Genomic DNA, 104,127 nt, shown 5'->3' with positions numbered 1-104,127 from the left:
TTATCAATGACAGTACACAGATATTTATATTCTCCTACTATTTCTGCTTCCTGTCCATCAATACAAACGACGCATAGTCTCTGGCCAAAAGAGTATGTGGAGTCAAACTTGACCATGGATCTAACATTCCTGAAGTTGTTTCCTGTTGTTTTGTCAGTCAGGCTTTTGGGGTGGGTCAGTTGCAAATATCTAACACCAACACCAGTACCAAGACAGACCCGGCAGCATGAGTGAGTTTTACGCAGTTTTTAACAATATTCCCGCAACATCGCGGCAGGGGACACCAGACCTGGGCTTCACACATTATGGCTATGTAGGGAATCGAACCCAAGACATCGGCGTGACAAGCGAATGCTTTAACCATTAGTCTCCACACCGCCCTCAGACCTGGCGGATCTAGAGTGAATCAGAGCTGAATTGCAGGAGTCCCAAGAAACTGCTACTGTTAGGCCTAACTACAGCAGTGAGTGGGTGAGTTTAGTATTACGCCGCACTCAGCAATGTTCCAGCTATATGACGGCAATCTGTAAATAATTAAGTCTTGACCAGACAATCCAGTGATCAACAACATGAGCATCGATCTTCGAAATTGGAAACCGATGACATGTGCCAACAGTAGTATTATAGGGGTCGCCAGACATCAGTTTTGCCGGATGCAGCCGGATCCTATGTTGATTGGCTGATCCAAGTCACGTGATCACCGTCAGATACGACATAAACAACCCATCACAGGCAAGGAAATTGGAATGAAAGGCGGTTTTAAGGTAGTCACGTAAAGTACCCTGCATAAGACGTGAAAAAATAAAAGAAAAAGGTTATGAATGAATGAATCTATGAGGTATTGTCATGAACAGATACTAGACGCTTCAAAATTCAAAAAGGAGGGCCGCAACAACGAGGTAGTCATGTCACCACTCTCCATTGACTATAACGCTGAATAGAGCCGGATTTCAAATTGCCCGCGCTCTCCAGAGCGCACGACTTTTGTTAACCATTTGTAAAGAAAAGCGCTCAATATTATTCAGCCCTGTCCTGACTTGGAAAGTTGATGTTTAAATTCTATTTCATGCCAGCTTTTCCCTTTCAAACATAACATGATGAAAATAATTAAAACTATACGATTTGAATTTTAGCCCGTAAGATGATGTATCCAGTTTTAGTTTTTCTCCAGGACTGCATTCACAGCGTGAGGTTTTAAAAACAAGTGGTTCCAAATACACGTATATGAAGCATATTGATATTATATGGCACACATATATAACGCCATGAAAGTCATCGTTATTTGGAGAGACACGTAAGCAATAGAAATGAAGAGACTAGGAATGTGTGGGCATACACAGAGAAGATCTACTAGATAAAGTCTTTCACCAATCTATCCATACAGATAGAATAACAGAAGAGACAGATAACAGCGAAAACTACAAAGGGGGACAAACCAGAGGGGCCAGAAGGCAACACCCCAACCCATGAAAATACAATACATGTCAGACATGCAAGTTGTAGTGAATCGGATAAAAGTTGATTTGGAACGAACGAAAACTGACTTGAAACGTCAACAGTATAAAAGACGCTTGAACCCTGGTAATCAAGACACTTGTATTGGATCATGATGGGAGTGACTACGTGTCTGGAGTATGGGAAGAGATTTACACGAAATGATAATCAACAGAGACATTGGAAGCATGCACGCTCCAAATGTACCTCCTCCTCGGGACAATGATGCCCCTTATTAGAGGTTAGGTAACAACCCTAATCAAGAGAGGCACTTACCTCCTCCTTCTCCACTTCCTCTCCTCCTCCTCAACAGAGACACCTTCATCTTCCTCAAGAGAAGCACCCTATTTGCCAAGAAGACCAACAACAAGAACACTTGAGGTTCCTGATTCCCTCGAATACGCTCATTTCTGGACCCAGTGGCTGTGGAAAGTCTGTGTTTACCTCTCACGAACCCCGACATGGCCTGATCCAACCCCCACCTACCCTGAATCCGATTTGGACACGAGTAGTGAGGGATCCTTTATGATGGCCCTGGTTTGCGCAAATTGCGGGGTGCTGATAGATAACATACGCGATCTACAGAGACATATCAGACATTGGTTTACGGCAATTGCCGTGAAACCAAAGAGAAAAACACCCAGGTAAGAGAGTGACTAGGAGGACAGTGAGGATGATATTAACCTCCCCACCCAAACAGGTGGTGGTATAAAACATCCATGTGGGAATCTGACATTCAGTGACGTGGAAGCTGAGGAATGGCAAAATTGGGCTTACAACGCTTCTGGAACCCAAGGTATGGCATTTATCGTGACAAGATGAAACTGCAGAGAAAACAGTACAAGAAGCAAGGAAGAACAGCTGAATGGATCGACAGAAAAATCAAACAAATGCGAAAAAATGAACTTGCTGGTTGTCTCATCTCTGCCATAGAATATACCCAATACTTCAAACAAGAATCTCTGTTTCTAGACACTTAAGACAGTCTGGGAGATATAAATCCTTCCACAGATCAATCTGATCTGAAAAAGAAAATCAAACACCTCGTGAAACCCAAACTGAAAGTCATTCTGAGTTGTACAGATATGCTGGAAAAAGAAACTGAGACCAAACCTGGTAGCGTTGAAGTATATAATGGCGGTGATAACGAGGAGATGAAGAGGAGCAGAATGTTTGAGAAAATAAATACCGGTCATTAGTATATCAGTCAAACAGTCAGAACAGAATGTCAACACTGCACGCATAGTTCAATTCATATTTTATGCCTAGTTTAATTCATACACCTCATAAACTGAGGCGTTTCAACAATGGGACACCCTGAATTTCTCTCTGCATGAGAGGAATTGTGAAACTGGGTCTGAAATCGTTAAAGGCAATGGATTAAACATAGACTAGATGCCCATGCAATCTTTTAACAGCATAGGGAAGGTGTGAAATGTGTGACAAAACGTGGACTTGCTGTTTAAACAATCGCACCTTAAAGCAGCAGCATGTGTATACGAGTGACTAAACTGTTGACAGTAATGTTGCAGAGTGAATTCTACTGTCCATTCGTATATCACAGCTTTGTAGTTAACTGATTCAGTCAGTAAATGAAGTGAATGAATTGTTTGTTTTTGTCAGTCTTTGCATAGTACACAGTGTTCATCAGGGTCCGAAGTGACCTTCAGTAACCCATAGCTGTTTGAAAATAACTGTAACAGCATTATAAAAAAAATCAAAATAACATACTCTCTCATCTCGACAACCAGAATAAAGTCATCATGTTGACGATTGATTTTGTCTGTGGCATTTGATACCGCCAACCATACAACCTGTTTGAGACATACTTGACATCAAAGGATCAGTATTGTCATGGATAAATTCATATCTACCAGAGAGAACACAGACAGTTGTAGTGGGTAATGATGCACTACAGTAGACAAGTGCCCTAGGAATCTGTATTAGGTCCCCTCCTGTTCGTTATTTACATGCTATACTTGGAGACTACATGCTTCAGGAAACATTGTATTCTGTTTCACGGCTATGCTGATGACACTTAGAATACCAATGCTTCAATACTGACATCATTGAAAGATCACACAAGATAACTGGAACACTGTATTCTTGACATCAGGTTGTGGATGAATTCTGTTTGACGAAAGCATTTGCAGACTTCAATGTGAGGCCTTTCAGTCTGCCACAGTGACGAATCTAGGCGTCTATTTTGGTTCTTTCATGAATGTGAGACGACCAATCACGTATGTATGTCAGATGTCCAGTCATCAGCTCCATCAAACTAGACGATTACAGCGTTTCCTTAGAAAAAGGTCAGCAAAAACGCTTGTTGAAGCCCTTGTGATTTCCCGCTTATCACCAACTCCCTCCTGTACGGTATTCCTCCTTCACAGTTTCAATGCCAGGATAATCACAAAGAGCCAGTGATGCATCAAATAACATCGGTTCTTTGACAGCTTCACTGGCTCCCTGTTCCCTAGTCCAAGTAAACTTACTCTCAGTACTTTTCGTTACACTCCACTACTGAGTCAAACAAAACCTAGTAGGAGGACATTTCGAAGGTGAGGTCCTCATATTGATCAAGCTCTTCCTGAATCTTGCCTATCACATCGCTGTCAAAAAGGACAGAACATTCAATGATATCTATAAATATTTTTTGATTAGTTTTAAGGACAAGACAAGGTTTTTTGGCTGGAATTCTTCTGATCCTGTATATGGGCCTAGTTCAAAGACGTTTGAAATCATCATTTTCCATGACGCCCTGGACATGTTCAGGGTCGTACCATAGACGGACCTCAGAGTCAAAGCTACAGGCATGGCAGAGACGATAATAAAAGCAGCGAGCCATGCCATTATTATTATTGTTATCATCATTTAGACCAGGAGGCAGAGAGGCTTCTTCAGCGGTTTATCTCCAGCGACACATGAGTAACTTATGAGATAGACATGAACACCCTGCACAACGTTCGGAAACAGCACAATCTGAATCAGGTTTGGCCGGAACCAACTGACCACAAGGTACACCTCATTGCTTGCATGTCCTTGAGACACTTTCCAGTAAGTACTAAAATACATATATCTCGGTATTACGCACTTATTATAAACTGAAGATGATAGCACATTGCACAGATAATTTCCTTATACATAAGCGCACTGCTGACATGAGTCAACAACAAACACCATCACAGATATCTGCCATCCTATTACATTTGATCTTTTACAAGCCATCATTTCCAGTTTGCCATTTGACAGTACATCATCCTTTGAACTATGCCTTCTGTTAACAATTTTCCGCGTTATCTTCTTTGGATGTTTCAGAGTACAACAGGTCTAGCAGGCATTACAAGGTTACCCATTGATACTCATGCAACATTCAAAATTATATTAGGACGGCTGTTTTGCAGGAATCTGTTTTACCCTTCTGTTTCTCAGTCCGAAAGGAACGTCTTAGCGTTGTCTGCTTTTCTGCAGAAATGTGATTTGTCTGATGGCAACTTCGTTATCAACTGCTGTTGCCACTTCCAACTACAGTCCATTCTAACATACTCTTATCTTAATAGAACCTGATATTCTCTTGTCCTTATTTAGAGTGTACACCAATGAGGAAAAACAGCATCCAAACACCTTCAAAGCACCAGGCAAACCATCAGGCAGCCAGTAACACTGATTGATTGCCTCGCTCAGCATTATTCCACAGCTATACGACAGGGCAAGAATTGCAACTGTAGCCGGCTTATGTAGGTGAAACATCAAGACCCCCAACAACCCAAATCAAAGAGCATCAAACCTCAGTATCAAAACTTAATTAGCCTTATCAGGTTATATCCAAAACCATTCCAACCACAGTATCCAGTGGGACAGGATCAAAACAACTAACATCTAAGAATCAATCATCAGAAAACTCCAAGTAGATATCTTCATCAAGATATGCCGAGACAACAACCTCGTTCCCAGAGGATTTCAACTCTCATCTCCTGTCCCTCGCTCACCCGACATCAACAAGATACTCCACAATGCCAGCACCAGAATAATCAAGCACCAGATACAGCACCTACGCCGCCACAAGTCCCACCTCCAAAAAGACATTGAAACTAGCAGAAGCCATCTACAAGACACCCTCGAGTCTGACCTCTACCACAAGACCCAGTCCTTAGAAGAGAAGACCAAGCAGCACCTCCATGAGAAAGTGAAAACTACCCACATCACCAAGTTCACCCAGTTACAACGCCCTCCCACCTCCAACATTCCTGAAGCTAACAACACCACCAACCCCAAGACAGTCATCAACCTCAGTAGTAAACCTCTCACACCATCTCAGACGTCCCTCCTTGCCAAAGGCCTGAAGTATGTCCCAGTCACCGCCAAGATCAACACAGATGCCTTCATCACCAGCATTGAAAGTGGACTTCAACAACTGGCTCCCAATGGCAACGTAGACTATCTCCGACACCAGATTATAGACACCATCAAGCAAGCTCCCAAGCCCCGATCCAACCTCACGCACCAAGAGAGACAGGCCATCACCGAACTCAAGAAGGATGACACCATCACCGAAGCTGACAAGGGCAAGGCAGCAGTCATCATGGACACCCCGGAATTCCTCCAGCTGGTCAACAACAGCCTCTCAGACACCACCACCTACCTCAACATCAAGAAAGATCCGACGGCCAGACTGGAAAGACAACACAAGAAAACCCTGAAGGACCTTCATGGGAAGAGAGAAATCAACGACATCATCTTCAACCAGCTGAACCCCATCAACTCCCAATCCCCATACGGAAGAGCTACCATCAAGATCCACAAGAACCCGCCCAAAGCCCGGATCCTAGTTTGCTCCAGAGGTTCAGTTTTCTACAACACCGCCCAGTTCCTCTCACGTCTCCTCGCTCCATTTGGCAAAGATGGCAAGTCCTACATCAGCGACTCTTCATCCTTTGTCAACCAGCTGAAAGAATCCAACCTCACAGGCACCATGGTCAGCTACGACGTCGTGGACCTCTTTACCAACATCCCACTAGAGGAGGCCCTGGACATCCTTCGCAGCAAGTTAGCCAACAGGATAGATGACTTGGACACCCACCTCACCATAGACAGCATCATCAACCTTGCCCGCAGCTGCTTTGACACCTCCTACTTCACATTTAATGGTAAGATATACAAGTAGATCCACGGTCTCCCCATGGGCTCACCTCTTTCTTCTCTCATTACAGAAATCTTCATGACCTCCTTCGAGGAAGCAGCCCTCTCCACAGCTCCGTTCCAGCCCCTCTGTTGGTACCGCAAAGTCGACGACACCTTCACCACCATCGCCAATGACAACGACCCCAGCGAGCTCCTCAACCACCTCAACGACCAACATCCAAGAATCAAGTTCACCATGGAGACTGAGACCAACCAACACCAGCCCTTCCTTGATGTGTCCCTCCACACCACAGACGATGGACTCAGAACCTCAGTATACCGCAAGCCGACGCACACCGACCAGTACATCCACTACAACTCCTGCCACCATCCTCAGATCAAGCAAGCTATCATCGCCACCCTTACCAGACGTGCCAAAGCCCCCTGCCATCCTGATGCCCTAAACAATGAACTGGACCACCTCAGAAAGACATTCACCACACTAAACGGTTACCCTCCCCAGCTCGTCACAGCCACCATCAACAAGACCCTCAAGGACCGAGAACCCCGCCTCAAGCCTTCTCCATCACCCATCAGAGTAACCATACCCTACCTTGGCCCCATCAGTCATCAAATATCACGCCTCATCAAGATCAAAGCCAGCATCGATGTCACCTTCTCCAGTGGCAAGACCATCAAGACCTACCTAAAAGCCAACGGTAAAGGACCCAGCTGTGAACACCCTAACCCGAGAGGATGCATCTACCAGATCCCTTACAACTGTGGCGACCTATACATTGGAGAAACGCTGAGACCAATCAACACCAGAATGAAGGAACACCAGACCTCTGTCAGCAAACTCGACCAGAAATCGGCCATCTCTGAACACATTCTCAAGAACCCTGGACATTCAATCCGATGGGAGGACACTAGGATACTATCTACCAACAACAACAACTGGCGCCAAAGGAAACTGCAAGAAGCCATCGAGATCCGGAGACAGAAACCAGCAATCAACCGTGACCAAGGAGTGTACCTACCAAGTGCCTGGGACTTATTGATAAATTAATCTCATCTATCTGTGTACATTCTATCTATGTAATTCATGTATAGCCTATCTACCCGTGTACATCCTTATCTACTTGTGTTTGTACATCATCAACCCCCATGTAAACATGCCCATCAACCCTCATGCAGTCATGTACATCATCCTTAATCCCCAATCATGTGTTATGTAAACATCATCCACCATTGGCTTCCATAACTGTCGGGTTCCAATCAGCGCGTGTTTATACTGGCTTCCAGCTTTCGTTAATTCATTCCACTTATATTCCATACTTTGTTATTGTTTTACCTGTACATATAAATATAGCTCTGTACCCCATTCTCAGTCACCTGATGAAGGAGTAAGCATTAACTCCGAAACGTTGTGTTCTCATATGAAGAAGTTGATATCCATAAAATCTTCATTCGTAGGGTATAAGCATTTTTATGTAGTTGGGCTTTGACGCCCTTTTGGAAACAAGAGTCTCTGATTGTTGCTTGCAGGCTGTTCCAGAGAGTTGCTGCAGACTTGCTATTTTAAAACACCTGTCACCGTATTTCACAGTTCTTGTTTTGGTACAGTAATGAGTAAAACTGTTTGGGACCGGAGAGATCGTGTCGGTCGGTCGGTATGGGTTATGAGCTCCTGGAAGCAAGAATAAACTGTATATAGTCTTCCTTCTGGAAGTAACACGGAGATGTGCCATGCAGTGTCAGGTATGCATACGTGTGCACCTTGTGCTGACATCGGGGATGCACAGGCAATTATATCTGCCTTAGTTTTCAGTGATAAGTTTCTCTATGCAGCTGAGACAATGAATGATAGCACGTGTCACGAGTCCGAATTAATGATAGCGTGTTTGATGTAAACTCGTGTATACGACAAGGCTGTGTTTAGTCACTTTTTTTCAGTTAATGTTGGCGATCTAACTAACGAAATAGACGATTTAGATTGTGGTATAAATATTGATGGAGATATGTTGAGTTCATCGTTGTATGCTGAAGATGTTGCTTTGATTGCACCGGATAAGCAGTCTTTACAGAATATGGTAGATTCTGTTGCTGAATGGTGTTCACGTGGGCGGATCTTGGATAACACTAAAGCTGTATTTTACCGTCCTACACACTAAGGAAGTATAGTTGTGTTAACGCTGTACAAGAGGTATGTCATGAACTTTCAAGTGACGTCATACTGACAGAAATTAGTGGATTCAGGCCTACACGAGTTTCACTAGTCTGTCTCACAGTCTCTGTATACCACATTAATTCCTTGCTGCATAGCCCTCTCTGCAATGGTGAAGCTCTGAATGATGCAAGTCTAGATTTCCTCCGGTTCCTCTGAATCTCTGGTCTTCCTTGGGCTCGTTTTTAGTATAAATGGATTTATTTGTTAAAATCAAAATTATATGCTAGTATTCAGAGTCTAAGCACTAGAGAGACTAGTCTACAGTTTCACAAGATTCATCCTAACATGTGTGTGCACCAAGCCTGGGTGATCGCGCAGAAGAAACCAGTATGTAGCTACAGAGCGGCAGGTAACTTTGTAGTGCAAACATGTGCTATGATAAAGAATCAGAGGTAGAGAGACTTGCGCCACAGGCGTGTTCATGGATCCGCCTATAGCTATGAATTCAATTGAATTACAGATTATTATATACATGCGTGCTTTGTGTATGTGTGTGTATGTGTGTGTGTGTGTGTGTGTGCGTGCGTGCGTGCGTGCGCGCGCGTGTTGCATAGTGTAATCAGTAATGTGTTATAAACTGTTTTGACAGCAGCGGGCAACCGATCTGTACTGTATCAGTGTATGTCAGAATCTCAACATCACTGTTTGTAAGGTTATTGTTTTAGGTTCGTGTGTGTTGAGTAAAGTTGCACATGTGAGAATTCGCCCCAGGATGACGAACTGCACAGTCAGCTCACACCACGTAGCCCTTTGGCATTCATATTCGAGAGAAACCCCATGCCCCCGAATAGAAACAATGTAATTATTCGTTAGTCGGCTAGTATCACTGCGCGCACCTGTTTACATGTTATATTACAACCAATCAAAAACCACGGCACAGGATGGGTGCTATAAATAACTCGCATTCGCCAACAGTGTCTGTGTCTCCTGTGTAACAGACCGAGAGTAGCATATATGAGCGGCGGCAATATCAAATATTCCAAACCAACCATGAGTGATGATAATGTGACCGTAGATTGTTTTGTACCAGACCCCGATAAGGAACTGGAAGATAAACTGAGACGTTTGACCATGGTGAAGCATCCGAGCTTATGTGCTACTGACCCAGAGCCGGAGGAATCTAAGTTACAGCTGCTTGGACGTCAGTTAACACTGGAGAACGGAGTGGTCAAAGCTTCCAAATCAGGTAGAGCGACTGGAAGAAGCGAAGACGATGTTGCAGAAGAAATATCTCATTACTTTGAAAAAATCCTCGTTGGTTTGGGCGAGGATCCATCGAGACAAGGCCTTCTTCGAACACCCGTACGAGCAGCTAAGGCACTGATGTTTTTCACTAAAGGCTACAATGAAAGCATCTCAGGTAATACTTGTAATGTAATTGTCGCAGTTACGCACGCCCCTCTTTGGAAAGATTTCCGCCCGTTACCTCCTCCTTTAACATAGAGTATTTCCACCTATCCCGGTGTAATATTCCAACACAGAAATGAGTTCATTCATTCATTTCTTCATACCTGTTCTAGTTTATCGAATGTATATTTAGGTTCATGCAGGTATGAATGTCAGTTTGTAATTTCGCTTTTGATTGGAGTGGGGAGTACAGGCGGAATTATTATATCCCCCCTTTTTATCCACACACCCTTTCTTTGTGAGTATATTCTTCAACAGTAGAAGAGTGTTCATATCTGTGTTTCGTTACTGTTGAGTCTGGGCTGTAGACTCACAAGTCAATCAGTTGTTAGTATCATGGTATCATGTGGAGTGATTCATACATTTTTTTCGATGTATTTCTCGGTAATTATCACCTGCCTGCATAATTTAGATAGCAAACAATTGCGTTGGCATTTGAACTTGCTGAATTTCACTTGCTTCAACTACCAATTTACTTACGTCAAGTAATCCTTTTTTCTGTTCATTGGATCAATTTGGTGCAATTTATTGTATGAGCACATAGTAATTTCTGAGGGTAGTGTCCAGGCACAGGTGTAAAGGTATGTGAAAGAAGTTTTAGAATAATAACTAGATGGCTGATTGGATCAAATCAGCCATATGTTGTATTTTTCACACAGCTCAAATACACCATGTCATGTTTTTTTGTACTTAGATTTGTGTTTTGTGCTCTATGATGATGATGATCATCATCACCATCATCATCATAACACATCTGTAATGTTCAGGAATCCATGGAGTTTATGCTCAAACTAGATAGTGTAGAAAATTACATTTTGATATTTGGAAAGGCTACCCTGAAAAATGTGTTTATAACTGGGATTTGAATGTGACAAAGTCAATATGGTTCCTGAGATTCTGTGGAACATACCACTACCAGCACTTTCCGATACATCCAGACTCCAGTGCTTACTATTCAATGGTCAGCACTACCAATGGATAGTTCTAGCGAATATCTGTGGCCTCATGGCTTTTACTCAGGTCACCAAGCCAGTAGTCACCTACCTACATCAGCAGGGACTGTGAAGCACCTTTTACCTGGATGACGGCATTCAGACGTATCACAAGACAAGTCAACTCAGACTACAGCAAGATCTATAATTCCTCAGGACTTGATTCATCACTCAGTTGAACCACATCGTCATTCCAGAGGATCGGTGGGTGATCGATCCATGATAGAACAAGCTATTCTTTCCATTGCCACTACGACAGTCACGCCCTCTACAACCAACTCCAACAGAATTAATGCTGCATCGAGTAACGTTTCGACTCAGTCATACATTCGGATCCCCACAAAAAGACCTATTTGCCACAAGGTTCAACGTGCAGATACCAACATTCGTATCTCCATTTGCCTGGGCAACACATGCTCTCAGCATCTCGTTGGAATGACTGAATGTTTACGTGTTCACCCTCCAAAACCAGCGCCAAAAGTCATCGGGAAGATAAAACAGATGATGCTGATACAACTGATTTTGTTTGTGCCTTACAGGTTAGTGACAGATTGGCTCCCAGTACTCATCAAGGAACTAGGACCACCAACACTGCAACTACCAGGGTGGAAGAACTTACTCATCCATCTGCACACCAAACAAGCACACGGCAATCCAAACTTCAGTTATGGATCGTATCAAAGCCTGCATGAAACATCAAGGATATTCTACCTGAGCAGCAAAGGTAGTCACCTGACGTAGATCTACCCGGACATTATACAATGTTAAATGGATGTGGTTTGAAACATTCGCCGGAAAGAAAGGCTTCACTGCATTAAGGGTTGCACATCCTCAAATAGAAGACTACTTATGTCGTCTATGACATATCAGAGGGCTCAAAGGTTCTACACTCTTGACGTATTTGGTGTCACTCAGCTCTGTTATCACCATGAAAATGGGGATCAACCTGACTAAAGTACCCAAAATACTCGCCTTACTTTCGCTCGTTCAAGCTGAAAGACCAACAACGCAGATTTAAGGCTTCAGCTTCGGACTTGAATGTTATACTACGACTCCTCACGAGTGACTGGACATTGCTTGAATTATTGACACAGAAAATGTTCCTACTCGCCCTAGCAACGGCAGCATGTATGTCAGAAATGCATGCCCTGGACTTCAGTCTTACATGATTCGACTCCAGTCATCTTGAGATGGTACGTCTAGATATGAGATGGGATTTTATCGCCAAAAATCAACTGCCTGGACAACTGGACAGACAATTCCACATTAACAGTATTATCCTCAGTCCTCGGGCCTCATGGTGGATCATGCATGGTGGATCATGTGACTGTATTGGCAGGAAAGGGAGGCTCCCGATAGATGAGTGTATCATATGTCCACTTCAATTTAAAGGGAACTTCAAGGGATTTGAAGTGTTCCACTATCTTTTTATAGATGGAGGAGATAAGCACAATAAGCATGAGTCATGATAATTATAAAATATCAGAATGTGGATTTTATTCAGAAAATTACATGTTTGAATATGCAAGCATTGATTAAGGTTTCATAAATGTATGTTATGAAAACATGGTTCTGAAAACAATGAATGCTGCGGAGAATATAACCTGTGGTTGAAACAAGCAATTTCTTTGGCTGGTCAGACAGTCAACCAAATGTCAGCCTTTCTGCACATGTGTTTCTTCAAGAAAACATTTTGTATTTGTGAAAGGCTCAATTCTTGTCAAACTCATGAACAGGGTTGATGCATTTCTGAAGAAGAATGGGTTACGATCTCATGTCATATGACATATCTTTGTTACAAGTGATTGTGTAGCAGTTGTCTCTTGTGTTCTTTTTTATAATTGATTGACAGAAGACATCAAGAATCGATTTTGGTTTTAGAGGTCGATTTCCAACACTACAATTTCTTATTTATTGTAATAATTCATTTATAGGGATTTGCACCAAAGTATTTTTCGGGCCTTTTTGATTATGATAAAATTATGATTATCTAAAAATCCTCCTGAGCAGAAATGGTAAAGCACACATTCTGCCCTTCTGAACATGATTTCTAAGCCATCACCTTGACTGATGGTGACAGACTGCCATGTAGGCATTGCTGCTTCTGACATCTGTCCATCCTCATTAAATGTAGCTCGAGATTCAGCTGTCAGCCTTTGGTTTAAACATATTTTTTCATCATGAAAGTATTAAAAAGATATTTTACTCCTGAAATATTAATATGACATGAATATGGATTGGCACAACAAGCCAACAGCAGATGTGAGTACCGCTTGATAAAACATATAATACAATACAATCAATAATTAATTTCAAAATAAAGTGCAGAAGCAATTATTTCCACCAAGGCATGAAATGCATAACAACAGGAAAAAGTCTACAAAATTACATTACATGATTCACTAGATACAGTTTATATATTTTAAATCTATTTAAAAGCAGAATGTATTTATGAATAGATACGACAGTAGGTTGATTTATGTTGTTGCTTTTGATTATCATTGAGAATTAAATTTAAGTCAAAACCATTGGTGTAGAAATATTTCTTATTAAGTCATAACAAGGGCAAGAGAAGAGGTAATGGAGAGAATCTTCCTACGGATATCCACATGCACAGTTTGGATTATTGGAAATATGTCTATCAAAATTATTTACGGATTATTTCACAAAATCTAGATCCAAAGTTCTTATCTTATAAAATCTTATCAAAGAGCATATTCCATGTTTGGTCTGAAATTGTGTTTTGAACGAATTTACTGATTAATTAACTGAGGTAATTATTTTGGTTGGTAAGTTATTCCATAAATGTGTGGTGTCTGGTAGAAAAGGAGCATGTATACAAATCTGAATGGCAATGAACTGTGTGAATACGATGCATATTTATCATACAGTGGGTAGTGTTCTCGGCAGGATAAAGCCATCGGATATTTTTGGTATCCGTTGGGGTCACATAAGGATACCGATGCAAATTAGAGAGGTCATATCCAAATTTTAGGGACTACTTTCACACTGTAAACAAACATAGCGTCAAGTCCGTCTATCGGTGATGGTGTCCAGATTGACAGGCGTGGTTATGGTAGTGTGAGTGCCTTGTCTCGTAATGATAGTTTGGACTGATTACGACTTCACCAGCACTGAAACGCAGGCGTCTTGCAATCATTGACTCAGACAGCAGCCAGGAAAATCTCGAATGAACTGTTTGACACTTTGTCAGTTGACAAGTGTGCTGGCAAAATGCCTCGCGAACATTATAATTATTGTTCAAAAGTTTAACTGACATTTCTACACATGTTTTTGTGATTTTTCAAACCAAGTTAATATTTGTTGACAACAATACGCTCTTTAACATATAATGAGTGATCAGTAGAACACTTCGTCACAGAGTTTGTGACGTCACATATTTCTACGCACATATTTGTGATGTCATAGATATGTGGGCAGATCTCAGGAAGTTTAGTTTCATGATCTGGGGCAAATGAAATCACAATTTTTTTAATTTTAAAGTAAGAATGGCATTGTATGATAAATAGGTTATCACACTCGTGTGTTTTGGGATGGTTAATATCCTGCATTAGGAATAAACACATATGTGGAAACTACAGTCGTGCCCCATTTATCCGAACCTCAGATATCCAGAAAACTTGCCTTCCAAACGAAAATTCCTTAAAACGAATTCACAACATTGTAAAATCACTCACCTATCATGAAATCCGGTTTCCATAGCCATTTGGTCATTTTCAAGTATAAGACACTAAATTATGTACATTTTTTGTCTCATATATCTGGATGGTTGAGCACCTGCACCTGAATTCGGCAGTCTTTGAAGCTTGAGAAGATTAACAACCTCTGAGTAGCAAGGTGACACTGAGTTAATTTTGAGGCGTGTCAATTTGTGGGTCACTATAATTAATTAATCCGGATGATCAAGCAAGCCTGGACAGCTGTGAGTGAAAAGACAATTGCTAACTGTGCAGTGCAGGTCAGCTGTTGAAACCACCTTTTTCTCCAGCACTGGGGGAAATTTAGTGAATCGTTTGAACTCTGATGGCAATTCTGATGAATTTTGGTAAGTGCATACCGAAAGGTATCAGAATCTGCAAAGTTGTGTTTTACGTTGCATGTGACCTTTAAATAATATAGCTTTGTGCCGTACTTATTCAAAAGCTTTATTAATGCCACAGAAAACGACCTTTACGTTTTTTTGATTATCTAAAGCATTAGCTATAAATCATATAGATACATTCTCAACAATATATGACTTAACTGCGTTTAGCAAAGTCAAAGATGATAGCTGTATGTTTGCCTGCTGTAGTTATAAAAGTGAACTGAAGAGTTCGCTCTCACTTAGGCAGAGTCTCATAGAAAAAAAACATCATTCTGCTATGTCCAGGAGAGAGATGCGAGCCAGGTAATTAGCACGAGTCCCTGATGCATGAGCCTACAGTCCATATCTACAATGTGACACGATTTTAGATGTGTACATGGGTTTGTTTGTAATATTGAAGTTCAGTTCAAACATACTTATTTCTGATACAGTAAAGTTCACTTATAACGTACACGCTTACAACGAATTGCCGGTTACAACGAACAAATTCATAAGTCCCGACTGCTTTCCTATATATTGTTATGAATTAACTTCCGTATACACCGAACACTGATAGTACGAATTATCTGTTACAACAAACAAATTGATGGGTCCTTCTGTGCTATTTCACTCGTTAATTGACGTGTTTATAACGAACAGCTGATCCGAATCCATTCGCGTGTCATCTCACGTGTCACCAATTAGCTTGTGAAAACAAACGTTAACAGGCTTCCTCACATGGGATCAAGGGGATAATAAAATAACCTTACCTGTGAAATTTCATCATTTATTTAATCTTGTGAATCTTTTTGACATTGTCAAGGCATAAATAGTGATCTGGGAAGTCTTTCTTTCAAGTCAGCATGGAAGGCTTGTCACGGAAACGTGAAGCTCTAGATCTCGACATAAAATACCAAATCATCAAAGCTGTAGATGCAGGCGGTAAATCCAAGACTGACATTGCAGCAGACTTGGACATATAGATTTCAAGGCCAATCAGTCGTGGTTAGAGATATTTAAGAAGCAACGAGGGATATGTTCAGCCATGACACACGGAGAAAGCTCGTCTGTTGACAGCAAGTCAGTTGATGATTGGCTGACGTCACAGAAGCACAAAATTACCGATTTTGTTAAAGATGCATAATAAAATACATGATCGATGATGAAATGAATGATCCATGACAATTATATGTTCGTTGGTTTTGTCTTATTTTATTTTCTGTGTGAACATGATCTTGTCTGAAACCAGTGGCGTGGTGATGATTCTTGGTAATTTTCGAATATTCACGAACATTCCCGAATCGCTTAGAACGAACTTCGCCTACAACGAACTGAAAACAACAGTCCCTTTGAGTTCGTTATAAACGAATATTACTGTATATTGTTCAGAAGCTGGATCAGCAAACATGCAAGAAGGTCATATTAATGCCTATCAAGACAAAGTAGCATTTATGTGACTTGCATTCACGACATGATTACATGAACAGTACATAATATCATAAATAACACGAAGGATACAGTATACATGAATATAAACATCTGTACAGGAAAACATACCTATAGTTCTGCAAAGAGCCAGATGAAAACAGAAGAATGATTAAATGTTCTTGAAGTTGTAATAAAGTTATGTACTGATTTGATAATCTCATGGTTTATAGATCTGAGTAATACGAGGTCACCATGTAGAATACCATTTATGTTATATCCATGTTTGAAATAAAACAAAACATTTCTTATAGTCATTGGTAGGACATACAAAAAGATATTGAAGGGTGTCCTCAAAGGCAACACCTCAAGTACGAGCAGTTATTGGATATATATCTATGTACTGTATGTGCATTAGAATCTCTGCATTCAAATTGGAGTATGCAGTGGATTATTTGACAGAACCTGTTTCCAGTGTTGATAATTAAACCTGAACGAAGTATTACAATGTGATACAATTTTTTTCTTGAATTCACTTGGGGATTGCATATGTTTTTCAGGCAAACAATTCCAAAGTTCAATAGTTCTTGGTGAAAATGATCTTTATCGATAATTAGTATTTTTTGCTCCTTCAACAATTTATCTTTGGCCAAACTTTATCAACAGAATTTAGCTGTGCAATTTGCATTTTTTTTTAAGCCAGAGGCCTTAAATGTTTGTGCTCGGAATAATAATTATTTTGTGCGTAAATAATCTTGAACTAATTAAAATCATGTGTCTATTATCACTAATTGAGCATTTCCTGAAATTCTCCAAAAGAAGTCCAGTAATTCCATATCAATATGTCTCACTTTGATACAGATGTCACTAATAGGTGCACATCCACTGGCCCAGATATGTTCGGTATCGTGGCTGCTTTGTTTCAAGGGAGCTAAACCCAAGCACAAAATATTGCACTTTTGATTTGTAATTATACGCTTATATAATTTTGTTTATTTGTTTTTTTACAGTCACCAGTGCATTTTATATATCATGTAGGCAAAATGTATGAAGCCCATTTCCTGGTGTCCCTCCTTGCCGCTATGATATTGCTGGAATATTGCTAAAAGCGACATAAAACTAAACCCACTCACTCACTTTTATATATCATGAACAAGTGATAACTGTGTAATTCTGTTCAATCTCTTGGTTACATGGTTGCATCTCTTTTGCCAGTGGGGCAAGTTGTTTATTTAAGGAGTCAGAGGATTATGAGACATGCTTGACTGGGTTTGTTTAACTAATCATACATGCCTGGGGGGTTGGTGGGGATTATGGAGAAGATGACCAAGCCAAGAAAGACATTTAGTTCAGTTAATACAATGTTGTTCTCCACACAATGACACATCCCTGCCACTGATTCCAATGTATGCAATTGAAGACTTTTGGTCGAATGTTTTAGAATCTGTAGACATGAACGTGCCAAGCGTGAGACCTTTTGAGGATTATGTAACAGAACAATGGGTAGAGGATGTCAGTTGCCAGATATGGAATCATTTTGAAGCTGTCAAACAGAGAACAACAAACAACGTTGAGAGCTTCCAGTCTAGGTTGTCTAAAACAGCTGCAGACCATTCCAACATATCTGTATTGATAAACATAATAAAATCGGAACAAAGCTTCACCGAAGTCACCATACTGTGAATAACAGCAGGTGGGCATCTCCCACCTTGCAAGCAAAAATATAGAGAGTTAAATGACGGACTACAGGCAGAAAAAGGCCATCTCTAAGCAGGAAGAAAGACCATGATAGAGTATGGAGATGCTGTTTCCTAACTTGTTGGACTTGAAAGCCAGTTGTGTGGGAACTGTCATTGTGGACATTGATGATACATGCTTGGGACTTCAACATTATGTATGATTGTGGTTGATGGTAATTTATTAATTTCTTTTATTTAATCTGTTTCATGATGTTAAATATTGTGTACAGTTGTATATGGTCTGTGTTTTGTATGATTGTGGTTGATGGTAATTTATTAATTTCTTTTATTTAATCTGTTTCATGATGTTAAATATTGTGTACAGTTGTGTATGGTCTGTGTTGTGTATGATTGTGGTTGATGGTAATTTATTAATTTCTTTTATTTAATCTGTTTCATGATGTTAAATATTGTGTACAGTTGTGTATGGTCTGTGTTGTGTATGATTGTGGTTGATGGTAATTTATTAATTTCTTTTATTTGATCTGTTTCATGATGTTAAATATTGTGTACAGTTGTGTGTGGTCTGTGTTTTGTATGATTGTGGTTGATGGTAATTTATCAATTTTTTATATTTAATCTGTTTCATGATGTTAAATATTGTGTACAGTTGTGTGTGGTCTGTGTTTTGTATGATTGTAGTTGATTATGTCTAAATTGTCTTTCTTGGCTTGGTAATCTCCCCTGTAACCCTCTCCAACCCCCCAGGCATGTGTGATTAATTAAACAAACAAACCCAGTCGACCATGTCTTGTTATCATCTGACTCCTTACATAAACGTCTAGCTTGATTGGCGAAAAAGGATACCACCCCTGTAGTGGTTTGGTCTACTAATGCCTACAGGGACAAATAGCTACAAAAATTGTTGTGACAGTGATACGCTTAGCTGCACACACGTGGAATGCACGGATAAGACAACAACAGTATCATCTGCTTCACAAGTGACCGCCTGGCCCTCCTGCAAGAAGTCGACACCCTTGTTCAACTGCTGTCCACCTCTCTGATCACCTGTACGTCATCCATGGACTAGATGAAAGAAGATGACTCAGCTGGTCTTCTGTCTGTTGCCTTACCGCCAACATTGTGAAGGTCTGCTATGTCTCCTGAGCAAAAAGGTACAACAGATAACAGGATCCCCCTTTCATCCTGATGTCATCCAGACTGATTTTGAAATTGCTGCCATCAAAACTGTTGAGACCGTCTTCCCCAGCTGTGACATCTGTGGCTGCTGCTTTCACTTCACACAAGCTCTCTGGAGGAAGGTTCAGACTCTCGGCTTCAGGAAAGCCTACCAGCAGGATTCTGAAGTCAGCAATTGGGTGCAAAGAATAGCAGCACTTCCCATACTTCCAATGGCTATGGTTCAAGACACCTAGATCGAGATAATGAAGGATGCCCCTACCATTGCACAGAAGGATGCCTTCCACGACTACGTCACCAGCACCTGGGTGGATGACCATGCCAAGTTCCAAGCCAGAATCTGAAACCACCACGAGACACAAGGCCCGAGAACAAACAACCATCTTGAGGGTTGGCATTCTCACCTCAACAAGACTGTGCAAAGGGCTCACCGTAACATTTTCACTTTTGTAAAAGTGCAGCAGAAGTTGGGCGAAAACTGAGAGAAACAAGTTGGCGCAGATGTCGCACAACGCCCATCCCCCACCTGTAAGAGAATCTATCCAGACATTGACCTGAGACTAACAAGACTGAAGGGCCAACTGGCAACTGGACTCAAGACCCCCATGGAGTTCCTCTCAGCTGCTGGACACTTGATTAAGTTGGCATCACTGACATAAACATCTTAAATGGCTTCAGATATGTACATTTGTATATTTGTACATATGTAAATAATTCACGTTGATTCATCTTAATATATGACTTAGAATGTTACATCATGTAATCACAATTAATAATTCAATAATATGTAATGTAATGTGATTTTGTGTGAAGAAATGAAAGTGATGTATGATTAAACCTTATAAAATGTCATTTAAAGTCTGTGTTTTGTATTCCCAGTTGGCATTAGTGAACAATGAAGTGGGACCTACCACTTCAGTGAAAGGGCAGAGGCAGTATAATTTGTTACCACTGGTGCATAAAATTGTTTGTTTAAGACTATAGCTATTTGTCCCTATAGACACCACCACTACAGCCGTTATTTCGCTAATCATGCATTTGTTATTCACATATAATTTTAATGATATTATAGAGGACTACTTACAGGATTTATAAATTTATTCACTGTATAGGTTTGGATGCTATATCCATGTTCTATGGTATGTGAGTTGATAAGCAGTACAGTCTGTGGCCTAATTCCTGACTGCAAACTTGTTAAGACATTATTGTCCTGAAAACAGTTAAAGACATATTTGAATATGCATTTTTTCAAATATTTTTCCAATGCAACTCATAAGTGCAACAGGCCTGTAATTTGACAGTCATTTATGCTATACTTCTTATGCAGAGGAAATACTGACACTTCTTTCCATATAATGGGAAAAATACATTCATGCGATGATTTATTAAATAAATAGGTGAGAGGTAAAGAGGTAAAGATAAACTTATTATGGGGAAAGTGTCTTTGTTATTACTTTTCTTTTGCATGGAAATGTTTTGGACTTAGTTTGATGGGAGGCATGCGCTTAGTTCCTGAGCATAATTCAAAAACCGTTCAATATTTTTGTGCAAAACTTTGTCGATATATCAGTCAGAACCTAAATTGGTGCCTTTTGCCATTTACAGCCGTTTTTGATTTATTATTTTCTCGGATTCCATAGAAATGATTCGGACTTCTAAAAATGGAAGGGTGTGTTTCGTTTCTGGAACTCGAAAATATCTTGATATCCTTCACCAAAACTTGGCAGATATGGGAGGCAGACCCCAAAGTGGTGCTTTTTGCCATTTACAGATTTTTGGCATTTTTATTTTTCCTGGTTTCCATGTAAACGACTGAGACTTAGTGTGGAAAGGGAGAGATGGGTTTTGTTTCTGGAGCACAAATCGATAACCATTTGATATCTTTCAACAGATCTTGCCAGATATATGAGACAGATCTTGAAGTGGTGCCTTTTGCTGTTTACAGATATATGGCTTTTATATTTTTCATGATTTCCATGGAAACGATTCAAATATAGTCTAAAATTATCAAGTAACTCACATGATTTGTGCTTTCAAATATGTGGGGCTGGGCGATATGTCATCTTCTGATAACTCTTGTTTGGAATAAAGGTATTGGACAAGTAAACATGATTAGTAATACAGTTCCAATATTGATTTCGTTTGAAAGGATGTTGAACCAGTCTATGTTTTGAAAACCTATATTTAATCCTTCAATGTCAGTTGAATCGTAGGAAGATAGTATTCTTTCAAAAAAATATTGAATCGGTATTGCATCACGGATAGTATCGAAAACGGGGTAAAGGTCACTGCAAACAGGATCAAGTACACTGAGTTCAATACAGATTCAGAACTTGTTACAAAAAAAAAATCAGTCAGTGTATGTGATGTTTGAGCAGGTTCTGTGATTAGCTGTTTCAAATCAAACACATGTTTAATGTTATCAGCTTTCTTACTAATCTTGTACAATGTATTAGTATTGAAATCACCAACAACAATGGTGTCCATATTCATGTCGATACCATTTCCAATTGATTGACAAACTAGATCCCAGTATTCCTTGCCATAGTCTGATCTATGAATAGTCCCTTACAAAAAGTGTTTATTTTAAGGTTTAATCTAAATCCATATCACCTCAAGATCTCAAAGAAAGCTACGATTTCTCTTTTATCTATCTCCCAGGAATGTAGAATTTTTACTCCAAGTAAGTTTTTCAAACTGTTTGATTCCCATTAGGGGCATTTTATTATATGGATTGGAAGTGTGGGGATTTCAACGCTGCGATTACTTGGAGAGATTACATCTTGTGGCTTACAAGAAGTTTTTATGTGCTGGACCCGCTACTCCAAATTGTATGGTTTACAGTGGATATTAATTTATGCATAGGATGCTTTAAATACTGGTTCAAGATTCTGATAATGCCTGAAAGTCATCTACCAAATATATCATATGATATGATAGTTCATCTAGATAATATGGGTAAAAAATCTTTTTCATCACATATAAGAAGTCTTCTGTTTTCTCATGGGTATGGACTGGTATAGATAAGCCAGGGTGTTTGTGACGTCTTTATGTTTTTAAAAGAATTTCATGATCAAGCGGTGGATATGTTTTTTCAGGAATGGCATTTGACTCAAGAAAGTAGCTCTCGCTATGAATTATATAGAACATTTAAAACTCTAATTCAACCTGAATTGTACTTATCTAAACGAACTTTTAACTGTAAGAGAAACATATTTGCCAAATGCAGAATAGGCTTGTTGGACTTAATGGTAAATAGAGGCAGAAAACTGTCCATCCCAAAGTCTGAAAGAATTTGTCCTTTTTGCAATTCTGCAGTTGAAGATGAAGTACATTTTACCCTTGAGTGTCAAGTTTATGAAGATGTATGTTACTAGTATATCCCAGAATATTATCTATCGAAACCATTACTGATAGCTTGTACTAGTATATTAACAACTAATAATGAATCTACCATTCGTAACCTAATTCTCGGTTAAGTATGCATTTAATCGTCGTAATGAGCACTTACAATTAATCATGTCCTGACTCTTTTGTATAAGGGCTGGTGGCGTAAAATACAATAAACGATTGTCTTGTCTTGTCTTTGCTTGAGATTGTGGGACTTAAATGGCTTAAACATATTGCATATAGCTGTTTCTTTACATAGACTGCTATTCCACCACCCCTTGTTGCCCTATCTTTTCTGAAAGGTAACTGACCCGTGAAGGTCCCGGGGTAGAATAGGCCTTCAGCAACCCATGCTTGCCATAAAAGGCGACTGTGCTTGTCGTAAGAGGCGACTAACGGGATCGGGTGGTCAGGCTTGCTGACTTGCTGTGTCTTGCTGACACATGTCATTGGTTCCCAATTGCACAGATCGATGCTCATGTTGTTGATCACTGGATCGTCTGGTCCAGACTCAGTTATTCACAGAGCGCTGCCATATAGCTGGAATATTGCTGAGTGCGGCGTAAAAACTAAACTCACTCACTCACTCACTGAAAGGTAACTGAAATCAGGGAATTTCTAAATCAGAACTTTTTGTTGAGTTATTTAACCAACTTTCTGAAATACAAATAATATTATAATTGCTTAATTCAGTTCCAGTTGTGTCAATTTTTTCTCTTAAGCTACAGACATTAATGAGAACAATTTATAGATCTCAACTTATTGGCCCAGGTTTTAGGTGGATATTCCAGCAGCATAAAATTGAATTGATTATTTGAATTGAAAAGGACAGATTGTACAAGCTGAGAGATGAAAATAGCACTTTCAGTCGTAGAATTTTCCTAAAGCATTAGCATGTAATTTCAAATAGAATATATCAACTTGCCAGTCTGTAAGTTACGAGATCAACTGGCATCATACACTGTAGAAGTAAGAAAAGTGTTGGTAACAGAGGGCGAGTAAAAGGTTAAATACTTCAAATAATCTTGTGAAAGGTTGCATGCCATTTGTGAAAATGAAAGGAACTGTCTTATGACCAGGGTATACACATCTTACAATCTTACTGAAGAACAAAAAAGAACCATGTCTGATGACATGAAACATAAAGCATACAGGTGGGGTTGTAGAGACAAGGGGTTGTGTAGCTATAGAATAAAGTAGATAAGAAAATGATAAGTGAAAAGACAAGCCAATGTACAAAGTAATGAAAGTCATTGTTTAGTATTGTATGGCAGCAGTACAAAACCAATACTCGACTCATAGGTCATAAAAGATAATGATATGTGGGTAAGATTCTTTATGGATATCAACTTCTTTATTGCATATGATGCGATGTTTCGGTATGGATCCTTATACCGTTGTAAAGCAAGAGTGGAGTAATACATCACAGCACAGACTTATATACATGGACAGGGATAAAGTAATAACAACATGTAGGTATGAATCAAAGGCGGGGCATTAACAACAACAACAATGGGTGGTAGTAATGATGAGACAATAAGAGGAAGCCAATAGTGGCTGTAGCTGTGACAATGTGTACATGGCTGATAGGGTAATTAGTAATGGTGGCTGGTGAGCTCTACTCTGTTATTTTTATGAGTCTATTGTATGCAGTTGGGATGAGATATCCCTGATCTCTGTTGACTGAGGGCTTGTGTCTCCTGATTTGAACTGCTTCTGCCAGTTTTCTTTGGGTGAAGTCCTTGTGGTTTTTGGATAATATCTCTACACTGTCCCAAATTATACTGTGATTGGGACATTTGATGATGTGGTCGGATACAGCAGATTTCCTCCTAGATTAGCCGTCTCCTAAATTTTGAAACACTTGTCACCTGCTTTGCTTATTTACAACTAGTTTTCATAGACAATTTTATCAAAATTGCTTGTTATCATAATGTTTATAAATCGTTTTTGTAGTTCTGTCACAAACAGTGTCATGCAAAATCTTTTTGGTCATGATTCAGAAACATATTTAACTATGAGTGCTAAGTAGTTTTGATCTTTTAACTTCATGAAAACAAAACATCATCTACTTGATACTGAAACTGACTTTACACAGTGACACCATGATTTTAAAAAATGGTTGCACCCTGTTGTGAACATCGGCAAGTCTGAATAAATGCGATATGGCATTGTTTTTACAAAGTTACAAAATCTAAACTACTTTGTACTGGTAGTAAAATGTGTATTTGATTGATAAACCAAACGATTTTGCATGATATTGTTTATAACAACAATTTCACTCTTGAAAGTGAGGTGGGTGTCAATATTATTGTCACTTCGACCACAACCTCACTTCCGAGAAAGAAATCATTACGTTACAAGTTGTGTCATGCAAAGTCCTTTTAGTCATCAATCATTTACTACAACTAGTAAGAAGTGTTTTTTTCTTAACTCAATGAAAACAAATTTAAAGATGTCAAACCACTCAGTTTAATACGTATATATGGGCTTCCAAAATGCTTACTTCGCACTCACAAACAACGCATTTAGCACGAACTGAGGGGTCCGTTGGAAATCTGTTCATGGTGACACCAATACCTGACACTTGGGAGCAACACAATGATTCAGCAGGTCTTTGATGACATCAGGAAATCAGCAAATTGACAAGGTTGTTACACATTTTCTGTACAACTAACTGAAAATCCTTCCTCACATGATGTCACTGCAGGGCTCTGGCGACAGAGTTAGATAGCCAGTTTGTGGTTTTGTTGGCGGGCGAGAGTGAAGCAGACGACTTTTTGGCAACTTTTAATCGCTCAGTATTGATTAACCACAATGTTTTTTGAGATTGAATTTGGTGGTCTGCTTAAGACTAACCATAAGTCTTTTGTATGTAATGGTTAAAAGAGTAGAAAACCATGGTCCTTTGGTTCTTCAAAAAACAGTAATGGAGGGGCGAGAACTATCCTTCGATGTGTCACCTATTTTAGTATTACTGGCTGGCTTAAAGTCACAGTAACCTGTTCAACTATTTTTTTTTTTCGGCCAAACCATCTGAATTTTGTTTTCTACGTAGCTGTAATATTCAGTGATGACTTGATGGCCTGGGTCTGCCATGAATTCCTCAAAGTGGAAAAAGCAGGGCGGTGCATGGGGTGCAAATCATCATGCAAATTTTTTTATTTTATTTTATTTTTTTTCATGTTAGGTTGACATTTACAAAACAGTTTAAGGTGAATCATTTACGAGATCTTTGTTCTTGGTCAGGGAGGGTTAAATGATTTGTTGTTGGCTTTTTCTTCTTGTCTTCACTGAGGTTACTTGGTTAGAATCCCTCCTTTCATGCAGAGAAACTTCCCACCCTTATCTGGCCATGCTTCAGCACTTTTCACTGCAGCCGACATGAGATGAATTTAAGAGTGATTCCCACCAAGAGTGACACCCCAGCGGCTATATCCATCCCCAGCACAACGGGTTGGCCATGATGGTAGACAAGAAGCTGATGCCTTCCACTGTGTCGACCCTATCGATCATATTTGTCACCCTGTGGTATTTCTTATGTAATCCCAGATGCAGGTCGTGATCTCATTCCAATTGGTGTTTAATGTCTGTTATCTGACACAAACGACATCCCTCCATAGTTTTGAGCATGTGAGCCATGTCATCCATGGCCGGACAAAATCCCATTTTTCTTTAAAGAAATAAGCTTTAATTGGTTTTCTGTCAAGCGTTGATTACTATATTTATAGCAAATGAGATTAAGATTGTCGTATAAATAAACCCTTGATACGATAATGGGTTTCGCGGTATCTATAATTCAAAAACAAAAACCCTGATGAGGCTGATAGCTAAAACTGTTTCTGCTTGTATTGAAATATGACAACATTGATGTTTATGTTTGTTACCCCAGTGTATGCTTAACCCATCTGAAAGGATCGCCTCAGTCTCAGGGGCATTTCCAAGATATCTTTCTATGATCAGTGTGGAATGTAGGAAAACTGTCCATAATATTGTTCATTGGTGGGATTAACATAGAAATCCTATGCTCTGGTATTCACAAAAGTTGCATTGATTTCAGGGCTGGAGTGGCAGTCATCCAAATAATCCCTTTATTTTTTACATGATCATCTAAACTTATGTAGGGGTAGATAAATGTAATGTTAACAAGCCAGTCAACTCGAGGTATCACACCTAGTCGTTGGTACACGTAAAAGCAAGACATATAAGGTGTTTTTTCTTACCAGGTGCATCGAATCCTCACGTGTCCCCGAGATCAGAGAACGCAATGGTGGTGGTTTGATTTGGGTTTGATGTGTCACCCATGGTTATACTTGTGAGAAGATTATATGTAATTGATTACGAAATAGTTTTCATTTGCTTTTTGGAAAATTTCTCAGGGGTGCACTTCAACCCCATGAGATTGATGTTGTCGGGTAAGAAAAGAGCGAGATTGTGTCTTCCACAATCACATTGAATATGGGCACACAGTGCTGACTGGTGAGGGGATTGATGCTCACCCACACGTAAACCGAGCAGACGTGATCTTGTTATTGTTTTGTCCACTGGAGTTTGATCCCTTTCACGATTTCGACGTCACGCGATAATATTTTGTAGACGACTTGGATTGACCATGGTATGCTGATGAGAAGGTTCTATGTAATTAATTACAAAACAGTTTGCAATTGGTTTTTGGATGATTTCTCAGACTTGCACTTCAATCCCATGAGATGGGTGTTGTTGGGTGAGAAAATTTTAGCGAGTGAGATTGTCTCTTCTGGGGATGGTGAGGGTGGTTTGCGGTGGTGTCTCATTTGCCGGCAACCCGAGCGCTGTGGCCAGAGATCGTCTCAATCTCATGGGGGCTTTCCCATTGTTTGCTAGCACGACTGCCCCATTTGAGTTGTTCATGTTGAGTTCAACTCCCAGAGGTTTGAAGATTTCGTTGTTGAACAAGCACATATTGTAGTAACTGTGGGTCAGGAGGTGTCGCTGCTGGTCGATGAACAGTTTCTTACTGTGGTCGTCAGTGTTGGTCCATCATAGGTAGAAGGTTATATCACAGTGTGTGAGTTCGAGTTTCCCCAACATGTTATCGATTGCATGCAGCAGTGGCACAGGCTCGCCACTCATGATCCCCGAGAGGGTGATGTACATATTACACACATACAAAAAACATTCAATACCATTTACATTCAATATGAATGACTCTCTAACATGTATGGAAATCATGGTGGATGTGGACAGAATAAGTTTTAAAACATATTTTATCGATGTTTGCAAAACTACTTCGTGACTGTCAGCAATGCTCAAGTGGAGGTGAACTGGACTCAAAATCCGATGCAGTGTTGGCATAACCAACTCATTTTCGTTGTGTGGTGCGCAATGACGGGATCGGGTCTGACACTCGACTATGGAATGGACAAACTGCGTAAGGTGGTCACCATCAAGTTGATTATCAGATGAGATGGATTTTAAAGAAAATAGTCGTGCCTCTTTCGCAAGGTGTGGCATGTAGCATGATCAATACCCCGTACGATCAGTGCGTGTACGAACATATTCATGATTCCCACCAATAAATATACTTTCGCCTTCCTGTTGTGAACCATGGTCTAAGTAAACTCTAGAGACAGCGTATCACAGACAACGTATTTTGTCTCCAGAGAAACATAGCATAGACATAGACATTTCAGGCTGAGCAATGTTTAACAATTAAATTAGTATGTCAAATGCTGCACTTTCTTGAAAACTTGGTTTGTAAGTCTGCAACAAAGTATGGGACAAACCACTTTTCTGCACAGTGCTTGGGTGAAATTAGTGACTTCACCAGGGGTGTGGTTCATTGTGATGTATTTCAACTTCATTAGCAGATATCTCGTTGAAACATTCATTGCATTTCCTTCATATCTGACACCATTTCAACAAGGGAAGGCCCCAGGCCCATTTGATTTTGGTGACTTTCACATAATTTTATAGGTCACAGGGACACTCTGAAGACTTCAACATGTTAAATTGCATGTTAAGCTTGTCAGCGAGATAGCTCAAGAACAGTGCACAGTGACATTCATGTCAAGGTCAAAGTGAGTCTTGAAAATATTTGTGTCTTTGAAAAACTGCAGATTAAGATATCAGAAGAGACTGACTGGTCATGTTTTTGTTGGCATTTAACTTACCTTAAGTTAAACTATGACCTTTTACTTTTTTAGTTCGATGATAATTTGTGGCAGGGGATTATGTCACAGCAGTGACAGTGCTTGTTTGATTTGAGCAATGAAATAAATTAACAACATGAAACAGTAGAAAGTGGGTTGGCCTCAGAGATTTTGAGAAATGGCTGTGGATTTTCACACTACAGTACAAAATACAAGCAGCCATGAACACACAGGCATGTCACTGGTAAACATGCAACACAGAAATATGTCAGTGAGGCATAAGCTATCACATGAGATTGTGCTTCATTGATTCCATGTGCTGTGGCTCCAAGAGCTCTTGTCTTCTACCCTAAATGACAATGTTTATTCATGCAAGGCAATCACCAAGAGTAATTGCCTATTGATTTATGATTGATATGGGTTTTTCACTGATTTGGTTTTGAATATTCATAGGGGAGTCACATTGTACCAGTCAGTCAGGGTATCACTTTCAACATCTTGGACAATAAATTCATCGTAATTTATTTTATTTTTGTGTGTGTTGGGTGGGGGTGGGGGGTTGTGATTGCCAACTACTGTGGCAGTCCCAATGTGAGCCACATGCATGACATTTGCTGCTACAGTTGAGGAGGAATTCTACAACACTTTTTACACAGCCAAAGTGGGTAAGCTGTTAAGTATGTTTTTGAAGTTACTTATTCGTTTTGTCATATTTTAGTGTACTGACATAATATTTTTATGATAAGTAAGCCTGTCATAATCAGTTCTCTAGAGCCTGGTACCATGATGTCTGGTGTCTATACACACACTTTGGACCAGTGAAACACAACGACAGAGATGGAAATTTTAAAGGTCACATGCAACCAAAATATCAAACATAACTAAAACACAGTTTATCGCTTGTTCATGATATATAAAATGCAATGGCGACTGTGAAAAAAAACAATATAAACAAAATTATACACGTATAATGGCAAATCAAAAGTGCAATATTCTGTACTTGGGTTTACCTCCCTCAAAATGAAGCAGCTGCGATACCAAACCCTCTCAGGGTAACAACGCCTTGTCATCGGCCACTGGTTCATTTGCCGAATGGCTTAGCAGGGTGTTTGCTTATGCTTAAGCCTGATAGGTGTTAATTTCAAATTGCAAATGGTCAGTAATTGAAGCTGTGCATTGCATATTGTCATAAGCAGACAAGCAGGCAGACATAAAGGTGTCAATACATCAGACTTGGAGTTTTGTCTGTGACAGAGTGCGCTTATCACAATCAACATGTTTTTATGTAACAACTAGATCATTTACACTTGTTTATGTACACAACCAAGATGAGACATAGACATATGTCTGCTCTATCTCAACAGGGAGCTCCTTCAGGTTCTAGACGCAGAGCAAGATGGGCTAAGTCCTTTCATCCCTCAAGGGCAGGGAAGTTTGACTTTGTACCAAATGCTCATTTCATGTTCACAATTTCGATCTGTCCCTGAATTTGGATTTGGATTTGGATTTTGTTCAGCCGGTAGCTTTTTCTCCAGTAGGGGTTCATCTGGCACAGTATTATGAAAACTAGGAGTAAATTACAAAGTACACATGGATTTTATTGGGGATTTATCAGGGGTTCATTCCACCTTGGCAGGCTCAACCGCCCATCACCTGTCATCCAAATGGATGCAGATTTCATATTCAAGGTCATCATCTGGTCTCAGCCGAGAAAGCTGTGCATCAATTATTGGAAGAGCAAGCAATAATAGAGATACTCCCACAGGACACACCAGAGGGGTTCTGTTCTGCCGTATTCCTTGTTCTCAAGAAAGACACGACAGAAATATGCACGATCATAGCTTTGAAAATTCTCAACAAGAACTTTCTACGGAAACCACCAATATTCAAGATGGAATCCTTGAGCAATTTGCACAATCTAATTCAACCAGTTGCAAAATTGTAAGCCTGGATCTCAAGTATGCCTGTCTTCATATGCCTATACATACTAAATCACAGAGATACCTGAGATTCGCAGTAAATGGTTGTAGGTCTGAGTAGAGAGTCCTACTGTTCTGAATATCCCTTGCTCCATGACTGTTTACGGCAGTGATGACCCGTATTGTACCCTTTCTTCATCAGAGACGTATATTCATCCATGGATATCTAGATGATTTCCTAGTCATGAACATAATTACAAGGAAGCAGTTAAGGCAGACGAGAATAGTGGTTCATGTGTTTATGCATCTGGGACTAATCATTTATCCAGGAAAATCAGAATTAAAACTGTCCCCGAGGATAGAGTTCTTAGGAGCAGTTTTGGATGCAAGAACTTGTTGTATTTATCCCCCACAGGACCGCTGGAAAAGTTAAAGGCAAGAATAATGCAGGATATCAGGTTATGGTAGTCGTGGGTTAGGAAATGGATGTCTTTACTGGGGTCTCTGACTTCCATCCAGGACTTTGAAAATACATCTTCTGGAAGCCTAAGTGTGGATAAATCAAGAACTGTGGATCTAGATACACTGATTGTCTGCCCAGATCATGTCAAGGCAGAATTACTTTGGTGGAGTGAAAGTTTCTTCTGGGCACCCCATTTTGTCCACCTCAGGGTTTCACAATGTACTTGAATGCTTTGGCCACAGGATGGGGAGCACACATGGACCAGTGGCAAGTTCAGGGCACATGATCCCTGGATCCCTGGAGCTGGAAACTGCATGGCAAGATTATCATACAAGCTGCGGAAAATTCTACGGTAGCGGCTTGTCATCAAGCAGGGAGGAACCAGATCTATGAGTCTTTTACGAATCATGCAACACCTGTTTGCCATTGCTGAATGTAGCGGATGTTAAATAAGGGCTCATATTCTGGGACGTTTCAGCATTCTTGTGAACTCCTTATTTAAGCAGGACAGCGTCATTCCCAAGCAGTGGACTCTACACAGGGAGGCCTTCAATGTAATCAAGAAAACATGGGAAACTTCGTTGATAGACCTCCTGCAGGAACAATCTTCTCCCAACATATGTCAGTCCAGCAGATCCTATGGCATGGACAGTGGATGCCATTTCAATACACATTCCCCTGTTCAGAATGCTACCTGAGGTTCTGGCCAAGATTCGGTGGCACAACTGTGTAGTTTATCTAGTGGCTCCCCCTGGCCAGCAAGGATGTGGTTCACCACTCTCCTGCAGCTTCTCACAGACACTCCTACATTGTTTGAAGTTATCACTTATTCATGATATATAAAATGCATTGTTGATAAAAAAAAAACCTAAAAAAACCCCAGAATCATAAGCATATAAATGCAAATCAAAAGTGCAGTATTTTCTACTTCGGTTTACCTCCTTCAAAACGAAGCAGCCGGTGGGTGTGCACTGAGGTGTAATGAAGCCTTTTCATTGGCCTCTGGTTCATTTGCCAATACGCTTAGCTGGCTCTTTGTTTTTGTGGCGTATGAGCCTGATAGGCGTTAATTTCAAATTGCTTGTGGTCATTAGCAGAGAGGCAGGCAGACAAAGAAGTGTCATTAAACCAGACATTGAGTTTTCTCTGTCATAGAGTCTACTTATCAAAATCACCATGTTTTTTTATGTATCAAGTAGATTATTTACTTGTTTGTGTACACAACCAAGATTAGACTACTGTTCACTATCTGATACTCAGGGCAGGCATACTGTTTCAAGCTCTGTGAACCTATTCACTGCGCATAGGTTATGAGTGCGGAGCAGCGTTGCTGTTGAAACAACTTTTTCCCTGAGTGCTGGGGGAAAATGAGTGTATTGTTTGAACTCTGATTTTGCGGGCTTTTTTCATTGCATTTTTTATCCCCCCGGCATATAATGCGGGGGGGATATAGTCGACGCCTTGTCTGTCCGTCCGTCCACTGTCTGTAATCATTTTGTTTCTGGAGCATAACTCAGAAACAGTTCAATATTTTTAGACCAAACTTGATAGATATAGTAATCTCAGCCTATGCTTGTGCCTTTTGCTATTTACAGATTTTTGGCATTTATATTTCTTTTGTTTTTCCATGGAACATTTTGGTGTTAGTCTTATAGAGGGATGGGCTTCGTTTCCGGAGCAGAACTCCAAAACCATTCAATATTTTTCTGCAAAATGTGGTAGATATATCAATCAGAACCTATAGTGGTGAATTTTGCTATGTACAGAATCTTGTTATTTGTTATTTTCTCGGTTTCCATGGAAACGTTTCAGACTTAGTCTGAAAAGTGAGAGATGTGTTTTATTTCCAGAACAGAACTCAAAAACTTCTTAATATCTGTCAGTAACACTTGGCAGATATGTGTGGCAGATCCCAAAGTGGTGCCTTTTGGCTTTTAAAGGTTTTTGTGATGTATTATTTTCTTGGTTTCCATGGAAACATTTCGGACTTAGTCTCAAAATGGAGGGATAGGCTTCGTTCCCAGAACACAACTTGAAAACCATTTCATATCTTTCAACAGATCTTGGCAGATATGTGAGACAGATCTTGAAATTGTGACTTTGCTGATTACAGATATATGGCATTTATAATTTTCATGAATTCCATGGAAACAATTCAAACTTAGTCTAAAAAAAGCAATGAGTAACTGTGAGATGATTTGTCCTTTCAAATGTGGGGTCCGGGGGGATATGTCATCTTCTGATGACTCTTGTTTAATCAGCTTATATGTTGAATTGGTATTTTTGATGATTTGTTTCGGCAAGTACATACTGAAAGGTATCAGAACCTGCGAAGTTGTGTATTACGTTGCATATGACCTTTAAGCAACATAGCAAATTGCTTTGCTCACATGAGAGAAGATTGGTCATTTTGATTTGTTACGCAACTCAGTTGCATTACAGTTTAACTATTATTTGTTACAGAGTACACACTAATACAGAGCCGTGATGAATTCATTAACTGAATATGAACTATTTATACTGATTTAATTTTCATACTGCTTGAAGATTATTATATAGAGCATTGAAATGCTTTTGTTTGAATACATGGATAAAAAAATTATCTAAATGCTATATTTTCAATTGCAGTACTGTACCTTTGATATTTTCCTTTTGTCTTATCCAAGGATATTTCAGCTACAAAAAGAAAAAGATGGTGATAACGGGTCCCCTTGTCTACAGCCCAATTCCTTTGAAAAGAATTCTGAGTGATGTCCATTTTGAATAACAAAAGAAATTGTAGTATGGTTAGGATATTTATCCAGCTAATAATTTGGGGACCACAATCGAACTTTTCTAATAAGAAATTGATAAAATCCTTAGAGACAGTATCAGATGCCTTTTAGAAATCGATCAAAATTAATAAACCTGGGATATCTCTTCTTTTTTCAAACATAATGTCATACAGTAATCTTGTGTTTTCACTTACATTTCTACCAGGTATATATCCTGTCTGATTTTTATGTATAAGAGAGTACAGGGTTGTTTTTAAATGATTAGAAGTACAAGTGCTCACAGCGAATTCAATAATGTTACTGGTCTCCAGTTTTTAAAAAGAGTTCTGGTTTTTTTTGGCTTGGTTAAGCATGTAGTGACACCTCTTTCCATTGTAAAAGACATTTGATTTTTATTATGAATATGTTTTATTACTTGGCAACAACAGTAGAATATCGCACAGTTGGTAATCTATTTGGGATTCACAGGTCAACAGTTTGTTGTGTAGTACATGAAGTCTGTTATGCCATTTGTACACACGTTTCCAGATACTGTGAAGTTTCCTACGGGCATGGAACTGAAGAAAGTGATATCAGGGTTTCAGGAGAAATGGAAGTTTCCGAACTGTGGTGGTGCTATTGATGCCACGCTCATCCCTGTCATTGCTCAACAACAGTTTCACGCTGACTACGTGAACAGAAAAGGGTGGTATTCAGTAATACTGCAGGCTGTATGTGCTGACAAGTACAAGTTTACAGATGTGTGCATCTGGTGGCCAGGTAGAATTCATGATGCCAGAGTATTCTCTAATTCTGCATTCAAAGCTTCAGCAGATGCTGGTCGCATCTTACCACAGTCTCCTGAGTGGAAGAAAAGAGTGGGCACTGCTGACAATGCAGTTGACATGCCTGTTGTCATCATTGTGGATCCGGCCTATTTTCCTCATTTCCAGGTCAATTCGTTTCTTCTCTAACTCAATTTGCCTTGCTTCAATGTCTTCATTCGATTTAGCAAACTTGTCCATGACAGTTTCCAAAGTTGTTTGCAGTTTGTTTTTTCTTTGTTTTCCTTTTTGTTTCTTCTGAGTTTCATCTTTTGTTCTGTCTGTTTTCATAGGATTATTTTGTTGGTCATTTTTAACATTTTCAACAAATTCATCATCTCCTTGGTCAGTAAGTTCGACATCATCAGCAATGGTGTCGGTAACATGGTCGTCAGTAACTTCAGGATCAGATAGGTCTGTGTCCGATGCAACTGACTGCTGGAGACTTTCAATGACCTTTCCAGGTGATGTCGCAGGTCTTGTGTCCAAAATTTCATTTAGCTCTTCAAAAAATTTGCAGAGCTTCCGGGGCTGTCCATTCCTCAAGTGAATGCCTACACTGTCTGTAGGCATTTTTAAATGTTTTCATTCGTTCTTTGCATTGTGTGGCAGTTTTCTCAAATCCCAGTACATGCATGGCCTTGCTCACTTTTGAATAAACAGCCGTATCAGCTTTTGAAGGGCTGTCCAGTTGGGACTGAATATGCATGTCTCCCCAGATACTAAGCAGACACTTCCTCTCATCATCTGTCGAGGCATAACCACGTCGTAAGTGCTTGTTTTTCAGAGGCATGTTGTTGCCAGTTTACAGCTGCAGACTACTGACAGGGTGTATAGCGCATAGCAAAAAGTTGCATCACAGCTATATTTAGATCTCCTGGAAAACTATTCCATTATAAACAGGGGTGGTAGGATCTACAAATGCACCTTTGGTTGGATTAAACTTGATAAACCGTTTACATGACACATTTACATGACACAGGTATTCTCCCCCCAGGGGTAACTGAATTTGCTCCACCTCTTGACCAGGGGCAGAATACCCCCTAGGGGTAAAAATTTACCCCCTTGTTAGACCTGTTTACAAGACATAAATTGCCCCACGGTGCTATATTTACCTCCAGGGGTATTTTACCCCCAGGGGCAAAGGGGTGTATGTAAACAAGGCTATAAGACTTATCATATTCTCTATGCTGCGCAACTCCATTTGCGCTACAGTTTGCCTGTGGTCTGTATCAGAGGCATTGTCGCTCCTACTGTGTCTACAGCCACAGAAATTGTTAAAGGTCACATGCAGCCAAAAAATCAAATATAATTAAAATACAATTATCACTTATTCATGACATATGATTAATATTGCTGCTTGAAAAAAAACAAAAATCGCGATTCAAAAGTGCAATATTTTGTACTTTGGCTTATTTCCCTCGGCAGACTGAACCCAGTCATAGCGGATGGGTGTGCACTCAAGTGTAGTGATGGCTTCCGATTGGCTGGTTCATTTGCTGATACACTGAGGGAGAATTGTGTGTACAGAAAGATGATCTGTTTGATGGTCATTTTAGAAGTATGGCGACTCACTAGAAAGTAAGATTCTTTATGGATAACAACTTGAAACTTACAAAAGTTGGCATCAGTTTCCGTCAGATCCAGTCATTTGAGAAAAATGGATGTAGTTTGTTTGCAACGCACAGACATAAAAACATGTCATGTGTACAAGTATCATACCTGCCTAATTACATAATGTGGCAGAGACAGGACTCGGGTGCACAAGTCATAAATCGGTTTATTTTGTTTATAGCGTATAGCCTGATAGGTGTTAAGTTCGAATTGCATATGGTCAATGTTTGAAGCTGTGTATTGCATATTGTCTTTAGCAGAGAGACAGGCAGACATATAGGTGTTAAAAACCCAACATTGAGCTTTCCCTGTGACAGAAGCTGCTTACCACAATTAACAAGGTAAATGAGCAGATTATTTACTTGTTTGTGTACACAACCAAGATTAGACCTCTGATCACAACCTCATACTGGGTGCATGCATACTGTTTCAAGCTCCGCGAACCTAATCAGTGCGCATGTGTTTTGAGTGCAGCGCTGCACAGCTATTGAAACCACTTTATTCCCCAGCACTGGGGGAAATTTAGTGAATCCTTTGAACTCTGATATCGCAGGCTTTTTTTTCATTGTGTTTTTTTTTTCAACTTTATAGGTTGAATTGGCATTTTTAAGGATATGTTTCGGTAAGTGCATACCAAAAGGTATCAGAATCTGCAAAGTAGTTTTTTACATTGCATGTGACCTCAAATATTCTGTCAGTGGTCAAAAACATCTTTGACCTTCATTGTTTGGTGTTATTAGACCTCTACTGCCCCAAGCATGGGTCCTGGTGCCTTGATTAGGGTTAAGTAAACTGTTTGGCCTGGAAGTACTTGCTGTTAGTAAAGGATATTTTAAGGCTTTACAAGCTTTGGGCAAATGGATTCCAGGTGCTGCTTCTGTTTTCACTCTGTTTATTCACCCAGAGCTTTTATCCCCTGCTATGTATTATGTGGGGGGTGAGGGGTATTAAAATGGAGTCCGTCCATTTGCCCATCCATCCACCTGTGCACATTTGTCTTTTCTGGAGCATCACTTTCAAACCATTCAATATTTCTTCACCAAACTTAGCACATAGATAGATCAGGTGGTGTACTGGTGCCCTTTGGTACTTTTGGAATTCAGAATAAAATATTTTCAATACTCTCCTTCCACTTTGCCAAAACATTTGACATCATCATAACTAGTAGATATATTCATGAAGAGTATTTTGCCATTGAGGGGGATATTGATGACTTTGTCTTCTTGTTAAAATCCGTTTTTGTTTGTAAATTTGATGTGTTGTGCACTTATCCACATTACCCTGTTGTACTTTTTGTGTCTTTTCAGAGGTGTTAAATGATGCTGTTTTTGATGAGGATCATGATGAAATGGTGATAGTGAAAGATATTGAAATGTTCTCATTATGTGAGCATCATCTGGTACCATTCATGGGCAAGGTAAGACACATTCAACACTTCATGTTCTGTCTCCAGCCTTTTTCTCCAGAACTTTTAGTTAAGTCATCTTATGACATGGGTCTTTGTTGTCTTATGTTATGTTTGTTATATTCCTATGTATTCCTCATCAGATTCCTTACAAGCACAGATGTTCAGTAAGTGCAAGGTGGCCTGAATCAACTTATAGTTGCAGACACTATTCTGTTGCAAGAAGATAATGGCCTCTTTAATGTTTTGCATTTCTATCCAGTGTGTTGACTCCTAACCCACTGACATCCGAAACTGTGAAACAAATGGCTTAATAATTTTATCGGCGTGTCATGAACTGGTGTGATTCCCTTGAACATGGTACATCAGAGTTTTGTGATGGCGACCAAATTTACTCATTAGGTCATTTTGGATCCACCACCGATTTTGGATTTTTGGATCAAGCACAGTGGTGGCAGATGAGTGACTCATACAGAGTCCTGGGATTCAACAGTGAAGAGTATATGTGACTGCTTTTACATACTCCTCTGGAGATGACCAGGCCAGCACTGGAATGGTCGAGTAGAGGAACTGATTGAAGGGTGTTTGCACAGTTCCTTGTCTGGGTTTCAGCATAGTCACCATAGGTGACATTGAAAAATGTGTCATCAGTGCACAGACTATTTCACAGCCCTTTTGTATTGTTTTTTTTGTATGGTTTTTTTTTCAAAATGAGTAATGTGGTGTTACATGGAAACAATTTAATGTCACTGTATATGACTGTGTATAAGCCGAATTTTAAGGACCAGAAAAGGCAGTCTGTAGAAGGGGGTCGGCTTATCTATGAGACACAATTTTGGGAAAGTTATTTTTCAGGTTATCAGTGTCCTGTCAGGACGATCTTACAGGTTAGCAGTACACCTACTAGGAAGTTTATGACAATCACAGCCACTTTGTTATAAATGATCAATAAAGTACATATCAAAGTGTACAGATTTCATTATTTCAGATTATTTTTCTCTAGGTCATTATTAGGTTCTGCACCTACCTATTTACACACAATAATAATAAAAATGGTCATAAATATCCTGTTAGGTTGCCATTTTCAAAATGACGTGCCAATCTGATCAGCTGTTTCCTGTGACTTCACATACAGTGTTTGCTTCCTGTTGTTTTGTAATGCCACACAAGCGATACACAAGTACTGTTAGTAATGGGCCCAACTGCTCTTGTTTTGTTTGCAGAAGCACTTTCAAGAAGTAGGAGATTGTTGGAGTAGGGGCATATAATTCCTTTTCATTTATAACATGTCATTATAGTCCTCAGCTGATAGCCACAATGCAATCCCGCTAAACACCCCTTCACCCTTATATATTTTCATTTTTAAGTAATCGGAAAATTATTATGAAAAGATTTCTCAAATAATATTTATAATATTTATCAGTGTCTTTGCGCTTGGTAACGTGATACAACAAGGGCAAATGCCTCCGTTTTCAAAGCACTATATGAATAACGTGAGGCAATTCATTTGATGGCGGCTATAGTTTGAAAGCTCTGAACATCAACAGTGTCACTGTAATAATAATAATAATAATAAAGGGGTCGAGGGCCCTGAGCTGATGATGAGCTTTACCAGTCTGACTGTGCCAAGATCACCCGAACCCTCTCTGCTGCATTTCAATTCTAATCGGTAAAACATAATAATAATAATGGATAGCATTTATATAGCTCTAATCTCCGAAAGGACTCTTTGCGCATTTCTCTCACAATAATTGGATGTACACATTAAGGGAAAGCCTGTTTGAATAAGAATGTTTTTAAACCAGTCTTGAATGAACTTAGAGAAGGGGAATTACGGTCTTCATTTGGAAGAGCATTCCAGACTGATTGCACACTGTATTTGAAAGAGCGCTGTCCTGCTGACTTTAAGTTGTATTTTGGGGCTTTTGACAGATTCTCACTGGAAGAATGGAGAGTGCATGGAGCCTTGTATGTAGAAAGTTCTCTGGAGACTGTCCTTGTAAACAAAAACTTACAGATTGTGACGAAAGTTTTGGGTAAAATCATGCTATTGTGAACGTGTTACACAAATATCACCACATATACATATATCATGGACTTTAGTGCATGTATTGTGCTAGGTTATGACCTGCAACAAAAATGCTTCATGCATATCTTTTAGCTTTAAACATCGCGTCCGAACATCATATTCAAGGCGAAGAAGGACGATATGTCACTTGAATTACAGCACACAATTGCTCAAAAAAGATGGACATAGGAAGAAGTTATAATGTACATTTGACAACTTGTATGAGTACTGTTATTGATTGTATTCTTCAGGTTATTCATTTTTCCAATAAAACTGGGAAAAATAGTGTATAATTCTAAATCTGTTGCATTGACCTATTATTGTTTCTGTAGAAAGGAAAACGAAACAAGGATATTTAGGACGTGAATTTTGCATTAATAGTTAAACTAACTTGTCCTTTGGTCCAGTAGGAAATAATGAAAGGTTGCTTTCCCTGTACTTGCGAATGATTAAAACGTAATGAAAATATAATCATGGATGATGGGCCTATTGATTAAAACACCTACCTGTTCTTTATTGTTGCAAGCGGACTGAAACTCGATTTTTACCCTGAAATTTACGATCTTGACACAAATGGATTCCTATATGTCCCCACAAAATGGGGATGTGGTTAAAAAATGAAAGGGATAAATGTATCATTTAGTACCACTGCTTTTGAAAAAAACGAAAAGATTTATATCCTCAACTATTTTTGTTGACTCTTAATCTAAACCCAAAAATATTGTTATGTGAATATAAACATGCAAACCAGTATTTCTTTTTTCATTTCAGGTTTCAATAGGTTATCTACCAAACAAGAGAATCCTAGGACTCAGTAAATTAGCCAGGTAAGAATTTTGATTTTGTGGTGTCAGTGATCAACATGTCGCCATCATCCATTCATATACAACACTGAGTGAGTGAGTTTTTTCACTCAGCCACAATTTAGCTATATGGCAGTGGTCTGTAAATAGTTGAGTCTGGACAAGACAGTCCAGTGATCAACAGCATGATCATCAATCTGCACAATTGGGTGCCGCTGACATGTGACAACCAAGTCAGAGAGCCTGACCCCCCAGTCAAGTTAGTTGCCTCTTATGACAAGCATGGGTTACTGGAGATGAGTTCTAACACAGGGGTACATTCCAACTTAAACCAACTTTGGTATAGTGGCATTTTCTTGTAGACAGTACAACTAAATTGGTCTGGGCTTCCTGGTTTCCTGAAGCATCTTTAAAAACAACTAAAGCAATTTGAACTGATGTTACCAAGACATTCCTTTCAACATGTTTATAAACCAATGAGGTATCAAATGATGGTGTAAGGAAGTAAACAGGATGTCAGGGGCTCAGTTATTTACATAGTGTCAACTCAGGCATATGCATAAACCATTTTGTGTTGAACTACTAAGTCTAGACATTAATATCCATGCTGGTTCCCACATATTGGAATTATGATCTGTAGGGGTAGAAAACAACAACTCAATGAAAATCGTATATATACTTGTGCAGATATACTTTATCCCCAAAATCATTTTTTCATTTATATCTTATTGTATGGTAAGGTCAGGATGATGTCTTACTTGGAAAGACGTCATAGCAGAAAGCAGTCTAAGTAAACTTATCCTCAGTACTTTTCATTATACTCCACTACTGAGTATAACAAAACCTTATGGGAGGTCGCATCAGGTAACCTTTGAGATTGACCAATCAGAACACAGCTTACCAAATAGCGAAATTGCACATTTGCACATACCTTTTGAACTTATCTCGAAAGGTTCGTACTCGAACTATTCCGAATGTTATATATGGTCGCTTCTGGGTGATGCACACGGCGTACATACAACCATGACAATGGTGAGTAAACAGTCATTGAAAATGGTGTTTGGGGCAATATTCAAGGATGTCATCTTGCGCAAATATTAGCTAATGGTAACCATGTCAACGGAAACCCCAAATTGTATATACTGCAGGTCAAATAATTGTGTTATATGCGGTTTTTGTTTGTGGAGAGATCTGTGTCAGTGACCTGAATATTTTGAAAGTCCCTCCAATCCCTAAATAGCAGCAGTTCAGACAACTGGTTAATTGGTTAAATCTATTTAACTGTCTCGCATTTGATTGGATGTTCATTGGTCGTTCAAAGGTTACCTGACGCGACCTTCTACTAGATTATGTTAGATTCAGTGGTGGAGTGTAACAAAATACACTGAGACTAAGTTTACTTAGACTGTAGCAGAAAGCCATTTATGTTCAACAATGTGATTGTCAAGCTCAAGGACAGTTTTGCTTATGTGAAGGAACAAAACCAGCTCCAAGGTTTTGTGTGAAAGAGTAAGCCTGTGCAGAGTGAAAAATCTGATTTCCAAAGGCCAAGGGTTTACTTTTTCAATGAAGATATCACTATCTGATGTTGTTTCATCTAACTCCAAGTTTATTGTGGAACATGGTTGTATCATTTTTTTAGCCAGTTGCTGTTGTTTTTCTTGTGTCATTGAGTCTGAGTCTTGGGTATTTGATGAATTTGCACCAGTTCTGGAGATCTATATTTGGTACATTCATTTGGAGTGGAAAAGCATGGTGGTGTCTGCAGACATTAGGTTTAAGGGATATGACAGTGATGGGACTGCTCACCTCTCGCCTGTAAAGTTTTCCAGTTGAGTGAGAATGAGCCGGTGCAATAGTGAATAGCCCCTGAACATACTAATAGTGTACCCATGCATGCAACTAGATACAATCAGGCAGATGATTGGCATGAAGTCTTTGTGTCATTTGATGGATACTGCATACAATTCTATTTACCACCTTTTCACTGGACAAGAAGCATGATGCTTGAAATTGTACTGCATCTGGCCAATTTGGCAAGACATTATCTGATCATGAATACCTTCAGTTGTCTCACTACGCTGATTTGTGGCAAGAAACAGGTTTGTGGTACGGTAGGCATGTATATCCCCAAACTAAAGTTATTGGACTGTAAATGCATGGATAGTGCGTAGTGATACACCTGTGGCCTTCTGATTTGAGGCAGATTGGTTTTCATGATTTCTGAGTCAGTAATATTGATTGCCCTTATGAAGTGATCCTTCTTAACTTAGCTCTTGCGGAAGTGACATTCACCATCCTTTCAACTCTCACTCAGAAAACTCTACTCTCCACTTAGTCTGTGGCCATATTTCCGCCATTGCCATATATAGCCAATCCATGCCTTACATACAAGTAACAGGTTTGAGCAGGAATTCTTTCATTTCCTGACTCTGCAACTGCTAATGGCTATACACAGGCCATATGGGAGAATCAATAAGAGTTTGTGTGTCAGTTGGGTTGGCCAGAAATTATCACCTACACCACACTTCTTCATCAGAATGTTTTGTGTTTTGCTCATATAAGGACTAACTTGTTGGAAGGGTCCATACTATCCCTTAGACTGATGGGTTAACTTGAAAATCATCATGAAAGAAGGACAAAAGTACAATAAATATGGAGTTCTTTCTCTTTTCTTGTACCTGTTTTAATTCCAAAGTTGTGAGATGCTTCTGCGAGTACCTGTAACGCTTCTTTTTCTACAGCCTGTCTGAATTTCATAAATATCATTTTAGCTCCCAAAATGGCAAGTAAACTTTTGTGTATTGTTCTGTGGCTGTTATAGGAATAGGCAGTCAGACGTTTTAGAAAACAGACGTAAATTTTGTCTGATGTTTGAAAATGTTAATTTGTCACAATAAGTACATCTCTTTCTATTTCAAAATATTTCAAGCTATAAATTGTCAAATTAGGGAATATATTGAAGTTTGAGGAAATGTCTTTATGCCCAGCTAAGTCATTATTTGTGGTTGCCAGTATTTATTCGCTGAAGTATGACATGAGGCGGAGTATGACATGAGGCGAAGCAATGTGTGTCTTCCAGCAGTGTGAGTTGTGTGTGTTTCAGCAGTTAGTGTTGTGTGTGTTTCAGCAGTTAGTGTTGTGTGTGTTTCAGCAGTTAGTGTCTTCCAGCCTTGTTTGTTGTGTGTGTTTCAATAGTATGAAACCCACGTCAGCAGGGTTTATTGTATTTGATTTTGAAGATGAAATTTGAATAATGAAGATTGACAGCTAGTTTCATTGCTGATGAAGACTAATGCAGTTAGTGTCTTCCAGCCTTGTTTGTTGTGTGTGTTTCAATAGTATGAAACCCACGTCAGCAGGGTTTATTGTATTTGATTTTGAAGATGAAATTTGAATAATGAAGATTGACAGCTAGTTTCATTGCTGATGAAGACTAATGTCATGCAAAAGTTGCCAGTTCTGCAAATGTCCTTTTTCTTTTTCAGAATTGTAGAGGTTTTCAGTCGTCGCCTCCAAGGTAGGATATCAGATATTTTGAAATGAAAACGTCATCAGTTGTCAGATGGTTCTGGACTCTAAGTCACACAACAGGCCTTTTGATGAGTAAATTCAAACTAGAAATGATATGATGACTTTTAAGTATCGTGACGTCATACATTTCCGATCGTCATATGTTTACAATTGGCCATTATGATTCCCATTTATAGCGTGATAATGCAGGAAAATCCATGAGAAGCATCCTGCATGTCAACAACACGATCCCCCGCTTTTGGTGGGACATAAATATACTATGAATCAAAGTTTCATCCGTCAACAACAGTTAAAATAATCAGCGAAAGATTGATTTTGAATAGGGAATCATTAATGCAATATCTACCTCATAATCAAAAGTAGTATAGGGAATGATAGTTCTGGCTCACTTTCAAGAAATGTCTCTTGGGTCATTAGCTCTTGCTACTATTACCCCTACTACAAAAAAGTTGGCGGTAATTACTGTGCCTTGGTAGGAGGTAATACTGTGCCGTACGGTACGATCAATAATTCTTCTCTTACAAACCCCCTACCCGGCCCATCCCTCAAGTAGTACAAGTTAGGTTCGTCGGCTTTCATATCCACTTTATCTATGTTGTAAGTTTTGACTGACCATATAGGATCGGTGGCTCGCTTACGGCTATCGCCCTCGTGTTCCCCTATGACGTTTATATCGATGAAACAGTTTAATGTGAACCGCCTATGATCACTTTGGTATTCGTAATAAAGGCTTGCTGGGCTTTTTGTATCCCCTGTTCTATGTACTTTTTTTTCTCGTCCTCGCTGATAGCAGACTTACGAGACTTGGACCGAATATCTTGTTTCATTCCGTTATATTTTTTGAGTTCAGATAGGATTGAACGAAACTCCTCTTCTGAGATCTTACTGTCAGAGAGTGCTGTGGAAATTCGCTCACTCACTGTGTTCAGCTTTGCTTCGGCCAGAACCCTGATCTCGTCGTGTTTCAATGCCTTACGATTAAGTCTGCGTGATACTAACTTAAGCGCCAACCCTACCAACCCTGTCACCCCAGCCGTTATTTCAATACCTAGCACTATAGGTGCGGCCACGATGGTAGCTAACAACCCAACGCCTGCCGCCCCTAGTCCCATGCTGGTTGCCATAAGGGTAGTGTCAGCCCCGTCCACGATATTGAAAGCTCTATTGTATTTTTTACATAGTGCTTTCCGCGTGTCACGGTCTTGTTCTAGTTGACGTTTCACATCACATAACTGCCTCAAGCGGAACCCATCTACGGTTTCCAGCGTCTTCGCTACTTCCTCTACGACTGGGTACAGACCCATCTATAATATATATTTTGAAAAATATTTTAATTGGGTTTCAGTTAATATTTCACGAATGAATTTGAAGCCTACAAGGGATAGATCATAATTAAGGATAATAGGTGTGAAGCCAATAGACTTTTCTGTTGTAATAAAAACCCCAGGGAGGCTTATTAAGCGGTTTATAGGACCCCCCCGGTTATCCCGTTGTATAACAATACGGCAATATTGACCTACGTGTTCGTTATACCAGTGTATTGTCAACCCGGGTAAAATTTGGCGTCCTTTCGAGGAGTTTTCCTGGTTAAAATACGTAAAGACGACTTCTATGATGATTGTGTAGAGGTAGTCTAGTTGATTAAGATGCCCCTTGGGTAAAAAAAACTTACTGCTAAATGTTAATTTACTTTCTGTGTCAGAACTTAACCTACTTTTTTCTCCAACATAAGACTCTATCGAGATTGTTGCGTTATTCTCCGTAATGAAATCCCCGGGCAAGGTACCGTTATTCCTAATCTTAGAGATGTACCCCCCCCTTTCTTCTTTTAATGTGATATAAGGTGAGGTGATTGTTAAGTTGATCATCCATTTAGGCTCTTTTAAATCTGATAACGACACCCGTCTGTACACGTTGTCTTTGAAGTGCAGGATGTAGAATTCATCTTCCTCACCAGGCTGATCGAATCCCTCCGTATCTCCCAGGTCGTTAAGCGTAGTGTTGGGATGATGACTGGTCATTATTATACTATTACGATATAATTTCCAACTGGTTTTCTGATAATAATTCAGGGGTTAACTTCATACCCATGAAGTGTATGTTGTCAGGCAGGAAGATATTGATTAGTGATATCTTGTTTTCCACGATCACGTTGACCCCCTGCAGACTGGTCTTGGAGTCGACACCCACCCGCACGTAAACGTTGCAAACTTGATACTGGTGTCGTTTCACCCACCCGAGTTTGATCCCCTTCACGATCTCGACATCATTCCCCGATGGTTCCCCTAGGTAGACTTTGATGATCAGTGTTGAGTTTGCCGGTAGATCCTCTAGTATAGTGACCACACCTTCGAATTCAGACACCAACTGCAATTTCACGTTTTGTATGGCTGGTTTACTCGATAGCATGTGGGCTGCTATAGTGTTGACTGGGCTGACGACTATGCTACGTCTCTGAGTTGGGACGTAAGCCACGAGCAGGGTTCCATTGTTCACGACTTTGTTTAGGTGGTTGTCTTTGTTATCAGTGAACACGTAGGGGGAGACGAGTCTAATATTGATAAACCAGTTGTTATCGGGTAACAACACCCACTTGTCATCTTCGGTGAAGACGAGCATATATGGCTTGTTTCGGGCGACGGTAGTGCTCTCAACATCGTCTAAGTCGAACAGTTTACCTCCGAACGATGGGTATATTACCCAATTATTATCACCGGTGTTGACAAGGGTGTACTTAGTGTTGACTGTTGCTCTTGTGGTATCTACTATATCACTTAGGGTTCCACCGGAGGGGATTTCAACGCGTTTGTAAATGTTGTTTTTCAGTTGCAAGGCGTACGATTTACCATCTACTCCGGAAGCGTCGAAACCGCGCGTGTCTCCAAGGTCGGAGATCCCGATATTGACGCATTTTTTCACTCCGGGCCCTTGTGCGCTGGTCATTTTACATGAAGCGTTAAGCTGAGGTATCCTATATTTACAGGATTATGATTTATATCTAACACCGATATTGTCAACTCAGGTATGTTGCCCTGGGTTAATCTCTTATACTGCCGTGGTGAAAACGACTCGGTTCTACCGTCGTTGAATTTCTCAGTTTTCACCGGCACTGCTCTCAGTATAGTGGAAGGGTGACCTCCTTGAATGTTGTACGTTGTGCTCACCTGACCGAGATGAATGTACAGCTCTCGGTACGGTACTAGATCGGGTAACTTCGTGCCTGTGACGGTTGTTGTTGGTTTTATCTCGTCAGGAGACATACCGAGTATCCTCGCTAATGGTCGGCCGAGCCTCAATGAGGTTCTTCCGTTGTTGATTAACACCACTGTACCGTTTGAGTCGTTCATCTTGAGTTCGGCTCCCAGGGGTTTGAAGACCTCGTCGTTTAGAGAGCACACGCTGTAGTAGCCGTCAGTTATCTGACTGCGAGTTCCACTGACGAACAGCTTATTGTTGCTGGCGTTGATGTTAGTCCATTGCGGTAGGCAGGTGATATCGCAGAGTGCGACTTCGAGTTGACCTGACGTGTTATCGATCGCATGTTATGTACATGTTAGAGTATATATGCTCATTATATAATAGTTTTAAAATGTATTCCCCTGGTGTGTTTTACCCTAAACTGGATGTAGATTTCTCCCCCATGAAGATCGTGGTTGCTCCTGAGTTGTATTTCAATGCCCAGCTTTTAGATGTGTTCGATAAGTATAAGCTTTCGGTGACTAACATTGAGGCAGTCCACGCTTGGTTCAACAACCCTATGCAGTTCTGGCAGAATCAATTCAACTTTGCCGTGTGGTGCGCTACAACGGGGTGTGGTGTGACATTGGCCGACACTCGGCGTGGACCGCTGAGTCAGTCTGTGTTCAAGTTCCACGTGTACTACCAGGTCAGACGTATCCTTAAAGAGATCAGCGCCCCCCTCCCACAGGACAAAGCGTGGGGCGCAACAAACAACCCGTACGATAGACGGGCCTACGAACGTATTTGCAATGAATTCGAAATAAACCCGAAGACGGATTGGCGTTTGCCGGGGACGAACCACGGGTTGGGTATTCCTTATGATGGCGCGCGATCAGTGAAAGAAGTCAGTGATGATTTACTGAAACGAGATATACTACGCCAGGACTTTGCTTTGTTGAGTAATGAATGGAGGGATGATCGTATGAACTTTAAAGGTGGTGTTGCTTTCACAGTCCAGAAAGTGGAGCAGTCAACCGCAGACGGGTGGAAAATGTTCATGCTGGACACGTCGAAAGGATTCACTCGTGCCGGGGTAGCCAGGTTGAACGACTCGATTCGAACGTACGTGTGGGCGCTGTTGGGTGCGCAGTCGATGACGCGTTCCAACATCCTCGGTAAGGGAACTGCTTACGACACTCAGACACAGTTCGTTGCCAACGTTGATGATGCTATCAATTCTCCAGTTGATCTCCCGCGGGCCATCGAACGCTACCAAAACGTGTTAGAATACGCCAGATCGAAAGTCAATTACGTGTTCGGCGTGGGGTTGTACATGGCTCCGAGTGATATGCAACTGAGAGTAAAAAAAGTGGTGGGTTATAACAACAAAATAGTCATAGCCACGAAGGATCAAAAGTTGGGTATCAACCCCGATATTAACACCACCTATATCCCACACATCCCACCACGTGAAACGGGTATAGTTGCGCCGCCCCCGGAGTCTAAAGTTCATGTGCCCCCCACACACCCCCATATGCATGTGGGGGCACCCCCCTATCAGCAGCATATTGATAATAAAACAGCCCTGGTGGTTGGTGGGGTAACTTTGGGACTTATTTGGTTAAAGATTTCTTAGCCGCTACGTACACCAGACCCGCCACGGCGACTATGGCTGCCCACAGGTTTTGACTGAGCCACATGGCAGTTTTAGACAGAGCGCCCAACAACCACGAGACGATGCTACCCAGGATGCCGGGAAGGGCTTCGGCGGCTTTACCAGCCAGTTTAGCTAGGACTTCCCCGAGTTGTTTTATCCAGTCTTTAACACCGCCGCCTGTGGGAGTTCCCCCGCCGCCGGCAGGCCCCACAGGGGTTCCCCCTGTCAGTGACACCACCAGGGTTGATATAATGAAACCCAATGCAGTCAGAATGCTATCGATGGTGATCCCTTGCTCCCGGAACAATATCCGAATCCTGTTGGCTAAAGTTGTATCCTCATTCAGTATTCTATCGATTGTTTCCCGAATACGACTGATCTGGGATCGAAGCTGTTCACGATTCGAGGAAGCGGATTCCAATCGTGTACGTCTCTCGTCTTCTAAATCGCGTAGTCGTTCATTGATACGGCGCTTCATATCATCGTTTTCAGTTTCGTTGAGTTTGGTTTTTTCCCTAGCGATGTGCTCGTCGATTTCGTTCAGTTTCCCCATGTTGTTCACGAGTTCTCCACGCACGCGTTTCACGGCTTCGTCTAAGCCGCGCAGTTCCCTTACCGGAAAGTCAAACCCCGGTAACGGTTTGTCCCAGTAGGTGCTCAACAGTTTTTCTATGCTGTCCGAGGCTTCTGTAGCACGCTGTGGTGTCATTTCATCTCTAGTGGTGAGGTGGGATCTGGTAGCTTGCAGATCTTCTTTAACGGCCTTAGGTATTGCACCACCGTAATCATTCATGTTTAGATTTTTACGGATAAATTCGACACCATGGCGGCTGGCTAGAGTTGACAAGGCCAGTGGTTTTTTATTGCTCTTGTTAAATAGGTCAACCCCTGGGTCAGACTTAAGGCGTAGAACACCCTTTGTATCAATAAAAAAATTCTTATGGTATCGACCCTGTGGTTCAACGTAGTTTTTATCTCTTCTTAAACTTTCGTAATAATCATTTACCGTTGTTTCCAAGAGTTCTTGGTTCAATGGTGAACTAGTAAATGAGGTCTCCTGCTCATCATCGAATGCCTGGGCACTAGCGCCCGGCATCTCCGTCATATCTATGTCTTCATCCATTAGTATTAAAAATATATTTCTTTTATATAACAATGTACGGCAGAAAATTAGATCCTTTCAGAAAATTGAGAGAGCCATTAGGTGCCAGAGCCGTGCGCCAGTCGGTGACCATCACCAATAATCCCAGCAAGATAGACCAGAATCAAACTCTGCTGGTTAGATTTCCAAACCTTGGTGAGAATGACCTCATTGTACCAGGCACTGTTCGACTGGCGTTCAATATCACGTTGACCTCCGACAACGACAAACGCGAGCTAGTGCGGAACGTGGGTCGAGCTATCATCAAGAAAACGACCGTCAAGATCAGCGGTAACGAGGTGCTGAGCATCGACGACAGCGACGTGTTTCACTGCTACAAGGATCTCTGGAAAAGCGAGAGAGAACGAGTCAATGATGTGTACCAGGGTATCAGTAAATCAACCCGGGCGCGCATAGGATACGTCTTCACGACAGACCAGCAAGACAAGCTATCGGACGGTGAAAAGGCCATCGCTCGAGCAATGGGAATCGATTCTGCGTGCCGCTCGACTTCGAGTTACTCACGGGACACGCGCCGTTTTACCAGGCCGCGCTGGGTGATAGGCTCGAATACGAGCTCACGTTTAACGACTATAGCAAAGTAGTGCGTACGCCGAACGGTGATGAGGCTAGTTATACCATAGACAACATCTCTCTGGAGTTCGACATGGTCACTAGCCCTGAGCTGGCCAGGCAGGTTCGAAGCCAGTACTCTGGGAAGATGGCTATCCTGTACGATCGCGTACTGAGGCATAGATCAGTCGTGCGAGATAAGAGCGACACTGTGTGGAATATCAACCTGAACGTGCCTGCGCGATCGATGAAAGGTATCCTGGTCGTCCCCGTGGAGGATTACGATCCATTCCGGAGGGACAGCGAGAAGTTTTTCAACCCCGAGATTGAAAAGGTGGAAGTGACCATCGAGGGCGTGCCCAACCAGCTGTTCAGTCATGGTATGAGACCACACCAGCAGTGGGATGAGATAAAAAAGCTACCAGTTGGGGACTACATAACAAAGGACCTGGACCTAGGCTCCGTGCAGATCGGTGAATACCTGACCACCAAGTACGCACTATGGTTGGACATGCGATCCACGGATGATGATAAACTGCACGGTAGCGGGCGCCGTATAGATAACGGCAGCGAAGGGATAACCATCCAGATTACTAAGAAGGCTCAAACCGCTGGTAAGTTGAAATTATATCTGTACGTTATTATGGACGCGCAACTTAATATAGACAATGGGAGATTCGTGCAAGCCATCTACTGATGGGGGGTACCCCCCACTGCCCACTGACCCACACTGCGCCATAGTGTGCGGGCAGACTGGCTGTGGGAAGACCGTTTTCGTGTTGGATATGTTGGAGGGTTACTACAAGGATGTGTTTGATAACATCGTTATCATGTGCCCTACTCTGAGCATGAATAAAACGTACGCGCGACCTTGGGTGATGACGGACCCGGACGTACACAAAATCGACCCTGGAACACGCCTGCAGGACTGGTTGAAAGCTCTTCACGAGAAATTTAAAGGGGAACCGACGCTGTTCATACTGGACGACTGCAGCGCTAATCGCGAGATAACAAAAAAGAGAGACATGCTATCGTACCTGGCCTTCTCCGGCCGGCATGCAAATCACAGCGTCTGGGTGCTAACGCAGAAGTTCAACTCGGTGTTGAAAGACCTCAGGGAGCAGACGCGATGGGTGGCCTTATTTCACTGCAAGGACAGGGATTCGTTCGAGGAGTGTTTGAGAGAGAACGATGTGATGAGCAAATTAGAACGGGAACGGGTGAAGAAACAGCTCGCTGAAACTAAACACGCTAAGCTCGTGCTCAAGACCGACCAACCAGTAGCATATATAGTATGCTAAGCAAAGCTAAGCAAAGCTAAGCAAAGCTAAGCATAGCTATGATATTTGAAGTATTTGTCGTGTGCAACTTAACCTTCATTTCTCTGTGTTTTGTCTGTATCGGGTATTATATAGTTAAAACTAAATCTTACTTGTTGTATTATAAGATGGAGTGTGAGGAATTGCTCGAACAGTTGGGGGTCTCCCCAACGCCGCCGGCAGCCCCCACTGATGACAAGCGAGAGAAACTGGTGGCGTTGGCTGTTGGCGGCAAAGCCAAACATTACTTTGGAGACTACACTCCGGATAAAATTCACAAAATGTCAGCGGAAGAAATCGATAAGCTGTACGCTAGATACGAGTCCCGGCTCGGAGCAGAAATGACAAAGACAATAGGATCGGCTATGACCCAGATATACACCGGTATTGTATCACACTTCCTTCCCATTCCACCAGAGCGCCGACTTTACCTGTGGGAGGACCTCGAGAAAGACCCTTTTATCGAACACGCCGTGAGCTCTATCAGCTGCGGGCTGTACCACAAATATGGTATGTTGTTGGCTCCAGTGACGGCGGCGATTATCACAGCAAAACATTGTCAATTTGAGAGAAAAAATAATAATAATAGTATAGATGGATGCTGCTCCCGAGGTGACGGAAGTGACACAGGAACCAGTGAGGGAAACCCCTCCCGAGGTGAGGGAAGTGACCAGGCAGAAGAATCCTAAGAGAGTAGCTGCCGGTAAAAAGCGGTGGTGTAACCAACATAAAGTGACCAACCCCCGACTGTTGTTGGCTGTAGGTGTAACTGCTGCCTTGGCTATCTCGTGGTTTTACGTGGGGGTACCCTCCCACAGTGAGCCCCCACCCAACAGTGAGCCCCCCACCCCCACGGTAGACCCGCATATCATGTTATAATTTTAATATTTTATATCATATACATAATGTCTGAGGGGAAAACGTTCGTCAACGACGCATACCACGCCACAGTGGTCGCCAGTCTAGCCGTAGGGTACGCTAGGTTGACTAAAATGGTGCTTAAACAACCAACTATCAAGCTAGATTTCAACCTGCAGGATATGGGTATGCTCATAATGAACCTTGGTATGGCGATGGCCACAAAAGACATCCTAGTAAAACAAGGGATCATACCTGATAATATAATGAAATAAATATAGGGATGGCCACGATAGCTATGATGGTCGGTGGGGCGTTAGTGAATGCCCTGGCATTTTCCGGGAGTAATTTCCTCTTCTCGAAACTACGAGATGATCACGCGGCTGAAATACAGGAAGAAAGGAAGCGGCACGATCTCGCTACTGAGAAATTACAAAGGGCACAGGCTGAGTACGCTAAAAAACGCCTCCAGAGGATCGATTTTATTAACGAACAACTCCAGCGTGAAAACCATGCCATTAAAACATTCAACGATGTCGATGAAGCAATGAAAGAATACTATCTACTAACTGGTAAACAATTGGAACCGCTAAATAAACCCACACTCGCTCAGTACTACACACCATCCAAGGGACAAATGAATCGTGAACTGGGCTTCATAGTGTTGGGTATAGCAGCTACTGCGTTGGTTGCGAAGCAATTAAATTAAAATACCTATATAAGTAAACATGAGACCCGCTCCATACCGATGTGAATACATACTTATGGGGAAGACCGAGGCCTGTGGTAGGAAATGCAGGAATCAGGGGTTCTGTTGTTTCCATATGGGAAGTCCTAACTACACGTGTTCTGTGTGTGGTATCGGGGTTAAAGGGCACTACTGTCTATGTAAAGCTCACGGAGCGAACGTAGTCAGACATCAACTCATCTACGAGAATAAAAAAGGCTACATAAAAGAACGTAGGCGACTGCTCAAGATAGCCACTTAAGGGTTACCTCCCCTTACTGTGAACCAATTAGACATTGGTTCTCTTAGGTGTAAACACGATGTCTACTGTAAGCGAGCTCAAGCGGGTCGCAAAACAGAGAGGTGTCATCGGGTATTCTCGAATGCGGAAGTCAGCATTGTTGAGATTACTAGGTTTAGAAGCCCCTCCTACGGTAAAACAATTAAAAGCTCAAGCAAAACAGCTTGGACACACGGGTTATTCAAACTTGGGGAGAGCCGGGTTAACCGCATTGTTATCACATGCCCCCGTAGCACGTCCCACTGTAAAACAACTGAAAGCCGAGGCACACGATTTGGGTTTAGGTGGGTATTCCCGTATGAGAAAACCACAGCTTGTAGAATTATTACGACAGAATAGAGCTATTGACCTACAGTTCGTGCGCACTGAGCACGCCGTAGGCAATTATTTGAGAGGTTGGCGCATGCGCGTTGATAGAAACATAGACATTACAGATATCAAGGTTCTGATAGCTGATAAGGTCAACCAGGAACTAAATAACCTAGGAAGTATCAAGTTTCAGATCACAGTGAAAATGTCGCTCGATAAGCAGGTTGGGGGCCCCACAGGGGCCACTGAGTATGTTCAGCCTTACTTCCGAGGTAAACAAGAGGTCGTCACACATGCAGAGACCATTGACGCATCAATCGATACAAGTTTTCAGCAGATACGAGAATACCTAGAACGCTACACACACTTAGGGTCCGGGTGGGCTGTAGATAAAATCGATAATGTCTATCTAGACATAGCTAACTACGTGCCGTTCAGAGGCGGGTCATACCTAGCCTTGCCTCCCTACTATAGGAACAAACATGCCATAGTAAACGTTAAGAATAGAGGAAACGATTGCCTGAGGTTAGCTATCAGGTCAGCCTTATTTCCAGCTGGCAAGAATTCAGATAGGCTTTCTAGCTATCCCCAAGACGATAGGCTTAATTGGGATGGTATAGATGAACCCACCCCAATATCCCAGATCACTAAAGTAGAAAAACAGAATAATCTGGCTATAAATGTCTTTGGGCACGAAGGTAACACAACAATAGTACACAGGGTCAGCCCGGTGAAGGATCGCCAAGTTATCAATATATTCATGATCCAGCGAGGTGAAAAGTATCACTACACGTGGATAAAACATCTCAGCCGGTTGTTGCACGACCAGTCGAAACACGTTGGGGAAAAACACTTTTGTGTACGATGCCTACACGGTTTCAGTCGAGCTGATTTATTAGAATCCCACCGGGAGGATTGCCAAGGTGTGGGGCAGACGGCCATACGAGTCGACATGCCTAAGGAAGGTGAAAATATCCTAAAATTCAGTAACCACAAGAACCAAATGTCTGTACCTTATATTATATACGCCGACTTCGAAGCCTTAGTGGCTGCCGCCGGCGAGGCTCCCAGTGGTAGCTTCACCCACAAGACACAAGAGCATAAAGCCTGTTCGTTTGGATACATTGTCGTCCGTTGTGACGGGGAAACGAAAGCTCCGGTAGTGTATAGGGGCCCTGACGCGGCTGAAAGGTTTCTAAAGTGTTTGCAGGAGGAAGAAAAAATTATTAGGAATGCATTGTATAGAATCGCTCCCATGCGTATGACCCGAGCCGACAGGCTAGCTCACGCTAGTAGCACTAACTGTCACGTGTGCGACTCACCACTTAACGGTGATTCGGTGAGAGATCACTGCCACATAACTGGTAAGTATAGAGGCGCCGCTCACAACGCGTGCAACCTCAAGCTTAAAATCAACCCTAAGACAATAAACATCCCCGTTGTCTTTCACAACTTGAGAGGGTACGACTCACACTTGATCATGCAGGCCATCGCGAAAATCGATGGTAATATAACGTGCATCCCCAACAACATGGAGAGATACATCTCCTTCAGCTTAAACGGACTTAGGTTCATTGACTCGTTTCAGTTCCTCCTGTCGTCACTCGACAGTCTGGTCAAGGCCAACAATACCTTCCCTATCACCGATCGATACACAGACGCCGAGACTAGACCCCTGCTTATGAGGAAGGGTGTGTACCCCTATGAGTACATGGATAGTTGGGCCAAGTTCACCGAGACCAGACTACCCCCTATTGACTGCTTTTATAGCAAGCTGAATGAGGCGTCCGTCTCACGAGATGATTACTCGCACGCGACTAACGTATGGAATAAACTGGGTTGTAAGAACCTGGGTGATTATCACGACCTGTACTTGAGGACAGATGTACTGCTGTTAGCCGACGTGTTTGAAACGTTTCGGCAGACATGTTTAAAGCAGTATAAACTCGACCCCGCATGGTATTACACCAGCCCAGGTCTGTCGTGGGACGCCTTGCTTAAAAAGACCGGAGTTAATTTGGAATTGCTCACAGATTACGACATGCACCTATTCATTGAGAAAGGCTTGCGAGGTGGGATTTCCATGGCATCCAAACGATACGCGAAAGCAAATAATCAATACGTGAAAGGTTACGATCCTAACAAACCAACCAATCACATTCTATACCTCGACGCAAACAACCTGTACGGCTGGGCCATGAGCCAGTATCTACCTACAGGGGGATTCGAATGGGTACCCCACGTTGATGTTATGGGGGTCGCACCAGATTCGAACAAAGGGTATATCCTCGAAGTTGACTTAGAGTATCCCAAGGAATTACACACATCGCACAACAGCTACCCCCTGGCCCCCGAACGTATGAGGGTTAACACAGACTGGATTTCTGAGTACCAACATAACTTGTCAGGTGGTCGTGTGACAGACGTTGAAAAACTCGTGCCTAACTTAATGAATAAGACCAAGTACATCGTTCACTATCGCAACCTACAGCTGTACCTGTCGTTGGGTATGAGGCTGACCAAAATACACAGGGTGCTCATGTTCGACCAGAGCCCATGGATGGAGCCCTACATCAGAATGAACACAGACCTACGAAAAAAAGCCACCAGTGATTTTGAGAAAAATCTCTACAAGCTCATGAATAACTCGGTGTTTGGTAAGACTATGGAAAACCTGAGGAAACGCGTAACCGTGAAGCTGGTTAGATCTAGTGAGGAAGACAAGCTCAGGAAATTGATAGCCAGTCCGGCATTCAACCGTAATAAAATATTTACAGACAACCTGGTTGCCATACACATGAAGAAAAGCCACATAAAATTCAACCGGCCTGTTTACGTGGGGATGAGCATCCTCGATTTATCCAAACACCTGATGTACGACTTTTACTACAACGAGCTCAAGAAACAGTACGGCGACAGGTGTGAAGTGCTGTACACTGACACGGATTCCCTGCTGATGGAGATTCGAACCGAGGACGTGTACGAGGACATGAAAAAACACCTCGATTTATACGACACCAGCGACTACCCTAAGACCCATACCCTACACAGCACGGTAAATAAAAAGGTCCTAGGTAAGATGAAGGACGAGTGTGCTGGCACGCCCATAGCCGAGTACATAGGTTTGAGACCTAAGATGTACTCCATACTGAAAGCCGACAATAGTGAGATCCGGAAGGCTAAGGGGGTTAAGAAGTATGTGGTGAAACAACACATCAAACACGCCAGATTCAAGGAAGCCCTGTTCAAGACCCGTACCTTTAGACATAAAATGAACACACTTAGAAGTGATGGGCATAAGATATACGGACTGACTATAAACAAGACGTCCCTATCGCCTATGGACACGAAACGTTGGATAGCTATTGATGGTATAAACACATACGCGTATGGACATGAAAAAATTTGAGGCTATTTACTACAGCCCGCGTGGGTACTGGAAAGGAGCTAGCGCAGTAGATAAGCTAGCTAAAATAGCGCGAGTACCCCCGGAGGAAGCCAAAGCGTGGCTTGAAAAACAAGCCCTGTGGCAGATCTATTTACCGGCACCACGCTACGTGCCTAGAAGGAGGTTCGGTATTAACATACCTAATAGCGTTCACCATGCAGACCTACTGTTCCTACCCCACGACAAGAGGTACAAGTATGCCTTAACCGTAGTGGACGTAGCCAGTCGTTACAAGGAAGCCGAACCCTTGACCACGAAAGATTCGGCTCAGGTAGCCAGAGGATTCGAACGCATATACAAACGCAGCCCGCTGACGTGGCCAACAGAGCTGCAAGTTGACCCCGGACGGGAGTTCATGGGTGCCGTGTCACAACTGCTAGCCAAACACGATACAAAGGTCAGGCGTGGCACGGCCGGAGCCCATCGCAGCCAAGCCATAGTTGAGAGATTTAATAGGACTTTGGCTGAGCGCTTGTTCGGCTATCAGTATGCTAGGGAGATGACCACCCCTGGAAAACGATCGACTGAATGGGTCACGAGGTTACCCAAGGTGGTGTCAGCAATCAACCATGAAGTCACCCGTCTCACCGGTAAGAAACCGGCAGACGCTATCAAACTAAAATCAATAGTTGCAGAGTCGGCCGCTCCATTGCGTGGGAAGGAGAAACAGATACCAGATAGGGCCCTAGTGAGGTATCTATACCAGCCGGGGGAACACGAGGGCGATAGCCGTAAGCGAGCCACCGATCCTATATGGTCAATCAAAACTTACAACATAGATAAAGTGGATATGAAAGCCGACGAACCTAACTTATACTACTTGAGGGATGGGCCGGGTAGGGGTTTTGTAAGAGAAGAATTATTGATCGTACCGTACGGCACAGTGTTACCTCCTACCAAGGCACAGTAATTACCGCCAACTTTTTTGTAGTAGGGGTAATAGTAGCAAGAGCTAATGACCCAACCAAAGCCTTATTTACTAAATAAGGCTTTGTAGAGACATTTCTTGAAAGTGAGCCAGAACTATCATTCCCTATACTACTTCAAATGCATAAATATCATAAATCTTTACTCCAAAGATGCCATTCATGTTTTGCCTGTATGGTTTACATACTACCTTACAAGATCACGTTACTAGTCATATGACCACGCTGCTAGATTTATTTATTTTCATGGCACGCCAAAATGGCAAAGTTGATCACGTAAAATCGGAATTGAATTGCAAAATTCATTTCCAAGCAGACACTAGTGTCATTCAAATTATTTTGCCCCGTGAAGGCTATCAATGCAAAAAGGCCAGATACCGGCAGTGTAATTATTAGGCTCTGGATAATGATGACAAGGGGTAGCTGGACGGGGAATCCTATGACTTTCCGTCTCATATGGTAATCACCACGATAATTGACCTGGGAAATCTACTCCCGCAGGTGTATTGTAACTGTTACAATAGAAAGGGAAGTTCTTTATTATCTCTGCAATCTGAAATGTTTGACTGTATAGTGTAAGTGTTTGATACAAGGGGCAAGTCATACTATCTCAACATGATTATTCAGCCAATGAAAGGATCAAAAACATATGATGTCACGTCCAGCAAAACTATGAGATTGCTTTGATAAAAGTGGCGGCTTGACGATAGAAAATGTGTGATATGCATGGGAATATAACAGTTTATGAAATGAACTTCATCTTGTCTGAAGGTAGGCTGAACGATATTAAAAGATGTTATATATTTTTCGTTCACGAAATATTTTATTGTTCTCCGAACGAAAACCCATTAAGCCAGGATACTTTATCTTAAAGTCTTAGCTTCAAAGTCTATGCTTTTACTGGTGCCAGCACAATGGTTACGTGTGGCAAACTTTAGCATGAAAATATCTTCTATCAGCCATCAGAAACAGGGACAAGTTGAATATTTGCAACACTGCACAAAACCACTTCCATTTTCACTATGGAGAGCTTTGTGTGAATGGCTTTGCATTGGCTTTGCATTGACTGATCACTTTTGTCATTTGTCTGAACCCCCATTCGATGACACAGTAATATGTTTTCACCTGAAAACCGATTTTGCTGTTGCCATCCCTGCAATAGAAACTTTGGTTCTGTATATTTGTTTTCAAAAGAGTTATTGAAACATTTTGTTTGTGTCACTTGAATCCAACCTGAAATCAAGATACAAAACAAAACAGTTGTGGGTGTTAAAGGTAAAGGTTGAAAATGCTGGCAAATGTTAATTTTGTGATGACAATATTATCTTTTTCTTATTTAATGCTGTATTGTGATTTACTGGTTCGAAACTCATAAACTTTGTGAATGTTAATCTATAGCCAAATTGTATTTTTCCTTTAAAAATTCCTATTTTTCCTCCATCAATAGCAGGTAATCTATACCCAGTTTGTATTTTGGGTTCAATTCCCCACAAGGGTCCAGTGTGTGAAGCCCATATCTGGTGTCCCTTAATATTAATATTGCTGGAATTTATTGCAGAAAGCAGCGTAAAAAAGTACTCACTCAATGTAGCAATATTCTTTTATGATCAAGTGATTTCAATGTCCTTTGCAAACAATTTCTTTGTATGGCATAAATTTGTTTATTAAATGTAATCTTTTGACATTGTTAATTTTGCTGAAACACAGCCACTGTGACTTAAAATCCAAACTCACCTACTTTTAACTTCGGATACTCGTCAACATCTCCTGGAAGCTGCACAAAGCAAACATGTCACCTTCTGTAGGGAACTAAATGACTTCATTTTTACCAGTTATACAACAGGAACAATAACCTGACATTTGACCTGACATTTCTGAATAATTGAAAGTTCAACAATATTTCCTTCTATATGGTACACATTGGAAAAATTAATGAAAACAATGTGTTTCATGATATACCAATCTCAATTTCAGCCTGCACACTGTACTACCATTTACAATTTTTTATGTCTTGTCAGATTGAATAACAAAATGAACAACTGATTGTGTGAAGCACATCTGCCAGAATGTCTGTCACTGTACTTGTGAATAATTCCACTTAAGAATTACAGTGAACAGAAATGTATAAATATACACATGATCATTACTTAAGCACCACCCATTTTCATGCCATAAGATTGTGTTTAACACAACACACTGGTCATTTATGATATGGAAACCAAACACATGGTTATAATTTCGTTAACTGAACCATCTAAAGTGTCAATCCATCAACTACCAACACTGCTGCTACTTTCAGCTGTAATATTATTTACTGACGGTCATATGGGGGCACTAAAAACATTATCAATAATCATGTCTAAAACAATGGTCACACAGACAATGTCTGTGGTCCAACGCATACAAAGTTCTCAAGAAACGTTAACTGTTCAATCCTAAGCCAACAGTAATGGTGACATCAGTATTTGGTTTATCCTCCCCTTGCACGGATAACTGCTGCAAGCCTCCTCCTCATGCTGGAAATCAAACGCTGAATGCGCATCATTGGAATCCTCTGCCATTCCTCATGAAGAGCCTGGGCTAATTCCTGTAGATTTTGAACAGATGGATCCCTTACTTGAACTTGACACCCCAGATGGTCCCATAAATGCTCAATTTTTAACTTACCTTACCATAGGGCTTATGCATATTACCTCAGGCATCGCTTAAAAGAGATCAGACTGTTGTTGATACGCCATTCTACCAAATGGCTACCTCATGTATCGACAACTGTTGATCTCCCTAACCACGCATTTGCGAAGAATCCAAACTTCACTTTTACTTCAAGCGTCTTACCTGTCAGACGTGATTTTTGTTTGATTACACTATTTTGCTGCTTGCTTTGTATTAAAGTTGTAGCTGGCTATCTTGTGTTTTTCGACTCATGGCGATATCTCCTAGTTTCCATGTTGTTTGTCCATCTTTCATTGCACGTGCTGGTAATGTTGGAGCCCAGTCCGTCTTCTTTTCCTATGTGTGTTGTTGTGCACATAACTTTGCTTAATTATCCATTTGTCGCTATTTTTTTGTGCTCTGCGTAATTCAGTGGGGGCAGCCATTTTGGTTGTGTACTCTTTTCTTCTCTCATCACTGAGGCGTGCTCATTTTTTGTGCAGAGGTGTTACTCCATTTTTCTGCTGTAGGGTTTTTTTTTTGTGTGTAAACCAAATTCCCTTATGGTGCTTTTTCATATAAGTTATATGTTTGTTTCTCTGCGTGTTGCAGCTTTGTTATGACCCAGCAGTTTTGCACACTCTGCAAGGTGCAGAAGTCCACACAAAGGATCCCCACCCCTGGTGTCCGGACTGTGCTACTGTTAATCGTACTTTTGATGATCGATGCCATCATGGCTCATCTCTCCATATTCAGGAATTCAAGGCCTATCTGTCAGCAAAAAGGAAGCGATTCACTTAGAGGAAAACGAAAATGTCTTCCCCTGCTTCATCTCTGGGATCACGGTCATCGCTCGCTTGGATGCTGGACAACCACTCATCTTCCTCTATCTACTACGGAGCCGACGCCTTTACCACAGGGCTTCTTGGATTCTTTCGTCAGTCTCTCCCACCTGGATGCTCTCTCTCACCCTGAAATGCAGAAGCTTTTGAGAACTCTTTTGCGACTGAGCGCTGATCCAGCGCCATCACCGGCGTCGCTCTATACTTTGTCATCTACTCTTTCGACACCGACGCCGGCAGTCACCTGTGGCTGTGCCCTTTGACACTATATATTCTACAGCCGCAATGCCTACGCCTATTCCGACGCCAGCGCCATTGGCACCTCCATCCACAGCTCCTTTGTCAGTGCCTACACCTATACCGGCACCTATGGGGTCTTACAGAATTCCCAAGCGTACGCCTACAGCTGCACTCTCTAGGGAAGAGATGTTACAACAACAACTATTGGAAGAGCGGGCTAGGCGTGTTGGCATGATAGACGGTGTCACTCCACTACTCCCAAGTTCTGTCATCGCTTCAGGAGCACTCGTCGCTGTCGTTGCCATCGTTCACGATCCAGATCCAAATCCAAATCGTTTTTTGCTTCGTCGATCGTTGGATAAGGATAGATCGCCAGCTTACTCCAACTGCGTATGCTGTTCTTGCTCCCAGACACCACCATCTTGCCGTTTGCTGCGGCGTCTCAATTCACGCTCCCCTGACGCTCGTCTTGGTTCTGGTGTGGAGCCTGGAATGTCGACTTCTGCTGCTGGCCATCGATGTCAGTCATACAGTATCATGGGACGACATGGAGGAAAGGCTCTTCCCACCTGATTACAACCTGAGGACAGATGATCAGAAAGCTGTTAATTTTTGACCTCAGCATCCAATGGTGGCAGACGCGATTGCTTCTCTTGATGCGGACTTTGCCAGGTTATCTCTCTCTTCCACAATCAAGGCTGCAAAGTCTAAGAAGGGCAGCTATAAGATTCACAGCTTGGATTTCGCCGATAATGGGGCAGCTCATGATAAATCACTTAAATGCCTGGCTAGTTCTCCACAGAATTCTTACACAGTCCAGAACTCCAAGATGCTGGCCATTGACTAGGAGTTAAATTGTATGCTTAAACCCATCTCAGCTTTAGCTTAGGCTATGTTGGCAGCCGCCTGGGACCTCACTGAAGGCAACGCCTCTAAGGTGGATCATCTCTCGACACTATTCCAGTGGCAGGGGAAAGTATTACACGACTTCTTGGCACATCTGAGAGTGGCGCTAGCTATGACTACGGCATTTCGGCTTTCAGACTTCATCGACCCCTATACTTGGCAGGAAGAATTTGAACACAAGCTATTTAGGGTGCCTTTCTCATCATGTTATCTCTTCGACGACATGATCACTGAGGTATATAGACAGCATGCAGAGTTAACTAACACGGAAGTGTCGCTTTCAACTTTCGAAGCTCTGGGATCTGCTTTTCGTGGCCCTTACCAACATACTTTGGACCGGTTGCAAGCTCCTCATTGCCATGTCGCCACCTCTGACAACAACGCCCCAGTCACGTGTATACTGTCCAGCCCAAAGTGTGCTTTTAGCCGACAGCATTCAGACCCTATTAGACAAGAATGCTCTAGAGACAGTGCGAGACCCCAAGGGGTTCTACTCATCCATCTTCCTCGTGCCCAAGATGGATTCTGGGAAAATGAGAATGATTCACAACATCGCAACATTCAACAGGTTGTACCTTCAGGACCCACATGGTCTTGGGACAACTCGGCCAAGCTCTGCCCCAGGTCTTGGTTAGCCAGTTTAGACCTGCAGGACGCCTATCTACATGTTCCAGTTTTCTGGCTGCACAGGAAGTTCCTACGCTTTGTATTCAACAACCGTCACTACCAATGGAAGGTACTCCGGTTTGGCATTTCTATGGCCCCAAGGCTATTCATTGCCTGGTTTCTCCATCTCCGGAATGTGGATTTCGACCCATACATAGTCAACTGTCTCCTCAATCATCTTGATCCTCAATGGCTACGCAAACAGTTGGCATTTGCCATTCGTCTCCTCAAGCAACTGGGGTGGATTGTCAACTGCAATAAATCACATCTGGAACCATCCCAGGAGTTGACCTTCATCGGAGGCTTGTTCATAACACACTCCAACCTTGTCCGAATCCCACCGGCCCGATGGGAAAAGATAGTGACTTTCACCGTTCGTGGACTTTCTCAGCCAGTGACCCTCAGGGAGTGATGCTAAGAGGTCGTCTGATGCTTTCTCCTCTCTCACATACAGACCGACAATCTACGTTTTAGGTTACCTCTACCGGACCATCTTCACTTGTATCTTCAATGGTGGACTCAAGAGTCGAACGTTTGCGTCGTTGCTCCTCGACAGACTTGAAACATGACCTTGAACTTTTTGTTGATGCCTCCCTTTAAGGTTGGGGTGCTCACCTCAACGGTCAGACGGTCTTTGGGCTGTGGTCTGACACCGAACGCAGGTGGCATGTCAACAGTCTGGAGTTTCAAATGGTGATTGTCGCTGTTCAGCATTGGATGTCGATTTTGCCTTCTCATAGCGTCCGAAAACTTCATGGTCGTCAGGGTGATTTGGGATCAAGGCACCACAAGATCCCAGCTGGCCAACATTCTTGACGATGGCAACATTCGAGTTCAAGTTCACCACATTCCAAGTTGCAGGTATGTACTGGCAGACGCCCTCTCTAGACCAGGCAGACCATCGCCAACAGAGTGGATGCTGCACCCGGAGGCTTTTTGTCTGCTCTGACAAGTCTCAACAGTCAGCTTCCCTTGTACATGTCTCCTGTACCGGATCCACAGGCCTGGGCGATCGACGCCATGTCCATGTCATGGGAGGGGCTGGGCGTTCCCTCTACCAGTTCTTCTACCAGCGGTGGTGGCCAAGATCAAACAGACCCGCCAGATTCATCTGCTTTTGATCGTGCCCTGGTGGCCGGCCAGAATGTGGTTCCCCAACTTGCGCTGTCTCGCCGACGGGGAACAGCTACTGCTACCAGATTGGCCGCAGCTACTACGTCATCCGCACAGTCATCTTGCGCATCAAGATCCGGCGAGGTTTCTTATACCGTTTGAACCATCAGCAGAAAGCTTGAGAGCTAAGGGGTACTCTACTCGGGTGGCAAAGGTTATTGCTCTGGCACACCGGATATTTACTAGATCTCTTTATGATAACAAGTCCTAACAGAATCAGAATCCTTTAACAGTATCTCCTCAGTTTCTTGCGGAATTTTTAGTCTATTTGAGAAGTTCTTCTAGGCAGTACCATTGTGACGTACTTATCTGCTCTTAATTTCATCTTAGCAGTCACGTGTGACCGGCAGGTGTCCAAGGTGCTGGAACTCCTCACCATGTTGAAGGCATTTAAGCTGGAGGATCAAAAGGTGAAGTTTCGTCCTCTTGTTTGGGATTTGAATGTTGTTTTAGACCATCTCCGTGCACAGGGACTTGTATCGCTTAGAAACAGCGCTTGAAAGACATATATGTGTATAGACCCTACCCTAGTACTATATAAAAGGAAAGGGATGTAACGAAGAAACCACCGCTGGCAAACCTACTTACTTGTCGGCCATAAGTGACCTTGACATTCAATGAACTGAGCAGATCCGCGCACACAGACTCGGGCCATCCATTTGGTGGGAAATAAAATATACAGTGGCAGTGGCCAAACGAATGGCCTGAGTCTGTGTGCGCGGATCTGCTCAGTTCATTGAATGTGAAGGTCACTTATGGCCTCACAAGTAAGTAGGTTTGCCAGCGATTTTGGTGAAAATGTTTGCTTACTGTTGAGAAAATGACATGTAGATGTTGCAATGCGTTTTCCGACCCACGGAATGCCGCAGCCGATCGAATCCAGCCCAGTGCTGGTGCTGTCAACGTGTCTGGAATTAAGAAACTGATTTAAAAGGTGAGTTTTCGCCATATTTGGTGATCCATGATTTTGGCGTGAAATTGCGGAGGTAGCTGTTTTCAATAATTCGTGGCGTATAACTTTTGAAATAATGATCCGATTGTGACCGTTTATGCTCATTTTGTAGGGAAAATATCTGGCGTTCGATCCGTTGGCCTCGACGTTGTCTTAAAAATATTTTACGCGGTGACATGTAACTTTGATCGAACAGGGGGTGGTTTCTTCATTACATCCCTTTCCTTTTATATAGTACTAGGGTAGGGTCTATACACATATATGTCTTTCAAGCGCTGTTTCTAAGCGATACAAGTCCCTGTGTCTCCGTGGCCCTCCTTATGAACCTTTGGAGAATCTTCATTTGAGAATCTTTCGAAGAAGACAGTTTTCCTTTTGGCGTTGGCCACTGCGGCAAGGGTCAGTGAGATCCACTTTCTGGATGTAACCCATGTGAACTTTGAACAAGCTCATCATGGCCAGGTTTATTTAGGTCTACTAAAGTGTCCTTTGAATGGTGATAAGATTCAGGTTACAGTCGTAGGAGACACACAATCCACACCATGACAGAGCCACCATCAAAGGGTTCAGCTGTATGGATCATCCCCTGTTGATAAGCCTCATTACTGCTTCTCCAAACTTGCCAACAGCCATCAGTAACACGAAGAAGAAAACGGCTTTCATCAGACCAATGGATCCTGCACCATGTCCTCAGAATGTGGTTTTGCTGTTGATTACACCACGCCAAACGTTGAACCTTATGTCTATCAGTGATAAAGGGACGTCTGATTGGACAACATGCACAGAGTCCAGTGGACCTGAGCCTCCCTCGGATGGTGCTCGTTGAGAGACAAACACCCACTCTCCATTGTTCTCTTAGATCTTTGGCATTGGTCATGGGCTTGCGTCTCACTAAGCGAGCTAGGGCATGGTCATCACTGGGAGTGGTCTTTCTCAGGCTTCCTGATTGTGGACGATCCTTGACGTAACCAGTGGCTGCATGTTTCCTTGCAAGGCGACTAATGAAAGTGTGATTGATATTCAATCTAGACCCAATCCTGTGACAGGACGACCCAGCTTCATGCATACCAATAATCTGCCATCTCATATTTTCAGAAAGCCTACACCTATGCCTGTCCAAAAAAGTTCAATTTCAGCACTGTTCACTTATTCATGCGTCGATAAGAAAGCAATGAGAATACTTCATTTCACCTTTTTATTCCCCTCAGTCACTTGTACCAGGACAGAACTTTAGCATGAAAAGCATGCATTTGAGTCAGCACATGAAGTTCATGCTAACTGCATGTGTATTTAGATATAACTGGTTGACTTCTGTTTTGATCCCTTTTTGTTACAATCGACAATTATTTTTGGTGGTGCTGTATATCGTGCACGTAAGAGTGCCATTTCATATCTTGGATTACAGCAACATGAATGAAAGTTGTACTGGGTAGATTATATTCTGCTTTTCTGGCTGATTCACATTTAGGTTCCATTGGTAATCAGCATTCCATAGCCACGGGGATTTGTTGGACCACACATCTTAACATTGTATTCAGAATCACTGCACTAAGAATTATCTAAGCATCAAAACAAATGTCAGTTTGGAATATTCCTTTGCATAAACACATAATTGTAAACTCATTTAATGTTTTGATTGTATATTTTTGACAACATCTCCAACTGTGCAGGAGCGAAGACATTCCTTCCCAAACTCAAGTCTCAAAAATGCAACCTGACCTTGTAGACTATACGGTGTTCGCCATGTTTTACATGCAACTCTAGCTACAGATGCATTTCACATGGACCCCCTATAAAATTGATGTGTCAAGACAGTGTTTAGTTCCACTTTTATGTCAGTTTCTGTAAAGATTTGATTATAGTGCCTATCTAATTTGGAATTTGTATTGACAGTGTTTTATTGGTTGCTGAGTATATTTAGGCATATAAACTTAAAGTGTATACAAATTCCTTATTTATTTGCAAATACAGTTTAAATTAGCCTTGCCTCAGTTGCGATTGCCTAGCTAGCTGACCTATGAAGCTGCTGAAAGCCACAGGCCCTCGTGTCATTGTGAGGATTACAGATTGTTTTAAAAATACATTTATTTTGAGATGACCCCTCCTACTTGAAACGTTTCACAGTACAATGTGTCTAGACTAGGCTGGACACCACCATCCTGCTTTGCCAGTCGCTATGCTACCATTGCATGCAGTAGTTTAAAACTTGACACAAATGGCGAATGATTGCAAGAATAAGGCCGCATAAAGGGTGTGGTCAAAGCAAGCCCTCTCATTGTCAACGCTTGCTATCGTTTGTGTCAAGGTCGTTTAGTTTATTGTCAAAATCAGCTTTCAGTCAACTTGTAGAAATATCAATACAGAACTGGTAGGTGTCATCAGTGGTGATCGATAGGCCAATCATACAGCAACGTGCAGGGAACTTGGACAAAGTACTGTGACTATGTGTCCCAGTCCATTCATCTGTTAATGGGTACCTCGTTAGGATGAGAGAGCCTGAACAAACTCGGTGCGCCAAGTGGCAGCAAGAGTTGTATACTCCCCAGGGAGTTGAGATTGAAATACGATGTGCTGTTGAGATTGGCATCCAGTGATCGAGGGAAAAATACCAGCGCCTTGAGCATGCACTAGTGTGCGGGTATGTGCGCTATATAAGTATCCTATATCCTATAAGTGCCCATTACCATTCTTTATCAGAAAGCTTTGACACAAAAGATTACTTGTTGTTCAGAATTCTGAGTTTTTTCAAGTAACACCCTGAATGTCTTTATTTGAAATGAATAAAATCTCTATTGCAACGTCAGTTTATTGTCTTGTGAAATATTTTTTTTCTGTACAATTTCAGTGCAAGAGCGACTGACCAAACAGATAGCAGTTGCCATAACAGAAGCCATCCATCCTTCAGGAGTAGCAGTAGTTATAGAAGCCACGTATGTACATCACACATTGACAGTCAGTCTATATTTTGCAGCATAACACTGCAGCAGTCCAGACTGACTGCTGGAAATCATCTGAAAACTAGTTTCCATCGATATTTGTTGGGAAGTGATTCTAAAGTGTCTACAAATGGAATTAAGTCATTGAGCAACTGGAAATTAGACCCGTAGATTTGTATGTGTTAGCATCTGCACATTTGTGAGTAGCATTTCTGGTCCTTGACTGAGCTAGTTGTCTGCCTGACCAACCATCCTAGTTAATGAACAGGTAGTTTTGTGTCAAGAAAGTGTCTTTCAAGAATGGATTCACCAATTCTAAAAGCAGTAATGCTTACTATGAATGTTCATTGTTGTTTAAGTGATAGTCACATAAAAACAAATCACAGAACAGAGCACTTACTTTCACATAAACAGTGAGTCTGAAGCTTGTAATATTCAGAAAGGACTGGTGACATTTCCTTGAGGACTGCAAAATATTGCAATGCAGTTTCCTTGCCATTAAATTTCCCAACTGTTTGGACAAAGAAGTGTGTATAGTCTTTGTCAATAAGATGACTGCTTAATAGTGTTGGGCAATCTGTCATGGACATAACACTATTTAGCAATGATTAAGGTTTGTGCCAGATGAAGAGCGTCATGTTTTGAGGCATGGCATATCACACTGTTGTAGTTGTAGCTTTGTGTTGTGGTAGGCTGACACCACCGCAGCAATACCACAGGGTTGAAGAGTTAAAGATTGCTGCCTCCGCATCAGATTTTGGATTGGAGTTTGTCAGGCTACATGTTTGGTACATAGACCATGTGATCTGGACTTATAGTTATGAGACTTCAGTTTTGGTGGCTGAGTGGGTTATGACTTTGGGTCTGTTTGTGCTATTATTTAGGTGTCTAACTTGGTGAATGTGGGTAATTCATACAATGCCTTGCCCTCTATTACATCATTGCTATTAGTCCTGTAATTTGTGAGTGATGTCACACTTCAGATTTCCAACAGAAGTCCTCTTTGTTGTCAGCTATACATGATAAGTTGCACTTGTAATATTTATCAGTTCTCTTAACTGAACCCATTCAACATATGGCAAAGGCAACACTACTTAACAAGTCTAAGAAGCTTTTCTGTATGCAGTGGCAGCTGCTGCTGCTGCAGTATCTTAGCTTCACACATTAAAGTATTCAAGTCTTATGCAAGAGAGGAGTTGGAAGCCCATCACAGCACAAGCCCTTCCTAACTTTGTAGCAAAGAATCAGTCCTGCCATGGGTCCTTAAGACCATTGGAATTACAACAATCCTTCCCAAGATCAAAGGACAGAGTATCCTGTAGTGTCTCTACCACTCGATTAACTTGGTCATTAGTTTCAGTCAAACAGGATGTTCAGAGGGATTCACACCCAGTTTTACTTCTATGAGATTGTCTAATAAACAGGAACCTTGATTGCTTAACAAATGTTTGTCATGGTTTAAGAGCCTAATTACTTTCTGGAAACAGAAAAGTTCAGATCGGGTGTAGTTGTGCAACAGTTTCAGAAGGGGAGTACACGTATTGACATTGGCGAAAGTTATATGAAGGTCCTTTATAAGGAGTAAGTGACATTGGACCCATCCTTGGGACAAAGACCTTAAGTGACATTGGAACCTTCCTTGGGACAAAAACCTTAAGTGATGTTGGAACCATTCATGGGACAAAGACCATAAGTGATATTGGAGCCTTTCTTGGGACAAAGACCGTAAGTGACATTGGAACCATCCTTGGGACAAAGTCCTTAAGTGACACTTGAACCATCCCTAGGGACAAAGACCTCAAGTGACAATGGATCCTTCCCAAGGTCAAAAACTCTAAATGATACTAGAGCCTTCCATAGGACAAAGACCTTAAGAGACCTAGGAACCATCCCTTGGACAACGACCATAAGTGACACTGGAACCATTTTTATTCCACAGTTTCACTTGGTTGGTGAATGGTTTCAGGTCTGAAGCAGTCTCAGAGATAGTGGATTTATATCAACTGTATAGAGACTGAACTACCTTCAAGGCCCACCTTGTCCTTTGGTATGTTCTGGTGTGTTGATTGAATTATCAAACCATAGTTACCATTGTTTATAATTCTATGAATACTCTATTATATAAAGAAAACCCACTTCCTTCCATCTCCCTAATCATTTGTCTCTAGTTGATTGATGTTTAGGAACAAGTGAGGCGTTTCCATCTCTGCAAATTGTCTGCTAAAAGTGTTTCTACTGGGACAACTAGTTATGTATTTTTGATGGTGAAGAGGACTTTGATTGAAAGCCAGGAAGTTCAGTAGTAGTCTGATTTTAATGGCAAGATTTATGGCAACAAGATAATAGATGTAGTATCATCAGAATTATTGACAATGATAAATATCTGATATTTGTTTAAGTTCCATATGGATAGCTGGCAAATGTGTAAGTGGTACCTTTGTTGTCATGGAACAACTTGAACTTTTATCTTGTATCCGAAGTAGCATGCTCAATTTAGGTGTATAATTTATCTGGCATCAAATCCTTAATCATAAAAATTTTGGGCTCATGTGACTAGTGCCTGTCACACTGACAGATATTTTACATTTGCAAGCATACAAGGATGGCAGATGATAGGGCTCCTTCGCTATAATATATCAGGGTGTATTTTAGTTTTTTAAGTTTGACTGTGTCTAGTGGGTTTGTGCTCTCTCTCTCTCTCTCTCTCTCTCTCTCTCTCTCTCTCTCTCTCTCTCTCTCTCTCTCTTTCTCCCTCTCTCTCTCTTTCTCTCTCTCTCTCTCTCTCTTGTGTGTGTGTTAATTACCATAGTTAGGGTGGAAAAAAAGCAGTCAACTGTTAAATTTTAGTCAAACTGTTTTTCAGGGACTTAGAAGTCGACATTGTGTTGCTTCTTGTGAACAAACAAGCATGTGTGTTTCTCTCTAATAACAGAATCAGATGTAGCAATTACCTGTGTACAATTGTCTCAATGATCGCCTGCAATTTGACCTGGCACCAATGAGGTTTCATGCAATCTTACTATTTCTGCTGCAAAAACTGTTTGTTGATATTTCATCGTCCAGCTACAACAAATATGACTTTCAGTGAAACAAAATGTGTATGCATATTGATTTTCTCATCTTGACTACTTCGGAGGCATGTGTAGATGTGATATGACAGAAATTGCTGTGAATAATGGATGGAAATTATAAATATTGGAGGGACCCAAGATTTCACTGCGTTTAATATAAATATTCTTTTGGAACATTTTTTGAGTAAAATAGATAAACTAGATTGCAAACATGAATCCAGGTATGCATAAAACAGGTTTATTAGGAGATAGTGTAACAACAGGATTAACTTGCTTAATTTGATATGGATTTGACACTATTCTGATGACTGATCACAAGGAAATGATGAACAAATGTATTTGCTTCACCTTATCTTTGGAACATACCATTTTGATACTGATAGGTTCAAGTTTGGACCTCAGCTTATCTATGAGATCCACCTATGCATAATATAAATAGGAGCTGATTATACCAGCAAGAAACCATTCCATTGTAGTAAGTTCCTTCTGTATGTGTTCGACCACCAATAGTGTAACATCCGAACATCCTTACTTCTCTGTTGCAGTCCTCTTTATGATGTAACCCAGTCCAGGTAACGGCAGTGTGTATTCAGCATGAGCATGTAGTGTACTGTCCTTCCTACATAGTTACTTTTTTAATGTTCCATCTTTTCCACCATCACTCAGCATTATCGTAAAAGTATGAGGGTTTTAAAAAATCTATCTATCTATCTATCTATCTATCTATCTATCTATCTATCTATCTATCTATCTATCTATCTATCTATCTATCTATCTATCTCATTTATGTAACCCACAGCCATATACTAAAGTAAAGATGTAACAGGTGCTCTTACATATTGTTTACCAACACAATTGAGTTGACTGGAGATAGACTGAATAGACATTGTATAACCTGCAGTTTGTCTGCTGCATACTGATTTTCATATAGTTTGTTTGGTGTACTACATGTACTAGGCTAGGACTGCTTGAAATCACAGATTAAGTGACTGACTCAGGAACACAGCTTTCAGGGTTAAAATAGGGACACGCATAGGCAGAGTAAGAGTTAGGTTGCTATCTTTGTACATTCTCCCCACATGTGGTGTAAACATGTCCTGTGTATATATATTCACTCTTGTCCATGAACCATGTCATGTAATCAGAGTAAGCAGAGCTTTTATGTCTTTTGTAAGACATCATATATGAAGTAGGTCTCCAGAGTGTCTGGGATCCTGGTGGCAGCTTGTCTCCAGGGTGTGTTGTTCAACCACCTGAAGCACCTGTACCCTACCTTTGTAAATAACATAATTCACGAGCAGTTTTTATTGATGATCAAGGATCGAATCTTATTCAGTATACAATGTGAACCTGACCTATTGTGTTGAATCCTATCCTTAAAATACAACAAATACAACATGGTATCCAACTGACACTTCTCAACAGAGTAAGTCACTTGCATACCATTTTATGAAGAGCCAGCTGATCATACATCAGTGATGGTTCAAGCTGTTAAAAAAATGATCTGATATTTTTAAACAGGGGCATGACAGGGAGTTTTCACAACAAGTGCATACTTGTGCCATATCCATATTGATCTTCACAATTCAGGCTAGTTCATCAGAATGGATCACATCAATATCTTCTGTTCAGTATTCACTGATTAAGACAAGAATCGTCTACCTTGGCTTCACACAGCAACTGCATGCTTAAAGCAATGCAGGGGAATTTCTTCAAGAATTCCTGTAAGGTTAACACCCCCAGAGATTCCAGAGACATACAGTTATGTGAATGGCACAGTTGTTTCATAATGATCTGTAGTAGTGTAAGCTTTCCCTGAGCTTGCTGGTTTGAGCTAATTATATGATCATGAAAGCATATTTACATACAAGTAGTCTTTGTTAGGGTCTTTAGCTCTTTTGTTCCATTTCTGGCATTGAATGAATTTGATTTTGGTATACTGTGTAATACACCTCATAATCTTTCATTAATTGTCATCTGTGCCACCACCTGTACTGTGAAAGAAATACAATGTGAGCGAAATATAGCGATTGAGAATTTGCAAATTTCTAATAATATGATATTTCAAAGTCTATTGTATCTCAATTGCTATGTTACTAACAATTTTCTTGAAAACTAGGAAGCTCTATAAACTAGAAACTTTCTTGTGACCATATGGGTGAAGTGACCTTGTTTCATGTAGTGCAGGCATATTCATACACTTGTTCATGTCATGTAGCCAGCTGTTCTTTGCAAAAAAAAATGTGCTTCATATAACATTGAATGCAAATATATCTATTCTGAAATTGAATTATGCATCTTTCAGTACACATTCCTGAAGACTTTATGGTCATGGTTCACAATCTGGATGGCCTCTTTAAACCACAACTCACAATTTCGGTGTTTGCTGGAGTATGATGCACATGTTTTTTGTATGTAATCAGGACACAATCATTGTTTTAGTTTGACGTTTTCGGCAAACCTCTTTGCATAACTCTTTGCAAGACTTTTTCAAAGCAACAGTTTGTGTAAGATGCAAAAATTTGTAAGAAAAATATGGAAATTTCCAGATGTTTAAATCGTCATGGAGGCACAATGTTATAACTACGATGACGTAATCTACTGCAGGACAAGACACATGTTTCACCTCAGTCCACTCATCCATACTTGACATCACATGAACAAGATTACCATATTCACATGATACATCTGCTGAATCAGTACCAACCTTACTTATTTCTTTGATTGAGATTAGTATTCGGAAGTGACGGAGCACAGCATCTGATCACCATGTCCAGTAATTCAACTAATTTTACTTCCATTTCAAAATTAAGCATGCAAAGCTTGGTGTGGACAACATTTGCATTTACAAGATGAGAAATGTTTCCCGTCTAGTCTACACAATCAGTGAAAGGACACAGTTCAGTGTTTTGGCAACTAAAATGACATACTCTCATGTAGATGTTCTACTTTTTGTGCAAGTGTATCTTGGATGAGATGGGGCTACATATATCCTTTCAGTTTGCAATTACATGTAGCATATGTGATTACTTGGTGACCAAAGTTGTTTGACAGGAAGTGACTGGGAATGCCATGATGTTGTTGAAACCTGTGGCTTTGGAAGATGCAGTTTTAAGGAACTTATAATGCTTTCTTAGACTACATGTTATAATTTGAGGGCAACACTGTCTTGCAATCTTAGTAGCACAGCTGTAGGCATGTTTTATGTGGAATAGTTTGTTGTGAAGTTGTCACTGATTTACCAAGCATTAAAGTAATAGTTAAGGACTGAAGGTGCATGGTTGCATGTTGTTTCTTAGGTTGCTTATTGCTGATCACAGGAATTCTTCAGCCATTTCACTGTGGTCAGTAAATAAGTGAGCAGCACCGACAACCCAGTCACTCACATTAGGTGGCATGCAATGGTTTCTGTAATCAATGTAATAGGGTTGCTGTCATTTCTAAAATGCATGCATGTTTAGTTCACACCTTTACTGAAGGTGAGCTTATTGCACTGGGGTTTTATCATTAATTTAAGGATTGACTGTGTATTTCTTTCGTTGCATTGAGATATGAAACTAAAAACCAATGTGCAAACTGTATGAATCCATGTAGCGGATTTGCACATTACTGTACAGTTCTGTTGTTGGATTACCACTAGGACTTTACACAATACAGTATCATTGCCCTTGGTAGAGGGGTTCTCCTGATTTACATTTGTCCTGTTTGACCTTCTATAACAGTACCACAACAGTATCACAGAAGCATAAAATGTCTTATTGTTAATGGCCTCAGAAAAAGACAATGCTATATATGTAAGTTTTCAGCATATAGAGGTGACAGTGCCAGTAATTCCCATAACTGAATATTCAGAAGTCTTGGTGCTTAAGTTGTTATTGAACAATGGCATCCTGCCTCATGAAATTCAGTAATGGTGATCTCCAGTAGCCATATATCTGAGATGTTCACTTGCTGGGAATATACGTGGAGTGCAAATCACAACATTCTTCTTGCCTGTCTTACAGAAGTGATGAAGGGACATTTGTCTTATATGTCCAAGCATGATGATCAAATGAATTCATCCTAGGTTGTATTGAGTGAAGGTAAATTCCCTTCCCTCAAAAAGACTTCAGATAACCAAATAAAGACATTTGCATGGGTGACCATCCTCAACATTTTGATACTACAGAATCTGATCTAATAATTTCAGGCCTTCCAGACAAAATTAATGATCTTCAATCTATATGAAGCTTGTGGTCCTTGGAGTCCTCCTCAGTCCCTTAAAATGCTTTGATCAGACATAATATGTTACCCATTGTCTTGGAACACAACCAGACATCCTCCCATGAGATCTGTCATCAGCCTGAGATTGAATTTTGACAGGCTTTTATGCAAGTCCATAAACATTGCAATGTCAGAAACGTTCGGTACATGTTATAGGGATTGTATGACAGTTATAACTGGCGACCCACTTTGTTTGGTAGCTGGTATAATATATTTACAGCAAATGAGATTGAGATTGTTGTATAAGTAAACCCTTGATATGATAATGGGTTTCATGGTGTCCGGAATAGAAACAAAAACTCCCTCGGGCCTGATTGCGGGAACTGTTCCTCGTATATAAATACGACAATGTTCATGTTTATGTTCATTACCCCAGCGTATGGTTTACCCATCCATAAGGATAACCTCAGTTTCAGTGGCATTTCCAAGATAGCATTCTATAATCAGTGTGGAATGTAGGTTTATGCAGAAATCTGTATTTCCAAGTGATGTGGAGGAAAACTAAATGTTAATGTGACTTGTTCATTAGTGGGGGCAAACATAGAAACCCTATGATCTGGTTTTCGGAAAAGTTGTATTGAATTCAGGGCTTGAGTTGCAGTCATCCAAATAGTCCCATGAATTTTTACTTTGATGACATAGCCATGATCATCTAAACTTAGGTAGGGGTAGATAAACGTAATGTTATTAAGCCAGTCAACTCTTGGTATCTCCTCTTGTCGTTGGTACTTGTTTTGTAAAAGCAAGGCATATGAAGTGTTTTCTGTACTGGGTTGATTGAATCCTTGTGTGTCCCCGAGATCAGAGAAGGCAATGTTGGCAGTTTGATTCGGGTTTGACACATTGCCCATGGTTATGCTTATGAGAAGATTATACGTAGTTACAAAAACGATTTGGTGCAACCTTTGTTGAATTTTTCTGTTTTCACAGGTACAGTTCTCAACAGCGTGGAAGGATGTTCACCTTGAACATTGTCAGCTGTGCACAGCTTTTCGAGATGAATGCACAGTTGCAGAATACGGCATGAGGTCGAGGAGTTACCTGCCCATGATGGTGGTTTGCAGCGGTATCTCATTGCATCGCTCTGGCAACACAAGCGTTCTGGCCAGAGATCGGCTCAATCTCACGATGGCTTACCCGTTGTTTGATAGCACAACCATCCTATTTGAGTTTCATGTTGAGTTCGACTCCCAGAGGTTTGAAGATTTTGTCGTTGAGTGAGCACATGGTAGAAACCATGGGTCAGGAGGTGTTTGCTGCTGGTTGACGAACGGTTGCAGTCATTGATGTTGGGTGGTAGTTGAGATCGCAGAGAGCGATTTCGAGTTCCCTCAATGTGTTATTGATCACGTGCAGCAGTGGCACAGGCTCACCACTCGTCATTCCTGAGAGGTTGATATACATGTCACACCCATACGAGATACTGTCATGTACGTTCAATATGTCCACACCAAAGTGCAAAGCGGGAGTGTTTTATCCTAAAAGCAGAAACGTCACTGCTGCACAACCCAATGCAATTCTGGCAGAATCAACTCAATTTAGCTGTGCGGTGTGCAACAATGGGGTGCTGTGTGACCTTGAACAGCATGATGAATTGAGTCTGTCCATCTTTTATTTCATGTGTCTTACAAGATCAGGCGCATCCTGAAAGAAAATCCGGACCCGCTTCTGTGGGATCCATCAACAAACGATCGGCATGCAAACAAAGGGACTTTGGATGAATTCATAATACTGAATATGGGTATGGTAGAGGGTGCTTTGTGAAACAAATTGGAGAAGATTTACTGCATAACACCATACTCCACCATCAGTTTGGTCTTCCAAGTAATGAAATGGCCTTGCCGGGAGTTGGACCTGTTCGGAGCACGCACTGTGAAAGAAATCAACAATGAGTTACTGAGACAAGATTTACTAGGTCAGGACTTTGTTGAGCAGTGAATGGTAAGATAATTGTAAGAATGTTAAATTTGGTGTCACTTTCACCATTTCAAGGGTGGTTAGATACGTCAAAGGGGTACGTGCACGCTGGCACCATTCAGTTGAACGATGCACTTCTAACATACATCTGGGCTGTGCTGGGTGCACAAACGCGTCCAGTATCCTCAGTAAAGGGACTGCTTATGATGCACAGAAACAGTTCATGACTAGCGTCGAGGATGCCATCGTCAGAACAATTACGTTACCAATGGCCATCCAGCGATAGCAATATGCATCCGAAAGTCGACTGCGAGTTCGGCGTAGGATTATACATGGCTCCGAGTAACATGCAACTGAGGATCAATACAGTGGTGGGCTATAGCAACGAAATCATCATTGCAACGGCTGATCAAAGCTGGGAATCGGTCCTGAGATCAATGTGAGTCACATCACCACCACCACCAGTGAAACAGGTATCAAAACACCACCCTCATTCCCAAAGCCTAGCATTTGACCCACCTTACCACCATCCCTATCACCAGGCAAACATCAAGAACACATCGGCCATGAAACAGCGTTCCTGGTCATGGAATTGCAGTCAGTTTGTGCCTCATTAGGTCACAAATTCTTCAGCAACGACGTATAGCAGATCAGCCATGCTGATGACGGCTGCCCACAGTTTTTGACCCAACCATGTGACCATTTTCAACAATAAGCTAAGCAATCAAGACACGATGCTGGCAGGGTTTTCGGCCAGGCTGGCCAAGGCTTCCCCAAGTGATTTCAAATGTTTTTTTTAATCCAATTTCTAACATTGCGGCTTCCAATCGGGTCCATCTCTCCTCTTGTAAGTCTCACAATCTGTTCTCAGTGTGATGTCTTCGTCTTCCACTTGTTCAAGTTTGGTTGTCTCATAAGCGTTCTGTTCGTCGAAGTCAGTTTTCCCAAGTTGTTCACGAGTTCACTGCGTACATGTTGTAAGACTTTGTCTAGCCTTCACAGTTCTACGAATGGAAAATTTGAAACCTGGCAAGCATTCGTTCCAGTACGTGGACAGTTACTGTTTTCGATGCTGTCCAATGTTTCTTTGGCACGTTAGGCACATCACACACATAGTTCCGTCTCCAACATTGCCGAGTTCGGTCCTTACGTTTTGCAGATCTTGAACGATCTGCAGTGGAAGTGCTTTGGGTCGTAATCTTGGAGGTTTAATTCATCGTGAAGGAAATGAACACCATGTTTTCTGGCCAGAGTAAACAGAATGAGCGTTTTTGTCATGCAGGTGTTCATGAGATCGATCTTGTTATCGATAACATAACAAGCTTGGAATAGTCTTGATACGGTGGCTTGATGAAAGTTTTATCTTGTTTTAAACCATTGTAACAATCGAGTTAGTTGCTCAAGACATTGCTCATGAGCAAGGTGTCCTCATCACTACCATCATGGAGCAATGGAGTTCTCTCACTCAAATCGTCCATCTGAATATTGTCGTAAGCACTTTCTTTGGCCGTGGTTGTTCTATTGAAGATGTAAAAACCTGCAATCAATATATCCACAATGTCCCTGGCCTACAGACAAAAACTAAATCCTTTCCTGAGATTGAGAGAACTCCTGTGGGTTAAAGCCATACATCAGTTGGCGACCATCACCAGCAATCCAAGCAGAGCACAATCGATGAGAAGCAAACTATTGGTGCGTTTCCCCAACCTGGGTGAGAACAACGACATCATCCCTGAGATGGCTTGCATGTCCTTCCAGATCAATTAAGAATTTAACAATGACAGACGTCAACTCGTGGGAACATCAACGACAACAACATATTTTTCACATATGAAGACCTCTGGATAGTAATGAGTGAATGGGAAAACATGAAATACCAGGGCATTTGTACAGCCAGTGTCCCTCAACTCAGTTGCGCATGGGGTATTCTTTCGACCAATCCGATCTCACAGACATTGGCTGGAATATGAACTCACCTTTATTTATTATAGCCAGATTCTGAGGGACAGGAGTGGCAGCTACATCGTTGACAAGATTTTGTTGGAGTTTGACATGGTCATGAACCCGCAATTGGCCTGTCAGTTTCACAACCAGTATTAGCCATCTTGCATAATCGCAAGATCATCCCAAACAAAAGCGACATGTTCTGGAATATCGATCTGAACTTGCCTGCACAATCAAAGAAGGGCATTTTGATCCTGCCACTGAAAGCATTTTCGATGTTTTTCAAAGGGTCAACGAAAAGCATTAGAACCCCAAGATTAGCAATGTCGAGGTCTCTGTCAAGGGCATGCCAAATCAGCTTTTCAGGAAAGGCATGTGTGCTTACCATCAGTGGGACGAGATCCAAAAAGTGCTGGCAGTCAAACACCACCGGTAATCCACGCAATCATCAAGAATCGTTGTCTTACCTATGTGATGCTTGGAGAGTACCTGATGACCAAGTACAAGCTGTGGTTGGACAACTGATCCACAGATGATGATTGGTTGCACAGCAGTGGGCATTGCATCAACACGACAGCTAGGGGATCACCATCCAGATCACAAAGAAGGCTCAAGCCACTGGTAAATTAAATCCTTATTTGTACATGATCGTGGATGCACAGCTGAACATAGACAATGGGCGATTCCCGCAAGCCATCTTTATAAAATTTGGATATCGAGCTACCTCTCAATCCACATTGTGCTATCGTGTGCGGTCCGACGGGCTGCGGGAGGACCGTAATTGTATTGGACATGATGGAAGGGTATTATCGGGACGTGTTGAATCAAAGTGTGATTCTATGCCTCATTATACACGGCAGTCAAACATACACTGAGAGAACCTAGGTGATGAACAACACAGAGGTATATTAGATTGACCTGGGCATGCCTTTACAAGACTGGTTGCTAGCCTTTCAAGAGAAGGTCGAAGCAGAATCAATGCTGTTCATCATGGACGTTTTCAGTGCCAACACGGAAATCATCAAAGACATTATCATATTTATTGTCTTTGAAAAACAGTGTTTGGGTTCTCATGCAAAACTTAAACTCAGTCCTGAAAGGGAACAGAGGCAATGGATTGCCCTGTTTCACTGCAAGGACAGGGATTTATTCATGGAATGTTTGTGAGAAAATGATGTGATGCCCACCAAACAAGAATGAGAATGTGTGAAAAAACAGCTCTCTGAAACAAAAAATGTGGCTTACGCAGTAGCAAAATCAAGCAACCTGCTTAGCAAAATAAAGCAACCTGCTAATCAAATTACATGTATGCCCCTATGGATGTATAAAGAAACTTTGTAACTTGTCCGAGGGAGAGGTCGAGAAACTGTACTCAAGAAACAAAGCTTGATTCAGCACTGAAATGATGAAAACCATGGAGTCAACGATTAAGCAGTGTTAAGCAGCAATCACATCATCCTTCCATCCCGTTCCACCAGAACATTGAATGTATTTGTGCAAGCATACATTCATCGGTCACGCCTTGAACACCCTCAGCTGTGAGTTGTATCACCGGTATAGTGTGTTCTTAGCTCTCATGACGGTGGCGATGATCACAGCAAGACATTGTCAACGAAATGCACAATCAAGGATAGACAAGATGATGGAGCTGAACAACACCAAAATGATGCCAGGGGAGGAGGAGGAGGAGACAACACCCTGCCCCATGATTCACACCATCACCAAGAAACCCAAGAATCTGAAAAAAGTAGCCACAAGTAAGAAAGGGGGGTTAGCAAAGCATCGTTGTCAATCAGCCCCACCATGGATGTCATACGCCATCATGGCCACTGTCATGGGGGTCATGCTGTGTCATGGTCCGCGGACTGGCCATAGACTACTCAGTCTTTAGCAAAATGATCACCAAACAACCGGCACCCAAACTGTGACATGCTCATGTTGGCCATAGGCTACTCACTCTTTAGCAAAATGATCACCAAACAACCGGCACCCAAACTATGACATGCTCATGTTGGCATGTGGGCCTGGTGATGGCCACCAAAGACACGCTCGTCAAGCAAGACATCTTTCCAGAAAACATATGAAAGGAAAGGCGTCAAAGTAGGACAGATTACCCATGGCCATGGTCAAAGTAGGACAGATTACCCATGGCCATGGTTGTGTTGATGGTCCACAGGACATTAGTCAATACTTTGGCCTTTTCCTGTAGCAATTACGATCGGGCAATGATGCTTAAATTGAAGCGGAGTATGGAGGCCCTGGAGCAACTGCAGACAATCAATTTCATCAAAGAGCAACTCCAATGCGAAAACCATGACGTTTGGACATTGATGACGCCATGCAAGAATACTGCATCCTCACTGGCAAACAGCCCAAACCCCTTGGCGATGAACGCACTCTTTCTCAGTATTACCCCTCTTCCTCAGGACAGCAAGATCGTTGCACTCTGCCTAGCTGCAACAGTGTTCATTGCGAAACAATTAGGCTAAAATATATCCAAGGGCATATAGCGAAGATATAGACCCACTTAACAAACGTAACTGACTCCTCAGAATAAAAATTTTTAAAATGGAAAAAAAGAAAAAATAATGCGCTTCATTTGTATCGCAAAAATCACTCATTAGACAGTTTACTTTGCGTGATGACATACCAGATCAATTAGACATGGGATTTTTTATGTGGATATAACAATCTCATTAGACATTTGATTTTGCATGTGCCTATAGCAATCATGACTACTGTCAGCAAACTCAAAGTGATGGTGAAAAGTTGTGAACTGTCTGGTTATTCTCGCATGAGGAAAACTGAATTGTTGAGCTTGCTGCACATCAACTGTGACAAGCCTCCCACCATCAAAGAGCTCAAAGTTCGAGCTAAAGAAAGGGAGTTTAGAGGTTATTCTGAGGAAAGCCCAACTGCTGACCTTGCTTGAAGACATTGAGCTGGTCGACATTCGCTTCACAATGACAGACCATGCCGTGGGAAGTATCAGAGAGGCTGACAGATGACCGTCCAGTCTAATATTGACATCATCGACGTTAAATCTCTGATCACCAGCAAACATCACGAAGAGTTGAAGGATTTAAAAAGTGTAAAATACCAGATGACCCTTAAAATGTTGCTCAGCAACCAGCATATGGGCTGCAGTACCGAGTGCCTCGAACCTTATTTCCAAGGCAAGCAGGAAGTCGTCCTTCAATCCGATTTGATCCCTTCGACCCTTGATACATTGTTGCAACACATACAAGAATCACTGGAAAAATTTACCCATAGAGGCTCAGGATGGGTGGAGGACACCCTTGATACCATCTACCTACATATTTCAAACTACGTTATGTTCCGAGGTGGATTGTACCTAGATGTATTCCTGAAAACCAACTACGAGCACTGAGATCTGCTATGTTACACACTGTTTCTAAAGTGGCATACAGACCCTCGAGCGATCTTGCAGATGGTAAAGCACCCACACCCATCTCTCAAATAACGAAGGTGCAAAAAACAAAACCGTTTAGCCATCAAGCTCCAGGTCCGATTGCCAGAGTCAATTTATTTCTGAGAAAAAATGCGAAAGGGGTCAAGAAATACGTGGTGAAACACCACATCAAACACACCCTCTTCAAACAGGCTCTCTTTGATAAACGCTGAGGATACCGCCAAAGCTTGGCTTTAAAAACAAGCCATCTGACAAGTACATCTGCAGGCTCCCCTCTTCATCCCAAGAAGAAAGACATTACCATACTCAGTTGTACCCATCAAGTTGACCTCTTGTTTTTCCCCCACGACAGGGTGAGAAGTACAACATATAAATACGCCCTGATCATCGTGGAGGTTGCCAGTTGCTACAAGGAAGCAGAGTCGTTAATGACCAGAGATTTGAATCATGTTGATGAGGCCTTAGAATAGATCTATGAAAGCAGTCGCTTGACCTGGCTGACTAAATTACAAGTCGATCCCGGATGAGAGTCCATGAGAGCTGTGTCACAGCTGTTAGTGAAGCATGACGTCCAGATTAGATTAGGCATGGCTGGTGCATGAAAATGTATTACGTCGATCAAGTGGATGTCAAAGATGGCGAACCAAATTTGTATTACTTGAAAGATGGACCAGGTAGAGGTTTCGTCTGAGAGGAGGTGATGATCATCCCTCACGACGCAGTATTACCCTCTTGTTATTAAAGATTCGTCTCTGTCTCTCATTATCAACATGTGGAGATTGATCGAGATTGTTCAGACGCGTCAGGATGGACGTCCATGGACTCCATGGAATATTTACGCCGTGATGCGTTGCATCATCAGTCAAGGGAAATTTGTCAGCCTGTAAGATAATTTAGCTCACTTGGACACTGAAAGTTTACAGTGTGTGATGGATATGTTCATCGATTATAGCTTCGAAGCCAGAGAAGGCACCACCCCATACTCCTTATTTCCACTTCGAGGAATTCATGGCAGACCCACAACTCCAAGTCATCGCCAAATATTACAGCTACCTTCAAACCAAGGACCAAATTCAGGGCACATCTAGGATGGCTGTCACCCCTTCCCTCGATGTTTCGTAAGGGGGCTAGGAGGCTTAGATCCCATCAGTGGTTAATGTATGATATCGGATGATAATCCAGGTCATATGTCTTATTCCAGACAGGATGTCATGGTATGAAGTATTATCATAGTCTTCACCTTCTGTCTTTCGTGTCAGCGGGTCTGGCAGTAAACAATCATGTGTAGATGGTTTTGTGAAGGAAACACAGTCTCCTAGTGGTCTATCATGAAAAACTCCAGTCTCTCTAAGGAACACAGTGCAACAGACATACTCAAATTGTAATGTCTTGAGGCACCAGAATGGTGTGTCTTCAAGCTGGATATCATATCCAGAAGTGATGTCAAGGATGTGACATCAGGAAACTTAAAGTAATACACCAAAGGGCGACACATGCAGGAGTGGAAGTGCTGTCATTGGCACTGTAAATGACGTCATAACACCTAGTTGTTACATCATGATACAGAAATGACATTATAGAAGTGCTAATACAAAGGTACTTTAAAGAGCAAGAATCAGGCATTGTGCATGATTTCTCACTGTGAACCTACCATCTGGCCTGTAAACTGCAGTTATGATATAATAGATGTAAAGAAATAAACAAACAGTAGTTTGTAAGAATACAAACAGTAAGAATATTACCTGTATTACCATCCAGTGGGTGTTTTGTATTGGATAGAAGATTGTCATATAGATTTTGCCTATGTTACTGACCTGGTGCAAGAGAATCCAGTCAAAACCTTAAAAAGTAAATGTAATTTGATTTCAGAATCAGGCAAATATATTCTTAGTCAAAGTTCAGGGTTACTTATTTCAGCCCATACTTCATTGGTAGATAAAATAGAGAGTACCAGTATGCGTGGTAACAGGGATTTTCTTGTTTGAATCAAAACTTACTACATGAAGAAAATTGTGTGTCCAAACATTGAGGCTGTTTTAAGCCTGTTTCAGTGTAATCAGTCATTAAAAATAGTCATGAAAAATATACTCTTCTGCATCCACCAGTGTGCATTTGGGATTATATTTTTATCCATTGAATTACGTATTCACCGGATGTCATATTTTGTGTCCATCAAAGTATGGTGTGAGCTGTGGAAGTACACTGTTGATCACTTGTAGAAACTAGATTACACAACATACAGGGCCCCGTTTCACAAAACTCTCTTAAGCCTAAGATCTCGTAACTTTTCTCGTAGCATCCGTAGCTCCTATTTTACGATATAGGAGGTACAATGGCTACAAGAAAACTTACGAGATCTTAGGCCACAAGAGTTTTGTGAAACGGGACCCTGATCTTATACAGAAATATCGATCTTAAACTTATTATAGCATCAGTTCATACAGTTACAGGGCTTGACTGTTGTAGCACCAACCCACACACTGCTTTGATTCCTGTCACCATGACTATATCTATTGATGTGGAATTTACTGATAATCCATAACATGTCTGCTTACGCTTAATCGTGCTGATCAATGGCTCTTCGGCTTTGATAATCAGGCTGGTATTTATTGATCATTCAGGTCCTTTGTTATGGCTGTTGTCAACTAATTGAATTAATCTGAATGATATGAACCTGAAATAAATGCATATAGACACTCCTCTCAATCACTGGACATAAATAAACATATGCATCATGGGAAATCACATTGTGTGTCTTTAAAGTTTCCCCTGTAGAAAGTGCCACCTGTCCTACTCCTGTGCATGACCAGTGCCAGTAAGTGTTAGTTATGGGTAGGGTCCTCACTGGTTTCCTATATTGGACATGGCACTCCTATTACATGTTTGTCATGGACTTTCTTCTTACAGTGGACATGGTGCTCATGTTGGACATGGGTCCTTACTGTCTTGCTATGTTGGCTATGGGCTGTCTTCTCCTGTTGGACATGGGTCCTTACTGTCTTGCTATGTTGGATATGGGCTATCTTCTCCTGTTGGACATGGCACTCCTATTACATGTTGGACATGGGCTGTCTTCCTATATTTGACATGGTGCTCCCGTTACATGTTGGACATGGGTCCTCACTGTCTTCCTATGTTGGACATGGGCTGTCTTCTTATGTTGGATATCGGCCGTCTTCTCCTTTTGGACATGGGCTGTCTTACTATATTTGACATTGCACTCCTATTACATGTTGGACATGTCTGTCTTACTATATTTGACATGGGCCGTCTTCTCCGGTTGGACATGGCATAGTGTAGGATGTTACAAACCTCACTGCCTTCTTTTTCTTTATTGCCTGATCACTTGTCCATTGACATTCATTTCTACATGTTATCCATTCATTTCTACGTGTTAGCATTTGATTTATATGGCAGCATTCACTGTGTTATCAATACTTTTCCAGAACTTTCAGCTTCCAGCTGTATTTAAGATAACAGATTGAAGAGGATTATAGATTAGACAGTGTATGTATGTTGATAGTAATCAGTCACATGTTACAAAATATGCACTCCTTCTATGTGTGATGTTTTTGTTTCAGTCACATGTGTATGGTAATGCGTGGTGTGCAGAAACTCAACAGCAAGACAGTGACAAGTACCATGCTGGGAGTATTTCGGGAAGATCCTAAAACAAGAGAAGAGTTCCTCTCACTTATACACCGAATCTAAGTGGCCAGTGCCTCCATAGTCTGCCTGTCATTGGTCTTCACAAATAAGTAACAGTGAAATGAGAAAGCAAAGATTCATTAATTATTTTTATGGATTACATATTGTATCCCATATAAAGTATACTGAAGACCATGCATGTGTATGTGATTTGGTTTTGGACCATCTGAATAGTGGTTTTGTCTTGCCTTTAAGTGTTTAGTGAACAGGTGAAAAGACAACACAGATACTGCTTTCTACACAGAAAACTGATGGTGATGGACTAGTCATTATTATCGTCAAGTGGACAATATGAAGTATCTAGCTGGATTAGCTCCTGGATAGTCAAGTGATAACTTTTTGCTTTGGTGCATTTATCGATGCCAAGTGATTATATGTTTGAGTATATGCCTGCACATGGGTGTTGGTGAAGCATACAATGTTTTATCCGAGTATATACAGATATACAAAGAGATCAGGAATATATGTGGGGTTGTTTTTATGAAACTTATGTCATCATGACCAAAAGATCACTAAAAATATTCATGTTCCAGCATGTTATATTCAGTATGTTGCATGTTATATTCATTATCAAACCAGAAGATGGTCATGCCTCATCTGACTGAAAGACAGTGTGTCTTAGGAACATACATTTATATCAGTTTTGTGTGAAATTGTTCAGAAATATTGACATGGTAAAGTGAACCTATGAGAGAATTTAAATGAAAGCTATCAAAACTGATTTATATCATAAATATAGTGTGATATGTTACTTACTCTGAGTCACCCCGTCAGCCATGTGGGAATCCTAGTCATGGCATGTATATGTATTTTCCAGTTCATTCACTGACTGATTAAATCTAGAAGTCTTTTGGTACTGTCCTTTTATGTCATCAGTATTTATGCAGAGAATATTTGAATACCCTTGCTGATGGCAGCTTGTTTGGTGGGTGTCTAAACGTTTTTCACATACATACATGGCCAGGTGAGCTACAACAGCATGTTTTGAAGGGAAATAGTTTTCTGATACTCAAACTGAATGTTAATCATAACAGCACAAATTGATGGCATTTTTGCATATGTAAGCAGCTGTTGCAGAATGTTTTTTGTTTTTCTGCAAGAAACTGACAACTATATGTCCTAATTTCATAATCTTCAGTTTCTTTGAATTTTTAAACAGAAATTTACAGATTTTTACATTTCTTTGATATGCGCAAATATCATTCATCTGTATCCATGAATCTGATATAGAACTTGTACTTTGGATCAACACAAAGCTAGCATTGTCATGATGAATTTCTGACATTGGCCCTTGATCATCATCAGTGTGACTCATTTTTAAATACTGACCCTAAAATGATTTATCAACTTGCTCCAGCTTGCTCAGAGATTTATATGAATTGTGTTACAAAATTATTGATCATTGTATCAACCTTCTGATACCATAATCTTCAAATGTGTCACTTTGTACTGATAGTACTGAGCGAGATTTTGTTGCTATTTACATAGATATTTACATATTTGTTGGGCTCTTCATGATTGTGTTCAAGTCTGTTGACTCCAGATAATTATTTTGACTCAGGGGTATTTCACTCCTCAAAATTGAAACTGAGGAGTAAAATGCCAAATGGAAGTATAAGGAGGAGTATTTCAGGTTGCATGGATCAAGAAAATGTCCGAGTTTGAGGTGTCTACAGAATAAGGTTCCTAGTAAAACAATTCTGATCATGCTTAACTTCTCTTAGATCATTTGACAATTTTGATGTGAGGCACAAATGAATAATGCTGCTTGGTTGTCAATTTCCTTACATGTGTAGGCCCTTCGCTATCCCACACTGTTTTCATCATAAACTGCTCACAAATGAAAGTCTTCTCACAACATCATCTTACTCCATATTCAACCACTGGAAATTTAACTTCAACCAGAAATCATTTTGTCGTTGATATTCCCATCATGTTTCTTCTTACCACAGATTTTGAAAAAAATCAAATCGTAGATAATATCAAACACTAACTTTTCCTTGCTAATGGAAACAATTTTCCATTAAAACTATGTTTTTTTTCAGGTTAGCTATTCTTACTCCACAGGAAATAAATGACAGTGTGCCTGTAGCTATTGTCCATTATATGTTTTCCTATGCTGGTGTAGGACCATCACATAATCTGAAGTAACTCTAAAGCTGTATTATTGATTATACAGACCAAAAATGTTGTGATAGTAATTTTAAGGTTGTTTAATGGCTAGCTTTTAAAAAAACCAAGTTGTGCCCTGATTGTGGATTAGAAATATTAACAGAGATCATTCAGAGAAACTCAACAATATTGGCTTCAGAACAGACAACAATCACTATTGGAGATCTGAAGATCAGATGCATAGGACTGAAACAGTATTTTCACAGGTTTGGTTCACACATGTCAACGAAATCTGAGAAAGCTATGTACATCTCTCACTCACTGATTTGACTTTTTATGTGTATATCTTAATTATTTGTGTGTATTTTATGCAGATTCTCATTTTTTCTGGAACCCTGCATCCACCATTTCAGCCATGGTCATTTTACATAGTTCAAGACTTGATTCTTGTCTTAGATTATATTTCTATTTTATGCATAATGTTACCATTCCTGTGATCTATATAGAGTTTTGGCTGGCATATTGTCTGCTAGTTCACGTTTGAGAAATCTGTACACAACAATCATTCAACCAGAAGTGATAAGAATGATCATATTCAGTTTTAGCAAGAGAGTGTATGTTCGTATTGAATTGTTACAAGTCTTTCACAATTCACATTTTAATCCCTGATGTTTTAGTTCACATTTTCTGTTATATACAGTTGTTGTCTTCTAGTTGAAGTTGATTATTGTACATATATGTATATGTGAGTCAAAGTAATATATCAGTTACAGAAGAGACAATCTATTGATAATGATTAAAAAATGTGGAGGACCAGTGGTATCTGCATGGAGCTTTGGACCAGCTCTATCTACATTAGTCTAACATTCTCTGAATAAATAGTTTAAAAAAAACCCCTCAATTTGATGTTGTCTTTGGGATATGACGAACGGAAAAGAGTCCATAACTTGATCCTTTGTGTGGTAGAAAACTTGCCTGGTTATTTGTTTAGACTCTTCAGAAAACATGGAGTGAGTAAGTATGTAAAGTTGAGTATCATATGTCACAGTAACTTTGATGTTGGAGGTAAGTATGAAGTGATGCATGTTTAATGTTTTCATTTTGGTGAAATCTACAAGAACAGGTTTGATACCGACAAACTAACCAGTCTATTCAGGCCAAACCAGGAATTGAACATACTTTAGAGTCAAGTCCGTTCATCCAACAGTCGACTTAATCGGATGCTTTTGTTGGTATATAAACATAATTTACTCTCATTTATTTAGTCAGACATCCTCGTAAATCCAACAATTTTGCTGTGCAAATGGACAATGTCAGATTAATGAGACTTGACTCTATATAAACTGTCATCATGCAACCGTTATACAACGTGCTCAACGTCAACAAACTGATCTTCCAACAAACTGATGAAGATCGGTTCATCCGGGTCACTCATCTGTAGAATCGAACTCAAGCAGCAATAGTAACAGCAACTGTAGTGCATGGATCAAGGGGAGGACTGTCCAGCGACACGATTAGGTATCGTCTTTGGGCTACAGGAACCCATTGCCGACGGCTGTATGTGGGGCCAATTTTGACGTCAACAACGTCAGCGACGTTACATCCCTCACACAGCAAGGACGTCCATGGATTATCTGGCATAGAACAACATGATCCATGTTCTTCCATGGCCGTCTCTTTCCCCGCACATGGCTCCCACTGAACATTCTGGGACGAAATTAGACAAATTAGACGTAGGATTTCTGCAGGTAGATATCCACTGGAAGATTGGTGTTTGAGATTGGTGTATGAGTGGAACCACTTGCCTAAGGCATTCTTTCATGTGCTAATGTTCCGTATGGACGTCAGATTTCATGCCATCGTCTTATGTAGGATCATTACGTCACTTTCCCATGAACATTCCATAAAAATAACATTTACTTTCATGAAATTTCATTTTTTTCGGAACTTGCTTTCCTTTTGCTGTTCAGTACATGTTTCAATACAACTAACGCGACAGTCGCCTTGCACTGGCTCCGAGTTTCTTTCACCGCTTGTGAAATCTGTCTCTATCGTCATGCTATCTCGACCTGTTATAAGAAGCTAGCAGCAGACAATAAGGACCACTACGTTGTATCACCAGCTTGATTGCATGACACCACTGTCGTCGCTGTTAATGATGTCAATAAAACGTATAATGTGACACATGCCTGTGACTGCTGATGATACCTGATGTTCTTGAAAAGGTTAGTCCGTCTTGCCCCTCAAGCGGTACCCAACACAAACAAGTGAATTCATGGCAACACGAAACAGATTACGCACTCAACCCAAACCACAACTGAGACGTGAGACGTCAAGTCAGCAAGACAAATATTTCCAGGTGGCGAAATACGGAGTCGGTACTACACTGGCCATTTAGTAACAGAGTAAGTGGTGGCATCACAAATCATGAGAGGACACAATGTATCATTGTAACTGGCAGTGTTAAGTATTGCGGACACTGATTGGGATGGACGGCGTGGTATGTTCTAACCTTTTTGCAAATGCAGGGATGTAATGTCACCCTACAGTAGCAGGTTACAATTTCCATCTGAAACACTGCATACCCGGTAGTAGACCTTTTATGGCGGTGCATCCCTGTTTCAGATATCCATTAAGACTATCTTCCCACTAAGAATGTTGGAGAGCCGATTCATTAAACGTTTCCAAATCACATAATGGACTGGAGTTCTATCTTCTTCAGACCTTTATGCCAGAATGTTTAGGTACAAGGCAGAAGACATGTTCTAGTAACAGCTGTAAGAAACGTGGTGAATCAACCGGATCAACACTTTACGACAGGCACAGGTTTAAAAGGTCGTGTCATAACTGTCTCATTGAGTAAGGCAGATCATTTGATCATCGATTCCGTTACATGTTACTCAGAAATCAATGTGCAAGGTGTACAAATTACTGCAAAAGGGATAAAGGGATAGCTTACACAGTAATGTGACAGTACAAACTCAGAGGCTGTACAATCACAATGGCCATTTAAAAATATGACATGCATATTACCTGATCTTGTACATACAGACATGTGCTTACCCCTGTGGTGGTAGAAGTAACAGCAGCAGCAGCAGTACAATCAAACGATGAGAATGACCTCATAAACGTGTTTCCTGATTTAGCTGTGAAATGCTCAGTTTAAAAATTATATGTCAGTTTTTTATATTTCCTATGGATATTATATGTTACTATATTACTTATGTTTTTTATTGTCAGTACGGGTGAATTAGTAGTACTGGATCGGGTGGTCAGGCTCGCTGACTTGGTTGGCACAGATCATCGGTCCCCATTGTGCAGATCAATGCTCATCCTGTTGATCACTGGATTGTCTGGTGCGAACTTGATCATTAACAGACCACAACCATACAGCAGGAATATTGCTGATTGCGGTGTTAGCAACGAACCTACCAACCGAAATAACGCAATAGCATTGAGTGTGAGTGTATGTGACAAGTGAGGACATGATTGGTTTTCAAACGGGACTTAGAGAAAATGCAGTGACTGTAAACAGAGGCATGTGTTTATCGAATACGGCCCTACAAGTACCAACAGCAATTACAACAGCAACATTTCCCCCAGTCTTTAAACAAATACAAACGTTTAAAAATGTGAGTGACTGAGTTTAGTTTAGGCCGCACCCAGCAATATTCCATCTATATGCCGGCGGTCTGTAAATAATCGAGTCTGGACCAGACAATCCACTGATCAACAACCTGAGCATCGATCTGCACAATGGGGACCGATGATCTGTGTCAACCAAGTCAGCGAGCCTGACCACCGGATCCCGTTAGTCGCCTCTTACAACAAGCATAGTCGCCTTTTATGGTTTAAAAATGTAAGGAAATAAAGAATGAGATGATCATTGAGAAGCATCCTGTTGCGCTTTTCGAGTCATGACGGCCATACACAAAAGAACAACGTTTCTTGAAGATGGAAGATGTTTTTGATGGTGGATGCGGCGAGTCAAGTCTGATAAAGGAAAAGAGGCGTTTACATCTCAGCAACACCAACCGGAGTACTGAAACTCAGTCAAGTAAATCAATCTAACAATAAATATTAAATCGTTTAAGAAATATCAGAGTAAATATAACAAGTTATCAAATATCAGGATCAAGATATTGCACTTTGAAAAAAATGGGAGCACATGGTTTCAGCCATGTTCATTTATTGATACTCTATGTGAATCTGATTTATCTAAATGTATGTACTATATGTTACTTTTAATGCTGTACTGTTATTATTCCACTGACATTTGCACCCTCTTATAGGAATTCATATTGTAAAGAGGTAGAAATGCCATACCCGATAATGAGAAAGAAGTGTTACCATCTCAGCAACAGCAAGTGGAGTAAGGTGGAAAACAGGTGGCCAAAGGACGTTAGGCCAGAGTATTTAAGTCCAATAGAACACCTTTGAGACGAGATTCAAAGAAGACTGAACGGCCTCCAATTAAGGCGGATGACTGCGGCTGGACTCGATCAGGCATGAGCCATTGGCTTTCATCAACCGGCAAATAACCTATTATTTACATTCCACTGTACAAATGATGCAACGGTAATTTTATCGATGTCCATGAAGGCCACACACAATGCTGACTTTAGGGTGTCTTAAGGATACCATTTTGGGTGCTTTTGTCTGTGTGAACACTATGTGTGATTCCCGAAAATTGTTAACCATAATTATCAAGTTTGAACAAGTTCTCCGTTCTGATTGTCATTGAGAGTAAATGGAAATGTGTGTTTCAGGAAACCGCTATGAGTGCGACATTTCTTTTGTGGTTCAGTATATATTGATGTTTATGAGACATGAGAATGATGAAATGATTGATGGAATAAGAATGAACACATTTAGGGCGATATTAATGAACCCTGGTCACAAAAAACCCACAGTTACCGTCGTGATTTCAGAGCCTGTAAGTTGACTTACATAGGCGTTGCCACAAGGATTGTTGTTAGAGCACGAGATGGGAAAACTAGTCCTGTTTCAGTTGAACAGTGAATCAACTAAATGTCTTCTCTCATCTGTCTTTACTTTGGTTTACTGTTATTCGACATTTCAGCAACAAACGGCGGTTGATGTATTTTCTTGAGTACGCAAGCATAACGTTTCATTGTATGATTTGTTTTACAAATACTGGTTGGTTGCACCATGTGGCTGAAAGAATAAAGACTGCAATATAGGCACATTTTCCCATCCAAGGATGGAATCGTCAGCATTTTTCTTATGTTGTTTTAACAGGATGTTCTGCTTGGGACATGGTGTGACATCACACTGCTTCTTTCGTTACAAACTAGCAGGACGAATACGCGTGTTGTTATGTTAACAATTCCATTCCATATTTCAAACACGATGGCATATAACATGAATATTTGTGGAGTTCAGGCATTTGTTTAGTGCACCTGCTGTTACAACGATTAATTGTGTGTTGATTTCACGGTAAACATGGGCCTGTTCGAATAATTTTCAAGTCGATAACACATTTGTTTGTTATTGTGATTAGAAGAGACATGGATATCTCCCCAGATAAAGGACATGTTGTAGAAAGGTATACAAAATACATTACACATTTTGCAAAATAGCAGCAACAATACTACTGGCCATGGGGTATGCAGTCAGTCCAGGTAAATTTGCAGATATTACTATGTGATACGACACAAATCTATGCAATGCTGTCCCATTTTTTGTGAATAACATTAGCTGAATGAAACTGTTTGAAAACTGGTTGAGTATAATGCTGTCAGAGTAACCTTTGTCTCTGTATCATCGGTTACACTCTACTCAGTCTCAGTAGAGGAATACAACGAATTATACTGACACTAAGTTTACTCAGACTGCTTATTATGTTATTAAATACTCAGAGGTAATCAAACTGAAAGATTACTATTTATTAAAATAAATTATTTTGTCTGTACTTCTATCTGTAATTGTAATTATCGAGATAAATCTAGACTGGGAGTCAATACATAATTTTGATATGATTGCTTTCGTTACGTTGTACGTTAGTTTTGTTGAGGAACCAGTCTGAATTTCGATATATTTATTCACAAATGTATACAGTTCACTGAAAATCAGGCGTGAATGGTTTGATGATATATACACATGGTAAAATGTATCACAACACTGATTTTATGGTATTAATATGTTAACATCAACCATAGCAAATTAATTTATCCACGTCTCAGTTTAACTAAATCTGTTAGCCATAGTTTCGCCCTCAGCAAGCGATAGATCAGTTGATCATTCCAAACAGACTTTTCTATGAAATGGTTCTCGGTTTAACTCTGTTAGCCATAGTTTCGCTCTCAGCAAGCGATAGGTCAATTCATCATTCCAAACAGACTTTTCTGGGAATTGGATCTCGGTTCTTGAAGGCAGTCTTCTTGTTGATATTGTCATAGACCAGGGCATATCAATTCGGAGTGTAGAGGGTCATTAATCCGACTATGCTTTTGTGAATGTCAAGAAACAGCTTTGCTGTGGTTTGGCTAAAGAGGAATCTGACCATTGTAGGCCTGTTGTTGTGACAGAGAAGTGTGTTTCTTTGTTAGTGAAGGATTTGTGTCAGCTGATGGTGAGACTTCCCCATTAGAGTTGAAGGGCGTATGGTGCTTTTCAAAGTTTGGTTTGATTTCGGATGGTGTTTTACCTTAGGTTTTGTTGGAGGATTTATATGCTTATACACGTGCACGTCCCGAGGCGTAGCCATGGCAACACTGGATGTGTGAGCGAGAGAGAGAGAGAAGATATATTTGCAAATTTATTAAGGCCTTGAGACTTACTGACGTACACAACGGTACAAACTGAAACTGAGTGTAATTGAGTTACCCAAATCCGTACATAGTATAGGTCGAAGAAATGATTTTGCTAAGAATGTTTCGCAGTATAAACAAATATATTTCAAACATTTCACAAAGATGTTACGTATAATACTTACAGATGATGAATGGAGACTTTGAATGGACACATCGAGGTCTCTTGATGCCCTTGGGATAAGATGGTGGCAAAGACTATCGTGAAACTTACAGTTGTACATAACATCAGCTTTATCTTCAACAGCTATACAATGCTTACATAAGGCAAATTCACCTTCGAATAAATCCACAATTGTCAAAAGCGATGCACTATATACCGAGTATACTTGAAACCATCGGCGCTTGACTCAGATATATATTTGGAAGTATGACCTAAATATATAGGATATAGAAAGGTGTGACACTTACAATGGCGGCCCGGCTCGCCTGGGCTTGTTTTCGGTCTGACAAATGCTTCTGTAGCTTTGATCGTAGAAAAAACTGCACAATTTATACTCCGTTGAGCTATGTAAAGTGCCTTGCGTATCACTTACCTGCTGACTTTATTTCCATTTAAAGCTTTTAATAGTTTTACCGTCCATTCTCGGACGAAGTCAGGACAATCTCAGGTTACACACCAGCACCGAGTAGCAGACCGAGTCCCTGATTGGATTGCGTTTTTTTATTATTCCCACCTCTTTTAACGTGCATGTATAATATCCAATCAGGGACTCGCGCCACTATTTGGTGCGGGTATATATCTTGTATATGTAGGTCATACTTCCAAATGCGTATCATTGTCGAGCGCCTGTGCTTGGAACTTAGGAAAAGACGACTTTTTCATTTGTACGCCAAAAACCTGCCTACGAAAATTTTGGAGAAGAAATGTATTTCACTTCAAAACACCCGATTGGCGAAAGAACATAACCTTTTCGTAATCGCTAGATATTCCGCTTTTTGGTTCTACAGACTCTCAAGTGAAATATGTTATTCTTTTACCCCCAATACACGACTTTATTGGGAAATTAGCGGTCTCGAGTGATCGAGTCCACCATGTATGTCCTTCACCCTCACTAGGCTTGCACCAACACGATATTTTTCACCAATCAGGGAGCAGCTCGGCGTTGGTGCAAGCTAACAAATAGAACATTACAATAATAAGGCACTGCGTCAAATAAACACTTCCTTACTATATTTTGCATACATATGTCAAAGTAGAGACTGCATTTTGGTAGAATGTGAGAATCTACCTGTAGAAATTGCAATCGGAGTCTCTACCAGTAGAGATTGCGATTGGAGTCTCTTGTAGTTGAGTCTCCGATCATACAAGTAGATATTGCAGTCAGTGTCTCTACTGGTTATATCTCCGATGCTACTAGTAGAACCTGCAATCAGAGTCTCCATTGACTTGTTAACTTCCAATTCAGCTGGTAGAAACGCTGATTTATCTGTTTGAATAATAATATGCATTTTACACAGGTATAGACTGTTTCCAGTTACAAATACATTTATTACACTATACACATCTTACTTACAAAACAGCTAACAGTGAAGATAACAACTGAACAAAAATATGCATTTTACTCATTTATAGGTTTCCAGTTTCAGATACATTATTACAACAAACACGTCTTACTTATAAAACAGGTAACAATGAAGATAGCAATAGTACTAAACTTTTCTTCACATATGTTAGTTGTGGTTGCGACTATTGTAGAACATTTTACTCCTTGATTTTTATGACATATGTTAGTTTTGCAGCAGCCCTTACAAGCACATACATTTGACCCATGTGTCCATTCTGGGAGGACGGGTGTAGGGCAATTCCCCACTTGGACACTACCCACCTAAGAATATTATTGCCTGGTCATTTCCCCACCTGACTGGAAACACCGTGTTACCTTTACATGATACAAATCTATCATGCGCCTCACGTGCATTCTAATTTATACAACTGACAATAGGCGTGGCCCACTATATCTTGTGAAAATGACACCTCGACAAACGCACAGAAAGTGAGTGAGTTTAGTTGTACGCCGCTCTCAGCAACATTCCAGTTATATATGGTGGCGGTCTGTAAATAATCGAGTCTGGACCAAACAATCCAGTGATCAACAACATGAGGTTCGATTGCGATCGGGAACCGATGACATGTGTCCACCACGTCAGCGAGTCTGCCCACCCGACCCGTTAGTGGCCTCATACGACAGACATGGTCGCCTTGTACGGTAAGCATGGGTTTCTGAAGACCTTCACGGGTACGATTGGCATGATAGAAAGTGGACGATCTCAGAATAGTGTTCCAGGTTCTTCAGGACGTCCAAAAGCGTGACCTCGTCAACCTTTAACGTCTGACAGGAGGCGTGAACTATAGCCCTGAGGAATCGATTTGTCACAGCCCCGGATTTGAAGATGGAATTCTTCAGAGCCACAGGAACACGGATTTTTAGCTCTACCGCACGGAACAGCCTCCTTACTATAGGTCTTAAGTCAAGACATCCATTCAAAGGCGTGACGATGACAGCTAACCACAGACGTCTTCGTCATCGGTGGGTTCAGCAACGTCAGAGGTGAAGGAACCAGCAATGGCGATGTTTCGTGATGAATCCCGCTTTTGTTCACGGATGGACGACTGCGTATGTGGCGATGCCGAGGAGAGCGTTATGTGAGACCACCTGAACAGGAGCACGATTCTTATGGAGGTTTGGGGAGGAATTTCTTTAAACAGGACTGATTTGATTCTTGTACGGTGTGTTTTGACAGACAAGCCGCATATGGACGAGGTTTTACAGCTACAAGTGGTTGCAATTGCTCATAGGGAAGGTCGTTTTTCAGGACGATAATACACGTCCTCACAGTGCTCGACAGACTAAGAGCTCGTCTTGCCATGAACTTCCTGCAAGAACAAATTCATGTGTTACAAACTTGACCCTGGCCGGCTAAATCACCAGATCTATACACATGAGCACTATTTAAGCACCACCCATTTTCATGCCATAAGATTGTGTTTAACACAAAACGATGGTCATTCATGATATGGAAACCAAACGCATGGTTATTATTTCGTGGACTGAACCATCTAAAGTGTCAATTAATCAACTACCAACACTGCTGCTACTTTCGGTTGTAAGTTTTTGACGGTCATATGGGGATACTACAAACGTCACCAATAATCATGTCCACAACTATGGTCACACACAATGCCCAACGTACAAAATAGTTATCAGAAAACGTTAACTGTAAGCCAACAGTAATGGTGACATCAGTATTTGGTGTATCCTCCCCTCGCACGGATAACTGCTGCAACCCTCCTTCTCATGCTGGAAATCAAACGCTGAATGTGCATCACTGGAATCCTGTGCCATTCATCATGAAGAGCCTGGGCTAATACCTGTAGATTTTGAATAAGTGGATCCCTTACTTGAACTTGACGCCCCAGATGGTCCCATAAGTGCTCAGTTAGGTTGAGAACATGGCTTCTCGCAGGCCAAGGTAATGTGTCAACTGCGTTGTTCTGCAAGTATGCGACAACAGCTCTGGTACGATGGGGCCTAGAGTTATCGTCCATAACTACTGGACGACTAGCTAGGGGGCGGTTATCAAAATGCGGTACAACAGCTGCTTCCAGTAGTTACAGATGGTGTCTCTGACCATTGCGTGTCCCGTGAATGGTGATAAGATTCAGGTTACAGTCATAGGACACACACACACACACCATTACAGAACCACCACCACCAAAGGGTTCAACTGCATGAATCATCTGCTGTTGATAAGCCTCATTACTCCTCCAAACTCGCCAACAGCCATCAATAACACGAAGAAGAAAACGGTTTTCATCGGACCAATGGACCAAACGTTGAGCCTTGTGCCTATCAGTGAGTAAGGGACGTCTGATTGGACGACGTGCACGGAGTCAAGTGGACCTGAGCCTCCTTCGGATGGTGCTCGTTGAGAGACAAACACCCACTCTCCATTGTTCTCTGAGATCTTTGGCATTGGTCATGGGCTTGCGTCTCACTGGGCGAATTAGGGCACGGTCATTACAGTGAGTGGTCTTTCTCAGGCTTCCTGATTGTGGACGATCCCTGACGTAACCAGTGGCCGCATGTTTCCTTGCAAGGCGACTAATGACAGTGTGAGTGATATTCAATTCTGCGACGGGACCAACCAGCTTCATGCATACAATAATCTACCATCCGGTATTTTCCGAAAGCCTACGCCTCGGCATGTCCCGAAAAGTTTAATTTCAGCACTTATTGACACGTCGATAAGAATGCAATGAGAATGCTTCATTTCACCTTTTTATTCCCCTCAGTCGCTTGTACCATGACAGAACTTTGACATGAAAAGCATGTGAATTTCATGCAGTTTAGATCCTTAAATAGAATGTAGAATTCCGTACGTCAATGATCAGTCAGAGATATTTAAAATATTTAAACAATAATCTAATATACACATTTTGAAGGGGAATTAACATCTCAAATGGTCGAGCTTAAATGTGTAACGGTTATAACATTTCCTTTTTCATCATAACATCAAGTACTAATCATAAATTGAAATCATATTCATACAAATCCTTTTAACAGATATCTCAAATATACCTCAGCTGTCGTTATATAAAACACATTAAATGATATCTGCTATTGAACCAAATATTCACTTTAGTTCACTATCAGCATAATAATGATGCAAAGTACGTCTAATGTGTCCATACATGAGTGCAACACAGGCGCAACTAATCCATGACAGCACATCTAGTTCACAAAGCACTATAAAATGATATTGCCACTTTCTATTCATAAATAAAACGTTTTAGTCATGACATTAAATAATGTAATAACAGAGTTGTACAAGAAAGCCTACCTTAAATAGAATGTAGAATTCTGTAAGTCAATGATAAGTCAAGGAGATGTTTCAACATTTATTGTGAGGTCAAGTGTTGATCAGAAATCACTCACCTCTTTTTATAGCCGAAACAACACTGATCAGTGTTGGAATTCTTTTGTGATTGGCCGAAAAGGTACAATTACCATTTTGATTGTTTGACCAAGACCAGATATTTTTAGGATTGGTTACAGATTGGACAAGCCGAAATGAATTTTTGGAGGGGTAGTCACGTGACCGTGACAGGATTATTACACCGGCTTAATTGCGGTTTGTTTTACAACTTCCTACAGCTGATGTCACCTGGCCGTGACAACAGTATTTGGGACTAGTTAACTTGGGACTAATTAGACTGGATTTATTATAGTTATGGTCTGGATGTCTGTACAGTGTGTCATTCAGACATTTACTGGTGCAATAAAAATAGTTTAAGTTTTAAGCTTGACATATTCAATGGTATATGGCCTGTGTTAATTATATGTTAAACATTAATTATCAAATATGAAGAATACAAAGATAATTTGTGCACTGTCACACCGTCTTCACACTTTCAACAAAAGTGAATATTGATGAGCCATGCTATCTGCAACAAGGTGTTTGTGTTTCTTATCTATCTCTATAAAATCATTTTTACTCTCTCTTCTGTGCTTGAATGACGCCAACTTATCGGAATGAGAAAGGAATAATGGGATAATGAAATGTGACTTTAATACCAAGCATGAAAACTGAGTTAAGTGATCATGACAAACACCATACGAAAATGTGTATATCCGTTAACTCTAACATTGCAACTCTTCATACAGGAGGGATGCATTGCGTTTCATTCCTGATTTTAACATTTCACTCACTGTGGATTATTGTTTCCGTGAGTTGATAGCTTCACATACCACACCCAGTAGCTGTCAGATCCTCTCTTGTTATCATTCCGGTTATCTCATTTCTCGTCATCATCACTCCAAGACTCGTGCAACAGATCATGGATACAGCCATTAATCAATTAAACAATTGAAGTGTTATGAGTGTGAGGGTATGTTTTGAACGTGTGATGTATACGTTTATATATTGATCAGTATATACATTTTGTAGGTGCAGTTAGCCTTGACATGAAGAAACGGCATACAGTTTAGTGAATAGCTTGGACATTATACAATCGAGTGTGAAGTGTGTGAGTTGAGTACCTTTGTTGCGTTGAGTGAAGGTAGTAAGTTTGTCGGCAAAGCATTTAATACCGTTGTGGTAGTGATAGTATCAGAGGCATGGAATTATGATTATTATAATAATAGCGAATCATGGACCCATGGCCGAGGAATTATTATTGTGGCTATAATATTTAGATCTAGGGATGATGTTATTAATAATAAGTGATCAAGGTGTTCTAATAGTATATTTAGAATGGGAAATAATAGATAAAGGCCTGTGAGGTAGAAACCATATACAAGGTAGGAGAGGTAGGTAATCGGCTGCGGAGGAAATAAGCATGAAAGTAGGTCGTCAGAACTTAGTGGGGGCAAGGCAAGATGACTCATAGATTAGGTAAAGGGATAGGGACGGTACTATCAAGATGGAGCAACTTGTCCGGGGACCTCGGCAGCAGTTCGTAGTATTCCACGTGATATATATGCTTAGGAGGTAGAAACTCTGAGTTTCTTGGAATCCACCTCGCAGCTTTACAAATATGGTATTGGGGTACGGAATAAGGATGGGGGAGTGAAAAAGTATGCAGGGTTAGGGGTTTTTGACCAATGGGCAAAAAAAAAAGAAGAGGGTGTTGACTGTGACGTAGGGACCCAGCTTTAAGCGGTAGCAAAGCCCAGAGTCTGGAGTCTGGTGCGCTCCCACTCTTGGTGTTTGGTCACAAGGAATCGTTGGAAAACTATCTTAAGAGGCACCGGCATTTGGCTTAAGACGGAAGCTTTGCGGCTGAAGTCTTAAAGAATGACCATAGAGTGGGTTGTCCAGCAAAACAGTTTCAAATAAACTATTGAACGAAGATCATCGTCTTGTGGTTGCTGGAGGAACTACGGTAAAGCTCCAAGGGCCCCCGGGTACTGACATTGTACCTCTCGCACATACCCTTTCGTCAGGACCGAAGTACGGTGGTATACCGTAGTTCGGGTAAGGACCCGTCCATCGCAGGTACAGGATTCGACCAGGTAAACGTCATCTATCTGGCAGCTAACAGAGATGATTCCACACCCTGGAGAATAGAAGTTCACTGCTGTTTGTGACGTGCTTATCTGCAACGGAATGCCAACTATGATTGTGTAACTAGATACGTTGCAGATGATGCAGTTGCCTTTGGTAGTATTATGAAACATGGATTCTCTCACCTCACCATGAATCTTGTACCCATGTGAGGACTAGGGGACTGACACTAGGACAATGATCATGTGTCACTTGTGACATGTCATGTTTTGGAAATATTGGTGAATATTATTTGATCGATCACTGTAATCAGAATTTACAGGTCATGTGGCCAAGAATACAACAGGTAATAAATTCTCCTTAGCTGTTCACAAATTGTTGTGTAATTCATTTCATTGTGGGAGTGAGTTTGAGGTACACCGCTTGAAGGTCACACGCAACGCAAAAGACAACTTTGCAGATTCTGATACATTTCGATATGGACTTACAGAGACAA

General features: G+C 41.1%; 1 protein-coding gene and 1 non-coding gene across 3 annotated transcripts; both read left to right on the top strand.

Moving 5' to 3' along the window:
• The first annotated feature begins 9,726 nt into the window (after positions 1–9,726).
• On the top strand, positions 9,727–90,685 carry LOC137293540 (GTP cyclohydrolase 1-like). Of its 2 annotated transcripts, XM_067824155.1 has the most exons (7): positions 9,758–10,202; positions 38,031–38,140; positions 40,968–41,023; positions 44,488–44,519; positions 69,249–69,333; positions 72,956–72,982; positions 87,549–90,680. In XM_067824155.1, the coding sequence occupies exons 1-7, from the start codon at positions 9,797–9,799 to the stop codon at positions 87,676–87,678; spliced, it is 846 nt and encodes a 281-aa protein (XP_067680256.1). In that variant the 5' UTR covers positions 9,758–9,796; the 3' UTR covers positions 87,679–90,680. The 2 variants fall into 2 exon arrangements, with proteins under 2 accessions (XP_067680257.1, XP_067680256.1); XM_067824156.1 differs by lacking the exon at positions 72,956–72,982 and having other exon boundaries at positions 9,727–10,202; positions 87,549–90,685.
• Positions 40,648–40,756, top strand: LOC137295480 (small nucleolar RNA snR87). Its single transcript, XR_010957573.1, has one exon. It is a non-coding gene; the product is annotated as a small nucleolar RNA snR87 (small nucleolar RNA).
• Positions 90,686–104,127: the final 13,442 nt, after the last annotated feature.

This window comes from Haliotis asinina, chromosome 8 (assembly GCF_037392515.1).
Source record: "Haliotis asinina isolate JCU_RB_2024 chromosome 8, JCU_Hal_asi_v2, whole genome shotgun sequence".
Classification (NCBI taxonomy): Eukaryota; Metazoa; Mollusca; class Gastropoda; order Lepetellida; family Haliotidae; genus Haliotis; species Haliotis asinina.
This window is presented reverse-complemented; position numbering and strand designations above follow the sequence as displayed.

Coding starts and splice junctions, on each gene's coding strand:
- LOC137293540 (XM_067824155.1), top strand. CDS start 9,797: ATGAGCGGCGGCAATATCAAATATTCCAAACCAACCATGAGTGATGAT. Junction 38,141..40,967: donor TGGTACCATTCATGGGCAAG/GTAAGACACATT, acceptor TTTTCATTTCAG/GTTTCAATAGGTTATCTACC. Junction 69,334..72,955: donor GCAGTAGTTATAGAAGCCAC/GTATGTACATCA, acceptor TCTCTGTTGCAG/TCCTCTTTATGATGTAACCC.